Genomic DNA, 144,179 nt, shown 5'->3' with positions numbered 1-144,179 from the left:
CTTCCTTGTATGATAAGCAAATACAGAACTTGTTTCATAAGCATAAAAAAGAAAAAATTCAGAATTTTGTTTCATAGAGTTGAAATATGCTAGGAGCAATAGAAAATCATTTCATAGGTAGTTTAGATAAGTAGAGGGTTCGTGTCTCCACATATACCTTAAGCCCAATCCTCTAACAGACCCATATAACAGAAAGCAAAGGTTCACAAGGAAATGGCGAGCAATTGCGTAGTATTCCTATTGGCCATTTACACTATTGTACCCTAGGATTCACAGAGAAATATAGCCTTCCCTTCTCAAATCAGGTGCTCCACCAACCCGTTTTTTGGCTAGACAGATTGAAATTGCTTTCATTTAGATTCAAACTCAAAACCTCCCACTTGACAAAAAAGACACTACACAGAACCCAAGCTTTAGAGCTCATTAAATATACATTTGCCAGTTCTTTCTCTAATCAGTATGAACTACAAGTGGGGTGCCTTTAAAATATTTATTGCCCACTTTTCATAACGATTATAACTTAATGGTCAGTGAGCTGCGTGACCTAGCCTCTATCATAAATGGACCAAAAGTTGGCATCAAATGAGAGGTGTCACTACACCCAGCAGCATCCAACAGAAAATAAAGAGATCAAAGAAGCACCATATCTTCCTCAAGCTCATTAAAAACCATTGTAGCATTGTTGGCCTAAAACTCTGCCTCCTCAATTGCCAAACACAAGAGGCAAAAATTCTGATCAAGACGTGGTCGTGCTGAAGATTGTCTCCAAAGAAGATTTTATCAAGCAGAAATCAGCCACCCAAAGTGGCGCCCCATCGGGGCCTCTAACACATAAAACGCATTTAAGAGAACCATTCTATACTAGTCCACCTCCAGTGCCTCTTACCAACACCAACTTTTAGTTATAGACCCCTAAACAAAAGAAAAACCCACCTACCTCCAGTACTTCTTTGTCCCGCACATCAACCTAAAACAAGAATATTACACCATTCTGAAGCAATCCCTGGGACATGCTCCCAACATGAACCAAACTAAGAAGATACCATCTCTAAGCACTTCTTTCCAAACTCTATATCTCTTAAATGCTTCTCCAAGCTCCAAAGACCATGGAAATAAATGAGATTTTAAATCTGAAGAGAGAACTGTCCATTACATTACAGGGATCAAAAAATTCTGCTTAAGGGATGAACATTTTTGAAGCACACTGTAATGTAACACCATATGGCATCATAGCGGAAACACACTAAGGACACAACTTATAGCACAATGGGGAAGGTCAACTAAAGCTCCTGCTGCCTTCTCTGACTACGGACCGATACATAAAAGAAAGCTATGCAGTAACATCCACTTCATGAATTGTCCTTTGTTCAACTATGCACATGCAAATGAAGATAAACAACATAAGAAAGAGAACTGACTCCAAAGCATGAGCTGGGTACATAAGTGATCCACAAAGTGGCTGAAGCAATCAACAATTTCCATGACTGATTAAAATTCAGGCCAGCCCTAAGAGTGTAGATCCTAATTTTCTTGTTTTCTTAGTATTTTAGCTTTTCAATGCAACAACTTTGTGTATTTCCTAATTTGCCCTTAACAAAGTAACTATTTCCCAATTTGCAGGATATCATTATCTGATCCCTGTAAGGTCACAACTCCGAGGTAGTGAGAGAAGGATCAACACCTATACTAGGTGTTCCAATGCTAAAAATTGCATCTATATAATTTAGAGAGAAAATTTGTGGAGGCAATGGATAAGAAATGTCTTTATAATTTTATAATTTTGCTCAAATTCAAATTCAGGGGAAAAAAAGGAGTAATTAATACACATGGAATGCAATTACTAACTTAGGGATCATCATTAGCATCAGTTGCATACTAATCATCACAAACATTGGTAAGGTCAGAGATGACTACATGAGGATTTTGCAAATTGTAAACGATCAGATTACGATCAGCAGTTCCCACGACCATCAGAGGATGTCGCACACTCATGGAATAACAGCGCTCAGGCAGCTGTTGAGTGTGCACAGGGTTTGGCTGCCTAGTATCCCAATACCTGAAATAAATAAATAGAAGTTAATATTTCACCACAATCAGAGAAAACAAGGTACTGATGTCTACAACAAGGATATAGCGAACCCAGTAAAGAAAAGGCCCACCGAATTAACATATTAAACAGTTGCAGATAATGAGATCAAGAAAAAGATTGCCATTCTTCTACCAAATCATGTAAGAAAAGGAAGGAAAGAATTTATTTTGAAGGGTTTCATGAATACAACAAGTTACAAAATAGAAGTAACCAATTAACAAACTTTAAGTTAAGCCATTTAGCCTGGTATTAATAGAAATGCAATGACAACCACTATTCATCACAGGCATGTAGCCATTGGCTGCAAGCTCATGAGTTTAAAAAAGCTCCATGATGCTAATGTGTGCAACTATTGAAATGAGTCCAAGATTGTTCACTTTTCAGCATACAAAAGGCACATAAAATAATGATGCATAAGTTTTAGAAGTTTGCAATCTATGAGCATGAGAATTCCAAACTGTGCTGCTCGTACAGTATAGGATGAACTCAAACAAGGATTTTCGTTATAACGAAATCACATTTAAAGACTGTCCAAGATAAAGCAATTAAGGCGACTGCAGGATAAGTCTTCTCAAATGCAAAGATGACATACTCGTCTGAAATATTAGGCAGGTAACTCGTGAACTAGAGAAAGTCATGTGAACACAAGGGATTTCAGAATTCAAATGTTCAAAAACTTGGATGCGCCCACCTAGACAGGTTAGGCGCCCAAGGAGTTCTTAGGGCAGGGGTTTAGGGCCCCTAAGGAGTTCTTAGGGCAATATTAGGGCCCCAAAACCCCTAAAAAAAAAACTTAATTTATCACAGAGACACAAACATCATCAAATATTCCAACTACAAACAGGTAAAAATATAAAAAATGAAAAAAATAAAAGAATATCAAATCATAACACATTACACAATAAAATAATCAAACCCTAATTCAAATATTGGAATGCACCAAGCTTTTAAAAAAAAATTGATATGGGCCCAAACCAGAAATATTCACAAAATATTTCAAGTTTTCAACTGCAAATATATGAATATATCACAAAAGAGAAAAAAATAAAAGAATATCAAAGCATAAGATATTATACAAAAAAAACATGCCAAACCCTAATTCAACTATTATAATGCAGTAACCTTTTCAAAATGAAACCGAGATCGGCCCAAACCGATGATCTTTGTCGTGAAAAGTTCTCTAATACAACCAATCCAGTCTCCAAAAAATATAAGGAAGTATATCTTTTGATTTCGCAAGAAATCAAAGACGTTGAAATTTTTTCAATCTTGGGAAAAATCTCAAAATCTAAGTATTTAGAGAGTTTCTCTCTCGAAAATACACAAAACGGGTTTTGGGGGACTAGAATGCTCCCCAAAATCCTTTTTTCCCCTTTTGGGTTGAGAATCCCCAAAATACCAAGGCCGAGACGCTGCCTACATCGAGGTCTCGCCTCTCTCCATCGAGGCACTGCCTGCGTCCCCAAGCCCTTTTCTGCCTGCCTACATCGCGGTGCCGCTTCGGCACCCGCCTTAAGACAGCGCCTTGGCCGCCTAGATGTTTGGCCGCATTCCAGCTGCCTAGGTCGCCGAGCAAAACATGGAAGTTGGACTCACGCAGTCAATGAGTAGTAGTCTCAGATTTCAAGAGAATCAACTTTCTAAGTCATGAACTTGTTGACCGAATTTTCTTCATGTACTTCAATATAAATTCACAAAGCCAGCAAAAAATGAATTCTCTGCAAGACATCAGATTCTTGGGCACAATTCATTGAAAACAATAAACAAAGCATAACATAACCAAAGCCATACGATCAATGAGTACGATCGTTCAAAATGATTGTGATTTTATTTGACCTATATTTTGACTTAAAATATCCAAAATATCCCCACACTCTAGAGCAAATCACTTTTGGTATCAACAGTATTCATCATTTTCCAAGGACAAATTTCAAATTAACCCATTGAGCTGGAATGTTTTAATGTAAGTCCAATGAATATGCATCATTCCCAATCAAAGCAAACCCACTGAAAGAGGGAATCTGTTATTGCACTGACAAGTGACAAAAACCAGCCGCCTGATAGCAATTTTCTCAAGTAAATGGAAATTATAATTCCAAAAACTTCAGAATGCGTTAAAAAAATTCACCAACACCAATTGAAAAGTATGTTGGCAAACCCCCCTCATATAAAGAGACACAAACATGTAGAAACATTTTGACAGAGATAGCACAATGTACAAGTTCAAACACACGGCAGTAGTTGATAGACACGCTTGTTTGTGTGGGTATATGCATAAAAACAAGTCGATGCAGATTCGTATGCATGAAGATTTATGATAGAAAGAGAAGTTCTTTACATCATAATTCACGAGTCAAAAGTATCACAGAGTTGTCACTGATTTTTTTTGTATTTATTTCCTCGGTGACTTCATGAATCCACAAAATTATGGAGCCATGCAAATCAACTAGTTTGCCTTCAATAGTATCTAAATATATGGGCTAGGCGAAGGCCGATTGGTAGTGTTTTTTTACTTTCTTTTAATATTCAAGAAAAATTTCACTGGCCAGACTACTTTTATTTGGTCATTTAAAATACAATAATTCAGAAATATTATTTATAAGAATCTCAAAAAACATAAATCAAATGCCAGTCTATTTAAACTAACATAGCTCCCAATCTACATGATTATATTAAAGTCTTACTCAAAATAGAGAACAAGTTAAAATAAACAAAATTTACAGCATCAAACAACAGAGTGTTCCTGGTTTCTGAAATAAACAAAATACATCGAAAGGGTTGATGATTTAAGTCAATTACCACTAAAAAGACTGAAAACATCTTGTGCACGGCCATCTAAAGTGAACTGCCAAATATAGCAATCAGAGCCCGACCAACTAAAAAGATAACATAAACCAAGCAATTCCTCTTAAGTCCTAGTGAAAGTCAAAGGTGCACAATCATCCCATCCAGGCAGTCATAGAATAGATAATTTTTTGGCAATGAAAACACAAATTTGTAGACATACTTCACAGTCTTGTCCAAGCTCCCAGTTACAAGTAAACTCATCTCAGGAATCCATTCCACTTGCTTAATTGGCGCGTCGTGCATGGCCACTGTTGTTGGTTGCCCACCAGACTTCAAAGGCCACATTTTAACTTGCTTGTCACAACCAGCTGAAAATACTGTTGTTCCAACGTCTTTCCAGGTTGAGCACAAAATGTAACAAGAATAATCTTCATCCATCGTAAACACTAGCCACCAAAATCTCGAAACAAAATACAATTTTCTCCATAATATTGAAAATCACACCAAACAAACCAGCTGATAAATTCTATTCAAGTGAACATGAAGTTCCAAAACAAAAAATCCATGATCAGTATAATTTGGAAAATAATACCCAAACACACCGGCTGATCATGAGTTATTGAAGCCTTCGGTACACTGCCTCCGGTTTGGAGTATCTCCCAGCACCTAACCTATTGTTGACAAAGAGAGACTGCAAGATGAAATTGTGAGTAAAGGTTAAAGGGAAATCCCATTAAGAGAGGAGTCCAAAAATTAACAGGATAACCACAAACCTGATTATCCCAAGAAGTGGCCACAAGATAATTGCCTTTTGGACTGAAACTGAGGCTAGAAACCCCATCAGTGGGGGCCTGCACCACCTATTTGAGATGGGTAAATGAACGTATATGGTTATCAATCTTTTCTATTCAAAAATCAAAGAATAGACCTTCTGTTTATCCTCCTTGAGTGGGGAATGGGGTTGGGGTATTGGTGGCTAGGAAGGATGATGCCTCAACAAAACGTCCAACCCTCCATCCCCACCGTTTAACATGTAAAAAAAAAGCAACTTGAAATTTTAATCAATGTGTCAAAGAATGAGGACAAGTGAAACACAATCAATAAACAATCGAAAAGAGAATTGTTTATTAATTTACATCCATCAATCTTGCTGAAGAAGCTATCAAGAATCTATGTATAAATTGTAAACAAGAAAATTTAAAAAAATAAATCAAATTTCTCATAGCACAAGGGAAAATGAAAGAACAGTAATGTAACAGACAAGATCAGGAAATAAAAAATATAAAGGTGTTCTCTTACTTAATATAGCACAGTTAACAGCTTCAAAAATATATATATAAAGGTGAAAATGTCATACTTATTGTGAGAAACAAACGTTGCCTTGCTTGGAAAATGGTGGTGAAACTTCACTTCCCCAACCCCTTCCTGTGGAAATAAGTTATTCAGGCCAAGTATGGCCTTGGGGATGATGGTGGCTTCCAAAATCTCCATCGCACAGATCCTCGGGTGCATGGAAATGCATTACCTCTAGCGAACGTGCCTTCCTTAACAATATAAGATTTAGGCTAGGGAACGCCCAGAACATCAAGTTTTGGCTCAACATTAGGCTAGGAAATCAACCCCTCAAGACAGGTTTTCCCTTCTTTAGTCCTTTTGGCCACAAACCAGTCGTCTATGATAGCAAACTACGTAGAGTTTAGAGGGTCATATCTGGTTTGGACCCCCATTTTCAGGAGAAACCTCACCGACCAGGAATCCCTATCTCTGAATTCCCTTCTCTTGACGCTTGTCCCTATTTTCAGCTCCCTCCAACGACAAGATTCTATCATCTGGAGCCCCAACCCCTATGGCACCTTTTCGGTGTCCTCCTACTACTCCTTATTACTTTCAACTCTCACTGCAGCACCCCTCCTCAACAAATCTTGGTCTTCTCCTGTGACCCATAAAATTCAAGCCTTTGTTTGGGTCCTCCTTCAAGGTAGAACCCTAACTCTCGACCAACTTCAGTGTAGAGGCCTCTCCTTGCCGAACCGTTGCATCATGTGTCTTCAAGATGAGGAATCCATGTCTCACGTTTTTTTTCCCTGTAAGGTTGCCCTAGGTCGCTGGTTCTCTCTCCTCAGGCTTTTCGGCCTCCAGTGGGTTACTCCTTCACTTCAAAACCTCTTCAGCACATTCCTCTCCCCTCCTTTTGCAAACAAGGAAAAAAACTTTGGCAATTGTCTGTTGTTGCCTCCTCGGAGTATTTGGCTTGAGCGGAACTCTAAGACATTCTGAGGCATTTCTGGAAGTCATTGTTCTATCTTCTAATCAATTACAGCATTAATTTCCCTTTAGGCCAAGGTCCTCCCTGTCTTTGCCACCCAACCAATTTCCCAATACCTAACCAATTGGCATGCTCTTTTGAAACTATCGTCCCCACCTAACAAAACCTCAGCCCAGTGGACTCCCCCACTGGGATTCCTTAAACTGAATACGGACGGCTCTTCCTTTTGGAACACTACGCCTGCAGGCATTGGAGGCACCTTGGCATGCTCCAACAGAATCTTCCTCTCCTTCTCAGAGCACATACGTGTTGTTGATTCAACCACGGCCAAGGCCTTAGCTATCCTTGAAGTCTCAAAGGAGTATCGCATGCAGGCCTGAACTATCAAGCACTCATCATTGATAAAGAATCCATTAACTCCATTTTATGGGCGTCCCACCAAAGTCAACCACCTTGGCACCTATATTGCATTTTTGCGCACATTGATTTCCTATGCAGCTTCATCCATGGGACCACGTTCAAGCACATCCCAAGAGAAGCCAATGCTGAAGCAGATAAGATGGCCAAGCAAGGAGACCTTGTCACAGGTGCATCCCTTAAATCTTTAAATCCCATTCTTTTACTCCTCCTCACATCTCCCCCCCTCCCCCCCCACACACACACACACACCAAAAAAAAAGGAAGAAAAAAAAAAAGTGTTTGGGGGGATATCATAAGGAGAAAAAAAAAAGATATTGATGTATCACGAACTAAAGAAAATTTGTGCAGAGCTCATACACTGCTGTCATATACACATTCCCATCGAGCTTTGCTCATCTTCACCTCTCTAACTTTATCCCCCCCTATCCTTCTCCTCTCCGACCCCTACTTCTTCCCCATGGTCCCCTTCCCTCAACCCTCTTTCCTTCTCATATACATCCTCTCTCCCCGTATCTACTTTACTTGAGCTTGTCTCTTTTCTCCCTCTAGTACTCAGCCCTTTTCAAGCTCCCATATCCTCCTCTTCCCCCCTTCGTCTTATCCCACCCCCCACCTCCCAACATCCTTCGTCTAGCTCTCTCATCTTTTGCAGGTTTTCTTCGAACGGACTGCCACAATACATCACCCTCACATAGTTCACACCGATCACCAGTACGTCAAACCAAGCAACCACTATCTCAGGCAGCCTAACAACCGAAACCACCATGAATTTGCAGTGTTTTATTTTTATGCACTCACCCTGGATTTTTCCTTTCTCTGCTTCTCATCCCCTAAACTGTTTCTCTCTCTCCGTCTAGTTTCTCACCCCCATACTTGTGTACTCAGAGCACCCAGCCTGTGGGATGCCTTCTATTGAAATTATACTCTCAATATATATACAAAAGTCAACATTTCTTCACAAAAAAACAAACGTTAAAATGTTACCGATGAAAAAAAAAAGTCATTAATAGACTCTTTGAAATTTTGGCAACGGTTTGAAATAGTATAGGACAATAGACACAACAACAGATGAACTAAAACGACAAGAATACACAACAGATAACAATATTATCATATCACTGTCCATTCATTTCCTTTATTTTGATTTTAAATAGACAAAACCTAAATAAATACATCCATTGCTTCCTAGTTTTCTCAATTTACAGCCAATTTAATAATTGTAAAAAATGAATCGAGAGTTTATTTACCTGCATCTAATTTTCATATCGTATCGAGGAAAAGAGAACACCTTAATGGATAAGAACAAGTATAAAAATCTCGCTTTCGAACAATGAACCAAAAGAAATAACATGAAACTTAAAAAATACCTCCACTGATTTATTTGGGTTACTTGGATTTGAGCTCGAACCAGTGTTTATCCCCAGAGCACTCATGTCTGGCCTAAAGAACCATAAAAACCTTCAAAAACCTGCGAAAAAAATATAATAAAAGCACAAATTCATCCATAAGTCTCTGCCAAATTGTCAAAATAGCTTAAAAGCATAGAACAAAACCTTAATAGATATAATAAATACCTGAAATAAAAACGATTTTATCAGAGGGAACGCGTAGGTTTTTTCTTTCTTTACAACAGGCGTTTGAATCTCTCGAAACTCCTTTTTTGCCCGCGTCTCTGTGTATGGTGGTTTTGTTTGTAAAAATGACATTAATGCCTTGCTCTCAGTAATATTTGAGATTTGAACCCGTTTTTCTGCGGACTAGTTTGGAAATAGTGCCTTTAGTAAGGATAATTATCTGTTTTAGGCGGTGGAAATATGTCACGCTCCGGTTGTGTATAGCATGAAATTCGGTATTATATTATGCACACACTGCGTATGGTAGTAATTTTTGGACTTTACAAATAAGCATGCTTAGTGCTCACGCCTAATGGTTGGTGCTCTCTTTTAGAGCTCAAAGAAGAGACAGAGAGAAAGATGAAAAAAGTCCCGAGTAAGTAGCATACCTCGATATCAATAACAAAGAGAGAATAAGAGCTCTTTGCTTCAAAAACTCAAAAACAAACACAAAGATCAATAACATAAAGACGATAATAGCTATTTGCTTCAAAAGCTCAACAACAAACACAGAGAGAATAAGAATCAATAGCTGATCTCAAGATCAATAACAATGGTCATAACTTAAGAACAACTGAGTAAACCCTAGCGAGACCTCGTGTAAAGAGATGGGTCTGCTTGAGATAGAGGCATGGAACGAAGAGAGAGGTGGCTCAACGGCTGAACACGAATACTAAAAGAGAGAGGTGGTGCTACGATGAGATGGGAAGATGGGAATGAAGAAAAGAGAAAAAGAAGAACTAGGGTTCGGGGGCAAAGTTCTAAAACGAAGTTTCAATTTTAAGTTGAGACTTTTTGATCGAAACTTTTTTTACACCCAAGAAAGGAACATGAACGGTACCGTAAAGTTCCCTTTATACTTTTATTTTTTTATCATCAAACCCGCCGTAAATCTATTAACTTGGGCATCGATAGAGTTAAAATGTTACCCATGTAGGATGGACATATTATTTATTGGTCACTATCATTATTGCTGTAGACAAAAAAAAAAAAATTTCTATCAATCTAACCAAGTGTTTGTTACCACTCGAGTGTTCCCTTCTATTTCCAATGCCCAAGTTATCATCTTGAGTCTACCCTCTACCCATGGTCAAGTAAAGGGCACCAGGCACCAGGCACCAACCAAACTATAAATAGTTCCATACACCAATATACCAAACGTCCTTAGAAAACCCTTGTCCTAACTTTATCCTTGTAAATCAAACAATGAAAACTCATCCCTCTCCTTCCTAATCTTCCTATTCAACTTGTGTTCCCACCAACGTTCGAAAAATCGAGCCAACTGGTTCAACCGACCCCATCGAGCAGGTCAACTTGTATTCCCACCAACGTTCGAAAAATCGAGCCAACTGGTTCAACCGACCTAATCGAGCAGGTCCCATAGATCTAGAAAGTATTGAAAAAATAAAAAATACTATAAAAAATAAAAAATATATTTAAACTATAGTTAAATAAAACACCTCCAAATGAATTTGAAAAGTATTGAAAAAGATAGATTCCAAAAAATCCATTTGTGTCTAAAGGTATTTTTGAAATTTTTAACAAAAATGAAAAAAAATGTAAAAATAAATCTTTATCACGAAAACACTTTCAAACTTTGCCAAAATGATAAAAACATTAAAAAACACATTACAAATAAATCTCTATTTTTGGGGATTTTTTATTTGTTTTAATTTTGTTTCAAAGTACCTGGACCACCAAAACCGGCCAAAATCGGATCGGCCAGTTCCAATTTGACCAGCCGGTTCCGAGTTGAACCAGGTGAACTTGCAAACACTGCCATTGTAGGGGCCAGTTTTGATATCCAAAACCAAACCAGTGATTGTTCACAGTGTGGGCAGCTGCAAGCCCGTGGGTGGGTGGCCTTGGGTTCCCTGGGCTTCAGGCTCGCCAGTCACAGCAAATTAACGTGCTGACCGGAGCCCAGATGACGGCCGCACTAATTACAATTATGAAGCTAGCGGCCGTGGATCTTGCCAGACTGGTGACTGGAATAGCCTCCTCCAGTGAAAGTCCCCTGCGAACATCGCAGAACACACATTAAAGGAAATGGAGTCCTTTGACATCTCTTTCATGGAAGGTTTCAAGCCTCCGTATGGTCTTTACCCGGACCACGAGTAATGGAGACTTGTGCAGATCACTTACTTGTAATGAAATGCGCACAGATAAATGGTCAGTGATAGTGAGAGATCAGAGTTATCCAGCGCCATGGATCCTTCTCACTACAATGACGTAGTCTCAAAATTTAAAACTTTTCAACAAAAATCACAAAGCCAAGCCACACAAAAATGACCTAATTTTCTAGGGCAAACTCCCCTCGTGTTCATTTATGTTGAAGAGAAGACAAACTCTTCGTACTCAAATTCTTCTATACTCATTTTAATTTTCTTTATGAATTCCTATTAAACTTCCAAAAAACAAAAAGGAGCGATTTATGTACGAATCTTATAACCTTTTCCTAAAATATAAAATGTTTCATCTATAGGTGGAAATTAAAAAAGTCAATCAACCTACATTTTTTATGATTTTTCAAAATTGCTTCTCAGTTTGAAGACATCTTCAGACTGTTTTTTTTTTTTTCAGTTTTTTCATTACTAAAGCATTGTCCTAAAGCTTGGGGCATTGCTCTACTGACGAATAAACTAAAAAAATTAAAATTAGGACAGAGGATTCCATCCTTAAATCGAAAGGCAATTTTTTTAAAAAAAATGGGTTGACCAACCTTTTTTGTAAATTATGCCTATAAATATAGCATTTCATATTTTAAAAACAGTTTTGGACCCGTACATAAATCACTCAAAAAAAAAAAAAAAAAACTCTTATACCATATTTGAAATGCAGAGGATAAGAGTGATTGTGATATTTTTGTACGAAAAAATAAAAATAATGATCTTTGTGTATATTTTTCCTGCAAAAATAATACTTTACAAAATTAAAAATTGAGAACAAGCACTAGAATTATTAGTGTTTAGGGAAAATAGAGAAACTCCTATTTACTTGAGGTACATTGATAAAATTATGATGTTACCCTTGTAAGTTGGACATATTCTCATTGTTGGTCTTCACTTTTTGTTGCTGAAAATATAAGATTTTGAGAATGGGGTTGGGGTCGTACTGATAACACGATTTTGAGAATGGGGTTGGGGTTTGGGGTCGTACTGATAGCACAATTTGTACTCCAATTAAGGTCTAGACTTCAATTCTCACTTAACACCTTCAAAAAAACCATTAACGATTCAAAAACCGAGTAGGGGCTCGTCATCCCAATTGAATTACCCAAAAAAAAAAAAATTAATAGGAGAATCTATTAAAAATATATAAAAAAAAATGAGTAGGGTTGTCCGATAGTGTTTTAATTTTCATTTTTTTTTATAAATCAGAATGATCTGAAATGTACAACGTGTGTTTATAAAAAATAGAATAATCTAATAAAAATATAAAAAAATAATTTGTAAATATAAATTAACCAAAATACCCCTAAAAATTTAAGGGGGGATTTGGTCAATTTATATTTTTTTAAATATTTTTATTAGGTGCGCCTCACTAAGACGTACACACACTCCAAATTTCAAGTAATTTGGATTTATAGAAAACAAATAAAAATTGAAACACTAACGGACAATTATGACCGTGCGATGAAGTTTGAATGGTGATGAGGGCAAGCGTAATCACGGTTCATTTTCGCCTATAGGTGTTGGGAAGAGTTTTCCATATATATATATATATATATATATATATATATATATGATTATTATAACACCACTATTCGACTGTTAACTTTCACTGATGGCATGAGTTTCGCTGAAAGTAACCTCGTTAGGATACCCCAAAACGACAATTTTCCTTAGGGCGATATTTGTTTTTAAGGTATTCTTTCAAATTTTGAAAAAGTTCCGCATTTGTTTTACACTTTCCATGAAAAGTTCATAAATTAATCTTTCAACAAAAGTTCTCATTCCTTTGTTAAAAAGTGAAAGATTAAGTTCTTAGAAAATAGGAACTTAATCTTTGAGAACTGTTTTTGTTGATCACTATTAACTATGCATAATATAAATACATAATATTAGTATTATTAATATGATATGTTATAATATAATATCATAATTTATAATATATTATTATATAAATATAATGTAAATTTATTATATTAAATATATATTGTATGTAATATTTATATTATTATATTATATATAAATATCTTATATTGTATTATATATTATATATAATGTAATAAATAATAATATAAATATTATATACATAATATACAAATATCTGATATTATACTCTATATTATATATAATATATAAAGAGTAATGATCCTACAAGACCCTCCTACACCCATGTGTGTAGAACTCCAAAGGATCACCATTAAATTTGGCACAAATCTCTAAAAAAGTCAATTCTCATACCCATGTGATAACTTTTCTAGATATTTGTGCTAAATTTAATGGTGATCCTTTAGGGTCCTACACACATGGGTGTGGGAGGGTTTCATATGATCATTGCTCATATATAAATATCTTATATTACATTAAAATAAATATTATATTATATGTTATATATGATACAAATATACATTAATAAAAGATATATATATATACAGTGAATTTGAACCAACTATTCTATAACAAGTAAGCAAATATTTGATTAGTTCTTGTAATTGTTTAGATTAAGTATGTGAATATTAAACTGTTATATTTAACTATTTCTTGTAAAATTTTGTAAAAGTTTAAACAGAATAGAATTATGCAGATGAAAGGTAGGATTGATATATCGATGACTAACTATTGTGTGTGGTTGAAATCTCCTATTTTAAAACTAAACTTTATTTTGAATTGCATAACATTAATAATTCATTCTTATAGAAATTGTTCATATAGAAAAGAAAACAATCTGTAATATTACAAAAAACGAGCTGTATTCAAACTGATACAAATATATTACAAAGGGAACTATCTGTAACTGAAAAAATAACACACTTACTGTTTACATATGCAATAACTGGAAAATAGTTTCCAGTGTTGAGGGCAATAGGAAGGAAGAGAGTGAAGATTGCAATCACACATGCTAGGTATAAAAAAAAAGTAGGAAAGATAGAACCTGGTAATTAAAGTGACCTGGTATTCATGAGCTATGAGGTCAGGATAGCTGTTGTATAGCAGAGTATCTTCGGGGAGAGAGAGAAAAGAGAGGGAGAGCAAAGAAGTAGAGAAGAAGGAGAGCAGAGAAGAAGCTCGGAGAGACTTAGAGAATGAGAGACTTGCGACCTGGGAGAAATGGGAGAGAGCCTTCCCTTTTTATAGGCAAAGGAGGAGGAGGTTGCTTCGTTCCGAAGAAAAAGATGAGATGACCTGATGTGACGAAAAGGAAGGGAAAAGACAAAAAGCAGAAAAGCTAAAAGGGAAAACGACAAAAACGGAAAAAGAAGATGCTTAAAGAAGCATCTCGTAAAGTGACATTTTGTTTTCTTATGTCGGTGGCTACAGTGAAAAGGCATCTGTGAACAGTATCCTTTTGTCTTCTTATGCTGGTGGCTACAGTGACAGTTATCAAGTATTTGTCGTATATGTCGGCAGCATAGTGAAAGGCATCATTCAAGCATTTGTCGTATATGTCGGCAGCATAGTGAAAGGCATAATATCTTGAGGTGACAGGTGATCTGGTAGTGTTATGGTCTTTGGCTGAATTCATTTGGATCTTCTTCTTCTTCTGGGTCTGTTTTTTCTTCTGGATCTGCTTCTTCAAGTGGGAAGTATTTGTTGGCGTGCAATGGTGAAGATTGTACTATTTCATCTGATGAGACCGGTTTTCTTCCTGCTTCTGCAAAGATTTCTTTCATTTGTTGTTCTAACATTTCTTTGGAAGCATTGGGATTTGATTGGAGCATATTTCCTAAATATGTGGGAAAGTCAAATGAAGTATTGGCTGTATTATAGTCACTTGGACTTGGGTTATATATGGGTTTTTGAGGAGGTATTCTTTTGGGAACTATAGTTGTGGGATCCATATTAAAGATGTCTCATCATTTAACTGAGATGGTTTTTCCCAGTCTAGGAATATAGGTATGGTCGGCTGTATTATTAACAGAGATGGTATATTCCCATTTCATTATCCATGGGAGTTGGTATAGTGCCACAAAGTATAAGTGATTGTCAGTATTATTATCACTATTATTGAACTGCACAAATTGTTCCTGCACTTTTTGGAAAGCAGGAGGTAAAATTGAAGTAGTTGATCCCCAAACTAAAAACCAATTTTTAAATCAGTTGGGGAATCATTCGAAAATAGGTAATCTGAACTGGATATACCAGCTATGAGTATTGTTTGGATTTTGATAATAAAACATTTTATGTCAGGCTTCTATATATTCGGCATATTTATAATATTTGTATGAAAAATCAGGGTTATGCAATTTCTTTCCTTGAGCAGGATTGCAACCCCACTCATCATAAGAGAGTAATTTCTTAATCTGGACTTTGGAGTAAGCAATGACTCTAGTATTCTGTTGGTAGTAATGGACAACAGATATGGATCCTGTTTCCATGAGAATTGCTTCATAATATTCTCTGGTTTTGACTCCATTGGTTGGATTTAAATGGTTTGTCAAATAGAACGGAGAGAGTTTGATGGGGTCCATATTTGTATGATGGTCATCAATGGTGATGTCCATAAGGTAGGCTCTTTCAATGTATGAAGACCTAGGCAAATTAGGTCTCTGATTGGATTTAGACTGTGCTTGAGAATAAGCAGGAGTCGATGTATTAGCATCTGGGTAAGCAATTTGGTGAATAGGAGAATTGGAAGGTGAAAGGGTTGCCAAAGGCGGGAATTCACCTTCAAATGGTATTATATTCAGTGGGCGTTTTTCGTTGCGAGAATTGCTACGAGAACCCATGAGATTAGGTGGATGTGATAGAGTAGTATTATTTATATTAGCTGCAAAGAGCTGTAGTGCAAGTGAAAGTGGTGATTCTTCGTCGTTGGCGTCAGTGTTGCCCCCCTACAAAAATTCACGGGTAAGAAAATCAGGAAGAGAATTAGAAGACTCGGGAAGATGTTCAATAGTAAATCAAAGGCGGACAAGATAGCCTGCCAGCGGGCAAAAATTTGTTTAGCAACAAGATTTTGAACATCTTTTTGCAGAATATCTTTAGCAGCTTTGCAATCAGTTCGTATGAGAAATTGTTGGTTGAGAATATCACTCTGAAATTTTGTAACACAATGAACAATGGCCAGTAATTCTTTTTTGACCATGGAATAGTTTTTCTGGGTTGGGTTCCAGGCTTTAGAGGTATACCTTAGTAGTTGTTCCTGGTTATCAATGCGTTGCTTGAGAATACCACCCAAGCCTATTTCAGAGGCATCACACTCTATGATCTTGAAAGCAGTAGGATGAGGAAGGGAAAGGCAAACAAGAGTTTTTACCTTTTGTTTAATGAGTTGAACTGCTTTAGTATGAATATTTGTCCATAGTAAAGGATGCTCTTTTAATCTATCATGTAAAGGTTTAGCATCTATGGCAAAATTTAGATAGAAATCACTTACATAGTTTAAACATCCTAAGAACCTTTGAAGTTCTTTCTTATCGAGTATCTGATCAGGGAATTTCTCAGCAAATTGTATAAATAGATCTATGGGAATAATGGTGCCATGATGAATCATATGTCCTAAAAACCTAATATTAGTTTTGAATAAAGTTATCTTTTTTGCTGATACAACTAATCCAGCATTCTGGACTGCATGGATAAAAGTATTAATATGTTTGATATGTTGATCTATAGATTCAGAAAAGATCAAAACATCATCAATATAAATTATCATGAATTGATAATAAGCATTAAAGACATCATTCATTATTTTCTGAAATTCTGATGGAGCATTTTTTAAACTAAATGGCATTACATTCCATTCATATTGTCCAAATGGTACATTAAATGCTGTTTTATATTTATCTTGTTTTTGAATTTGTATTTGCCAATATCCAGATTTCATATCGAATTTGGAAAAGATACAAACATTGGCTACTCTATCTAATAAATCTTTCTTATTGGGGATAGGATATCTAATCCATCTTAAAACTTTATTAAGAGGTTTATAGTTAATAACTAATCGAGGGACTCCTCGTTTTTTTTCAGCATTTTTATTGACATAGAAAGTTGCACAACTCCAAGGTGATGAGCTTGGCCGTATTAGCTTTTTTGTTTGGAGGTCATTAATTTCTTTTCTACACATGTCTAATAAAGTAGTATTTATTTGTATTGGTCTAGCTTTTGGTAGGTATTTGTTTTTCATGAAATCCTTGTTCATATGGTAGACTAATACTATGTTTTCTCCTTTCCCAAAAAGCATTGGGATGCTCACTACATATAGAGGTTTCTATCTGTTGTTGAATTGATTGAATCTTTGTTGGATCAAAGGATCTTGTATTTGTTCTTCTATATACTTATATTTGATTTCTTGTTTTAAAGTACAAAGAAATTTTTCTTTATTCTGTAACTGACTTTTGACATTATTGATTTCCTTTAATTTTGGTTTATGAATAAAGTCAAAGTGTATTGGTACATTTTGATAATTCGAAGATATTCCTATTTGATCTATTGATAAAGGATATAGAAGTGTAAGAAATGGGACTCCAAGTATAACTGCTTGACTTAATCCTTTGACCATAATAAATGGTGTATTAATACATTGATGGTTATTACAGACAGAAGCATTAGATAATTTATAATTGATAAAGAGTCTACTACCATCTGCTGTATTTAAGATTTGAGTTGTTTTGTCAAAATATTTTGAAGGTACTAAACCTTCATTGATGCAATTAAGGTCAGCCCCTGAATCTATTAAGGCTGAGGTTTGAAAGCTATAATCTTTTGCTATAATTATCTTGACTTGAACAAACCATTTTTGAATCATAATTTTATCTATCAGATTAACAGAGGGTATTGCTACCAGATGAGGTTTGGCTTCTGAGGTTTATGGTATATCTTCTGGTGGATCAGGATCATAAGTCATAAGCTGATCGAATTCTATTTCATCTGTATTTGTTTCTGGTTGAGATAGATGTTGTAATTTTAAAGTTTTGATCCTATTTTTTAATTGAAATATTTCTTTTTTAACTTCTTTGATTTCTTGCTTTAAGTATGGAATAGAAGGTTCTTTTTGTTGAGAAGTATGTTGTTCACTTACTCTTTTCATAATAGAAGCAAAATTGTATTCATCAGGTGTTTTATTTATTGGAGGTGTATTTGCTTTTGTTTTAGCTATTGTAATAAATTTAGTGATTACAGATCTTTTTTCCTCTGGATCTGTAATTTTCTCAACAATATCTAATATTAAATTATCTTCTTGAGTAAGCATATGAAGATTATGTGTAGGTATAGGGCAACTACAATTAGTATCTTTTATTGGATTGGATGATTCTGTGTCTGTCGAAGAATCTGAAGAATCAGATGATTCTGTCCATAAAAGGTCATCATCCTGAATATATTCTATATGTGAGTCAGTAGAATCTGAAGATATTGAATCATAGTTGATTATATTATATAATTTTGATTTAATTGAATCATCTAAATGTAATGATTCTATTTTCTTTTTTAATTTGCATTGGTGTTTGTAATGACCAACTTTTCCACATTTATAACATACTAGAAGTTTCTTTTTATTCTTTTTATTTGGAGAAAATTTATTTATAAATTTTTGTTTAGACTTTTTATATTGTTTATGTACTTTATTTGATTTGGATTTATATTTGTCTTTTTTATATTTTTTCTTTTTCTTATATAACTTTTCAAGCATATTTTTCCTATCTATATGGTACTCAAATTGTTCACAGAAATCACCAAGTTCTTTACGCTTGGTAATTTGTTGTTTATCTAACTGTCTTTTGAGTTTAAGATCAGTACATAAAGCTAATCCTTCAGCACATATTTCTGCTGAGAGTTCTCTAAGTGTATAAGCTGAATATACTATAATTCCATTATGTTTTTTTCTAAGTCTATCTTTGACTTTTTCTGTAAATAAATAGGGTAGACCAGCAATAAATTTTTCTTTCCAATGGTCTAATTGACAATCTTCTCGTATTAATAATCTTGAGAAAAAGACATCCTTATACCATTTATAATGGGATAATGTAGGACAACGAAGATTAGATAGCAGATCTTCTGATCTTGCTGCTAATAATGCCGTACTTCTTACAAAATGAAGTGTAATTGTATATATTAAGGTGTTTACTGCATCGCTTTCAATATAAATTATTTCTTGATTTTGTTCATTCCTGGCGGTCCATTGTCTTGTATTAGTAAGGATTCTATTTTTAGTTTCATCATCAACATAGAAATCCCACCATCCGCTTTACCAGCCAGTGAATCCATTAACTATTGCTTTAGCAACCTCTTGGTCTGGGTTGCCTGCCATTTTGTTTGCAGACGCAAACATTGTCATGTGTCTCATGACATCTAATATCTTTAATTCAGATAAACTATCTATTGTCTAATTAACTATTGATCTTCCTGAATAGAAAACAACTTGTTGTATGGCATCTTCTTCAAGTTGGACATCAACATGTGTAGGTCTCTTACAGTATGGTAAAGCTGTTATTGGTTTCCAAGTTTTACCATAGGCTATTCTGTTTATATCAATAGGTGTAGTATCCATAAAAGCATTTTCTTAGTTTTGTATAGTATCTTCAATAATTGGTTCTACTTCTTGGAGCAACATTGTTTCATGCTCTGGTATTTTGGATTTTCCTTTATCTGAAGATTCTGGTAATGGAATAGGTATATTTGGTGTGAGAATATTGAGTTTGGGAGAAGGAATTCCTTTTATGTCTAATTGAGATAATTTGACTATTAACTGATCCATTAAGGTTTTATTATTTTCACCAATATGAAATTTATTCAGCTCTGGAGGTGGTTTGAACATGACTGCTTTAGGAAGGGTAGAAGTTACCTCCTTCGAGACTAATCTCTCTATACGTTCTACCTGTTTTCCTAAAGACTGCATATATAGATTAGTATAATTGTTTTGTTCCACAATATGGGGAATAAGTTCCTGTTTTTTACCTATTTCTTTGGGGAATACTTTATATGGTGTGGCAATTATATCATATGAAGATTGTGGTGGTTCTCCTTTACTTGATGGGGTTACTCCTTTGAGTATTATACTTTTTTCAGGAGGGTATGTACTAGCAGTAGTAGTACCATCCGTACTGATATATGTTTTTTCTTCTAAAGTTTGAAAATTATCGAATGAAAGAATATTTATTTTATATTGAATACATATTTCTTTTAACCATATAAAAAATCTTTTTGTTTCTCTTTCTTTTTTGAGAAATTTATTGTATTTTTTATGCATTAATTCTATTAATCTAGGTTGAAAGGTTTGAAGATACCATTTCTAATATTTTGATTTTCTACAGAAAGATAATCTTTTTTAAGATACTCAATATTGATTTTCTTCTTTTTTCGTTCTAATTTAGCGGCTAACTATGCTGCTATATATTCATCATCATATGTATTATTAGTATTTATCTCTTCTTCTATGTCATCTTCTATTTGTAATGTTAGTATTTGAAATTCTTCTATATTAGGTTCAGGAATATATGTAGGAAGAACTACATGATCAGCCGTTCTTCTTACTCCTTGTAGTTGGAATTTTATTTCAATATTTCCACCTGGATGTTCAATTATTTGGTTTGGAATATTATTTTGTTTAATGAGTTGAACTGTTTTAGTATGAATATTTGTCCATGGTAAAGGATGCTCTAAATCCAATCAGAGACCTAATTTGCCTAGGTCTTATACATTGAAAGAGCCTACCTTATGGACATTACCATTGATGACCATCATACAAATATGGACCCCATCAAACTCGCTCCGTTATATTTGACAAACCATGTAAATCTAACCAATGGAGTCAAAACCAGAGAATATTATGAAACAATTCTCATGGAAACAGGATCCATATCTGTTGTCCATTACTACCAACAGAATACTAGAGTCATTGCTTACTCCAAAGTCCAGATTAAGAAATTAATCTCTTATGATGAGTGGGGTTGCAATCCTGCTCAAGGAAAGAAATTGCATAACCCTGATTTTTCATACAAATATTATAAATATGCCGAATATATAGAAGCCTGACATAAAATGTTTTATTATCAAAATCCAAACAATACTCATAGCTGGTATATCCAGTTCAGATTACCTATTTTTCCAACTGGTTTAAAAATTGGTTTTTAGTTTGGGGATCAACTACTTCAATTTTACCTCCTGCTTTCCAAAAAGTACAGGAACAATTTGTGCAGTTCAATAATAGTGATAATAATACTGACAATCACTTATACTTTGTGGCACTATACCAACTCCCATGGATAATGAAATGAGAATATACCATCTCTATTAATAATATAGCCGACCATACCTATATTCCCAGACTGGGAAAAACCATCTCAGTTAAATGATGGGACATCTTTAATATGGATCCCACAACTATAGTTCCCAAAAGAATACCTCCTCAAAAACCCATATATAACCCAAGTCCAAGTGACCATAATACAGCCAATACTTCATTTGACTTTCCCACATATTTACGAAATATGCTCCAATCAGACCCCAATGCTTCCAAAGAAGTGTTAGAACAACAAATGAAAGAGATCTTTGCAGAAGCAGGAAGAAAACCGGTCTCATCAGATGAAACCGTACAATCTTCACCATTGCACGCCAACAAATACTTCCCACTTGAAGAAGCAGATCCAGAAGAAGAAACAGACCCAGAAGAAGAAGAAGATCCAAATGAACTTAGCCAAAGACCATAACACTACCAGATCACCTGTCACCTCAAGATATTATGCCTTTCACTATGCTGCCGACATATACGACAAATGCTTGAATGATGCCTTTCACTATGCTGCCGACATATACGACAAATACTTGATAACTGTCACTGTCACCAGCATAAGAAGACAAAAGGATACTGTTCACAGATGCCTTTTCACTGTAGCCACCGACATAAGAAAACAAAATGTCACTTTACAAGATGCTTCTTTAAGCATCTTCTTTTTCCGTTTTTGTCGTTTTCCCTTGTAGCTTTTCTGCTTTTTGTCTTTTCCCTTCCTTTTCGTCACATCAGGTCATCTCATCTTTTCCTTCGGAACGAAGCAACCTCCTCTTCCTTTGCCTATAAAAAGGGAATGCTCTCTCCCATTTCTCCCAGGTCGCAAGTCTCTCCTTCTCTAAAGACGCAAGTCTCTCCGAGCTTCTTCTCTGCTCTCCTTCTTCTCTACTTCTTTGCTCTCCCTCTCTTTTCTCTCTCTCTCCCCGAAGATACTCTGCTATACAACAGCTATCCTGACCTCATAGCTCCTGAATACTAGGTCACTTTAATACAATTACACTTCATTTTGTAGGAAGTACGGCATTATTAGCAGCAAGATCAAAAGATCTGCTATCTAATCTTCGTTGTCCTACATTATCCCATTATAAACGGTATAAGGATGTCTTTTTTTCAAGATTATTAATACGAGAAGATTGTCAATTAGACCATTGGAAAGAAAAATTTATTGCTAGTCTACCCTATTTATTTGCAGAAAAAGTCAAAGATAGACTTAAAAAGAAACATAATGGAATTATAGTATATTCAGCCTATACATTTGGAGAAATCAACAGAAATATGTGCTGAAGGATTAGCTTTATGTACTGATCTTAAACTCAAAAGACAGTTAGATAAACAACAAATTACCAAGCGTAAAGAACTTTGTGATTTCTGTGAACAATTTGCACACCATATAGATAGGAAAAATATGCCTGAAAAGTTATATAAGAAAAAGAAAAAATATAAAAAAGACAAATATAAATCCAAATCAAATAAAGTACATAAACAATATAAAAAGTCTAAACAAAAATTTATAAATAAATTTTCTCCAAATACAAAGAATAAAAAAAAACTTCTAGTATGTTATAAATGTGGAAAAGTTGGTCATTACAAACACCAATGCAAATTAAAAAAGAAAGTAGAAGCATTATATTTAGATGATTCAATTAAATCAAAATTATATAATATAATCAACTATGATTCAATATCTTCAGATTCTACTGACTCACATATAGAACATATTCAAGATGATGACCTTTTATGGACAGAATCATCTGATTCTTCAGATTCTTCGACAGACACAGAATCATCCAATCCAATAAAAGATACTAATTGTAGTTGCCCTATACCTACACATATGAAATCTGGATATTGGCAAATATAAATTCAAGAACAAGATAAATATAAAACATCATTTAATGTACCATTTGGACAATATGAATGGAATGTAATGCCATTTGGTTTAAAAAATGCTCCATCAGAATTTCAGAAAATAATGAATGATGTCTTTAATGCTTATTATCAATTCATGATAGTTTATATTGATGATATTTTGATCTTTTCTGAATCTATAGATCAACATATCAAACATATTAATACTTTTATCCATGCAGTCCAGAATGCTGGATTAGTGGTATCAGAGCCAAGTTTACACTGTGTAGAGTAAAAGTTACAATATTACTGTAAAAACTTACTTAAATTTACATCTACGAAAGTTGGTCCGAGAGTTAAGGCAAGAGACGAAAGGACAAGTCTAGGCAAAGTACCCGCCAAGGCCAGGAAGAGCCGCTTAGGGGAACACGCTGGACCCTTGATCATCCGGATTGTCATTATCCGCAACCTACAGATGACAAATTTAATTAGGAATATTAAAGGTAATACTGCAACTCAACCTCAAACATTAAGAGTTAAAAATAAGGAACAAATTATTATAAATGATATTGAAGATCATATCCAAAATTGGAATATTCCTAAGGTACCAATAAAAGATATTTATCAAAAAGGATCATTTAAATTTAAATTAGGTTATGCTATAAAAACAGTAGAAGAAAGTCTATCAGTAACTCAGAATCAAGAAGACTTTCAACTACTATCAAGAAAAATTATTGAAAAACACAAAGACAATAATTATAAATATTTACACATTGGGTTAATCCAAATAGCCATTAAACCTTTAACCCGACTAGGGTTAAACACTTCTGTGCTTGTATGCCTAAGAGATACAAGACACAATAACTTTGCAGATTCACTCCTAGGTATGGTGGAATACAGCCTATGTAGTGGACCAATATATTTTAATTGTTTTCCAAATTTTTGTGTTTCTTTAATAGATCCAAACATATTAGATATATTATCTATAAATTTGAAAACTCATGGATTTAATATGATGCATGGTTCTCAGAATTTAGCAATAGTATATAGAATTTATTACAAAGTAATGAATACCCTTTGTCCTAATATTATGCAAGTTGATAAAAAAGATTAAACTATATTATTTCAAACAAATATAGAAAAATCATATACAATTGTACCCAAAACAATTACTTGGTCCGATATTATTTTACCCTAGTCTTGGGCATTACAACATGCAAACCAACCCCAAGAAGCACCTAGAAATAATATTCCAAACCAAATAATTGAACATCTAGATGGAAATATTGAAATAAAATTCCAACAATCTAAAGTCAAGGATGATATAGATATTAATAGGAAAAGAAATAAAAAACCATTAATACCTGCTAGAAAATCCTGTCATACTACTCCTGATGTCATCATACTTCCTTCTACTTCACAACCTACACCATCTTCAGAATTCCAACTATAAGGAGTAAGAAGAACGGTTGATCATGTAGTTCTTCCTACATATATTCCTGAACCTAATATAGAGGAATTTCAAATACTAACATTACAAATAGAAGATGACATAGAAGAACAGATAAATACTAATAATACATACGATGATAAATATATAGCAGCATATTTAGCGGCTAAATTAGAACGAAAAAAGAAGAAAATCAATATTGAGTATCTTAAAAAAGATTATCTTTCTGTAGAAAATCAAAATATTAGAAAATGGTATCTTCAAACCTTTCAACCTAGATTAATAGAATTAATGCATAAAAAATACAATAAATTTTTCAAAAAAGAAAAAGAAACAAAAAGATTTTTTATATGGTTAAAAGAAATATGTATTCAATATAAAATAAATATTCCTTCATTCGATAATCTTCAAACTTTAGAAGAAAAAATATATATCAGCACGGATGGTACTACTACTGCTAGTACACACCCTCCTGAAAAAAGTATAATACTCAAAGGAGTAACCCCATCAAGTAGAGGAGAACCACCACAATCTTCATATTATATAATTGCCATACCATATAAAGTATTACCCAAAGAAATAGGTAAAAAACAGGAACTTATTCCCCATATTGTGGAACAAAATAATTATACTAATCTATATATGCAGTCTTTAGGAAAACAGACAGAACGCATAGAGAGATTAGTCTCGAAGGAGGTAACTCCTTCCCTTCCTAAAGCAGTCTTGTTCAAACCACCTCCAGAGCTGAATAAATTTCATATTGGTGAAAATAATAAAACCTTAATGGATCAATTAATAGTCAAATTATCTCAATTAGACATAAAAAGAATTCCTTCTCCCAAACTCAATATTCCCACACCAAATATACCTGTTCCATTACCAGAATCTCTAGATAAAGGAAAATCCAAAATACCAGAGCATGAAACAATGTTGCTCCAAGAAGTAGAACCAATTATTGAAGATACTATACAAAACCAAGAAAATGCTTTTATGGATACTACACCTATTGATATAAACAGAATAGCCTATGGTAAAACTTGGAAACCAATAACAGCTTTACCATACTATAAGAGACCTACACCTGTTGATGTCCAACTTGAAGAAGATGCCATACAACAAGTTGTTTCCTATTCAGTAAGATCAATAGTTAATTGGACAATAGATGGTTTATTTGAATTAAAGATATTAGATGTCATGAGACACATGACAATGTTTGCGTCTGCAAACAAAATGGCAAGCAACTCAGATCAAGAGGTTGCTAAAGCAATAGTTAATGGATTCACTGGCTGGTTAAGATGATGGTGAGATTTCTATATTGATGATGAAACTAAAAATAGAATCCTTACTAATACAAGACAATGGACCGTCAGGAATGAACAAAATCAAGAAATAATTTACAATAATTTACAATTTACAATATATATATATATATATATATATATATATATATTATATTATATTATATTATATATTATATTATGTTATATATTTATATTTATATGGCTAATATGTATATGTTATCAAATACAATACCCATAACTTTCTTAACATTCCAGTAGGTTATAAAACACAATACTCAGAACTTATTTAACCTTCAGGAACAAAACATTCAATTTTTCAAGAAATATCTATTAGAAAAACAAAAATACCCTAAGGGAGTAATGAATAAAAAAAACTTATGTTATGACTTTCTCAATAAAAATTATACCAATAGAAAGAGTTAGACACTTTCACCGCTTTACATGGTTATCAAACGCCCTTTTAATGAGGGGAACGTTCCCATGTAACATGAACATGGTGCAGTTTCCAACCTTGAAATTATGTTAGTAAAGTCAAGCTTTACATGAAAACTCAACCCTTATTAGGACAATCACCTAATGTGTTTGAATTTTCTTTAGGAGGGGCTTGGCACCCTAAATGAAGATAATAGCGTGCAACACTAAATGAAGAGAGGAGGGGCTTGGCACCCTCAAAATTGAGGGGTAAAATGGTAATTTTGTTTTGGTTGTTGGCTAAATTTGACTAAAAAAAAAAAAAAACGAGGAGTTTCTCCAGACGACCCCAAAATATTTCTTACTCCCCAAGAGCACACTAGTCATTTACTCTCTCGGGCAAAACACATGCTAAAGTTACTTTTTAGATCTCAAATTTTAATAATGCAATCTCAACTACCTATACGCTAATCTCAGTAAAAAAAGATATGAAATAAACTCTCAATATACTAGGACAAAAATAGTTCCTCAAGGCTGAAGAGAGACCGTCAAATTTTGTAAAGGCTTGACACAAACTCAAAATTAAAAATTTTGTTTTGAAAATAATCATCTAGTAATTTTATTTGGTTCCCAAAATTTTAGACTAAAAAAAGCTCCGCCTAAATTGGTGTTCTGAGCAAGAGACTAATTGTACAAAATACTCCTGCAGGAGCATAGTAGACACTCAAGCGGGAAAACGGAAGACAATCGATGGATTTTAAAAGAGGGAAAATAATGAGACAAAAAGGTATATATTAGTTCTTTTGTATTTTAAATTTTTTAAGGTTTTATTACCGTGTATTTTGTGTTGAAAATCTATAAAAACTTCCATTTCATGTGTAAACACATACTTGCATTGCAACGTAATATTTTATAAAAAAGGAAAACAAAAGAAGTGCAAAAAAAATCTTTACATAAATTAAAAATGAGAAAGTATACAAAAGAGATTATTTACGTTTGGTACAATGAGGTTAAAATCATTTGTGCCTGTCAAATTTCAAATCGGATGATTGTAAAAGCATCATTGGTTGATGTCAAAGTTTAAAAAAAAAATTATTGAACTTCATGACATGCCTCAAGCCATCAAATTTGATATCAATGACTAGAGGTACTTGTAATGTCCTTGCACAAGAGACAAATAGTCTCATAATATAGAATCCCATATAATTTTGAAAACAAGCGCTAGTATATTGGTACGCTTAGGGAAAATAGAGAAAATCCTATTTATTGGGGCTGCGTTGATAAAATTACGATATTACTCTTATAAATTGGATAGATTCTCATGTTTTAGTTTTCTTTTCTTTTTCTGTGTCCCATTATCCACGGTAGTTATCCATTGACCCAAAGTCAAGTAAGGGGTTTTTTTTTTCTGGGGTTGCGTCAATAAAATTACGATGTTACCCTTGTAAATTGGAGAGATTCTCATTTTTTTAATCTTCCTTTCTTTTTCTTTGTGTATGTCCCATTATCCACGGTAGTTAACCATTGACCCAAAGTCAAGTAGCGTGTGTTTTTTTTTTTTGGCATCAAGCAAACTATAATAAACCTCACTTGTAGTTGCACCAAATTACAAGCATCAAGTCACCCCAACAAATTCTAAAGCCCTGATTTAAGGACAAGTTGAAATCTAAAAGCCTAAAGCCTTTTTATAATCCCTTGCAAATCCAAAGATGGGATCGACGGTTGGAGAGGAGGTTTAGAAGGAAAGATCGGTGATGGTTTTTTACTGATGTTTTGAGAGCTTATGTAACCCAAAACTGTAATTTTTATTGTGATAGTGGATTTCTAATTGCCGAGGCCGTGGATGTAGCCTTATAGGGTGAGCCACGTAAAATGTGCGTTGTTGTGGTGTGATTTTTATGTTTGTTTTATTTTTCGCACTCGATTTATAATTGTATTCATCTACTTTGCATGTAATCAGTCATGTACACGATCTTGGGTAGGATCTCGGTATTTGGGATTTCTGGTTCTGCAAGTTAGGGGTGTCCAAAAACCACACACTTATAACCATCCAATGTGAAATACGATAGCTTTGGTTTGTCGCAAAGTTAGAGAAAAAATCTTTTGGAGTTTGATCTTTTTTTCTTTGTTTGTAAGGTAATTTAGTGGGAAAGAGAGGCCCCTGCCCGTTTTTTCAATAGAATAAGGAGTAACATTTTGAAGGTATTAATTAGAGGGTGTCAGCGGTAGGAATGGATACCACAATGTGGAAACTGGGTGTGGAGATGCTACTACCACACCCCAACCCCTTTACTTTTGGAGTTTGATATTGGTCAATGAAATATGCAGCTATTTAATTTCATATCCAATGAACAAAAGTGTTTAAACTTGATGACAACTCAATGCCAAATCCGAGTTGAGACACTGAGTTCAACTATTTTTAATTTCATAAAAATATTAAAAATAAAATTATTCTCCTTTAACAAAAAGTCTCTTCTTCAAAATATAATTAGTTTTCTCTAATATAAAAATTAGCTAGGGTTAGTACGTTATCTTTCTCCGTTTGTAAGATACGTTATTGTTCTATATATTCTTATTATACCTTATTATCCCTCTCTGTTTTTTAGAAATGAAAAGTTATTCTTTAGGGTTTCAAGTTAATTTAGCTTACACCCAAATTAGAGAGGGTATTATCCGAATTTGACTTCCCGGATTTGAGTATAATTACTTAGAGAACGAGTTAGGTTTTAGGGTTTTTTTATACAAATATGACACTATTAGACAAAAAAAGAGAAGGAAGAGAACATCTTTTTGGGTTCATCCTTAAGGATATATTCTGTCACAATTAGTTTTCATTTTTTTATTTTATAGTCAAATTTATTTTATTACCTCTCTTCCCTGCATCACATCAGTAAGCAAGCTCAGGGATTTGCATAAAGAGGGAGACTTAAGGTAGTGATAATAAGTTTCAACTCGTAAAAATGAGGACTCGAGGGACCCAAAACAAACCGTTATCAGTACACAAAAAGATGTGTAACCTCCATCCTATCGAGTGGAATTTGTGCACATTATTTTATTTATTTTTTGCATTTTTTTTTGCTGTATTTAGATATGAAAAATTGTTTCATGCGGGCTAGACCGCATTTCTATATTATTTTATATAAATATATCTTATATAATAAAATAAATAAAAAATACATTATTATGTTATATATATATATATATATATATATATATATATATATATATATATATATATATATATATATGTTATACTTATGTAATATAATATATATCATTATATAATATATAATATATATTATATAATATATATTATATATGATATAATAACATAAATATAAAATACGCTATATTATATATTATACTATGTTATATATATTATATAAAATGTATATTTATATATTATATATTTATGTAATATAACATACTTTCATCTATATATATATATATATATATATATATATTATAGTATGTTATAAATATTATAAAATATCATAGATATTTATAATATTATATAATAAAAATATATATTAATAGAATAAATATAAAATGCAATGTACAGTATACTATATTATTTTATGTAAATATATAATAATAAAATAAATAAAAAGTACATTATTATGTTATATATATTATAAATTTATGTAATATAATATATTTTATTATATAATATATATTAATAAATATAAAATACACTACATTTTATATTGAGAAATGATCCTATAGGATCCTCTACCACCCACGTGTGTAGGACTCCAAATGATCACCATTAAACTTGACACGGATCTCTAAACAAGTCAAGTCCTACCCCCATGTGATAACTTTTCTAAGGATCCGTGCCAAATTTAATGGTGATCCTTTAGGGTCTTACACACATGGGTAGGGAAGGGTCCTATAGGGTCATTACTCTTTAATATTATACTATGTTATATATATTATATCAAATATATATTTATATATTATATATTTATGTAATATAAGATATTTTCATATATATATATTAAAAATAAATATAAAATACAATATATCGTATATTACAAATATTATATATTTATATTTAAATTATTATCAATATAAATGTAAATATAAGATATTTACCATACATCCCAGGAGTTATCAAACACAGAAAATATGAACTTCTTAACTTCCCAAGGAAATTATCAAACATAGAAGCCATGAACTTCTTCAAGTAACTTCTAATTTACAGTTATTTAGGAACTTCCAACTTATAGTTCATAAACTTGCTTCTAGTTATCAAACAGGCCCTAAGGGTACATTCTGTCACAATTAATTTTTATTTTTTAATTTTCTAGTTAAATTTATTTTATTACCTCTCTTCCCTGCATCACATCACTAAACGATGATTTGCATAAAGAGGGAAACTTAAGATAGTGATAATAAGTTTCAACTCGTAAAAATGAGGACTTGAGGGACCAAAAAGAAAACATTATCAGGTACACAAAAAGATGTGTAACCTCCATCCTATCTAGTGGATTTGTGCACATTATTTTATTTATTTTTTGAAATTTTTTGCTGTATTTAGATATGAAAAATTGTTTCATGCAGGCTAGACTACATTTCTATATATGCGGTCCAAAAAGTGTAAAGCATCCATCTTAAAGATGGATGCAAGTAGGTGTTCCATGTAAAAACAATAGAAACTAACTATCCAAATGTTTTCTTATTAGAATTATTATTTTTAGTTTTTAACATTTATTTATTTTTTCATATACATGATCTCCATGTTAGAGATTACATATCCTTAAAAATTAAGTCTTCAAATCCATCTCAAAATAGATTTATTAAGAGACTCGCATTTCTACATATGTGGGTTTGGCCGCACAGAAACCAGGTACTTTAGATATATCATAGTATTGAGCATAAATAAATAAATATTATGTTCTATTGGTATTTGGGTGCGGTTATATATAAAACATCAACCTTAGACAATTAAAAAAAGGTGCACCTGCAAATCTAGTTTGAATATGTAGTTATGGTGCCAAAAACGTCTACGATGGTCTAAAAACTCTTTTTCCACACTTAACTTTTTAATTTAAGTCTCCATAATTTGTGCAGATTGAATAAATTTATAAATATTTGAAATTTTTTAAAATTGATATTCCACATAATATATTACAAAATGTATTATTTTTAAGACTTGAAATCAATTTTTAATATCTATATTCCTTAAAGTCGAGATGATTAGTTGGACGTTTTTCAAATCTGGACAACCATTTCAAACGTGTCTTTGAAATGTATCGTACTTTTACAGCATAGCTTGACGTCTTATAAAATTTTTTCCTTTATATTGGTATTTATATTTATGTTTTTATTTGAATTTATATACTAATGCAATAAGACGTGCAAAGTGCCTGTATTCCACAACTTCAACCAGTGGCCCATAATTACGATGTGGATCGAAATTATGCTATCTGACTTGGAAATTAGTGGGAACAAAACTAGTTTTGGTTGAGCATTGGAGCCACTCCATTCTCCCCTAAAACCAGGTGTGGCAATGGACCCGATCGGATCCCGTAGGAAACAACGGGTATACCCGACATAAGGTTTGGGTATGGGTCCAAATTTTGGACTCAACTATTATTCGGGTCAGCTTCTTGCTATATGATGGCAATCATGTGTCTTTAGGCACGCATTAAGCGTTCATAGTCACAATATTAGCAACATTTACAATATTATTGGCAAAAAAACCGATGCCCACAGTCATAGGGTAAATGATGGTAAATAAAGGGCAAAAAAAAAAAAAAAGGCCCAGTCATAGTGTTGCAATAGATTCAGCCAGACCTGAGGATTGATGGGTAGATCCAAGACCCGACGGGCTTGGGTATGGGTACAAATTTTGTAATTCCGATATGGGTCCGGGACCCCCCTATTTTCTATTTTTGTTCATTCTTAATTGGTTTTTCCATTTCAATTTTTTTACTTTGTTTTCTTTTTTATTGTTTTTTCTCAAGTTACCGCTTCGATCTGGATCAAAACAGACAATCCAACCCCACCGGTCCCTGTCGATTATAAAAGAGATCCATTTCAATGTCTTGACATGGTTTTCCCCTCATAACATCAATTGAGGTGCCGTTTCCAACCTTGAAAGTGTGATAGACCAACTGAAGTCAAGCCTTAGTCTTCATCAAAGGCGCAAACCAAGGCAAAACCATTCATAAGCCCATCTATCTCCCCCATGTGTTTGAATAAAATCCTTAAAAAGACTTCAAAACACATCACCAAAAATCCCTAGTTGGTTTATGAATCCATGCCAAGGGTCCACAATATAGTGTACTCCTCGTTTATTCTAAACCTCCCTTAGCATGACATGTGCTTGGAACCTCAAAATTAAGGGTAAAATGGTAATTTTGTACAAAGATTTTGAGAAGGGTGAGATTTATATAATGCGCCCTCTTTACACTGTAGAAGTAAAGCGCACCTTTAAATTTTTTCTCGAGATATAGTTCCAGTATCTTAAAGCGTATGATGAGTTGTATATATATAAAATTTTCTTTTACTCATATCTATACATCTCGAGTCGAGTTGATCGATTAGAGGGTTTTTCCGATGTTGGAGCACTTTGTTCTAGAGAATTTTTGAGGTGCACCTTACTTCAATAATATATAGTGGGCACCTACTATTAAAAACTGAAAAGGCAGAATGAAGCTCAAAGAGGAAAAATGATAAGATGACAAAAAGAGAAATATTTTTCCAAAATTTCTAAACAAAAGAAATTTATAAAAATATCCATTAATTTTTAAATTAAAAAATATTTCACATATTTTTTTATTTATGGACAAGCCCCACTTACCCTAGCTCGATAATCCAATGTAAAAAGCGAGGTGTTTTATTTTTGAGTAAGAGATAGGTTCGGATATTTCATGACCAATTTTATCAATAATGAGAATTGTAAAGTGTATGCCAAAATTTTAAGCAAAAATATGCATTCTGAAAAGGGAAGAGGATCTTTTAGTATTGTAGAAAATATGTTCTAGAGGGCAATTTTTTTAACAAAGGTACCCTAAATCTATTAACTTGGTTGCATCGATAAAGTTACAATGTTACCCTTGTAGGTTGGACCGGTGTTCGTAAAATCGAATTGGAACAGTTAACTGGATATGGGTCTGGAAGCGGTTTAACCGGCCTATCCGATAAACCGATTGATTCAACCGTTCTAACCGGGCAAGTCCCCAGCGGTCAAAAATGTGTTGAAAAAAAATAAAATAAAAATATACTAAAATATGAAAAGCATATAAAGAATGATTAAAACAAGATACATTCAAATGAAGTTGAAAATTAATGAAAAAAATAGATTTTAACCCATTTTATATTTTCCCAAGGATATTTTTAAAATTTTCTAAAAAAGATGGAAAAAATATGAAAGTGAGTATTAATGACCAAAACAATTTTTAGTCCTTACCATAATGTAAAGAATATTTAAAAATACAATAAAAATCAAATTCCTTATTTTTAAGAATTTATATACATTTTTTTTATTTTTATTTTTAAAAAATACCGGTTGATCACACTAACCACCCAAAACCGGAACCGGCTGCTTCTGATCTAACCGGGTGGTTAGTGGTTAGATCGGGCGATTTTACGAACAATGGGTTGGACATATTATTTTTAAATATTTTATTTGTCACTATCATTATTGCTGTAGATTTAAAATTTTTCCATCAAACTAACCACGAGTGTTCCCTTCTTTTTCCAATTTCAAGTTATCTTCTAGAGTTTTCCCTCTACCCATGGTCAAGTACAGGGCACCAGGCACTAGCCAAACTATAAATAGCCCCATACACCGATATACCAATCACTCTTAGAAAACCCTTGTCCTGTCTTTCTTTTCGTAATTCAATGGGAAAAACATGCTCCTGCCCGTTTTTTCAATAGATTGGGAAGTTATACTAACCACTCTTAGAAAACCCTTGTCCTGTCTTTCTTTTCGTAATTCAATGGGAAAAACATGCTCCTGCCCGTTTTTTCAATAGATTGGGAAGTTATACTAACCACTCTTAGAAAACCCTTGTCCTAACTTCATCTTTATCTTTCTTTTTTTATGGTCAAGTAAAGGGCCACTCTTAAAAAACCCTTGTCCTAACTTTATCTTTCTTTTCTTTTTCTGTGGTAATTCAGTTATGGTCAAGTAAAGGGCACCATGCACTAGCCAAACTATAAATGGCCCCATACACCGATATACCAATCACTCTTTGAAAACCCTTGTCCTAACTTTATCTTTTTTTTTTTTTTTTGGTAATTAAGTGGGAATGACAGGCCCTTACCCATTTTTGCAATATATTGGGGAGTTATACCCATCACTCTTAGAAAACCCTTATCCTAACTTTATCTCTATCTTTTTTTTTTTATGGTCACGTAAAGGCCCTACCCGTTTTTTCAATAGATTGGGGAGTTACATTTTGAAGGTGTTAATTGGGGGTATTAGCGGTTTGAATGGATACCACAATATGGTAAATGGGTGTGAGGATGCTCCCACCACAACTGCAACCCCTTTCTTGTTCTAACTTTATCCTTGCAAATGAAACAATGGAAAACCCATCCCTCCCCTTCCTGATCTTCCAACTCAACATGTGTTCCCACTAGCGTTCAAAAAATCGCGCCAGCCGGTTCAACCGACCCAACTAGGCAGGTCTCGACTTATCTAAAAAGTATTGAAAAAAAAAAAAAACTATAAAAATATGAAAAATATATTTAAATTATACTTAAATAAAGGGAAAATGTCATCGTACCTAGTATGTTTGATTTTCTTAGCTCAATGGATTCAAATATTCAAAATATATCTCCTAACCCCCTAACGAACTTTACTTTCTTTTAGCTATTTTTGAGTCCTAACAAGCATAAAAAAGACATAACATTATAAATCCTTCATCTCTTTATGTGTTATATTCTCCCCAAATTTCTCTCTAGAATATTCACCCTCTTTGTCTCTCTAATGGGGAAGAGAGAGAGAGACATGGGAGAGAGAGTAAGAAAAATATGTGGAGAGAGATATTTTAAAAAAAATCACGTGAAAAGAGAGAAATGATGGTGTTTATAAAGGATATGTCGTTCTGATATTTGTTTGGGATAAAAAAAATAGATCTAAAGGGGATAAAGTTAACTTAAGAGATTAAAAGATATAAAACTTAAAATTTTTATTACCCAATATATGTTTTGAAACTTTAGGTCTATTGAGTTATAAAACTTAAAAATGTGGGGTATGGAGATATTTTTCCTTAATAAAACACATCCAAATGAATTTGAAAAGTATTGAAAAAGATAGATTTTAAAAAATCGATTTATGTCTAAGGATATTTTGAAATTTTTTAACAAAGATGGAAAAATATAAAAATAAATCTTTATGGTGAAAACACTTTTCAAACTTTCCCAAAATGACAAAAAAAAACATTACAAATAAATCTCTTTTGTTGGGATTTTATATTTGTTTTAATTTTGTTTCAAAGTACCTGACCGGACCACCAAAACCGGCCAAAATCGGATTAGCCAGCTCCTGATTCCAATTTGACCAGCTGGTTCCGAGTTGAACAGGATGAGCTTAAGAATATTGGTTCCCACTTGCTGGCCATTGAAGGGGCCACTTTTGAGATCCGAAACCAGTGCTTGTTCACAGTGTGGGCTGCCGCAAGCCCAAGGGATGTGTGGTCTTGGGCCCCTTGGGTTTCAGGCTCGCCAATCACGGCAAATTGAAGTGCCGACCGGAACCGCTAGGATCCATGGCCGCACTAATTGCAATTATGATGCTAGCAGCCGTGGATCCTGCCAGACTGATGACTGTAATGGCCTCCTCCAGTGAAAGTCCCCTGCGACCATCGCATAACACACATTGATGGAAATGGAGTCCTTTGACATCTCTTTCATGGAAGGTTTCAAGCCTCCATATGGTCTTTACCCGGACCACGAGTAATGGAGACGGATGCAAAGCACTTACTTGTAATCAACTGTACACATGAATAAATTGTCAGTAACAGTGAGAGATCAGAGTTATCCAGCGTAATGAGCGTCATCGATCCTTCTCACAATGACGTAGTCTCAAAATTTAACATTTTCCAACAAAAATCGCAAAGCCAACGCACACAAAAATGACCTAATTTTCTAGGGCCCCCCTCATGTTCATTTTATGTTGAAGAGAAGACACACTCTTCATACTCAAATTCTTCTATACTCATTTTCATGTTTTTATGAAATCCTATTAAAAGTTCCAAAAAAAAGAGAGAGAGCAATTTTCGCACAAACCTTAAATTTTTTTCTAAAATACGAAATGCTCCATCTATAGGTGGAAATTTCAAGAAAAGTACGTCAACCTCTTGTTTTTATTATTTCCAAAATTGCTCCTCAATCGAGGACATCCTTGGACTGAATTTTAATTTTAATTTTATTTTTTTTAGTTTTTTCTCATTAGTAGAGCATTGTCCTAAAGCTTGCGGCATTGCCCTACTAACAAAAAAACAAAAAAAAAAATTCAAGTTAAAATTTAGACCGAGGATTCCATCCTTGGACCAAGGAGCAATTTTGGAAAAAATAAAAAAAACGTGGCTTGACCGACCTACTTTGTAATTTCTGTCTATAAATGGAGCATTTTATATTTTAGAAAATATTTTCGGGCCCATACGTAAATCACTAAAAACAAAAAAAAAACCCTTATACCCGAATTGAAACTCATAATGTGACATTTTTGTGTTAAAAATAATGGTATTTGTGTATACTTTTCCAGCAAAAATAATTCTTTGCACAAATTAAAATTTGAGAACAAGCACTAGAATTATTAGTGTGTTTAGGGAAAATAGAGAACCACCTATTTACTTGAGTTACATTGATAAAATTATGCTCTTACCCTTGTAAGTTGGAGACAAATTACGAAGTGACCTTCCAGTCCACCACCATGCAATTCAAAGTGTATTTTCAACCTCAAGGAGCCATATGGTATGCAAAAGAGATTTCCCATGAAAAAAAAACCGCCCCTGTAAAACATCATGCCTAATAGTTTTTTTTGGCAAATGTTAGGAACTTATATTAAAGCAATGCTTCAAGAGCAACATCATGCTTAATAGTTTCCGGGTCCCCTTGTGGTGTCTTTCAATAATTTCAAGAAAATAAGGGTTAGTAGCATATTGTTGCGGGACTATTTCAAAGTGAATTCTTGCAATCACAAAAATGAATCCTAGTAGGTATGAAACCCATTAGGTATAGCTTCTATTCAAAATTTTCAAAATGCTTAGGAACCTCAAGGGCTCATGATCAAATTACAAATTTTGCCAAAATTCTATAATGCCAAGACGGTTGCTTGTGAAATATTTTCTTTAATGAATATTTAATGAAAACTACTAAGCTGCTTAAATTTTTAATAAATTGCCGATAAAATGTAGCTAGCCCATGAAATGTACCACAAGAAATTTCCCTATGAATGGTTTGAGCACCTGATTCATAACCCATATAAAAGTTTTGGGTTCGTTAGACAACCAAAAGTCATCACTAATCATTCATATAACGCTTCTCGGTTCTTGAATGAATTTATCAATTCATCTTCAGGTCGAATTATGATATGATGATACCCACTTTGTAAGTCAATCTTAGAAAACACCTTCGATTTCGATAACACGTCCAATACAACATCTAACGGGGTATGGAGAATCCATACACACATTCCCTACGTGCCATTTTTCTTGAGAGTCAACAATGCTGAGATATCGCTTTTGTGACCTCGTCAACAGTTTTGGGATATTACTATGTGACCTCCATCTACAAAAGATAAATGGTCTCTTTGTTGACAATCTCTATATATTTTATATGCGATGAGACACTGTTAAGGTTAGAATATTTATTTCTTTCTACAAGACATGTCATCTATATCGATAAAATACATTTATATTTGAGGTGTATTATATTAGGGTGTGGTTTCTATAAGGTTGTATTATTAAACAATCAAATTAAGGTGCACCTCCAAATTTTACCATAACATGTAATTTTCGTGTCGAAAATTCTTAAGATTATCTGAAAATCTATTTTTATATCTAATTATAAAATTTTAAACTCCAAAACTGGTTAAAATAATCAAGTAGATCTATAAATATATGAAAATATTGAAAATTGACGGTTTAGATAATATATTGGAAGATGCACTATTTTTTAGACTCAAATTCTTTTTTTTATATATATTCATACATCTTGATGTCGCGATGACCGATTAGAGGGTTTTTCAACATTAAAACAACCTTTTCTAATGGATTTTTGAGGTGTATCAGTAATTCTACATTTTAAGATTGCAACCTTATATAAACTTTTTTCATTATATTATATTATCATATATTATTATAATGGAAGCATCTACAAAACGCCTACAGGTGAAGTTCATCACCGTCCAAAGTTCATCACACAGTCACAGTTTCTGGTATTATTTGAATTTTTATAATTATTGTACTAATCATATTTATCTAAAATTTGGGACGTATGTACATATGACCAAGTCGCACCAAAATAAATTTTTTAAAAAATAATAGTCATTAAATAAAATGTTGAAATTACCCATTAAACTTTATAGGGGTATTTTGTGTAATTTTTATCATTCAAATTATTTGTATTTTATTCATGTACATCTCACTAAGGTGCTCACACTTACAAAATTTTAAATAATTATGATTTGTAAAAATAATATTAAAATTCAGACACTATTAGACATCTGTGACCATGTGATAAACTTTGAACGGTGATAAAGCCGTAGGTGAAGTACTGTAGAACTTCACCTATAGGCGTTTTGTAGTGTTTTCCCATTATAATATATATTATATGTAAGGAAAAAGTGTATATAGAGCCCAGGATCTAAACAATCAAATTAGAGCCTACCTCAAAAATTTCACTGAAAGAGGTTGTTTTGATGCCCAAATATCTTTGAATTGATCATCTCGACATCAAGATGCATGGACATGAGAAAAAAATGGATTTAAAATTTGAAAATAGTGTATTTTGTAACTCAGTTTTGGACCGTCAATTTGCAAGGGTTTCATGCTTTTATAGATCTGCCGATCTACACTATTTTTGAAGCTTTAAATTTTATAAATAAAGATGAAAATATATTTTCATGTTATTACAAAAATTTCCAGTATTGAAACCACATTTCTTGATACTATTTGAAGGTAGGCTCTAATTTGATTGTTTAGAGCCTAGGCTTTATACAAACCACACCCTATATGTAATATTATATTATGTATAACACATTATAACAATATATTATATAATATAATAATATCATATATATTATATTACAATATGTAATATTATTATAATACAATTTAATAAAATATATAATATAATATAATATAATATTATTATAATCTATATTATATTATAATATTATTAAATTATATTATAATCTATATTATATATAATATATTATTTATATTAATGACACATAGTCCGAGAAATATTTTTTGAAAGTCTGAAAATTTGTTTTTGGAATTTTGTATATGTTCAATGACACTCTTACAGCCGCCCATTTTGAAATTTAAGGAACAAAAATGACTTTCATATATAAAAAAACAAATGGTTTTTTTATAGACGATACCTATAACATATTATAATATTTATATTAATATATTATAATATATATTATTATAACGCCACTGTCCCAATATTAACTTTCACTGATGGCATAAGTTTCGCTGAAAATAACAACATTAGAGTACCCAAAACGACAATTTTAATGAATTGGAAGAACTTATATTCCGACTTTCCCCCAATTTTACCATTGCTAAATAGGTGAAAAGACACTTTTCACCGCTTTACACGGTTATCAAACGCCTCTTTAATGAGGGGAACGTTCCCATGTAACATCAACATGGTGCCGTTTCCAAAATTGAAACTATGTTAGTAAAGTCATGCTTTACCTGGAAAATCAACCCTTATTAAGGCAATCACCTAATGTGTTTGAATTTTCTTTAGAAGACTTTAACAAACTTTGCCAAGTGTAGATAATAGCGTGTAACACTAAATGACGAAAGGAGGGGCTTGGCACCCTCAAAATTGAGGGGTAAAATAGTAATTTTGTTTTCATAGGATGGTATAATGGTAAACTTGGCTGTTGGTTAAATTTCGCAAAAAAAAAAAAAAATTAAAAATTCTCTAGACAACTCCAAAAGATTTCCTCCTCCCCAAGAGCATACTAGCCATTTACTCTCTCGGGCAAAATACATGCTAGAGATAATTTTTAGATCTCAAATTTTAAGAATGTAATCTCGACAATGTATCGACTAATCTTACTAAAAATTGATATAAAATAAACTCTTTATATACTAGGACAAAAATAATGCCTCAAGATTCAATAGAGACCGTGTTTATTTTTGAAAGGCTTGTCACAAACTCAAAATTAAAATTTTTCTTTTGAAAATAATCATGTTGTAATTTTGTATGGTTCCTAAAATTTTAGACTAAAAATAGTTCCTCCTAAATAGATTTTCTGAGCAAGAGAGTAGATTGCACAGAATACTCTTGCATGAGCACAGTAGACACGCTCAAGCAGAAAATGGGAAGACAATCGATGAGGTAAAAGTAAGGGAAAGTAATGAGATAAAAGGCACATATTAGTTCTTTTGTATTTATTTTTAAGGTTCTATTAACGTGTATTTTGTGTCGAAAATCTATAAAAACTTCTATTTCATGTGTAACATTGCAAAGTAATATTTTCTAAAAAAAGGAAAAGAAGTGTGAAAAAAATCTTTACATAAATTAAAAATAAGAAAGTATACAAAAGACCATTTACTTTTGACACAAGGAGGTTAAAATCACTAGTGCCGGTCAAATTTCAAATTGGATGGTTGTAAGAATGTAATTGATTGTTGTCAAAATTCAAAAAAAAATTATTGAACTTCGTGACATGCCCCAAGCCATCAAATTTGACATCAATGACTAGGAGTACTTGTAATGTCATTGTACCAAAGACAAATAGTCTCGTAACATAGAATCCTACAAAATTTTGAAAACAAGCGCTAGTATATCGGCGCGATTCGGGAAAATAGAAAAAATCCTATTTATTGGGTTGTGTCGATAAAATTACGATGTTACCCTTGTAAATTGGATATATTCTCATTTTTTTAGTCTTCTTCTCGTTTTCTCTGTGTATGTCCCATTATCCGTTGACCCAAAGTCTAAGTAAAGTGTTTTTTTGGGCACCAAGCAAACCATAAATAAACCTCACTTGCAGTTGCACCAAATCTAAAATATCAAGTCACCCCAATGATCTTTACCATCGAATTCTAAAGATGGCAAACCCATCCCTCCCCTTCACTCTCCTCCTAATCACCTTGTGTGCCCACTTCATAGCCATTGAAGGGGCCACCTTCGAGATCCGGAACCAATGCTCGTTCACAGTGTGGGCTGCCGCAAGCCCTGGGGGCGGTCGGCGGCTCGACCCTGGCCAGTCATGGCCAATTGACGTGCCCACAGGAACTACGATGGCTAGGATCTGGGGCCGCACTAATTGCAACTTTGATTCGGGCAGCAGTGGATCCTGCGAGACTGGTGATTGCAATGGCCTCCTCGAGTGCCAGGGTTGGGGAAAACCCCCCCGCAACGCTCGCGGAATACGCCCTAAAGGACTTGGACTTCTATGACATCTCTTTGATAGAAGGTTTCAACCTCCCTATGGTCTTTACCCCTACCGCGGGCAATGGAGACCTTTGCAGAGCACTCACTTGTAATGCAGACATAAATGGCCAGTGTCCGACACAGCTACAAGTCCCGGGGGGATGCCAAGGTCCTTGCACTGTGTTTCAGACCGACCAATATTGTTGCCCTGGGCCTGCCGCACAAACTTGTGGGCCTACTGATTACTCTCAATTCTTCAAGGATCGTTGCCCAGATGCTTACAGCTACCCTAAGGATGATGCTAGTGCTGGTAAATTTGCTTGTCCATCAGGGACTAATTATAGGGTCACCTTTTGCCCTTAAGAACCCATTGTGGCATGTTTTTGGGGCTTTGTATGGCCTAGTATAGGACAGTTAGGGTTTGATGAAACCTCTGCCACCTTGTATGCACGCTATGTGCCTTTGGTTTAGGGGCTTTGTATGGCTACGTACGAGTTTTGCTTCAAGTAAAAGTTGGAAGATGGTTGCATATTTATATAGTCCCCTTTATATTTTTGTTAGCTTTGCATCTTTATTTAGTCTCAATGTATCCTCATGTTTTCACGACTTGCCCATACTAAGGGTTTGTATATGAAGACTATTTATTTTTGATATAAGGTAACAATTAGGTGATAGCTAAATCACCGTACCCATATTTTTTTCTAGAAGATTAAAGGTACTATTGTAAAAAGAAAAGAGATTTTTTTGGGAAGCAAGAAAGTGAAATCTATATAAAGGAATCAAAGAAGACATAATATCCATCCTTTGAGGGTCACCTTTTTGGGGTTATAGAAATGGTTCTCCAATATGGAGATGGGTCTCCAAGAGAGAGAGAGATAGCGCTTCCGAAAGAGAGGCGGTATTCCCATGAGTTTTGGATTAGGGCTTCTACTTTTATAGAGAGAAAGTCTCTCGGTTGCTATCGAGGTTATCTTTCCGGTAGCGGTATTACGGTGGGAAAGAAAGTATTGATTGCTGGTATTGCTCGGTCGGGAGAGGTGGTTTAGAAGAGAAGATCGGTGATAGTTTTTTAACGATGCTTTGAGAGCTCTTGTAACTTAAAACTGTAATCTTCATTGTGATAGTGGATTTCTAATTGCCGAGGCCATGGATGTAACCTTATGGGGTGAACCCTGTAAATTGTATATTGTTGTGGTGTGATTTTTATGTTTGCTCTATTTCTCACACTCAATTTATAGTTGTATTCGTTTACTTTGTATTTAGTCAATCATGTACAAGATCTTGGGTGAGATCTCAGTATTTGGAATTCCCGGTTTCGCAAGCTAGGGGTTCCCGAGAACCCCACTCTTATAACCATTCAATGTGAAATCTGATACCCTTTGGTTTGTCATAAAGTTCAGGAAATTTCTTTTGGAATTTGATCTTCTTTTTTGTTTTGGGTAATTCAATAGGGAAGATATGCCCCGACCCACTTTTTCAATAGATTAGGGAGTTACATTTTGAAAGTATTAATTGGAGGTGTTAGCGGTAGAAATGGATACCACGATGTGGTATCTGGGTGTGGGGATGTTACCACCATAACCCCAGCCCCTTTTTGGAGTTTGATCTTGGTCAATGAAATATGCAATCACCTAATTCCATATCTAATGGTCAAGATTAATTGTGACCACCTTGTACCAAAGGTAAGTGGTCTCATTGTATTCTTTTCACATACTTTAAACACTTGGTCTCAAATTCTCATGGCCTTAATTCAAAGCACGCAAAGCTGACGTGGACAGTTCTAATGTCTAAAGATTGAACTTATGGGTGGAACCTAGTCGGACCCGAACCATGCTAGGGTTGGGTCAAGTGCAACCCAAAACTCTAGAGTTTTGGCTTTCGCCTTGATTGTACCATCCCAAAGTAGCCCTAGGCAAGGCCTGGCCCTACTATTGGGTTAAGTGCTATGACTCAGCTTGACAATGGGGTCGGGCCGGGCCAATGGATATGAACTTTGTCCCTGAACTCATTAGAAAAAGAAACAACATTAGGCTGGGCCAAGCCAAGACTCCTAGCTCAGGCCCGGCTTGTTCTAGACACCGAGCCTAAATTTCAGGCCAGTGGCCGGCCTGGCCCTTGGACCAAATATAATGGTTGGGACCTTGGCATTGCGGCCCGGGCAGCCCAGCAGCCTAATTGAAAACTTCAAAGAACAAAAGTGTTTAAACTTGCTGGCCACTCAAACACTTGCCAAATCCGAGTTGAGACACTGAGTTCTACTACTTTTAATTTCATAAAAATATTAAAAATAAAATTATTCTCCTTTAACAAGAAGTCTCTTCTTCAAAATATAATTAGTTTTCTTTAATATAAAAATTAGTTAGGGTTAGTAAATTATCTTTCTTCTTTTTTAAGATATGTTATTCTTTTTTTAAGATATGTTATTGCTTTATCTTAGGCTTTTTAGTTTATTTATATTCTTAATAGACAGTATTTATCCCTTTTTTTTAGAAATAGAAAGTTCTTCTTTAGGGTTTCAAGTTAATTTAGTTTGTACCCAAATTAGAGAGGGTAACATATGAATTTGACTTCCCAGATTTGAGTATAATTACTCAGTGAACGAGTTAGGTTTTAGGGTTTTCTTATACAAAAATGACAGTATTGGACAAAAATGAGAACGAAGAGAAAATCTTTTTGGGTTCTTTCATTAAGGGTATATTCTGTCACAATTAGTTTTCATTTTCAATTTTCTAGTTAAATTTATTTTATTACCTCTCTTCCCTGCATCACATCACTAACAAGCTCAGGGATTTGCATAAAGAGGGAGACTTAAGGTAGTGATAATAAGTTTCAACTCATAAAAAATGAGGACTTGAGGGACCAAAACAAAAACATTATCAGGTACACAAAAAGATGTGTAACCCCATCCTATCTAGTGGATTTGTGCACATTATTTTATTTATTTATTTTTTTTCATTTTTTTTTGCTGTATTTAGATGTGGAAAATTGTTTCATAAGGGCTGGACCGCATTTCTACATATGCGGTCCAGAAAATGTAAAGCATCCATCTTAAAGATGGATGCAAGTAGGTGTTCCATCTAAAAACAATAGAAACTAATAGTCTAAATGTTTTTTTATTAGAATTATTAATTTTATTTTCTAAAATTTATTCATTTTTTCCATATTCATGATCTCCATGTTAGAGATTACATGCCCTTAAAACTTAAGTCTTCGAATCCATCTCAAAAATAGATTTATTAAGAGGCTCACATTTCTACATATGCGGGCTTGACATTATAGAAACGGGGTATGTTAGATATATCATAGTATTGAGCATAAATAAATAAATATTGTGTTCCATTTGTATTTGGGTGCGGTTTATATAAAACATCAACCTTAGACAATTAAAAAAAAAAGGCGCACCTCCAAATCTTGTTTGAAGATGTAGTTATGGTGCCGAAAACCTGTACGATGGTCTAAAACCTCTTTTTCTACACCTAATTTTTAAATTTAAGTATTTAGAATTTGTGCAAATTGAGTAAATTTATAAATATTTGAATTTTTTTAAAATTGACAATCCAGATAATATATTACAAGATGTATTATTATTTTTAGAACTTAAAATTATTTTTTAATATCTATATTTCTTAAAGTCGAGATGATTACTTGAGGATGTTCTACCATCATGACAACCGTTTTCAAATGTTTTTTTGAAATGTATCTTACTTTTATCGTATAGCTTGATGCCTTATAAAAAAAATTTCCTTTATATTGGTATTTATATTTATTTTTTTATTTGAATTTATATACTAATGCACATAGGACGTGCAAAGTGCCTCTATTCCACAACAAATAGTGGCCCATAATTACGATGTGGATAGAGAATTATGCTATTTGAATTGGAAATTAGTGGGAACAAAACTAGGTTTGGTTGAGCATTGGACCCACTCCAATCCCCCCTAAAACTAGGGATGGCAATGGACCGGATCAGATCCAGGAATCAACGGGTATACCCGACCTCAGGTCTGGGTATGGATCCAAATTTTGGACCCGAATACTATTCGGGTACGGGACTGGGTCATGTTGGACCCGACCCATACCCGTACTCATAGGGTGTATGATGGCAATCATGTGTCTGCGCGTTAGGTGTTCATATTATCACAATATTAGCAATATTTACAATATTAATGTAAACAAAAACGAAGCTCATGATCATAGGGTAAATGATGGTAAAGAAAAGGGAAAAAAAAAAAAGACTCAGTCATAGTGTTGCAATGGATTCAGCAAAACCTGAGAACCGATGGGTAGATCCAGGACCCGATGGGTCTGAGTATGGGTCCAAATTTTGTACCCGAATACTATTTCGGTTTGAGTCCAGGTCTAGCTGGACCTGATCCATTGCCACCCCTACCTAAAACCCCCCCTATTTTCTATTTTTGTTCATTCTTAATTGGTTTTTCCATTTCAATTTTTTTTTTTTACATTGTTTTATTTTTTATTGTTATTTCTCAAGTTACCGCTCCGTTCTGGATCAAAACAGGCAATCCAACGCCACCGGTCCGTGTAGATTAGAAAAGAGTTCCATTTCAATGTCTTGACCCCCACATAACATCAATTGAGGTGCCGTTTCCAACCTTGATGTGATAGACCAACTGAAGTCAAGCCTTAGTCTTCATCAAAGGCGAAAACCAAGGGAAAACCCTTCGCAAGCCTATCTATCTCCCCCATGTGTTTGAATAAAATCCTTACAAAGACTTCAAAAAACATTACCAAAAATCCCTAGTTGGTTTATGAATTCATGCCAAGTGTCCACAATATCGTGTTCTTCTTCTGCATTCTAAACCGTCCTTATCCCACTGTAGCAAGAAACATGACATGTGCCTGGAACCTCAAAATTAAGGGAAAAATGGTAATTTTGTACAAAGATTGTGAGAAGGGTGAGATTTGTATAGTACACCCTCTTTATACCTCTTATACCGGAGAAGTAAGGCACCCCTTTAAATTTTCCCCAGAGATATAGTTCCAATAAAGATGATGACATGTAAATATATCTCTTCTTTAGTCATAAAATTAAAATTTTAAAAAGGTACAGATCAACCAGATCTATAAAGCGTTTGAAAACCGTAAAAAGAGACGGGCCAAATAACTTGTTACAAATTGCTCTATTTCTAATACTAAAATTTTCTTTTACTCATATCTATACTTCTCAAAGTCGAGTTGATCGATTAGAGGGTCTTTTCCAATGTTGGAGCACTTTCTAGAGGATTTTTGAGGTGTGCTGTACTTCAATAGTATAAAGTTGGTACCTACTATTAAAAAGCTGAAAAAGGCATAATAAAGCTCAAAAAAGAAAAAATGTTAAGATGACAAAAAGAGAAATATTTTTCGAAAATTTTGAAACAAGAGAAATTTATAAAAAGATCCATTGTTTTTTAAATTAAAAAATATTTCACCTATTTTTTTTTTAATGAACAAGCCCCACTTATCTTAGCTCCATAATCCAATGTCAAAAACACCCTCATTTTATTTTTGAGTAAGAGATAGGTTCGAACATTGCATGTTTTGACCAATTTTATCAAGAATAAAGATTGTAAAGTGGATGACAAAATTTTAAACAAAAATATATAGAGAATTCTCTTTAACAAAGGTACCCTAAATCTATTTACTTGGTTGTGCATCGATAAAGTTGCAATGTTACCATTGTAGGTTGGACATATTATTTTTTGTATTTTTTATTATCACTTTCATTATTGCTGTAGACATAAAATTTCTCCATCAATCTAACCAAGTGTTTGTTACTACTCTGTGAAGTGTTCCCTTCTTTTTCCAATGCCAAATTATCATCTAGAGTCTTCCCTCTACTCATGGTCAAGTAAAGGGCACCAGGTACTAGCCATTTTTCCAATGTCAAGTTATCATCTAGAGTCTTCCCTCTACCCATGGTCAAGTAAAGGAAGTTATCATCAAGAGTCTTCCCTCAACCCATGGTCACGTAAAGGGCACCAGGTACTGGCCAAACCATAATGGCCCCATACACCGATATATCAACCACTCTTACAAAACCCTTGTCCTAAACTTTATCCTCGTTTTTTGTTTTTTTTTGTTTTTGGTAATTCATTGAAGAAGACAACCCTTACTCATTTTTTCAATAGATTGGAGAATTATATTTTGAAGGTATTTTTTTTGTTTTTTTCCCCTACCTGTTTTTTTCAATAGATTGGAGAATTACATTTTGAAGGTATTTTTTTGTTTTTTTTCCCGACCCGTTTTTTCAATAGATTGGAGAATTACATTTTGAAGGTATTAATTAGGGTATCAGTGGTAGGAATGGATACCGCGATGTGGTAACAAGGTGTGAGGATGCTACCACCACAACCCCAGCCCCTTTCCTGTCCTAACTTTTATCCTTGCAAATTAAACAATGGAAAACCCATCCCTCCCCTTCCTAATCTTCCTACTCAACATGTGTTCCCACCAGCGTTCGAAAAATCGAGCCAGCCGGTTCAACCGACCCAACCAGGCAAGTCCCGGAAGATCTAAAACGTATTAAAAATAAAAATAATATAAAAACTATAAAAAGTATATTTAAATTATAGTTAAATAAAACACATCCAAATGAATTTGAAAACTCATCCAAATGAATTTGAAAAGTATTGAAAAAGATAGATTTTAAAAAATCGATTTTTGTCTAAGGGTATTTTTGACATTTTTTTAACCAAGATGGAAAATGTAAGACTAAATCTTTATGGTGAAAACACTTTTCAAACTTTGCCAAAATGATAAAAAACATTCAAAAACACATTACAGATAAATCTTATTTTTTTGGGATTTTAATTTGTTTTAATTTTGTTTCAAAGTACTTCGCCAGACAACCAAAACTGGCCAAAATCGAATCGGCCAGTACCTGCTTCCAATTTGACTAGCCGGTTCTGAGTTGAATCAGCCGAGCTTGTGAACACTAGTTTCCACTTCTTGGCCATTGAAGGGGCCACGCTCGAGATCTGAAACCAGTACTTGTTCACAGTGTGGGTGGCTGCAAGCCTAGGAGATGGGCGGTTTTATAGAGAAAGACAGATGCCACAAGACCAAAACAATAGCTTCTCAAATAGTTTAACAATGTCATACTAGCCCAAGACCACAACCAAATAGAAAGAAGAAGAAGAACCAATATGAGGTGGAAGAAAACCATTCATTAAAGAAAAATATGGTTGGTACACAAATTCATTACAATCTTGACACCCAAGATCAACATTAAAAGATGTGACCCATAGATACACAAAGGCATTGCAATCTTGACACCCAATATTAACTTTAACACATGTGACCCAATTTTCTCACCACACACCTCTCTTTAAATAGAGGTTTTTTACAAAAACATATTTTCTACAAAAACTACCCACTTGCAATAACAACTACTAATTTGCAACAATAACTACTAACCTCCTAATAGTTTCATAACTTCCTACTATACAAACTTGCAAGTATAACCTCACTACATCACTCATAATAAAATAACATGGGAAAAGTTTATTTAAGGTTGCAACAGAATCACAAATGCACCTCAAAAATCCATCGTAAATGTTGTTTTAATGTTGAAAAAACCCTCTAATCAATCATCTTGACATTGAGATCTATGAATATGAAAAAAACAAAAGTTTTTTCAGTCTTGGAAATAGTCCATCTTGCAACACATTATCTAGACCGTCCATTTTCAAAAGTTTCATATATTTATAGATCTACTTGATTTTAACCATTTTTGGAATTTAAAAAGTTTTAATTATGAATGAAAATAGATTTTAAGATAATACTAAGAATTTTTTACAACAAAATTACATGTTATGATAAAATTTTTAAGGTGCGCCTTAATTGGATTGTTTAAAGTTGCAACCTTACAAAAATCGCACCCAAAATTAATATACTTTTTAAAATATGTACTTGAACAAATTTAAGTCAGTCTTGTGTCCGGAGGCTCGAGGCTTTCCAGTCACAGCAAACTGACGTGCCGACCGGAATCCAGATGGCTATGATCTATGGCGGCACTAATTGCAATTACGATGCTAGTGGCCAGACTGGTGCTCCAGTGAAGTGAAGGTTCCTGCGACCATCGCAGAACAGACATTAAAGGAAATGGAGTCCTTCGATCTCTTTAATGCAAGGTTTCAAGCCTATAGTCTTTACCCGGACCACGAGTAATGGAGACTTGTGCAGAGCACTTACTTGTAATCAAATGCATACGTAAATAAATGGTCAGTCAGAGATCAGAGTTATCCAGTGTAGTGACGTATCTAAACATTTATCATTTTCCAACACAAAAATGACCTCATTTTATGTGGAAAAAGCCCCTCCTGAAGACAAGACAAACTCTTCTTACTCAAATTCTTCTAATCTCATTTTCATTTTCTTTACGAAATCCCGATAAAGTTTCCAAAAAAAAAAAAGAGCAATTTATGTGCGAAAATTAAATATTTTTTTAAAATACGAAATACTTAAGGTGGAAATTACAAAAAAGTCGATCAACCTACTTTTTTTTTATTATTTCCAAAATTGCTCCTCAGGTGATCTAATACTAATAACTTCATACCCAGTCATTAAAAGCTCAATTTCAATTAAAAAAAAAATCACCGGGTCAACTCGACTAGCTGGTTATCTTGTTTTATGGTTGGGAAAAAAGAATACCTGAGTTTTTTAGTAAATAAATTTTTTGATTTATTCAATCCCGCAAATGACATTTAAGGAACGTTTGGATCCCTAGAAAAATATTTCTAGGAAATGGATCGGCTGCAAACAATATTGTTGCACTGGACCCACCAACTACTCTAGGTTCTTCAAGGATAGGTGCCCTGATGCTTATAGCTACCCTAAGGATGATCCATCTAGCACCTTTACTTGCCCTTCAGGGACTAACTATAGGGTTATCTTTTTCCCTTGAGCACTGTAGGGCTTTTTATGGCCCTCAGTGCATGAAAGTAAAGGTTTTGACTCCCCGCCAACCACAAGCCAACTATGTTGGGACCATGTGGATCAGTAAAATGTTTTAAGAATAAATGTTTGAAGGAGGTACTACTTGGCCCCTTTTTAAAATAATATTTATATGAAATACCCTATTTATATAATGTGCACGTGTGAGTTTTGGAGTTCCATGCATGTTTAGTGATGTATATAATCAGAAATATTTGCCAAATTAAGGTCAATTATACTGTTAGAATCAAGTGGGCCACAATCGCCCCTAGCCGTTGCATTTAAATTCAAGCTTTTCGGGGTACGTCATTGTCCACAAACAAACTTGGGAATTTTTTTCCCATACTATGTCAAAAAACGTAACACTTCTAATTTTTTAATTTGATATCTGATGAGTAAAAGTGATTGTGACTTTTTTTCAATAGGGCAAAAAGCTTCTCGTGCTGCAATTCAAAAAATAAAAAAAACAAACCTTTTTCAACCAAAGCTAGGTCCTCTTATATATATATATATATATATATCAGATCTTTGCATCACCGTTGATTTTGTAGGTTTTCTCAGTCTGATTTGTTAACACGCCCACATATTTACACTTGATTTTGAACATTAGTATTCATGTTTGGAAGATAGGAGGCCGGTAATAACTCTTTGCATATTTGAGAGGGAGAGAGAATGTAAGCTTGATACAAGATGAGAGATTCCGGTCGGCACGTCAGTTTTCTGTGACGAGCGAGCCACGAGCCTCCGGGACTTAAGACTGACTTAAATTTGTTTAAGTACATTTTCTAGAAAGTATATTAATTTTGGGTGCGGTTTCCATAAGATTGCAATCTTAAACCATTCAATTAAGGCGCATCTTAAAATTTTATTATAACATGTAATTTTGCTGTAAAATTTTTTTAGTATTATCTTAAAATCTATTTTTATACCTAATTAGAAATTTTTAAATTCCAAAAATGTTATTTATTTAGAATTGGAAAATGTTATTTAGTCTTTCTCATTATGTAATCCCTTGTGATATAAAACAGGGCAGGGTTTAGATGCATTCGGGCGCAAGCTTTTGGATTGAAAATTTACAAATCTGTCTTAAAACCTTGATCATGAATCTGAAAAAAAAAAAAAAAAAAGTTTGGAAAATTATTTATTTTTAACTCTTTTGTACTATTTATTTTGGGAAAATTTATCAAAAATTCTTGTAAGAGCTAAACTATTTTACATTCTACACCTTCAACCATTTCCAAGGTGTTGAATGTTATAGCATCAAGATAAAAATTTCCTATATTGAGAGTTTTCTAGTTTCCTATATTAAGAGTTTCATATTTTGTGGGATTATATTTTTAAGGAGATTTGTTCTTAAAAGACAAGAATTGTAATTCTATAAATATCTGATAAACTAGAGTAATCCCTATGAAAAAGATATTGGTTTATCCTCTGTGGATGTAGGCACTATTGCTGAACCATGTATACGTTGTATTGATTTATTTCTCTATTTTTTTTTATTGCAACTTCAACATGGTATCAGAGCACAAGTCTTTAGATCTGGGTAAAAAATCACCATAGTCAATATATTCCGTTTTTGTGTGAGTTTCTCTTAGACGGCAAAAAAGACATATTTTTTGTACCCTGCAAACTGCAAAAGACGGTGCACCTTGCAACTGCAAAAGACAAAACTTTACATCTTGATGGTACAACCTTCAACACAAGGCATTTTGAAATTAAATAAAAAAAGTGGGTAAAGTGATAATTATTCTTCTCTTATGAATAATTTGATGAATTCCCCTTCATTTAACTATTTCAAGAGTCATCAACTTTCTCCTATTTTTAGAGTCCCAAATTCTTAGTTCTAAAATGAAAATGGATTTGCAATGATTTTGGATTTGATTCCAATACTGAATTCCCTATAAACCAAAGAAACCAGAGCAGAAACATGACTTGGCCAACTCACCAAATCGTTTTTCAATAAAAGAGAACACAGTATTCCAAATAATTAAATCAAGGACCAGTACATCATTTAATCAAGGATCGCATATTTCACTTGAAAGGCTTGTTTGGAAGACCATTAATCTTATCATGAGTAGACAATCTTATTTGAAATTAATGCACGTTGAATAATATTATTTTGTCAAATGTTTGATACAAACATTCAATTATATAAATATTACTTGACCTTTAAGTGATTTTCAGCTAGTTCTTGTTATTTCTGGTTAAAAAATGAATTTTTCAACAAATTATTTTGAATAAAGTAAGAATAAATTTTCATAAAATAAACTTATTTATAAAACTGTATGCAAGTTTTTCTCTAATAATTTTATGAGGGAGACTTCCAAACAACTGATAGATCTTTATCAAGATTAATTTCATTGAAACAGTGAGTTATTAATCACAACAAATACATCCAAACAAGCCCTAGCATATGCAACAGTGTCTCAATGTTGGTCCCTCCTTTTTTCGAAAAAGAAGATGATGTGTATAAGCTACTCCTCCTTTTGGCGCAGTCCATTGACATTGACATTCAATGGACATTTAAACAATTGTTGAAAAATAGCTTACTATTATTTTAGTGATACCACATCACATGTGGATGATGTCGCATCCAATATGATGGATGCCGCTCTTCCTATCAAATAGTAAATTTAAGGGATTTTTTATAGGGGGTGTAGTTTGTATAAGGTTGCATCTTTAAACAATCAAAGTAAGTCGTACGTCCAAATTTTATCGTTGATGTAATTTTGGTATCAAAACTTCTTAAGATGGCTTGAGAATCTATTTTCATCACTAATTATAAAATTTTAACTCCAAAAATGCTTCAAATTAGGTAGACCTATAAACATATGAAAATCTTGGAAATAGAGAGTCCAAATACTGTGTTCCAAGATGCACTATTCTTTACACTCAAAATTCTTTTTTTTTCATATTCATACATCTCGATGTCGAGATGATCAACTTGAGGTTTTTCTAACATCAAAACAGTCTTTTCTAACATCAAAACAGTATTTTCTCATGGATTTTTTACATGTACCTTAATTCTACATTTTAAGGTGGCAACCTTATATAAACTTTTTTGCTCTCATAAAGAATACTACGGGTACCACGATACAAGGTTTTGGAAGTCATTATTTACTCCATAAGAATAATACTGAGAAAGTTTCATTCCCATGGATCCTTTTCGTCTATATAAATTATTTTTATGTATTTCTTTAAACTTTTATTTCAGATGAGTATTAAGTAGAATTTTATTTATAAAAACTATTATATATTTTTGCACACGTCTGATTATGAAACTTAAATATCCAAAGTGGTACAGATCAAATAGATCTATTCTTCTTTACGATTTTATTCTTCTTTTTTTTTTTATCAAAATGCTCTGCTATGGGTGACAATAACTTTCAGGGCCAAGTGCTCCACTCTGGGGGTGCAATAACGTTCACACTGTGGGGGTGACAATAACTTCAAGGATGAAGTACTCCACTCCAGGGGTGACAGTAACTTTGAGGACGAAGTGCTCAACAATTTTTGCGGTCCGAAGTCGAGGTTTTTTTTTTTTTTTTCTCTTTTTTTTTCTAACGATAAGGTTCGAAGTATTTTTTATTTTTTTATGGGCTTCGGACAATGAATATCCAAAGTCGAGATTTTTTATATTGTGACTTCTAACCTTAAGCCAAGTTTTGTCGAAATGACGTGGGATCATCAAGGTCGGATGTCATTTTGATATGTCGTGGATTAGGACGTTGAAAATCTGAATTCATCAATTTTCCAATTTTCTTTTTAAGTGAAGTGGCTTTAGAATTGTCCTCTCACTCCTGTTTTAAGAAAAATAAATGACTTTAAGAAAAATAAATGACGGTAAAATGCGCATGAATCTAAAAAATAGAACTCTTAAGGGGGTTTTTATAACTCCGGTACTTTAGGGATGATGAGCGGAAATTTCTCTAAATTTTAATGAGGCACAAGTTTTCTAAGGATGCAAATGTTACAGTCAGTCGACATTCACAAAATCCAATATTTGGAATTTAAAATTATTATCCTATATTTCATATGTAAAAATTGAGTTCCACTATTTGAGTGTATAATGTATTTTAAATTTAAAAGTTTTTTGGTACATCAGATTCCGTTCAAATTTTGGGCATCCATATTTCTCATGATTGTCATGTACCTGTATAAAATATTAATAAGTAAATAATAGAAGTTAAATAAAATACCTTTATAGGATATTTTGATAATTTTATTTCTTTCAAATTATTTTTGTATTTTTTTATAGATACGTGATGGTGAAAAATTATGTACACCCCAAATTTGAGCCTCATTTTATATATGATAAGAGCAATATAAAAATACTCCATACCCTAAAAAATAGTAGGATGCAAATGTAAAATATGAAGGGTGAGGTTTGTATACGGCCGAGGCTCTAAACAATCCTAGTAAAGCACACCTTCAAATAGTTTCGAGTAATATAATTTCAATACTGAAAATCTTTGTGATAGCCTTAAAATATATTTTCATATCTAATTATAAAATTTAAAGCTTAAAAAATAGTGCAGATCGAGTAGAACTAGAAAAACTTGAAAATCTTCAAAATCGATGGCCTAAAAAAGTATTATAAGATATACTATTTCCAAAACTTAAAAGTCATTTTTTTTCTCATGTCCATACATCTTGAGCTCAAGATCATCAATTTGAAGATATTTGGGCATCAAAACAACATCTTCTAGTGGATATTTTTATGTGCGCCATAATTTGATTGTTTAAAGCCTTGCACCTATATAATTTTTTTCTAAATATGAAATATAAACCATTTATCAATTTTGAAAATAAAATAAAATTATCTATAAATTTCCTAAAATTAAAAAACAATGTTGTGACCTTAAAAATGAAAAAATTGTTTCATGCTAACTGGACCGCATTTCTACAATATGCGGCGTGAAGGCATAAAGCATCCATCTTAAAGATGGATGTAAATAGGTGGTAAAAAATAATGCAAATAAGCAGTCCATTATTTGTCCAAAAAAAAGAAAAAAAAGATAGTCCATCTAAAAACAATTGAAAATAACACTCTAAATATTTTCTTTATAAAATCATTATTTGTATTTTTTAAAATTTATTTATTTATTCCTACTCATGATCTTGTTAGAGATTACATGTTTTTAAAAATTAGGTCCGAAAGTCCTTCTCAAAAATAAATTTTTAAGAGGCAATGACTCATAGAAAGCGTGTCCTAATAAATGATCAGACTCATAGAAAGCGTGTACTAATAAATGATCACAAATATCCAGCGTAGTGACTCATAGAACGCGTGTCCTAATAAATGATCAGACTCATAGAAAGCGTGTCCTAATAAATGATCACAAATATCCAGCGTAGTGAACGTCATGGTTCCCTCTCGATATGACGTCAATAATGTACCATTTCAAATATCAAAATTTATCATTTGCATCAAGCTTTATCTTGACTGGAATCTCCCCTTAAGACCAGCCACACATAATTTTCTAAGGCAAACTCCCATGTTCATTTTATTTTATTTGACGGAAATTCTACAGATGTATTAAGTTAGAACAAAATTACGAAACAATAGTTTCAAGAAAGGAAGAACTTCTTTTAACAAGAGAATCTATCAACACATTGGGCTCCCTATAAACATGAACAAAAGAAAAAACAAAGAAAGATGAGAGGTCCAAAATCTGAAGCTAAAGATTTGAGCTCTCAAGACAGCTTTTGTTCCCCTTTACACATTAAGATAATCTCCTTCAAGGACCCACATTCTTTTCCACAAAGATACGTAGAGCAAACAGTTTTGCAAAATTAGCTGTACGCATCACTTTTATTCGAAACGGAGGGACCCTTATTCTAGAATTCTTATTCTTTCTAGAACTAAAAAATTACACACAATATAGAATAGATCTATAGGTGCCATACCTTGTAACTGAAAGATATAACCAAATTGAGTGCAAAACTCTCTCCAAGATTTTTCCAAAAGGCAGACATTTCCCCTAAAAAACTCTCCTATTTCTCACTTTTCATATTTCCCATAGAGTGACTCCTTTAGTAATTTGCCAAATAACAATCCCCGTTCGTGGTAAATCAACCGTACAATTTTGAAATATCCCAACCATTGAAGATAGCAATACAAGTGCAATCATAAGCTGGACAAAGAACTAACTCCAGAGGCGAAGCGTAAAAAGACAATGATGGAAAAGATGATCGCCAAATTCCCCATCCACCTTACATAAGAGATGGTCGTCAAATTCCCCATCATGTTCATTTTATTTTGTAGAGAATACAAACTCTTCTACTCAAATTCTTCTGAACTCATTTTCATTTTCTCAATAAAATATCATTAAAGTCACCCAAAAAAAAAAAGAAATTTTCTAACCAAGACGTTCTTAGACCGAGCATTCTACAAACTCATATATGCATTATTTTATTTTATTTGTTGAATTTTTTGGAGTTTTAAAATCTGAAAATTACATTTTCGGATTTAAAAAATCTGAAATTTACTTTAATATTAAATTTTTGTATTTTCATAAAAGATCTTCTATTTTTGTTAAATTCAATTATTAAAATCTGAAAAATTTTGCAGGGAATTTCGGAATTCAATTATTTTTATTGATTTTGGATCGTCGAGACCTGAAATATGGGCAATTTTGGAATCACAAAATAAATCGAGTGTATATGTAATAACAATAAATTGTGAGTGAATTTTAAATAATATTAAGTAAAATGGATAGCAGCATAATTTTCAGTTGATAATTTTATTTCTTTCAAATTTGTAATTTTTACGGGTGTCTGACGGTGAAAAATATGCACACCCGAAACCCAAATTTGTGTTTTACTCAATGTATAAAAGAATAAGATGAAAATACATTATATCCTCATAAAGATTGATATTTAAATGTAAAATATGGAATGTAAGTTGTTTTCAAATTTTGTAAAAAAAAAAGAAATTATCTGTAATTTTTTACAAATTGAAAAACAATGTTTTGACCAGTGTTGAAAAAACCAAAATTGCCCATCTGGAAAACCAGTAGGGGTCGGCTGATCAACAGTCCAAATTAACGATCCAATCGAGTGAATCATCCAATAAGAAAACAAAGATCCAAATAAAAAATTGGAAAATAATAAAAATAAAAGATGGGGTCGGATCAGCGGTTCCCAAATATTACTGGCCAATTCCTAATATGTGGTGGGAAGCAAACCAATTTCACCTATTCTCAATTCGGATTAAGTGATTCCAATCTAAATCGGTGTTTTTTAAACTCCACTTTAAAAATGCCTACTCTATTATTTTTTTAATGGGATAGCATATAAAGAGACCATTTACCTTTTCTACAAGGTGGTCATAATTAATCTTGACCGTTGAATGTGAAATTCAGTGGCTGCACTTATTTCATTGACCAAACTCAAAAGTTCAAAAAAAAAAAAAATCTCAAACTTTGTGAAAGATCCAAGCTTTCAAATTGCACACGGGATAGTTGTAAGTAATTGTGTAAATGGTCTCATTGTATTCAATCTCTTTCTTTATTACTTCTATATTAATTATTTTAAAATATCATATTCGCAGCTCCAATTTCATAAGTCAAAACAATGAAAAACAGATTTACTATAATTAGAGTCCCACAGCTTTGAAAGACCCGGCAACGACTCATTAAGTACTTGTCCGCAAATGAGAGATGAGAGTTATCTAACGTGGTGAGCTTCATGGAGGATTTTTTTAATTTTAAATTTTGTGAACCACTAAGAATTACTAGATTATACTAAAAAAGAAGATAATTTGAATTTGAGTTTTCTAACATATAGATATCATGAGAGTGGCTTGATCTTGACGGTAGTATTGCGGAACCCTATGGTGAGGTCTCATGAGAGTGACCTGATCTTGCCTAAATATTTAATTACCCAATATATATATATATATATATATATATATATATATATATATATAGATTTCACCGTTTAAAAATTAGATGGTTCCTATTCAATTTTGAGACATTATATTTTTTCAAGTACATAAAAGGAACAACTACAATTTTTTTTTTAATTGACTTTAATATATGGGTTGAGAGATTACATCCCCAAAATTTTAGGTTCTAAAAGTAATTACAAGTGGGGTTTTTCCCAAGAGAGTAAATAAACATTCTACTTTTATGGAAGTAAAACATCATTTGGCGTCATTTTTTTGGGTAAGTTAGTTGGGGGAGAAAGCCTCCTACCTATTTTTCATTAAATAAAAATAGAGAATATACAAGTTATAGTCCTATCATTAGACAATCGAGTCAAATCTTAAGTTAAAAACAATAAAATGAAATCTAATGGTTCAACACACCAAACTCCAAACTGTAGTAGCACATAGAGTTATCCGCTTCTTGACAAACGTATCTGCTGTCATGGGGCATCACGAAAAATTGGCGACCAAAAAGTCAGGCCTTATCTTGACTTACAAACTCTCCTTAAAGCCAAGTCACACAAAAATGACCTAATTTTCTAAGAGAAACCTCCCTCCTGTTCATTTTAAGTGGCTGCTAAAAAGTCAAGCATTATCTTGACTTACAATCTCTCCTTAAGCCAAGTCACACAAAAATGACCTAATTTTCTAGGAGAAACCTCCCTCCTGTTCATTTTATGTTGAAGAGAAGACACACTATTCGAAAACGTGCTTGGACCAAAAATACGGTAAAGGCAAATACAAATAATCTTCTTTTATTTCTTTTTTTCTGTTTCGTAGGGCCTTAAACCCTAGAATAGAAAATATGAATCGTTTTATTTGGTCAAGCATTCTATTAATATTTGGGTGAGGTTTGTTTAAGGTGTTAACCTTATACGATTGAAGTAAGGTGTACCCTCAAAACTGTGCCGAAAATATAGTTTTGGTACTGTAAAGCTTTACGATGATATAAAAGTCTAATGTTGTTCCCAATTATGAAATTTAAAATTCTAAAAATAGTGACAATCAAGCAGATCAATAAATGTTTAAAAATATTGAAAATGGATGGTCAATATAATATGTTAGAAGATAAACTATTCTTAGGATTAGAAATCTCATTTTTTTCATGTGTATGAATATTGAGGTCTAGATGATTGATTTAAGGGTTTTATAATATAAGAATAACCTTCACTAGTGGGTTTTTTAGGTCAGCCTAATAAGGTTGATAGCTTATATAATCTTTTTTCCTTAATTTTTTTACCATAAAGGCCTCGCTATATACAAGTGGTTAAGGAACCATTTGGACGCCCTAGCAGCTATATTAGAATCGTATTTTTTTTTTTTTTTTCCTTATTTTTAAGAGTCACGAAAATAAGAACGTTTAAAAAAGTCATTTTTGCTAATGGAGGAAAAGATGTTCTCTTACATTGTCAACAAAATTTCACGATCGTTATTATATTATAGAGACAAGACTGAACGGTGATCTGCACAATCAGATTGCTGACCAATGTTCTGGCCGGTCTAGTCCGAAATAAAAATTAGGTGTATTTAAAAATAAACTACAACTAATTTTTGACAAGTTTTAGCCCGTCAAATCAATCGATTTAACTTGTTTGACCAGATTGATGAATTTGGAGAAAATTATGTGTACATTTTATATTTTTATATCTATTTTTTTTATTTTTTTTAAAATTATGATCTAACCGCTTTAACCAATAGTTAGACCGATTTTGACTAGACCAAACCCTGAGTGATAGTATTTTGCCAATATATGAAGTACATTCCTAAAATTGTGCCCTTGAATGGCGTAATACTAAGCTAGAACACCACCATTCAGGCACCACTACGGGAGAAGCTTATTCCCACATCAAAAAAAGGTGGGAATCCAAATTACCCGCAAGGTGCGTTAGGAGACGCACTTCAACAATTGAATCCCCGGACGCACTCGACATCCATCGTGTAAATGGATGTCAACAAACGGAGGCTCCATTCAAAACTAAGGGTGTTAAAACTATACGCTAAAAAAAATCTCGTTTTTTATTTTTTCGAATTCATAGTTATCATGATTTAGATTTTCAATCTTTAAAATTTTAGATCCAAAATTCATTTTTAAAATAAATTATAGAGAGAAGTCTTATTTGAATGGGTGAGTCCTTCAATTAAAAGGAATGATTGACAATAGAAAAGACCAGTTTTCTAAGAACTACACGGATTACGTCGGTAAGAATAGAATAAACAATCATGATTTTTTCATATAAATCTATGTGCCTTCTGAGTCACCTCAGAGTCCATCAATATTCTATAGAAAGGTGGGGAGTCTATTTCAACAAACTGTAGTTTTTTTTTTTTTTTTGGCCATTAACCTCATATACGCCCCTTTTTTTTTTTTTTGGTGAGTTCTTTTAGGCGGTTTAGTCTAGAGGATTCGAGAACCAAAAGACAAAAGTGCACAAGAAATTAAGTGCGACTAAAAGAGTGAAGTTACTATTTACTAATTTACCTTTCTATTGTCCCTAGTGTACATTCTTATTTGGTTATTCTATACGTACACGATTTTCAACGTTCAAAAAAAAAAAAAAATTCAAAAGTAACCGAATTTTCAATTCAACTAAAGTGTTCCCCCAAATTTTATCTCCCAAGTAATTTCGCAACCACTTCTTGTTTGACCCAAGGTCAAGAGACACCCCATGGGACACCAACTCCTAAAAACTATAAATACCCCCCACTATACTATCGCCAAAGCAACATTCTAAGCATTTGCATTCAACCTTTGTGCTAAGTTTTGGCCAATGGCAAGCTCTATGCATTCTTTTCTCCTCCTCTTAGCCGCCCTAAATGGCCTCTTGGTGGCCACTATGGGGGCCACCTTTGAGGTCAGAAACCAATGCTCCTTCATTGTTTGGGCGGCTGCTAGGCCTGGAGGTGGCCGCCGTCTTGACAGGGGAGGATCCTGGACCTTCAATGTGGCCCCTGGAACCACCCAAGCTAGGATCTGGGGCCGCACTGGATGCAATTTCGATGCCAGTGGCCGTGGATCTTGCCAGACTGGAGACTGCGGTGGTGTCCTCGAGTGCAAGGGCTACGGAGCTGTTCCTGCAACTCTTGCAGAATATGCTCTAAACCAATTTAGCAACTTGGACTTCTTTGATATATCTCTGGTCGATGGTTTCAATATCCCTATGGTATTTGAACCTACAGTCACGAGTAGCACCGGAAAATGCAGGCGTATTCCATGCACTGTCGACATCAATAGCCAGTGTCCTAACGAGCTACGATCCCCAGGTGGGTGCCGGAGTGCATGCACAGTGTTTAAGAGTGACCAATATTGTTGCACTGGATCGGCTGCAAACAATTGCGGCCCCACCAACTACTCTAGGTTCTTCAAGGATAGGTGCCCTGATGCTTATAGCTACCCTAAGGATGATCCATCTAGCACCTTTACTTGCCCTTCAGGGACTAACTATAGGGTTATCTTTTGCCCTTGAGCACTTTAGGGCTTTTTATAGCCCTCAGTGTATGACAATAAAGGTTTCGACTCCCCGCCACCCACAAGCCAACTATGTTGGAACCATGTGGATTAGTAAAATGTTTTAAGAATAAATGTTTGGAGGAGGTAGTACTTGGCCCCTTTTTAAAATAATATTTATATGAAATACCCTATTTATATAATGTGCACGTGTGAGTTTTGGAGTTCCATGCATGTTTAGTGATGTATATAATCAGAAATATTTGCCAAATTAAGGTCAATTATACTGTTAGAATCAAATAGGCCACAATCGCCCCTAGCCGTTGCATTTAAATTCAAGCTTTCCGGAGTATGCCATTGACCACAAACAAACTAGGGATTTTTTTTTTCCCGAGTATGTCAAAAAACATAACACTTCTAACCTTTTAATTTAATATCTGATGAGTAAAAATGATTGTAACTTTTTTTTTCAACAAAGCAAAAGGCTTCTTGTGCTGCAATTCAAAAAATAAAAAAAACAAACCTTTTTCAACCAAAGCTAGGTCCTCTTATTCTACAAAATCCACTAGAACGATTGGGGCCCTTGACTCAAACAATATGATGTTGAATAGACCAGTCAAAAGAGTTTCCTGGTTTTTAAGAATGGATAAGAATGAATGTGAAGTTTTGGTCTTGCACGCGGCTCTTCGATGCCTCTCCCTCGTTTTCAAGTTTTGACAATATTGCTCCCTGAAAGCAAATGCAATTTTGGACGGACGTTAAAGTCCATATATATATATATATATAAGATCTTTGCATCACCGTTGATTTTGTAGGTTTTCTCAGTCTGATTTGTTAACACGCCCACATATTTACCCTTGATTTTGAACATTAGTATTCATGTTTGGAAGATAGGAGGCCGGTAATAACTCTTTGCGTATTTGAGAGGGAGAGAGAATGTAAGCTTGATACAAGATGAGAGAGAGGGGTGGGTGGAATAAAGGAAAATTATTGGAATCAACTTTGCACATATTTTTTCTCTCAATACTTTTCATATCACACTTTTAATCTAGGCATGGCTTTTTTTTTTTTTTTGCTTTTTTCAAAAAAGGTTTTTTTTCAAGACAAAATTGCCCTTTCAAGTACACACCATCACTTTTCCGTCACATATGGCATATATCCCGGAGCAAAATGTGGTCCTGCATAAACTTGTGTTGGATCTATCATTAGAAGCAAAAATGGAGTTTGACACACTTTTGTGTTGAACCGATCACCAGCCACTTGTATTTTTAGAAGCTCTACAAGCCGGTTCGACACAAAGTTTGTCGGACCGAATAATGTGGTTCGGCACAAAAGTGTGTCGGACCGGCTTTTGGTTTCCAGAGCCTAGTGATCGGTCTGGCACACTTTCGTGCCGGACCGAAACAAGCAATGCGGTCCAGCACAAAAGAGTGTCGAACCCTTGTCTGGCTTTTGAAGTTCCAGAAGCCTTGTTGCCTGTCTGGCACTCGTTCGTGCCGGACCGAAATCCATTGTTTCGATCCTACACACTCGGTCTGGCACAAAAGTGTGCCGAACCAATCACCAACTTTTGGAGCCCATAAGCCAAAAGCCTGTCTGGCACAAAAGGGTGTTGGACCATAATTTGGCTTCTAGAATTCCAAAAGCCTTGTTACCGGACTAGCACGTGTTTATGCCGAATCAAAATGCTTCGATCCGGCACACTTACCAGGCTTTTGGAATTTATAAGCATTCCAGAAGCCGGTCTGGTACAAAAGTATGTCGGAATGTATTTATTTTCTTCAATTCGGCACAAAAGTGTGCCGGACTGTATTTATTTTCTTCAATTCAGCACAAAAGTGTGTCGGACTAGCTTCTGGATTCCAGAAGCTTGGTTACCGGTTCGGCACTAAAGTGTGCCCGAACGAAACAAAGAATTCCTTATACCTTTAGGATTCCAAAAGGCTGAGCAAACTTTTGCGCGGAATCGAAGCAAAAAGATTTGGTTGGCTTATGAAATTTCAGAAGCCTCATGAACCTCGGCTAATTTCCCTTTCGTGTGCCGGAGATGAGTTTCCCTAGAAACAACTCCAATATGGCCTTTTCCCATATTGGTTTTCATTGGCGATACATTGTAGATTATCAGTTGTAAAGTTTTTGGTTGCATACTTTCTGCCTAAACTCGAGCAGACTCATATTCGATGAAAGTATTAAGTACAATTCACACAGATTAGCAAAAAGCATAGACACAATTTGCTACCACCAAAAGTTATCAACCTACAGGCTGACAGCTACAATGTCAGTCAACAATCTAGGCCGTTTTAACGGTTATAATCTAATTTTGTATTTGAATTTTTATTTTTTTATATAAATAAAAATCATTTGAAATTTTAGGCGTTCATTGTTCTCATCAAGACGTACCTAATAAAAATATGTAAAAAATAATTCATAAAATATAAGTTGATCAAATACCCCCACAAAGTTTCAAGGGTATTATGGTTTAATTTATATTTTTTGAATAAATTTTTTTATATTTTATTAGATTCTCCTATTTTTTAAAAATAGACACTCAAAATTTCAAATAATTTGGATTTGTAGAAAAAAAAAATGAAAATTCAAATACAAAATGAAGTCGTGGCCTTTAGATTGAACCCAACTTGAATCTGGGTTGTTGTATTCAACAAAATTTGGACCTTTATATGCCCTTGTTTTGTAATATAATATTTGTTTAGTAATGGTATTTTTGGTAATTATGATGAGTGTGACATCATCTACATGACGTATGATATCACCCACATTGAGCATTAGATGTCATTAATGTGCTCTATGTCAGTGATCTCACACCTCCATATGGATGATATCACCCCTCTTAATAACAAAAAAATACATTTAGAAAAGGAAAATTTTTATATAAGGATGCAACCTTATAATGTAAAACTATGGATGCACCTCAAAAATATATCGAAAAAGGTAGTTTTAATGTTGAAAAACCCTTTAATTGATCATCTCGACATCGAGATGTATGACCATGAAAAATAAAAAAGATTTTAAGTCTCAGAAATAATGCATTTTACAACATATTATCTACAAAGTCCATTTTCAAGATTTTCATATGTTTATAGATCTACTTGATTTTAACCATTTTTTAAATTTAAAATTTTATAATTAAATATAAAAATAGATTTTGAGATAATCCTAAGAACATTTTACATCAAAATTATATATCATGATAAAATTTGAAGGTGCACCTTACCTCTACAGCTACAGATGCATTCGTATGCCCATTGCACCCTTTAGAAAAAGTTTATATAAGGTTACAACCTTAAAATATAGAATTACAGATGCACCTCAAAAGTGTATTGGAAAAGGTTGTTTTAATGTTAAAAAACCTTGTAATTGATCATCTCGTAGAAATATGAGAAAAAAAAAATATTTTGAGCCTAAAAAATAGTGCATATCGTAACACATTCTTTAGATCGTCAATTTTGAAGGTTTTCATATGTTTATAGATCTAGATCTACTTGATTTTAACCATTTTTGGAGTTTAAAATTTTATAACTAGATATAAAAATAGATTTTCAAATAATCCTAAAAAAAATTATTCCAAAATTACATGTTATAATAAAATTAGGTGGTACGCCTTGATTGGATTGTTTATAGTTACAACTTTATAGTAACCACACCCTTAAACAAATACTCAATGTACAAAACAATGATATAAAAGTGTTCAAAATTTGTTGAGTACAATTATAAAATATTTTATAATGTGAGCAATCTAACATAATGAGATCATTTATCTTTCATACAAGGAGGTCATAATTATTTATTACCATCATATGTGAAATTTGATAGCTTGGATGTATCATAAAGTTCGAGAAATTTTTTTTTTATCGTTGACCTTGGTCAATGCAATATAAGCCACGTGTGAAAGAGAGAGAGAGAATATGCTAGAATGTACATATTCAGGAATCAGGACTATACTATGCAACAAAGTAGGCCACATGAGAGAGAGAGAGAGAGGATATGTTGGAATATGTTATGCAATAAAGGAGAGAGAGAGAGAGAGGGGGGGAGGATATGCTAGAATTGTTGGTACGTATGGGTGGCCATGGGGCCTCAAATATTTATTTTCTTATCTTAAAGTCTATGTTTATCACTAAAATAGAGACGTTTCTTAAAGAGAGAAAGTGTCGTTATTTAACGGGTAAAAAATAACCACTCATATCCCAAGATTACAGAGCCATGTTTTTCAAAGTTTTAAAGACAAAGCCGAACGTTAGATAACTGCGTCCTCCATCCTTTATAACTAGGTCTATTATGGCCATAGAGAGACACACATAGAGAAGCTTGAGTTATCATTGTTCTGGAAAACCCTCCATTATGCAATCCTCAGTCTCACGACACTGCCCCTAATACTGGGAATTTAGGGATCCATCTCTTCCCTCGTAATCCAACATTGGTATCAGAGCAACATTGTAAAAGCATGGTGGGCTCATAACCTACAGTCTCAGGATCTATCGTTCGTTTTTATTGGTGTTTTATATGTTATTTTTTCTGAGTTTAATTTACAATAACTTTGATATTGTGTTTTGCCGTTCATGTATATCTTGCTATAAATTTTTAATAATCTGAATTTTTTTTTAACTTCGTTCTCCTTTTCTCTTTCATGAGTCTTTCTTCTGTTGAGCTTTTTTTTAAAAAACCCAATAGGTGAACTTGTTTCTCAAAGAAACATTATTCTCTCTTTAAGATATTCTCCGCTCTGTTTTGCTTATCATTTTTTTAAGATATTCTTTGCTTATCCATTTTTAAGATATTATCTCCTTATCCTATTTTGTCTCTCAAATATTATCTACTTATCGCTTTTAAAAAAGCATCAGTATTGAAAGGAGAAAGAAAAACTTTGAACCAATCCAAAACTCTACTATCTTTGCTCTAAATAAAGATAAAAGAAAAAAAATCTTTTTTCCTCATTATTTGGGTTCAATTGTTGAAACCGCTTTTTTTGTTTTGCCTCACAATTTACTCTTTGTCTCCAATTCAGTGAATATCGGTGAAATTCACTGAAATTTCAGTGAACTTCGTTGTTTGATTTTGAATATCTCCATCTCGCAACCTCAAGAATTCTCTAATTTTTGTAAAACTGACTGCAAGATGTAAAAAGCATAATGCAACTAAAAGTTCGTCAGTAGTGCAGAATTTATCCAATCAGCAGTGCATAATTTTGTTGTTGTTTTTTACATCATACTTTTGCTCAATGTCAAGAGATCTTTTGTCTTTTATTTTAGAGAGAAAGATAGAGCTATTGCTGAAATTTTAGAGAGTCAAAACTCTTGATATTTTTAGAGAGAGACACATAACTGTTGTTGTAATTAGAGAGAGAGAGAGACAAAGAGACACATAACTGTTGAAAGTCAGTTGGCTTGCATCCTTCTTTCTTCCATAGATACAAAACCACTAGTTTTAGAGCCTAACGCCAATGGTCAACCCAAAATGTGACTTGACAAATGGTTAGAAGATGATAAAGTAGCTAGGACTAAAATGTTAAGCTTCATGGAAGATGATTTAATTAGAGTCATTACAGTTCACACTAGCTCAAAGTATGATGGGTGCCCTATTTGAAAAGTATATGACCACTTCTGAGACCCATGTGCAATTGTTGTTAGAAAAATATGATTCTTGCATAATAAAAGAAATTGACACAGTGACCGAGCATGTTAATAAAATGACAGTGCTCACAAAATTACCCTGTTGTAGCTGGGAATCCAATCGCCAATCGCATGTAAGTGTTCATTGTCCTTAACAGTATCTCACCATCTTGGGAGTCTGTTGTAATTATATTGAACCATTCTACACAAGGGATAACCATGTTAAATCTTCTCATGCATCTCAATATTGAAGCTGAGAGAAGAATAAGAAAGAAGTCAAATGAGCTCTACTTTGCCAAAGTTCATCTTCTTAGATTCCCAAGAAACCGTTCAATAATCAAAATAATAATAAGTATAAGGGAAATGGGAGAAATTTTAATAATCAAAATAATAAAGTTGAGAAGACTTGTTTTTATGTAAGGAAATTGGGCACATCAAGTTTAATTATCCTAAACTGAAAAATAAAAATAGGAACTAGAATAACAACAATGTTCTAAATAATCAAAATAAAAGAAATGACTTGATCTGCGTAATCTTAAAATCAATAGTTGTCGACCATGACCTGAGAAATTAGTGGGTCGATTCAGCCTCCACTCGACATGTCTCAAGGACCAAAGATGGATTCACAGAATTGAAGGAGATTGAAACCGGTAACCAGTGGATTTACATGGGAAATGACACTTATGCGATGTACTAGGTATTGGTACTTTCAAGTTGTGTTTACCAAGATTAACAAATCTCTTATTGACTAATACATTGTACGAGTCCAATATAAGGCGCAATTTGATTTCTATCCCTGGGCTAGACGACAAGGGATATAAAATAAGGTTCAGGTCTAGTCGGGTCACCATTGGGAAGCATTCTAGAGCATTGGTGTATGGTACTAAAGTTGACAATTTGTACCGATTGAATATTAATGAAAGTTCATATTTTTCTAGTTATTCTGATGCATCTTTTGATGCTTTTACTTGTATAGATGATTCATATTTATGACACTTAAGATTAAGACATATCAATAAAGATAAAATGAATCAAATGGTTAAAAGAGGCTTACTCCCCAATTTAGGAGAAATTGTGTTCAAAACATGTGAACCATGTATTTCTGGTAAATTAACTAAGAAGTATTTCTCTAAAGGGAAAAGGTCTAGTGAACTACTTAGTATAGTTCACTCTGATATATGTGACCCATTAAATGTAAAAACACATAGAGGTATGGAATATTTTATAATATTTATAGATGATTATTCATGTTATGGATATGTAAACCTAATTAATAAAATATCAGATGCTTTAGAAACATTTAAATGATATAAAACTGAGATAGAAAATCAGTTAGGTAAGCATATTAAAATTCTTTGAATAGATAGATGAGGTAAATATTGCTCCACCTTGTTTACTGAATTTTGTAAGGAGCATGGTATAATTCACCAAACAATCGTGCCCTATACACCACAACAAAATGATGTAGCTAAAAAGAGAAATAGAACTCTAATGGACATGGTTAGGTCCATGATAAGCCATAAAAATTTATCAGCTCTTTTTTGGGCTCTCAATACTGCAATGTATATTATTAATCGTGTCCCAACTAAATCTATAGACTTGACCCCATATGAATTATTGACAAATCTAAAAGAACTAGAGCTTCACTTACAACTTTAGAAGAATTTTATGTATTTATGAATGAAGTAATTATTTTTCAATGAGTGAGAATACGATAGATGAACCTCGAAGCTACAATAATGCTATTAGTTCACATGATTGAACTGAATAAACACAAGTCATGAATGATGAACTTGGTTCTATTAAAAAAAATTAAGTTTGAGAGTTAGTTGACCTCCCTAAAGATAGAAAAGTCATCATTTGCAAATGAGTTATAAAGAAAAAGCTTAATGTAAATGGATCCATTGATAAATATAAAGCTAAATTGGTAGCTAAAAGATTTACCCAAATGGAGGGTATAGATTATGTAGAGACTTATTCTCCTGTAGCAAAATTTTCATCTAATAGAATCATCATAGCATTAGTTGTATATTATGATTTAGAATTATTTCAGATTGATGTCAAAACAGCTTTCTTAAATGGAGAATTAAAGGGAGATATATACATTAAACAACCAGAATGATATATAATAAAAAGCCAAGTAGACAAAGTATATAAACTTAAGAAATATTTATATAGTCTAAAACAATCTTCTAGGCAATGGTATTTTACTTTTTACAATGCAATCACTGAAATTGGTTATATAGCCATAGGTTAAACCATTGTGTATATGTCTGGAATAGTGGGAGCAATTTTGTTATATTATCACTATATGTGGATGATATTTTGATAGCCGGTAATGATATTGGCATGATTAACCATATCAAATCATGGCTAAGTTTCCACTTTGAGATGAAAGATATGGGAGTAGCCTCATATGTACTGGGCATTAAGATAACAAGAGATAGAAATTGAAGACTTATATATTTATCTCAAGAAAATTATTTAGAAAGTATTTTAAATAGATTTAAGATGAAAAATTGCAAGCCCATAGATATATCAGTTTGTAAAGGCTTAAAATTGTAAAAAAAAAGTTGTTCATTAAATGATAGTGACAAGAAAGAATTCCATATGCTCAAGTTGTAGTTTACATAAATTATGACATGTCGTGCACTAGACTTGATTTGAGTCATGCATATAGTCTTGTATGTAGAATTCAAAGTAAACCTGGGATAGCTCATTGGCAAGCCGTAAAAAGGATACTCAGATATATTCAGAAAACTAAAAATTACAAGTTGTGCTTCCAAGCTGACAACTTAGAGGATACTGGGTACTTTGATGCAAATTTTACATGAAACGCAGATGATAGAAAATCAACCTAGGATTTGTATTCCTCTTTGGAAGTGGATGTGTTTCTTGGTCTAGCAGGAAACAAGGTTGTGTAGCTTGGTATACTGTGAAAGCCGAGTATATTACTTGTAGCATTGCTACAACTTATGCTGTATGGATTAAACGCTTCATAAATTATTTGAAGCTGGATATAGCCGACGAACATGTTAAAAAATTTTGTGATAATCAAGCTGTTATTTCATCAATTAGAAATGGAGCTTATAGTTCCAAGGGTAAACACATTGAAATTGATTATCATTACATGTATAATATTATTGAAAAAAATGAAATAATTGTAAGTTATTTGTCATATTCAGATATGATTGCAGACCCTTTAACAAAGGGATTGAATACAAAAATTTTATAAAAGCATGTAGCTTTGATGGGACTTCAAAATATTTAAGACAAGAACTCCCAAATGATGTATTTTTCTTTGATGTCTTGGTCATGAGAGGAAAAATCGTATTACCGTAAAAAACTCATGACATGACTTTAGATATTTGTTGTTATAAGATGTATAACCGCACTAGCGTGAAAAGCCACATGACAAGGATATACTCATAAATGTTAGATAACTAAGTGATATTATTTCAATATATCTGGTCATCATGGCCAAGTGGGAGAATGTTGGCATGTATGGGTGGCCATAAGCCCTCAAACATTTCTCTCCTTATCTTAAAGATTATGTTTATCACTAAAATAGTGTCGTTATCTAACAACTAGTAAATAACCACCTACATCCCAAGATTATAGGTCACGTTTCTCATAGTTTTAAGGAGAAAGTCGAACGTTGGAGAACAGTCTCCTCCATTTTCTATAACTAGGCCTTTCATAGCCACGGAGAGACGCACACACAAAGAAGCGTAAATTCTCATTATTTTGGAAAACCCTGTACTCTACGATCTTCAGTCTCACGACATTGCCCCTAATCCTGGGAATTTAGAAATCCATCTCTTCTCTCGTAATCCAACAATAATATGTTGTTCCACAAAAGAGAGAAAGAGAATGATATCGTGTACAACAAAGGAAGGGTGTATGGTGTCATTCAATTTGAGAGCAAGGAAGGCGATATCAATTGAGAGCACAAACTACGTGGTCATTCAAGATACATACATCGATCACTTTATGGAGGATAAATTTTAGAGGAATTTCTGCTCATTCTCCCAAAATATTTGTTATTATAATTTTTTAATCATATTTGTTATTATAATTTTTGAATTTCTGCAAGTTACATTCCTAGCTTTTTTTTTCCTTTTTTTTAAGTTTTTTTCAAAATGCCCACTCTTAGAGTTACTATGACTTTTAGGCTGAGTACATCTGACCTTCATGAAAGTACGACGAGTCAATTCGAAACTTCATGATTGAAAGAATAAAAAAAATGGACTTCGGACCATGAAGAAATGAGATCAAGTTTTTCTTTACTATTGTTTTTGACTCTCATAATTCGAAACCAAGTATTGTCAAAAGGACACAGGATCTTCAAGATCCCGCGTTGGCGTTATTTTGAGGAGGCTTTAATTAGGACCTTGAAGGTCCAAATTCACTAATTTCCCAATTTCCTTTTTAAGTGGCTTTAAAATTGTCTTCTCACTTCTTACCAAAGTCCGAAGTGGTGAGCTTAGATGGATGCAATTATTCTATTGACCAAGCTCAAACTTCAAGAAACAAAATTTTGAACTTTGTGACACATCCAAGCTATCAAATTTCACATCAAATGGTTGTAAGAAATTATGACTACCTTCTGTCAAAAGTAAATGGTTTCATTGTATACAATCTCATGTAATATTTGGTGCTCCATATTCATGTGTCAAACTATTGAAAAACATATTCACTATAATTACAGTCCCATATCTTTGAACAACCTAGGCACACGTTTGACTCACTAAGTACTAACACAGATAGCGTCATGGATCCTTCTCTTCATGACGTCTTTCAAGGGAAAGGTTTCTATGCTTCCCCTACAGCGTAGAAGTTCTATCCCCCCCTTACTATCCAGCAGTCCAATTTTTATCAAGAGAGTCACTCACCGTTTGATCTTAGATCCAATCTCTTAAAGTATTTTATTTTTAGTTTTTTTATACAAATTGTATGAATATGAAATTTGGTACGTGTCATCTTCTCATTAGGGTGCACCTATAAAAAAATATTAAAAATATGTTTTCGATAAAATATAATGCCCAAAATACCCCTTGAAGTTTTTAGGGGTATTTTGGTCATTTTATTTTATTGAAAATATTTTTTAAAAATTTTTTGCTAGTGCGAGTTTTAATAGAGGAATGGACGTCCAAAATTTGGTGTCAAAATAGTTCATAGAAAAAATTAAAAATAAAATAGTGTAGAGATGTGATATTGTGATTAGGGCAATCTTAGTCATCCATTCAAAATGGATGGTTGGATAAGGGGGAGGATAAAACTTCTATGTTTTAGGGGAAGCAAAAAAAGCTTGCCCCATTGTTAATATCAATTTTTGGTTACTTTCACTCCCTTGGTCATAAGACTTATTTGGGAGAGTTTTTTTTCAATTCTAAATTTTGAGAACCACAAAAATTACTAGATTATTCTCAAGAAAAAGAAAATTTGAATTTGAGTTTTCTATCACAGAGATCTTGGCATTTAAAACTTAGATGGTCTCTATTAATCTTGAGCCATTATCTTTTTCAAATGCATATTTGGTACAATTGGGATTTTTTTTTTTAATTGGAGTTAATCATCGGTTGATAAATTATATCTTCAAAATTTTAGGTCCTAAAATTAATTATAAGGGGGTTTTACTCGAAGGAGTTAATAGACATTCTACGCACATCAAAATAAAATATCTTTTCTGTTCCAACAAAAGTCAAGCGTTATCTTGACTTATAATCTCTCCTTTAGCCATGTCACACAAAAAATGACCTCATTTCCACTTTATGTTGAAGAAACGACACTCCAAAAGGTGCCCGGACAAAACCCACTAAAAGGCAAATATGAAATATCTTCTTTTATTTTTGTTGTAAACTTTTTTTTTAGAAAATTTTTTATATAGAGCTTTAATTTTTCATATTATTTCATGGTAGATCTTCTTTTTATTTTTCTTTTAAGTGGCATAAAAAAACCTTTAAGATTTTATGGCACCTCCTCATCTCTTATCTCTCTCTTTTATTGACTTTTGACAATAAAAATTAGTCCCAACAAATCTATTTATACCATTTCAACTCAAAAACGTTTTTAACCCTCTTTTTTCGTTTTCATCCATTAAAAAAGTTTTTGAGTTGAAATGGTATAAAAATATTTCGTGAAGTTAATTTTATGATCAAAAGTCAATAAAATAGGAAGATAATAAATAAGGAGGTATGGTGAAATTTTTAAAGGTTTCCTTATGCTCTTTGAAAGAAAAACTGGAAGAGCGTCTACCATGAAATAATATAAGGAATTAGGGTTCTATACGAAATTTTCTTTTCTTTTTTTTTATTTAGGGCCTTATATCCTAGAATAGAAAGTACAAATCGTTTTATTTGATCTAGAATTCTATTAATTGGTAACTATTAATTTTTTACTATAAGGGTCTTGGAAATATATGCGAGTGGTTATAAGGACTCATTTGGACATCCCGGTAGCCATATTAGATTTGTTTTTCATATTTTTACAAGTCGGTCATGAAAATAAGAACATTTAAAATAAAATAAAAAACATTTTTGCTAATGGAGGCAGAGATGTTCTCTTCCACCGTCGACAAAATTTCACTATCGATAGCATATTATTAATACCAAACCACTGACCAATGTCATAGTCGGTCTAGTCCAAAGTAAAAATTAAGTTTGATAGAAAACTAATTAAAACCAATGTTTGACCTATTTGGCCAGTCAAATCAGCCGATTTAAATGGTTTGAATAGATAAACAAAGTTAAACAATTCTTGTGATATATTTAATATTTTTAAACTATTATATCTATATTTTTTTTCAATTTTTTAAAATATAATCTATCTGCTTCACCGGTTTTTACTAAACCAAATCCCTCATCTATTCGATAGCTATTATGTAGATGATAGCTATTATGATCCTGATAAACTGATTGGTAGCATTTTGCCACACATTATTGAAATTATGCCTAAGCTGATACGCCACCCATTGAAGCACCCCTATGTGAGAACCATATTTCGACATCAACAAAGGCGGGAATCCAAGCTGCCCTCAAACCTCCTTCAATATTGAAGGAAAGTAATCGGTGCATTAGGGGATGCACTTCTACAATTGCGTTCCCTGACACCGTCATCATCCATCTTGCAAACGGTCATAAACAAATAGTGGCTCCACCCAGATTCAAAACTAAAGGTGTTAAAATTATATTATAAAAAATCTCATTTTATATTTTTAAAAATTTATTTATTTTTTGGATCCATAGTTATCATGGTTTAGATTTTCAATCTTTAAAATTTCATATCCAAAATCTATCTATAAAATAAATTTTGGAGAGGGGACACATTTAAATAGGTGAGACAGGGTCTCATAATTAAAAAGAAAGATTGACCATAGAAAAATACTAGTTTTCTAAGAATAAAAGTAGTACAGGTAGGAGTGCAATGGAATTGATAGCTGGACCGACCTCAGGTTCAAGTATCGATCCAAATTTTGGACCCGACAGGTCGGGTCCGAGTCCAAAACCTAGGTTCGGGTTGACCGGAACCCAACTCGAATAATATGAGTATATGTGAGTATTCATAAATATTGCCAATACGTTTGTTTTTTAAGAATTTCCAATTATTACGTAAAACAATAAAGAATGTCAATATATGTGGGTATTCGTAAATATTGGGCAATAATATAAATGTTGCTAATAATAGGGGTATATGATGGTAAAGAAATGCAAAAAATAAAATATTACAGTCATAGGGTGGCAATAGAACCGACCAAACCCAAGACCCAACAAGTAGACCGACCTTTAATCTGGATATGATTCCATCTTTTGGACCCAAAAAGTCGGGTCCAGATCCAAACCTGGACTCTAATACTATTTGGGTCTGGGTCTGGGTCCAGCAGGACCCGACCCGTTGCCACCCCTAGTACATGAGTGATCCAATACGCCCTTTAGTCTAGAGGATTCCAGAACCAAAAGACAGAAGTGCAAGACATTTTTCTGAGGGTGTGGTTTGTGTAGAGGCTAGGCCCTAAACAATCAAATTAGAGCCTACTTTTAATAGTGTCAAGAAATGTAGTTTTGGAAATCTTTGCGATAGCCTTAAAATATATTTTTATTTTTATTTATAAAGTTTAAAGCTTCAAAAACAGTGTAGATCGACATATTTATGAAAACTTGAAAATCTTGAAAGTTGGTCAAAAAATGTATTATAAAATACTCTATTTTCAAAACTTGAAATCTATTTTTTCCTCTTTTCCAGACATCTTGATGTCAAGATGATCAATTTGAAGATATTTGAGCATCAAAACATCTTCTAGTGAAAGTTTTGATGTATGCTCTAATTGATTGTTTAGAGCTTCGGCTCTATATAAACTTTTCCCTTTTCCTAATGAGGTACGACTAAGAGAAATTATTATTTACTAATTTACCTTTCATTCTCCCTGATCTAACTTTTTATGGTCATTCTATACCTACATGACACTCCCATTAATCTCAAAGCCACTTGTCCTCCCTTGACCCAAATCCTAAAAACTATAAATCCCCCCCTTATTAAAAACTATAAATCCCCCCCTTATTCTATACCCAAAGCAACATCCTCCTTTTAACAAACTTTTATGCTAAGTTTTGGCCAATGGCAAGCTCTATACAATATTTTCTCCTCCTAGCCACCCTCAATGGCCTCTTGGTTGCCACTATGGGGGCCAGCTTCGAGGTCCGAAACCAATGCCCCTTCACTATCTGGGCGGCTGCCATCCCTGGAGGTGGCCGCCGTCTTGATGGGGGACAATCATGGCCCTTTGATGTGTCCCCTGGAACCACCACCCAAGCCAAGATCTGGGGCCGTATTGGGTGCAATTTCGATGCCAGTGGCCGTGGATCCTGTCAGACTGGAGACTGCGGTGGTGTCCTTGAGTGCACGGGGCTACCGCGCTGTTCCTGCAACTCTTGCAGAATATGCTCTTAACCAATTTAGCATCCTGGACTTCTTTGATATGTCTCTGGTTGATGGTTTCAACCTCCCTATGGTCATTCAACCTACAGTCACGAGTAGCACCGGAAAATGCAGACGTATTTCATGCACCGCCGACATCAATGACCAGTGTCCTAATGAGCTACGATCCCCCGGAGGGTGCCAGAGTGCATGCACAGCGTTTAAGAGCGACCAATACTGTTGCACTGGATCGGCTGCGAACAATTGTGACCCCACCAATTACTCTAGGTTCTTAAAGGATAGGTGCCCTGATGCTTATAGTTACCCTAAGGATGATTCATCTAGCACCTTTACTTGCCCTTCACGGACTAACCATAGGGTTGTCTTTTGCCCTTGAGCACTTTAGAGCTTTGTATAGGCCTCAGTGTATGACAATGAAAGGTTGATTCCCAGCCACCCACAAGCCAACTATGTTGGGACCATGTGGGTTACTCAAATGTATTGAGATTTAAGTGTTTGAAGGTGGTACTACTTGGCCCCTTTTTAAAATACTTATTTATATGAAATATCCTATTTAATAAAATGTGTACGTGGGAGTTTTGGAGTTCCAAGCATGCTTAGTGATGCATACAATCAGTGATATTCGCCAAATTAAGGCAAATATACATCAGAAATCAAATAGGTCACAATCGTCTTTAGCCGTTACACTTGACCGCAATCAAATTTGGGAATTCTTTTTTGAGACTATGTTTTTAAATAATATCTTATTTAATAAAATGTGCTCGTATGATTTTGGAGCTCCAAACAGTGATATTCGCCAAATTAAGGCAAATATACATGAGAAATCAAATAGGTCACAATCGTCTTTAACCGTTACACTTGACCGCAATCAAATTTGGGAATTCTTTTTTGAGACTATGTTAAGAAATTTTTTTTGAGACTATGCCAAGAAACATCACATCCCCAACTTCAGAAATCACGTCTGATGACCAAGCGTGATTCTGACATTTATTACAAAGCAAAAGGCTTTTACTGCCATAGTTCAAGGGTAAAAAAAAAAGGAAAATTTACAAAAAAATAAAAAAAAATAGAATAATCCAAAATACTTTCTAAACAACCTATCCCTAACAAAGTTTGTTGTAGCAACTTTTACCCCAAATGGAACTTTTCTTGTAAATACCCCTCAAATAAAAAAATTCATATTTTTTTGATGAAAATGCCCATAATACCGGACAACCTTCGTTTCGTATCGGACCGCATGCACAAAGTATGAATTTTTGTGCTAGACCGCCCCCATTTTGTGCTGGACTACATGCTTTTCAAAGGGTATTTTGGTCTTTATTTTATCTTTTTTATGACTTGAGGGGGTATTTGCTAAAAAAATATTAAATTTGGGGTAAAAAGTGAGAAAAAATATTTTAGTTGGGGAGTAAATTGCATAAATAGTCGTTTCTTCGGGGTCATTTGTAATTTTTCCCAAAAAAAAAAAAAATTTTCAAACCAAAGGTAAGTCCTCTTGTTCTATACAATCCACGATAATATAGATTGATTCGGGCTCTTGAATCTAACAATATGGTGTTGAATAGACTATTCAAACAATATGGTATTGAATAGACTATTCAAAACAGTTTTCTGGTTTTTATGAATGGATCTCTCGCTCCCTCTCTCTCTCATATTAGATCTTTGCATCACCGCTGATTTTGTAAGACCGCTGATTTCGTAAGTTCTCTGGTTTTTATGAATGGATCTCTCGCTCCCTCTCTCTCTCATATTAGATCTTTGCATCACCGCTGATTTTGTAAGACCGCTGATTTCGTAAGTTCTCTGGTTTTTATGAATGGATCTCTCGCTCCCTCTCTCTCTCATATTAGATCTTTGCATCACCGCTGATTTTGTAAGACCGCTGATTTTGTAAGTTCTCTTATGTAGGGAGAAAATAACAAGGGATTAATAAGAATAGAAAAAATAAAAAGTCTGACAAAATATACTTTCTTTCAAAGTTTGTAAAGGAATCCACTCTAAAAACAATCTTTTCACGACATCAAATTTTACTTCTTCTTTTTTTTTATTCTATTTTAAAGGGAGATCTCCCTTCATTGTAAATCAGTGAAAGAGTTCAATAAAATTTAATCTCATTAAAAGATTATTTTTGGGTAGATTTTTTTGCAGACTTAGAGAAGGTATATTCTTTCAACTTTTTTCTTTTCCTATTGTTATTATTCCTATGTTATTCTCCCTGCATCATTCTCTCAGTCTGATTTGTTGACAGTCCACACATTTCCACTTGATTTTGAACATTAGTGTTCGCGTTTAGAAGAAAGGAGGCATGTAAAGGCTCTTTGCATATGAGTGAGAGAGAGACTGTAAACTTGATACAAGATAAGAGAGAGAGGTTAATAGAATAAAGGAAGAATTTCAATAAAATTGTCAAATTACATAGAAATTACTGAAATGGGGTGGTTAAATGAACTGGTTTATTTACATAGTGATTGTCTTTCACAAATCACGTTGTCAATTGCCTCTTAAATTATTTTGTTAGGAAATACCCGAACCGCTACTGTTTAGGTTTTCGAAACATGAAAATGATCAAATCAGCTAAAAATAATTGCAGTGAGGTTCATAATGTGAAATTATAACTTCCTGTATATACTGCTACTTTATATTTGGGAGGTCTGCATCTCATATTAGGGAGGCTAGTAATTCCATATGTCTCTCGTTGTGACAATACATTACTTTATAATCCTATAAATTAGAGATGATGGCCATAATTTCGTATAAAAAAAATTACATATTTCTCACATGGTAAAAGAGCCAACAGTCCTGCAATACCACTCTTATGAAATTAGCATCAAAATTCCGTCCTACGATACCACTCCACAAAATCACCTTCTAGATATTACGAAAACCACCCCACAATACTGTAACAACCCAAAAACCACCTATTAAAATCACTAGATCTGAAACTGCCACCTGAAATCACCTATTTTCACATCGGAAACAACTTTTTTTTTTATCTGTGAAATACGAACCGCTATCTGAAAACTAAAAAAGTTTCTTGAGCACTTCCTCCATTCAAATCTGAAAGGTTTTCACGAAATCTAATCTGGGTCTCTCTCGCCTGTTTTTCTTAAGGAAGAAGTTTATATAAAGATGCTACCTTATAATGTAGAACTACATATGCCCCTCAAAAATCCATTGGAATAGGTAGTTTTAATGTTGAAAAACCCTTTGATTGATCATCTCGACATCGATATGTATAACTATGAAAAATAAAAAGATTTTAAGTATCAAAAATAGTGCATTTTACAATATATTATCTACACCGTCCATTCTCAAGATTTTCATATGTTTATAGATCTACTTGATTTTAACCATTTTTTAAGTTTAAAATTTTATAATTAGATATAAAAATAGATTTTGAGATAATCCTAAGAACATTTTACATCAAAATTATACTCCATGATAAAATTTGAATGTGCACCTTACCTCCACACCTACAAATACATCCGTATGCCAACTACACCATTTTCTTAAAGGTTTTCTCTCTCTTGATTTGTCTTCCAAATCTGAATGCGACCGTGATTCTATCTCCTCTTAAACCAGTTTTTCCTCGTCTTTTACCCCTTCAAAAAGTTCTTTTTCTCCTCTTGTAATATTACAAGTTTGAAAAAGTTTATATAGAGCGGAAGCTTTAAACGATCAAATTTGAGCCTACCTCAAAACTTTCGTTAGAAGATGTTGTTTTGATGCCCTAATATCTTTAAATTAATCATCTTGGCATCAAGATGCATAGACATGAGAAAAAATTAGATTTCAAATTTTTGAAAATAGTACATTTTGTAATGTATTTTTGGACCATCAATTTTCAAGATTTTCAAGTTTTCATAGATCTGTCGATCTACATTATTTTTAAGCTTTAAACTTTATAAATAAATATGAAAATATATTTTAAGGCTATCACAAAAAATTTCAGTAGTAAAACCACATTTCTCGAAACTATTTGAAGGTAGGCTCTAATTTGATTGTTTAGAGCCTAGGCTCTATACAAATCGCACCCTTACAAGGCTTTTCTTTCTTTGCACTTGTTTTGTTTTGTTGCCGGCCTTTGAACAAGACAAATTGTATGTCAAAGTAGTTAAATATTGCTTTCCAGGATATCTTGACCACTAAAAGGGATTTAGATTTTATGATCATGTGACTAAGAAACTTTTGGTGTTTCGGCATGTAGTATTTTTTGAGCATATTCCTTTTCATTCCCCTCCTCCTGCTGCTGCTGACTCTTCTTCCACTTCTTTTCTTATCCCGTTTTTTTATGATGTTTCTCATGTATCTACAACCTCATCCTTGCCTCCTATAGATGGTCCAATTGTAGAACTCTTAAGTAGTGTTGTTGAACCACGTCAAGCACTTGCACCTACTGCTCTTAAACAGACGTCTTTTGTCCACCGTAATATACGTGTCCCTGTTTTACCTGCTCGTTTTGTTTATTATGAAACATTTTACCTAAGCATCAAGCATTTCTTACCTCTGTTCATTCTTATTCAACCTCAAACTTATGAGGAAGCTACCAATCAGCCTGAGTGGCAACATGCTATGGTAGAAGAATTGACCGCTCTTGACATAATGAATGCTTGGGATCTTGTTCCTCCTCTCAAAGATAAAAGAGCCATTGATTGCCGGTGGGTGTACAAAATCAAAACTAAGCAAATGGCAGTCTCGAGAGTCATAAGGCACGACTTGTGGCTAAAGGTTATAATCAACAATTTGGAATTGATTTTACTGAAACCCTTGCTCATGTTGCCCACATGGCTACAGTTCGCACGTTGATTTTTTAAGCTACTATTTGCCAGTGACCTCTATATCAACTTGATGTCAAAAATCCATTTCTTTATAGTGATCTTGCATAAGAAGTTACCTCCTGGGGTCTCCAATCCTGATAATAGTGTCTGTCAGTTACGATGCGCACTTTATGAGCTTAAACAAGCTCCTCGAGCTTGGTTTAAAATTTTTAATTCTACTGTTGTCTCTACAGGTTTTTGATAGAATCATCATGACTCGGCTATGTTTGTCTTAATTACCCCGTGTAATTCTTCTTCTCAATGTTGATGATATGATCATTATGATAATGATGAGGTCATCATACATCTAATCAAGCAGCAACTTAATCAGCTTTTCAAGATGAAAGATTTGAAATTCTTAAAATATCTTTTGGACCTTGAAGATGCTTACTCTCTTCACCGCTGTTTGTTATCACAACAAAAATATGCCACAGAAATATACTCTCACTATATTGAACATCAAACCTCATGCAACAAATGGTGAACTACTCCCAGATCCAACATTTTACTATCAATTAGTTGGGAAATTGATATACCTGATAATTTCTCGCCCATATATTGCTTATATTGTGCATCTAGTCAGCCAATTCCTAAGTGCTCATCAGTCTGTCCACCTAGCTATAGTCTTACATATCATCCGTCATATCAGGAATACTCGACACCAGGCTTTGTTTTTCTTTTCCTCTTCCGCACTTGAACTTCAGGCATACAAAGACTCAGATTTTGCAGTGGACCCAAGTGATTGCAAATCCACTATAGGATTATGCATTTTTCTTGGTGACTCTCTTTTATCCTAGAAAAGAATGAAGCAAAAACGTAATTCCCAATCTACAACAGAAGCTGAATATAGGGCAATGACTACAACTGAAATTGTTTGGCTTCGATGGTTGTTGGCTGATATGGCGTTACTACTACCATTTCCACACCACTTTATTATGACAATAAGAAAGCCATCTATATTTCTAAAAACCAGAGATTCATGAACGCACCAAGCGTATTGAAGTTGAATGTCACTTTATTCAGCAAGAATTTTTTGCAGACAATTTCTGTTCCATATATTGTGTCCTCTGAGCAATTGGCTACCGTCTTCACCAAAACACATATTGCACCTCAGTTGTCTCCGTTTCTCTCCAAACTCTCGATAATTTCTACCAAACCATCTCATGTTTGAGGGGATGAAATTATCGCATCTTGTATGTACTGCACTTCATATTAGGAAGGCTACTAATTCCACACGTTTCTCTTTGTAACAATACATTGCTTTGGAACTTTATAAATTGGAGATTCTATACACAACTTCATATACAGAAAGACATATTTCTCACAATTAAATTAACTAATTCATTAACAAAGTTGTTATATTTCAAAAACCATTTTACTTAGATACTTCTTTGATTATTTTGTTAGGAAATATCAACTGCATCTCTTGGGTCGCTCGTAGATATTAAAAGAACTTAAAAAAAAATAATAGAAACTCCAAAAAAATAAGGAATATATTTGTGATATATTTTTTTATATCTTCCATCATTTTGGTAAAGAATGGAAAGTGTTTTGGCTATAAATACTTATTTTTATATTTTTCTATATTTTTTAGATTATTTTAAAAATATCCCCACTCAAATGTCAAATTTTTAAAATCTATTTTTTACTACTTTTTTAACCTAGTTTTAAAAGTGCTTTGCTCAATCTTTTACTTTAAACATACATTTTTCTCAATCTTATTTTATTTTTTTATAGTTTTTTAACAGTTTTTTTTGCTACTGCAGTACTTGACACTACTTGGGCCGAATTACTCGGACTCGAGCCAGGTACTAGGATCAGGCATGGGCTGAGCACTCGCCCCGAGTAGTGGTTGCCAACACTGATTTTAGCATTTGACCGCTAGGCTACTCAAGTCTAATGATTGAAACTTGTTTTAAATTCCATAATTGGAAACACTTTTATTAAAGATCTTAATTTGGCCTAGAATCTCAAGCAAACCATTACAAGCAAAAATATGTAAATCTATTTGATCAGGTACTCAATCAAGGCTGTGATTTGCACAAGGTTGCAGTCTTAAACAATGCATACCTCCAAATGTTATCATAATATGTATTTTTGTTATAAAAAATTCTTAGGTTGGCCTAAGAATCAATTTTCATAACTTAGTATAAAATTTTAAAATTAAAAAATTGGTTAAAATCAAGTGGACCTATAAACATAGGAAAATCCTAAAAATGGTGTTGCAAGATGCACTATTTTGAGACTTCAAAAAAAATCATATTCATACATTGCAATATTGAGATGATCAATTAAATGGTTTTCCAACACCATAATAACTTTTTTTGATGGATTTTTTAGATGCACCTTAATTCTACATTTTAAAGTTGCAACCAGTGTTTGAAAATTCGTCGATCCGATTAAAATCATCCAATCCGGATCGAGACTCATCTTGACCATTTCGGAATATAGGGAACCAGCCAAGTCCCCCTTAAAATTGGACGGTTCATAGCGAGTATCGGTTTTGTCATAGAGAATTGGATGCTTCAACCGATACCTATGATGTTCAAATTTTTAAATTTATAGTTTTTAACTATTTCAATTAAAAATTCACATGTTGAGTTGTCTTCATTGTCAAACACATGGCCCTTGAATTTCCCACATGTTCAATTATCTTAATTAATTCGGATCAAGACTTGTCCTGACCGTTCCAAGTCCCATAATATCTAAGGAACCAGCTCAGTCCCTCTTAAAACCGTTCCAAGTCCCATAATACATAGGGAACCAGCTCAGTCCCTCTTAAAATTGGCCGGTTCAGAGCGATCATTACCAGTTTTGTCATCGACGCTTCAACCGATATACTTATGATTTTCAATTTTTAAATTTATAGTCTTTAACTATTTTAATTAAAAATTTACATGTTGAGTTACCTTTATTGGCAAACACGTGGCCCTTCAATTCTCCATATGTTCAGTAACCTTAATTGTCAAACACGTAGCCCTTAATTTCCACACATGTTGACTTGCGTTCATTACCGTACATGTATCAAATAAAACACGCAAGCTTGGCTTGTTCATCGTGCTGCCAAGCACCAATATTAAAGCCTTTTTATAATATATTTTACTCTCATATTTCTTCAATGTGGAACAATACTTCATCTCGTCTATTGAAAAGACATTGTTTTTTGATACGTCCGTTCACTCTCATATTGGATCTTTCTTTGAGTCCCACCCTACCACTGTATTCCTTCTAATGTATCTACAATTGGCTCTTACATATCCCATTATATAAGCTATTTGCATATAAGTGAGTTTCTATAAGCTACTAGTCACTAAGGAATAAATTCTGTCTAATAGTTTACTAGCCCATGGGATTAAGTTTAGGATATTGGCACATGGGAAATTAAAAAAAATAAAGTTTTAGCTCATGGGATATTAAAATAATAAAAATAATACTAATACTATTTTATTGAACATTTTAAAAAAATAGTACTAGCATATCAAATATTTTAAAAGAAAAAAATAACACTAGCTCATACCATTTCAAAATCTATTTTTAAGTAGTTTTTATCAATTATTTCACGTTGCAAGTATGAATTTATTTATTTATTTATCTAATTTTATTGATTGCAATTTTATGTTTCTAAATTCTATATTTTGTCCATATTAATTATGGAAAAAGTTTATATAAGGTTGCAACATTAAAATGTAGAAATGCACATAAAAAATCCATTGAAAAAGATTGTTTTAGTGTTGAAAAACCCTCAAATTTATCATCTTGACATCGAGATGTATGCGTATGAAAAAAAAAAAAAAGATTTTGAGTCCTAGAAATAGTGTGTCTTGCAACACATTATCTAGACCTCTCCATTTTCAAGATTTTCATATGTTTATAGATCTACATGATTTTAACCATTTTTGGAGTTTAAAATTTTATAATTAGATATGAAAATAGATTTTTAGATAATACTAAGAATATTTTTCACCAAAATTACATGTTATGATAAAATTTGGAGGTGCGCCTTAATTAGGTTTTTTATGGTTGCCACCTTATAGAAACCACACCTATTAATTATTATACATTAGATTCATTTATTTGTGATGGTCATGCCCTTGTTTTCTTTCAATTAAGTCATAAGGTTCAAAACTATTATAGATCTTTTTTTCACTATAAATTTGTGTCAAAGATATTCATTCTATTGCAATGAGTTGTAGTTTAAATTTCATTTTGACTATAAAATGAATATAATGGATAGCAAATATTCAAACATGAGACATGTTCTCAGTTCTTACGTATTTTCAACAAAATAATAAAAAACTGAAATATAATAAAACTATTTTTAAAAAAACTTAAAAAAATAGATTTTTAAGAAATTTTAGTATTTTTACAAAATTTTGGCCAAAACTTGCCCATCTGGATCTCTTACCCGATTTTCAAGATGGGTGATCCGGGGTTGCAAACTTATATAAACTTTTCCCCTTAATTAAACCAAATGATCAACATCCTCGGCCTTCTTCCAGATTCGGATTGATGAATAATTAATGTTTTGTAATGAAATAAACATATGTTTTCAATATCTGATCTGAAACTAGTAGTTTATTGGAATTTGTAATCTATAATTTATTTAAATCATTTGAATCAAGCAACTTAAATAGGTTATATTTTTAAAATGGTCTCACTGGTTCGAGTTTGCAAAGCCCACAAAGTAGATCGTTTGGGCATTTTCTAAATAAAACAAACATCTCTTATTTCTAAATTAGGGAAATTCATTTAAATCTCCCATTTTTAAAAAAAAATTAAAAAATAATCATCATATTTCATATTTTACACTCAAATCTCACTTTTGTGGATAAAAAAAATTCATAGTTTCTTTTTTTTTTTCTTTTTTTCTTTTTTTCCTCTCAGCCAGACTCACACGTCTAGTAATAGGAGTCTAGTCTTCGTTTGTCTTTAGAACATCAAGTGATAATCCGGTCAACCAGCTTGGCCCAAAAAAATATCGGGCTTGAGCTAAAACTACAACTCGAGGGCCAGGCTAGGTCCAGTGGCGGCCTGGTTAGGCCTTGCCTGGCCCTCTTTTTTTTTATTATTTTTTCTCCTGTTATTAAAAAGGAAATAGAAAAACTTAAAGTTTTCACTGTGAAAGGAAAGTAAATATATTGTATATTGTAATCAGTAAATATGGGAAGGGCAGGTACAAAATATATTGGACCTTCTCTTCCCATATTTACTTATGGGAAAGCTTTTTATGTTTCCCTACAACATAGAAGTTCTATCCTCCTCCTTATCCAGCCGTCCATTTTTTAATGGAGAGCTAAGATTGCCCCAATCACAATGTCACGTCTCCATACTATTTTTTTTTTACTTTTTTTTATATAAACTATTTTGACACCAAATTTTGGATGCCCATTACTCTATTAAACTCGTACTAACGAAAAATATAAAAAAATATTTTCGATAAAATAAAATGATCAAAATACCCCTGAAATTTTCAAAGGGTATTTTGGTCATTATTTTTTATCAAAATTTATTGTTAATATTTTTTATAGGTGCGCCCCAAAGAGAAGATGACACTTACCAAATTTTATCTCAGAAAAATTGTATTAAAAAAACTAAAAATAAAATACTTTGAGATGTCAAAATCAAACAGTGAACGGCTCTTTTGATCAAAAATAGACGGTTGGATAGTAGGGGGAGGATAGAACTTCTATGTTTTAGAGAGAGCATAGAAAGCTTTCTTTTTAATTATAATATACACAGTGGACCTACCCTTCCCATATTTACTTATTACAATGTACACCTTCCATATTAACCGAATATACAACATATACTTTCCTTTCACATTCGATAGTCGAAAATGGTAAGAGTCACCAAGCCAAAAATAATGGGTCAATTTCAAGCAAGGAACCAATTATTAAAAAAGGGAATAGAAAACTTACATGGAGTTTTCACGAAGTGAAAAAATGGTCGAGTCACACAAGTGGAAAATGATCGAATCAATTTCTTTCAAACAAAAAGGTCGAGTCACACAAGTGAAAATGATCGAATCAATTTCTTATAAAAAAATAAATAGTAAAACATATGGTACATGGAGTTTTCACGAAGTGGAAAAATGGTCCAGTCACACAAGTGAAAAATGATCGAATCAATTTCTTAAAAAAAAAAAAAAATGGTCGAGTGACACAAGTGAAAAATTATCGAATCAATTTCTTATAAAAAAATAGTAAAACAATTTCCGATCGCGGTGGGACTCGAACCCACAATCTCCCGCTCCGGAGGCGAGCGCCTTATCCATTAGGCCACGCGACCCACAAGTCATTCCTTCGTTCGCAAAGTATTTATTTATATGATTTTAAACAATATTTGAGTTACCATCTAACCAAACGGTGTACAAGGTGATAAACAGAGATATTAGGTCCGACGATACGTATCATTGTTTCATTCGCAGACACAACTTTACCTCTATCACCATCGAACCCATTGATAAGTTTACGTATGCTATCGCCACTATTTTTTTTTTTTTTTTTTTTTTTTTGGTAGATGTCATCACCATTACATTCAATAATGGACAGTGGAAATGAGTGTTTCTCTATGAAGCATATCTAGTGTGACCATTGCAGCTGAAAAGACCCTGGGACTCTCTTGGATCTTACCTAGGGAACGGACCAGTTCTTTTCGATCCGGTTCACTGGTAGAGATCGAATCGACTGGTGACCGGTTCGACAATAAAAACACTTGCGAATGCCATAGTTTGCTAGCGCCTCCCCTCCCCACCCCACCCCACCCCACCCCATTCGTTAGATGGGTAGTATGCAGCTTGCATTGCATACGAATGCAATTGATGTTTACTTATTGGGGCGAATTCTATTTGAACCCACCCCACCCACATAGGTGATTGTTATTTTTGTAGCCATCAAATCTAAATGAACGGTTGGGATAATATTTGTCCCAATGTCACAAAATTAGGTTTGAACTTAGGAACCCGCTCTCAGCCGCTACGGTAACCTTTTCTTCTTTTTTTTAGGGTACAAGAGTCTCGCACCATACTCTCTCTCCCTATACATGCCATTGTCTCTCTAACCCTACTCGCAGTAACACCCTAACCCTTTGTCAAATGGAAAGAAGCTACAGGAACCTACCCCTCTGTCAATCCCTTCAATAAAGGAGGGTTAGGTTTGCAAATGGAGGGCATTGCTAATTATCACTTGTTTTGAGAGAGAAAGGGTGGACTACTGCCACTTCAATAATGAAGGTTTATGTTTACAAATATTATAAACAAAAAAATTAATTAAAAAAGTAAAAAGCATCTCTACTTTTGAGAGAGAGGGGTGATCTACTGCCATTTCAACAATGGAGAGTTAGGTTTGTAAATAGAGGGCATCGCTAGTTTTAAGAGAGATGGGGTGGACTACCGCTCCATGTTGTAAGTGGAAATAGTACCAGCGAAGCTTCAGAGATTTGCTTCAATTTGGGTTGTGGTTCCTCTTTGTTCTGTGAATATTTGCAGGTCAATATTTGTTTGAATTTGGACTATGGTTTGGGCTGTGGTTTGTTCATCAAAAGACAAAATTTCAATTTGCATTCTGTCAATATTTGCTTCAATTTGTGCTATGGTTTGGGTTGTGGTTTGTTCATAATTGATTTGGTTAATTAAGAAAGTTTTTTTTTTTTTGGGTAATTGGTGTTTGTGGTTTGGGTTGTGGTTTGTTCATCAAAAACACAATAATATCAATCGATTTGGTTAATTAAGAAAGTTTCTTTTTTGGGTAATTGGTGCTTGTGGTTTGGGATGTGGTTTGTTCATCACAAACAAAATAATAAAAATCGATTTGATTAATTAAGAAAGTTTTCTTTTTGGGGGTAATCTGAATATTTTGATTTTAGTTAAAGTTTTGTGTTTATAATGTTTTATGCCTTTTGCTTTTTTGAAGGACCAAAAATGAAATGAACAAATGTTCTACTGGTCTAGCTTTCACTTCTTTTGTTTTTTTATATATTGAGTGGTTGAGGAGGTGATTTTTTGTGGATTTTAAAAGTAGTCCAGGTGTGAACGTCTACTATTAGATTCTCTAAATTTGTTTTGTTTGCTTTTTGAAGAAAAAGAAAGCTCTCTCTCTCACTGCCTTTGCCTTTGATTGTAAAGTTCGTCTCTCTCTCTCTAATTTTCTCTGTCTCTCTGCCTTCGATTGTAAAATTAGCAATTTTCAGCTAAGCATTGAGTTCACAACTTTGGGTAAGGCAACTAATTTTTGGGTAAAATATTACAATTCTAACATTGCTTGGGGTTAATGCTAGTTCATCATCCTCCTTAAATTTGAACATCATAGATTGATGAAATTTTAGCAGCTAATGGCTGAGGAGACGTTTTTTGAAATATGTAAAAGCGACATTTCCAAAAAATTGACATGAATCTCACATCTTTAAAGTAATAACCACTAGTAAGAGATTTCTAAGTTGGAATTCAAGGATCGCTAGAACATTGTTTATTTGTCCATATTGAAATGAGAAGTTTTACCAATTGGTGTGAACCACATGCATCATAGTATTCTTTTCCATTTGTAAGTGGAGTTGTTGTATATAAAAGATCCAAATGGATTAAGAAGGAGAATAAAAATTGCACCTTCGACATATTGAGTCAATCGTTAATCAATATTGACACACATCGAAATTTCACAAGATTGTTGCTGAATTTGATTCCAATTTAAGTAGTTACCACGATTTAAATAGCAACAAAACTCAAAAAAAACAAAAAAACACGAAAAAAATAGAGCAGGGAGAGAGATGATTCTTGACACTCAAGCTCCATGGAATTAATCTGCAACAAAAAAAACAGCATCTCTTTAGAATTTCATATACTAATATTAAAACTTTACAAGGAGAGAAGAATTATAAAGATAAAAATTCGTAGGAGAGACCATATACTATGCACAAATAGCAAGTGGACTTGGAAACATTGAGAGTGTATATTATGCACAAACAAGTGGAGAATAGGGATGATCAACCGTATCTAATTGTGGAATCCATTGGTCTTTTAAGTTTTTTAGTTAGCTAAACAAAAATTAGTTTTTTAATTAGCTAAATCCATTGATATTTTACCTTTTGACAGAAAACATGCAATTAGAACATACATATGAGTAATGAGAGAGAGCGAGATAGTTGTTGTGGCTACTGCTCTCTGGTCTTCCTCTTCCTCTCGTTTTTGCTAGAGAGAGAAAGTAAGATAGTTGTTGTTGGTACTGCTCTCCTCTCTTCCTCTTCCTCTTCCTCTTCCTCTTCCTCTCAATTTTGCTCTGTTCCTCTTCCTCTCATTTTTACTAGAGAGTGAGAGCAAGTTAGTTATTGTTGTTGTTGCTCTCCTCGCTTCCTCTTCCTCTTCCTCTCGTTTTTGCTAGATAGAGCAAGATAGTGGTTGTGTGGCTGCTGCTCTCTTCTCTTCCTCTTCTTATTTTCTCTCATTTTTGCTAGTGAGAGAAAGCAATTGAGAGGGTTAGGGTTTGCTACGGATGAGGAATGCAAAGTTAGAGAGAGATAATGAGATTAGAAAGAGATTGAGTATGAGAGAGAGAGAGAGAGAGAATGGGTGCGTGATAGGTGGGATGGGTAAGGGAAGGGCAACGGTTGAGAGCCGGTTGCCAAGTTTGTTTCGAATTAGTGTATTTTAATTGGTGTTATCCCAGCCGTTCCTTTGTCTGACAGCTGGAAAGTAACAGTCGCATATTTTTTCTGTGGGTGAGTCCTATAGAAACATTCCCCTTATTTATTAGTGTGTATATTAGTCTACCTATTTATATAGTCATTTCTATATAATTTATTTATAAATATTAACTGTGAAAATAAAATTCAAGATAACATAATGTGGCACCCACTACCCTCAGAACCTATGTGACCAAGATGTGTGCCCTCATGTGTCTGAATTGTCTGAGGTGATTTCCAAGCCGAGGGAAATTCTAGAGGTGATACATGGCTTCAATGCAAAATGCTTCAACTAGCCCACATAAAATCTCCATCATCCAACCAAGTTGGACGGTGGAAACTTTATGTAGGTTAGCGGGCTAACCCACATAAAAACCATGCCCAGAATATCCATCGAAAACTAGTTAGGTGCGCAAGCGCACACACATAGAATCTGTGTGTATATGTGTGAGGTTACAATATTCAATGCTATTACTGTAACTAATTTATGGAGGGATTTAAAAATTGCTGAGCAGACTTAGAACGGGTCAAGAGCTACGCACTTGGTTGTTCTAATTTAGAAAACCCTAAAATTGCCTGGTTCTTGCAAGTTTTAGCTTCTTCTTTTTGTTAGACATAAACCAAACCCAAAGACCATGTAAATCTGAATCGGTCTGATTCAAGGCCTCTGGGTTTGGACTCACAAATGGAAACACAAACCTCTCCAGCCAATATTCACTCTATCGTATAATACTTTATTGAATGATACATAAAATCAAATAAGAAATAATACCAATTCATAGAAAAAGAATAAAGAGATACCACAGCTGCAAAATACTCTGATAAGTTTTTTGCCCTGTCAAAGAATGAACTCCTAACAATAAAGAATACTTCCCCCATCCCAAAAGACAACCAAAACTCCCTCTTTCTAAATCAGACCACATCCAGTAGAGGATCTCTCTCTTTCTTTCTCTCTCTCATGGGCTCCTCGAAGAACTGCTCTCTCACTCATGGGCTCCTCTCTGAACTGGAGACTTTAAACCTGTAAAGGACCCTCTTCCTCCTGAAAGAAGCGTTCTCGAACTCAAATGTGATCTTTCCGGGCTCGTTGATCCTGAAAGAGTTACGAACAGGCACTTCCTGAGAACCCATCTTCTTCTCTTTCTGAATAACAATGGTGTATGATCCTTCATCAGCTGGAACAAATTCTTCCTTGTAGTTCACTTCCCATCCCACAACTGTAACATCCCAAATGAGCGTCACACCCACCTGTTAACAAAGATGAAAGGATGCAAATCTGGTTAAAAAGATCACCTTTTGAAAAGATCAAGTCAAAACAATGTATACTTGAAGTACTGAACATGGGTCTCATAATTCTCTCCAATGATTTTTGTTTGGATTAGTCCTCCCATCACTCCTCTCTCTCTCTCTCTCTCTCTCTCTCTCTCTGCATTTTTCTATTTATACACACCTATCATCAACATGAACGCTGATTATTCTGCACACCATGTACATGAGACTAACTAGCACACCATGTACATGAGAAGTTGATCCCAAAAACGAGATTCCAAATGCTAGTAGTACCAAGATTCACAATAAACTCCTATTTACCATTACGGAGAACTGAAAGAGCAAGTACCTCTGTTGCAGGGATTTCAATTGTTTCTGTAGAGCTGGCCTTAACAAAAGCCTCCAAAACAACATCTGCCTCAGAAAAGTCTTCGTCGTTCTCCCTCTTCAGACCACCATATTGAACGGGGATACTCTCAGCTGGAATGTATCTAAGGAAGCAGAACATGGACTTTTTCTTTAATATCTTTTCTATGAATTAACCACTTACTTAGAGGGTTGCTACCTCTAATACTATACTGTCTTTCTCTCTCAGATTTACATGTTCTTTGGTTAATTAACATAGATTTCAGTTCTCCTATTGATATATGCTTGTAAAAATTATATCAAATTTAAATGTATTGGAGAGAAGAGCTCACTTGAGAAGAGTCTCGGTGACCTTGGCTGGACGAGCCAAGACAAATTTGCTCCTGGTTCGTTGTGTTAGGAATGGAGATAACAGTGCACTGAATGCATAGTACCAGAAAGGAACATTGATGAATATCTACAGCAATAAAAACATACATTAGAAACTCAATATGTTTGGGAATTCATGGATAATCGATATAATATCAGGCCGTGCCTTGAAACCTTTTGCCGACTTCTAGTTCTTTATGAAATTCAGTCCAAGGCTCAAGGCCATCTTAAGTCACACTGGATCATGCATCTAAATGGAAGATATCAAGACATTGGGAATGCAAAAATCATAGAATTTGTATTCAATTTGGTAAATCAAATATTAGAGAAACTAAGTTTCATCTAAAACAAGTAATGGCAATAAAATATGCTCAAAGTTTGTGCATACCAACGCTGAATGGTTTATGAATCTCAGGGAAATGCCAATGATGCCAATATCATAATATTTTACATTGCGTGTTCAGTTTGATGAGTAAACCTTGAAAGAAACAAGTCTTCATCTATAAAACATATATAATGGCAATAAAACTTGCTCAAAGTTTTGTGGCATACCAAGGCCTTGATAGTTCTATGAATCTTAGGGAAATGCCAATGGTGCGCACATAAATTTTGATAAATCAACCTTGAGACAAACTCAGTTTCATAAATAAAACACGTAATGGCAATGAAATTTGTTCAAAGTTTTGTTGCATGCCAAGGATTCATGGTTTTATCAGGGTAATGCCAATGGCACAAAAAACAGAGAATTTGCATTGAGTTTGCTAAATCAATCTCCATAGAAACTAGGCTGCATCTAAAACACGTATTAGCAATGAAATTTGGTCAAATTAAGACAAACTGAGCTTCATAAATAAAACACGTAATGGCAAGGAAATTTGTTCGAAGTTTTGTTGCATGCCAAGGATTCATAGTTTCATGGCTTTATCAGGGCAAGGCCAATGGCACAAAAAACAGAGAATTTGCATTGAGTTTGCTAAATCAATCTCCATAGAAACTAGGCTATCTAAAACACGTACTAGCAATGAAATTTGGTCAAGTTCTGAGGCATGCCAAGGATGGAAAGTTTTACGACTCTCTCAGGGCAATACAAACAACCAGTGTGTGAAAGAGAGAAAGAGAGAAAGAGCACATGTCCTTACATTTCTTGCAACGAATTCCGGGTAGTTATCCTGGAGAAGGTTCACGGCCTTCTTGGTAGCATTTCGAAGCTCCTTCTTCGATGGTCCAGGCGAATTATTGAGATCATTGATCTGAAGAAGTGAAGAGATACCCCCTGGTTTAAAGCTCAACTTTTGAATCCCCTTCTCCATGAGCTGAACCCTCCACCTCAAAAATTCCTCACACTTCTCCTCTGATCCAAAGGTCTTCTGATACAGTTCATTGTCCTCGAAAACCCCATAAATATTATAGCAAACAGGGTGCCCCTCTCTATCAGTTCCATTCATATAAGCCACTGAATCAAGCTCACCGCCCCCCAATATCTCATCCAAAATTGTATCAGTCTTAAACTCCTCCCTCCACCTGAGTGTGTTTTTAAGCATCTCAAAAGCCTCATTGACCCTGAATTCTCTAGCCCTGAGAAACTTGAGCAAGACCACATCTGTGTTATCCAAGCCTTTGCTTGGCAATAATGGCACTCCCCATAGAGAGATGTCTTTAATTTCTTCTTGGGGCTTTAATGGGGTTTCTTCCTCGGGTTTCTCAGCTTTCTCCCTCTCATCGGGAGTTGTTTTTGGGACTTCTATCTCTGGTTTCTCATCTTTCTCTCCGTCAGTGAGAGATTTTTCTGGGGCTTCAATCTTTGGTTTCTTGGGTTTCTCTTCCTCGTCATGGGAGTTTTCAGGGTCTTCTTTCTCTGGTTCCTCTGCTTTCTCTTTCTCCTCTGCAGATTTTTCGGGGACTTCAGCCTCTGGTTTATCTGTTTTTTCACTATCATCTGAGGAACCCAATTCCTCAATCTGTGAATCCCTGGCCTTAAGAAGCTCATTCTTGAGAATGGCTTCTTCGACCTTGGATTTCATATCAGCCAAAGCTTTTTTCTCTGATTCTTTCAGGTCAGAGAGGAAACTGCACTCTTCCTTGAATGAAGCAGAGCTCAAGCTTACCTCGATATTCTCTCCTGGTTTTGCTTCATGTTCGACATCTAAATCATGGTTCGTGCTAGATTTGGGTTCTTCCTTCTCATCAGGGGTTTCGTTGGCTTGCCCTGAAACTTGGACAGCTTCGTCTGAAACTTTGGTGGTTTCGTTGGGCAATTGGGTGGTTTTCTCTGAAACTTCACCTGTTTCTCCTGAGACGTCCATCACTTTGTCTGAAACCAATTTAGCAGTATTATCTGAAACATTGATGGTTCCAACTAATCCTTTGGTGATTTCTGAAACTTCATTGCTTTCATCTGAAGCTTTAATGGGTTCGGCCGAAACTTTGGCAGCTTCCACCAAAGCCTTCACAGTTTCTTTTACAGCACCCGTCCCATTGGCTTCATCTGATTTTTTAGTATCATCCTCTACAGGATTCATTGACACCTGATTACTTTTCTCTGAAACTTGAGATGCTTTCTCCAATGGCTCAGCCTTCTGGACTGAACCTTTGGTGGTTTTCTCCAAAACTTGATTGGTTTTCTCCAAAGGCTTTGTGGGTTCAGCTGAACCTTTAACGGCTGCTTCCTCAATAATTTTTACTGCCTCTTTCACCCCTCCTGCCTCCTTTTTTTGCTCTGGTATTCCCCCAAACACCATTATTGCAGCTTCTTATATGACTCTCCCTTTTGATTTCTTTTAATCCTTTGATCAGAGCCTTTCTGGTGATATTCCCAAGGAGGAAGAAAAGCAGGGAGAGAAATGAACCAGAAAAGCCCTGACTTTTAGAGAGAGAAAAAAGGGTATTTCAAATGAAATGGGCAAGAGGCCTACGCTCTGTGACTTCTCTTCTCTTTTAAAAGTCTAGCCGTTGGAGCCAACGGTTATGTTCTTGTGGTGACGTAAGCGTTGCCAAAACTCCAACGTTCCTTGTATAATTGGTAAACCCGAAGGATAGGAGAAATTTTCGGGGCAAAATAGTAATTTTGAATGGACCAATTCGTTTAATGGCTTTGCCCATTATTGTACCTTACTAAATAGACTGAAGAGTCTATTATTATACAATGCTAAAAATACATAACAGAAATGAAACAAAATAAATGAGAAATGGGAGCCAAGTATTTGAAATTTTCAATATAGGGAAAAGGAAGAGGTTAAAAGTAAGGCCAGGGAAAAAGTAAAGCAGCATCTCAAATTTCATTGGAAATTTTTTTTTTAGTAATTTAAACCCTTCAAATAGATCATCTCGATCTTGATCATTACGGATGTGTTAAAAAAATATCGATTTTAAGATCCGTTTCCAAATGTTCATAGACTTACGAGATGTGCATCATTTTGAATAGCAAATTTTATATTGATGATGGAAATAGATTTTAGAGCCATCATAATAGTTTCTCATGTCTAAAATGTTTTCTGGATGAGGTTTTGAGGAGAGGCTTTTTCTTTTTTTCATAAAGCCTAGGCCTTATGGAAATCACATCCTTGGTAAAATTATATATGCCCCATATATTACTTTGTTTAATAAATTGTTATTTAGTTTAAGAAAATTGTTTCGTGCGAGTTGGACCACATTTCTACATTTGCGGTATAGAGGTATAAAGCATCCATCTTAAAGAAGGATACATATAGGTGGTCTATTTAAAAACAATTGAAACTAACGGTCCCAATGTTTTTTAATAGAATTATTATTTCTAATTTTCAAAATTTATTTATTTCTCATATTCATGATTTCCATGTTAGAGATTACATGTCCTTAAAAAGTAAGTACAAAAATCTATCGCAAAAATAGATTTTTAAGAGGTGCCTCATCTCTATATGGATACATAGAAACCGGGTCTTTTAGTTTAAAGTTATGTTAGGTTATTCCGACATATGAGTATATCCTTAAAATATTCAATATTTTTGGACACCTGATACCCTTACTCCATCATGTAGTAGCGCTTTTTGTCTAAGATTATTATAGATAATTAATCAATAATAAAATAGAAATTCTTTATAGAAAGAGAAACATTTATTAATTATACTGGAAGATTACATCCATCACATGAAGTATGACATCATCATATGGAGCAACGATTGCTTCTTAAGCACTAGTAAAATACCACTAGTTTCTCATGGAAATATTTATCTTAACCCTTCTAATGACAAAAAATACTTATTTAAAAAAATTTGAAATATAAAATTAAGGTCAATGCATGTCCAAAAATGGTAATTACATTAAAAAAATACTCATATATATATAGTAATGATCATATGAGACCCTCCCATACCAATGTGTGTAGAACCCCAAAGGATCACCATTAAATTTAGCACAGATCTCTAAAAAATTTATCACATGGGTGTGAGACTTGACTTTTCTAGAGATCAGTGTCAATTTAATGATGATCCTTTAGGGTCCTACATACATGAGTATAGGAGGGTCTCATAGCATCATTACTATATATATATATATATATAAAATTATATAGATCTGAGGCTCTAAATAATCAAATTTGAGCCTACCTCAAAAGTTTCACTAGAAGAGGTTGTTTTGATGCCCAAATATGTTCAAATTGATCATCTCGATATCAAGATGCATGGACATTAGAAAAAAATGGATTTCAAATTTTGGAAATAGTTTATTTTGTAACCCATTTTTTTTAACTGTCAATTTTTAAGATCTTCAAGTTTTCATAGATCAGTCGATCTACACTATTTTTGAAGCTTTAAACTTTATAAATAAATATAAAAATGTATTTTAAGGCTATCACAAAGATTTCTAATATTAAAACCACATTTCTCGATACTATTTGAAGGTAGGCTCTAATTTGATTGTTTAGAGCCTAGGCTCTATACAAACCGCATATATATATATATATGGATGATGCTACGATACGTCGACGGACTTACCGTAGAGAATACGCTCAACGGCCCAGATTCAATCTGGACCGATCCGACGCTCATAGATATTCAATAGTATTTTAATTTTAATTTTTTTTTACAAATTTTATTGGCCTAAAAAAAATTTTGTGTTCATCAAAAATATGAGAATATAAGAAAAATATCAAAAAAATATTTTACATGAAACAAATTGACCAAAATACCCCCCAAAACATTTCGAGGGTATTTTGGTCAATTTATTTCATGTAAAATATTTTTTTGATATTTTTTCGTAGATTCTCCTACTTTTGATGAGTACACGAATATAAATTTCAGGCCAATTGATTTAAAGAAAAAAAATTAAAATTCAAATACTATTGAATATATATGTGAGCGTCAGATCGGCCCATATTCAATCTGGGCCGTTGGGCGCATTCTCTATGGTAAGCCCATGGACGTGTGTGTTTGTGTATATATATATATATATATATATATATATATATATATATATATATATATATATATATATATATATAGTCTTTTAGTTAAAATTTCAATTTTACCCCTTATGGAGATGATAAAAATACCTTTTGTTTTGTAATAATATTTACAAATTTACCCCACAAAAGTAACTTTTTAAAAAAAGTAGACAACAAAATTAATAAATCCACCCTTCAAAACTTTTTTTATCTTGAACCTTTATAATTTGAAAGGTTGTGAAGTTTAAAAAATCCCATATATATATATATATATATATATATATATATATATAAAACATAACCCCCTATTTTATAGCCACTCCGCCAAGGAAGAAAATGACTTTGTTTTACACTAAAATACATCAATGTATAAACTCACGATCCTCTCTAAAAATTTCGAGAGAGTTTCTTTCCCTAAAAGCTTCAATTTTGAAATAGTTTCTTTCTCTAAAACCTTTAAATTTAAGATAATTTCCCTCCTTAAAAATTTTGGATAGTTTCTCTATCTAAACTTTCAAATTTTAAGTTTCTAAAGAGAATTGTAGGTTGATACATGGGAGGTAATTCATAAAAATAAATAAAATAAAATAAAATAAAAGCAACTAAAATAAAATAAAAGCAACTTTCTTTCTTGCTGATAGCTGCAAAAATAAATACTAATTGGTTTAATTGTGTGGCCCAAAAAGTATTTAGGGGACTATTCCTAGAAAGTATGATCCCAGCGAATATACATAATTTTCCCTTAGATTACAAATAAGGCATATCTTCAAAGTTCAAACTCCATCGATAGATGCAGTTCGGGTGCCAAGAACCTCACCATAATTTTAAAATATATTTCTACATCTAATTATAAACTTTAACGCTCAAAAAAGGATGATCATGCATATCGATAAACACTATAAAATTTTAAAAATAGATGGTCTAGATAACGTGTCTCATGATGTACTACTTTTAGAACTTGCAATCTCTTTTTCTTTCGTTTTTTCACACACATATATCCGGAGGTTGAGATAATCAAATGAAGAGTTCTCTAGTGTTCGAACAACTTTTCTGGATGGGTTTTTTAGGTGTGCCTTACTTCTACATAAGATGATCGACACCTCATACAAACGTTTTTCAAAAATACAATTTATACAATATGGATTATAATATAGAAAAAGTTTCTATAAGGTGTCAAACTTAGACTGCAGAAGTAAGGCATAACTAAAAAATAACCACTTGAGAAGGTTGTTCTGACATTGAAAAACTGTATAATTGATTACATCGACTTCGGGATATACAAGTATGGTGAAAAAGAATTTTATGTCTTAATAATGGCGTCTTGTAACACATTATTAAAGCCTTCCATTTTGAAAATTTATGAGTTTTTATAGATCTACTCAATCTACACCATTTTAGAACTTCAAAATTCGTAATTAATGATGAAATTAGAAGAAATACATCTTTTAGGAAGTTGTAGAGGTAAGTGGTAGTATTTCATGTATTTGTCGCGGGTGGAAATTGCTTTGCTTGGCTTTGCTTTGCTGCCCCCTTGGGTTGCTTGTGTTTTAAGGTAATTAAGGCTTCGTTTGGATGCTAGGGTAAATAAAACCATGTTTTGGATCATAACATGGTAAACCCCAGTTATGCCATAACCTAGTTATTGAGAAATGGTTGTTTGGATAGCTTGTAGATAGTACCCAGGTTATGCAAATCCCCATTTGGGTCATCTATTTACGTAACTTGGGTTTATATTATTTAAGACGCATTTGGTAGGTATGAAACATTTTCGTACAAAATATTTTCATGTGAAAATTACGTTCTACATATTTGGTATGCAACAATACATATAAAAAAAATTTCCATTATAAAAAATTTTATCAAAATTTTAGGAGGGAAACTACTTAAAAACTTTTAGAAAAAAACTATCTCAACATTTTTAGAGAGAAAATTGTCTTCTCTCCAATAGGAACCGTTTGGATACCAATTGGATTTTATTCCCCATCAAAATAAATTATCACGTTACGCCAAATTTTCCCAAAAATGTGAGCGAAAAATATTTGATTTCATTCACAATTTTTTTTGCTTCCGTCGTTGCGCCTTTCCCCCAACCTTCCTGCTCTCAGTTCGTACTTTCCCAAAACCTTCCCGCTCTCAGTCGCACCTACAAAAGCCTCTCTCCCACTCTCAAGCAAGTTCAAAAAAATTTCAAACGCCGATGTTTTACAACCTCAAAATATTATTTGTAAAAGACGTCTCAGACGAAAGTTTGTAAAGGAGGTCTCTCTTTGGCCCATCCAAGGTACTCTCTACTCTCTCTCTCATAATAATATTGAACTTCTCAATCTTTCATCTTGTTTCATAGCTACTAACTCAGAGAGAAATAATTCCCTTTGAAAATCCAAATTAGGGTTTTTAAATCCAAAAGGGAATAAACTGAGTAGAACCTATTTCCTCTATTCCAAAATAATTCCCTTTGAAAACCAAAATTAGGGTCTTTTCTCTTTCTCTCTCATCAAATCTTGATCTTAAATGGAAGCTATCTCTGTGTGTCCCATCAGTCATGCCTCTCTTCATTCCCAATATATCTCTTTCAGTAGAAATGAGAAACTGCAGGTTTGCAACTCTAGCTTACATTGTTATAGACTCCAACTATGAAGTTGTTATGTATCTTATGAAGTTGTTATGTATCTTATAAAGTATGAAATTACATGGTTCGAATCCTTGTTATGGATGGCATTTTTTTTATGAAATATTACTTCGCATTCATCATTGTCTTTGTTAAATGTATACTGATACACAGTGTTTCGAAATTGAGCTTGGACTTGATTGGTTTAATTGTTGACAGTTCCAACACTATGTTCCATGTTATTCTATCACTATGTGCAACCTGGACGTTGCATTTTGAAAATACTTTGTAGCAATGTTCCTCTAGGTGGGAGGGGTCATCATCAGATTCTTCTGTGTTAAAAGAAGCATTAAAATCTGGTTTCAAGGTTTCCAAATGTCACAGTTATTTTCTTTCTTTAAAAATTTTATATTTGATGGAATATTTAAACTTCATTTCTAGGTTGCTAATAAATGTCGTAATCCTTATCTACTTCCTACAAAAGTTATGTTATTTCTCTCTCTCAAATTTGATTAGTTGCTCTCTATAAAGTTTTAAGATACTTTCTCTTTCTAAAAATTCACATTTGATATAGTTCCGCATTCTAAAAATCTTGAAATAGTCTCTCTAAAAAATTACGGTAGTTTCTCTATCTAGAGTTTGATATAGCTTGTCTCTAAAATTTTAAGATACTTTATTCATCTAAATTTTATAATTTTATATAATTTCTCTCTCAAATTTTTGAGACGGGTTCTCTCTCTAACTTTTTTAGGTAATTTCTCTATCTAAAATTGATATAGTTTCTATCTCTAAAATTTTTTGAACTTCTCTTTCTGAAATTTAATATAGTTTTTCTTTTAAAAAATTTAAGATACTTCATTTCTCTAAAACTTTAAATTTTGATATGATTTCTCTCTAATTTGTATGGATGTTTGACATAATTAACTGTATTTAATAAAATAGGTAACTCTGGTGTGCGAAAGTAGTATTGTCACACGTTGTATTCCCTCTTTCCTGCTTACACAAAAGCATGCTTTGGATAACTCTTGTTTTTGTATACCTATGTTCTGGCCATCTTTCTTGGCTAGAGAAAATATGGTTATGTATCTAAAAACTTGCCAAACATATAACTTGGTTATACGTTTTGGATACATAGGATTCAAAGGACCCCTAGAGGGTTGCATGTGCCTAGGCTTAGGATAAGTCATTTTTGGAAGTAGGGAGTTTTGTACTTTTCTATTAGGAAAGGTTTATATACTTCCACTACAACATAGAAATTCTATCCTCCCCTTACCATCCAGAGGTCCAATTTTGATCAAGACAGCCACTCACTATTTAATCTTAGATCCGACGTTTCAGTCTTTTATTTTTAGTTTTTTTTTATACAAATTGCATGAATATGAAATTTGATATGTTCCATTTTCTCATTGGACCACACCTATAAAAAACATTAAAAATAATTTTTCGATAAAATATAATAACCAAAATACCCCTTGAATCTTTCAAGTGTATATTGGTTATTTTTTATTGAAAATATTTATTTTATATTTTTCGCTAGTGTGAATTTAATAGAAGAATAAACATCCAAAATTTGGTGTCACAATAGTTTATAAAAAAAAAATCACAAATAAAATAATATAGAAACGTGACATTGTGATTGGGACAATCTTAACCCTCTATTCAGAATAGAGGGTTGGATAAGAAGGAAGATAAAACTTCTCTGCTATAGAGGAAGCATAGAAAGCTTGCCCTTTTCTATTTCATCCTCTGTTACATATTGTATTTATAGAGCTTTGCTCCTTGAACATAACCTTTCAACATTCAGAAAAAAAAGAAAAAGTACTTCATGTCTCTTCAAGTTCAAGAACTCCCTCTCACTCGTGGAGTGTTTTTAACTTTTTAGCTTCTATTCATATTAGCCAGTAAGAATACAAGACTCTCTTTCTCATATAATTGAAATGCTCCTAAGCTCTCTCATGTAAAGTGAAATGCTCCTAATCAGATATAGCGATTCATGTAAGCACCACCATCAACTAAACTCTCTATCTCTCATACATGCACATGAAAACACATTGCTGTAAATACACATGCAGAGAGAAAAAGAGCACATGTACATTATATCCCAGCAGAAGCAATTCCATCAGGGAAAATATCCAATAATCACTAGTAAGGTACTCACAGCCATCAACCACTCGTACTTGTCAACAAACGGCGGATATGAGCATTTGTCTAAGATTTCACGTACATGTTGTTTGTCAACAGTATAACCATTCATGTTCACTGTCTGTTGACAACCACGTGACCAACCTGAGTACCTTACTCCACAGTAGGAGTATAGCAACAAAACAGCTCCAAATGATGAGGGATACACATCTCAAGGGTGTAGTGAGTCGCATAACCCCGTGTGTTCAAAATACACTGCTATTGGACATAAATTAGCCATATATTACAAAATCATACCCTAACAAAAGAAATATATGACATTACAAAGAATACCACCCCAGGAAATTACTAATACGATTGCTTATAAAACATAAATACTAACTGATTATATGCTGTTAAATTTTGGCCATTTATCTCGAAGGATGTGTTATCATTGGTCAAAAAGCTTGGCCTGAAGCATGGGGTGATCTATTTTGGGCACATCCCAAGCTTTTGAGCAGTGAAAAGCTCATGATATAAGAATAGCACCATGTTGTCTTTTTAATGGCCTTCAACGACGTCTTTAAACTCACCAGTGGTCCTATCACAAATGAAACCAAGATAGCAAAAGTTAAGAGGAGTACCAGTCTTTGATACAACATAAGAAAGCCATGTTGTTCATTTCCTGGGTTATTATGAACAAGTTCATGGCGATATTACGATAATAAAGTATTTGATCAAGTTGTCCATCAATCCACACACACGTCCACACCCACACACACACACAACATATAGAGAACTTTGGCAATGTCCTCTAGTATAGAACTGAAAGACAAAAGTTAGGCTACTAAAAGAAGATGAGGAAAAAGTGGAAATTTCATATCCCGGTTGCTCAAAAGAATAGGTTAACAGCGTACCAGTCCCAAAACAATGCAATGCACGTACCATCTACTCATGCATGCGTGCGAAAGAGATTTATTTTCCATATATCCAAGACATGCTGCCTTCAAGATATTTTCCTTTGGGATTGTTTACGAAGAGACCATTTTATCCATTGTACATGGAGGTCATAATCATTTTTGTCCCTTAAATTTCAAGGTGGATGGCTGTAAAGATGTCATTAAATAGAAACAAAGCTCCAAAAAAAATTCTCGGGCTTCGTGACTCACCCCAAGCCATCCAATTTGACATCTAAGGAGTGGGAATGATTGTGAACTTATGTACAAAAGATAAATGGTCTCTTTGTAGACAGTCCCCTTTCTGGTAAAATACATAGATACTAATAGACAAAAAGGCATCGCTTTGAGGAGTACCAGTCTTTGATACAACTGTCCCTTTCTTTTACTGTAGAAAAGAAGAATGAGCATACCTTCTATATGACAAAAAGGCATCCCCAATATTCCCACTGACCTTGTTCCGCACCTTTCGCACACATATCTGCCAATCAAAACTGAGAGAGTTAACAACAAACTGGAATTTCCATGAAAAGGTACCTCACAAAAATAAGAAAAATTTAAAAGGAAAAGGAGAAATATCAAAACTGTGCCTGGCACCCTCACATAAATCGTGCAGGTACTCCATTTGATTTTGGAATTTCAAAATGGTGCTTCAATTTTATTTCTCCGATTACCTCATTTGTCTTAGTCTAATAAAAGTAAACACCTTAAACTTTCCCTTAATCCGTTCAAGCCCGAGTAAAGGAAGTGGGTTGCATTAGATAGGCAGCCAACTTAGAACTTTGCCACATCTTATCATGATGATTACCCTCATTTGTCTAGACAGGTCGGAATGGTCGTATAGAGGGAGAACGCAATCCAAGTTTTTGAGGCATATGCATGTTTATTGCGGGTGGGTTGGAGGCACAACTTTGATTTTTCCCCAAATAGAGAAGAAACTGTTAGATTCTCAATTAACAATTAACCTGCACTCGATCTAGAGGTCCTGCATCTGGGTCCCTATTACGATGAACAACAATGCCATTGTCACACTTGTTTATAAAATGAGCACTCCCACTGATGTCATAGAGATTAGGCGCACCACCATTCCAGTTTTGTAGCTGCAAATAAATTCATCTAGAAGGTCATTGAAACATGATAACAAGTAAAAGTACCAACACGGCTATTCATGTCTTTGTGTGCATATACGAGAGAGAGAGAGAGAGTCTTGCCTGCCGTGGATGAGCAACAAACCATACATGGCATTGATGGTGCTGAGCAAAACGTTTAACCAAGGTAAGCATTTGGCTCACATACTCTGTCTCTGTTCTGTTGAGTACACAAGCAAAGTTAAATTTGCAGCAGTGGTCTATGTTCATTTGGATTATGGAGATTAATTTATTAAAGGTAGCATTTAGGTGCATCCAGCGATGCACCTGCTATAGTGAGTCCACCCTTCCAAAATCCAAAAATTTACAGATCTATTCTCTAGACCGAGTGAGACCAACTTTGCTCTATGGGGTGGAATGTTGGGCGGTCAAAAATAAATATACCCATAGAATGAAGGTAGCAGAGATGGGGAAGTTGAGATGGATGAATAGCAAGATAAGAAAAGATAATACAAAATGAATACATTCGAGAAAATTTACGTGTGGCACCAATAGGAAATAAGATGAGAGAGAGTAGATTTAAGTACACTGGCTATGTGTGGTGCAGCCCCAGTACAGCACTTATTAAGAGGTGTGAGTTAGTGAGTTAGTTTAAGTGGCATGCTTAAAAAAAACAAAGGGCAAGCCCAAAAGGATATAGTTGGAAGTAGTGAGAAAAGATATACGGTTTTATGGCCTCACTGAGGGTATGGCCCTTAATAGAGCAGAATGGCTGACCAGGATTTGTATAACCGACCCCAATTAGTTGGGAAAAGGCTTTCACGATGATGATTCTCTATACCAACCTGACCAAGAATCTGAGGAAAAGAAAATGAATTGGAACTTAAAAATGGCTTATTCTATACATTTTTTAGCCCGTTCAAATTATTTCTCCAAAGATAATCAGAATTACATTGTTTTTGGAGCTCCAAATCATGTATCTAAAGCGGAAATGGATCCACAGTGATTTAGGATATGTTTGAGGTCAATAGGTCCAAAATCGAATACCAGGGCGGTCACATGAGTCAGTCAACTCACTATATACATCTCCACTAATTAAATGTAGATCACATGGCATTGATGAATATATGCATCAAAAGGAAATTGGGGTGAAATTCTCTCTCTCTCTCTCTCTCTCTCTCTCTCTCTCTCAATAAAGCACAGCATAGAAAATATATGAAGTAAAAGGTAATTGGAATGCATAATTTAAATATTTTTTGTTCTGAAAAAATAACATGCGTGCTAAATTTGGGGCCCAAAACCCCCTGTGGATCCAACAGGCCTATGCTACAATACAAACCTGTGGACTTATAGGACATTTTTTCCTTCAAGTAAGTCGTCATCATCATCCGAGCCTTTTCCCAACTACTTGGGATCGGTCATGGCAGAGTTATTTTTAAATTTATTTCCTACTAGAAAATATGGAACTTAAATTAGGAAGATTCGCCAACATAATTGTAGTGTTCAGTTGAGAAGGGCGCACTGATTGGGAGGTCTTTGATGATCAAGTTCGTTGTATGGATCAATCACAAGTCCCCGTACCCCATATCTCAGGACTGCAGCTTTGGCAAGATCAATAACCCATTTGATGGATGGAAGACTATCATCTTCATACCTATTTCACATTACAAAGATGGCTGAATCAAACAGACAAAATGTAAAATGCATGGGAAGGATTAAAATGGTAAGATATTGTAAATTTGAAAACAACTTGAAACAATAAAGATGGCTGCTTAAACAAAATCAGGAGCATGTCATTTATGGAGGGAGTCTGGCACTATTGGGGTGCTTAAACATAATTAGGGGCATTTTATTTCATCTGGCCTGTTGTGGGGTCAGTGCACAGAATTTCACGGGGAATGAATCCCCCCTCTTAGCACTCTTTCATAAACCATGGTAATTTTTTCTAAAAAAAAAAGCCTTTAGAAATTCCCTCTCTCTCTCTCTCTCTCTCTCTCTCTCACACACACACACACACACACACACACACACAAAGATCAAACTATTTTATAGAGGCACACCTTATGAGATGGAAGGTATCACTCAGCCATTGCTTCCCTTCTCTTAATTCGTCACGGCTCATTCTTGGAATAGAGTCGCCATATCTATGCATCAATAGAGAGACAAATAGGTCAAGCCATCATTATAGGTTCAAAAGAAACACAAACTATGAAAGAAATGCATTTTTTTTTCTTGTTTGTATATCATGCTTTATATCGTAAACATAGATGGTCTGGCCATGTGTGGCATCGACCTAGAACAACACCGGTTAAGAGGGGAAACTTGGTTCAATTGGAAGACTCTACAAGGACAAAGGGAAGACCCAAAAGGACATGGATGGAAGTAGTCAGCAGAGATATAGTGACGTTATTGGGGTTTGTGGCTTTTAACGGTCTAACAAAATTTTTATAATAATTTGTGCACTTCAATGGGAGTGTATTGTGCCTGACTAACCTAGGGTTGGGCAGTTTATGGTCCGGATCATGTCCAAAACCCTTACCCCTAGGACGTGGTACTATTGTTGAGGGTTTATGTGGGTCATCCCTTGTTGACGTTGGAGAAATACCCAGAGACAATGTTTTGCCAAGCCAAGAAAGCTATGTGGTCTCATGTGTGCGGAGGAAAGGTCCTGTAAGAGCGAGGGTCAAATCCTCAACAAAACTTCTGCACAGTATGTATAAATAACAACTGCATTTTTTGGGAAGCCACCCTATATAGAGGGACACTTGTATATGTATATAGAAAGAGAGCCCCTTGCATTGTGTGCATTTGACTTGCTCTTAGGGAGAACCTGTAGTCCATGTACTAGGATTATGGTTCCACTATTTATAGGCTAACTTTGATGGGCCAATCGTGAGTGGATCATAAGTTCCACTGGGCTAATTTAAAAAGACAGTAGTGGATCGTGGATCGTGGATCGTGGATCCTAACACAAGTGGAGTGCCCTGATATTGGCTTGGTTTTTACCTATTAGATACCTATCCACTTCTAGGTTGTATTTCTGTGTGTTTTAGATTTTTATGAAACTCCAGAAATATTGATTTCAACTAAAACTATGTTTCTATGATTTTTGGGAATTTTTCAGATTTTTAAAACGAATTTTAAATGTGTAAAACCCCCCAAGATTATTGTTGTAATTTTTATGATGGGTATTTACGGAATTTTGGATTTTTTGTATCTGAAATTTGTGTGGGACCCACATAGGGGGCTAATGGCCCAGTCCCACATGTGTGGGACCCACATGGGGCTTCATGTGGGGCCCACTATGGACCACACGTCCCACTTAATGGGCCGCCCACACTATTCTCTCTTTCCATCTGTCTCTCTCCCTCCCGAGCTATCTCTCTCTGAGTTCTCTCCCTTGCCCCTCACTTTCCTCTCTCTAATAAGTGGCACGCCACCCCCCAGAAGTGTTGGGGTGGCACGCACCACTATAGAAGGCCTAAGGAGAGGGCCATGCCCAAACCTAGGGTTAGTATTTGAGCATATGGCCTGCCCTAGTTTTAGAGGGTCTTCTTCAGTGTTCCAAAAAATGTCGGGTGGCGCCTAGGCAGACAGGTTGGGGGGTCCTGGCTGCTCAACTCCTAGGAGGGTGCCTAGGAGGCCACCACCAAAGTTTTTGGGCGGCATAGGTGGAATAAGAAGGGTAGGAGGTGTCTTATCCAATTGTTTTAGGTCCAAATTCGCTGTAAAAATTAAAAGAGGCATAACACATTAAGAATGCATAACATATACTCCATCCATAGTCCATAGTCCACAGCCAATACACTTCATACCATTAGTCTATAGTCTATACTCCATAATCCATACACAGTAAAAAAATACACATTGAGGTGAGGTCCAAAGCAGTGGTTTAAAAAACGGATCGGTGCCCCGGATCGGGCACCCCAAAAACCCATCCAAACCGGTGAATCGGCATTTCGGATAGGAAATCGGGCGGAATCAGTAATTTTTGTCTCAAAAATCTTTAAAAAATCACTATAAATCTCTAAAAATAATGTTATTTTAATTTGTAAATGAATTTAAGAGTGGTGCGTAATGCATTTTCATTACTTTGTAAAAATAGGTGATTATTGAAACACAGTTTTTCTATCTGGATGTTTGTATAATTAAAATAAATAAATTAATAAATAAAATATAAGACTTAGTTATCATTGTAATAAGTATAATTATTAATTACAACATTATAATAAACGTGATTCAAAAAACAAGGGTATGACCCTCACAAATAAATAAATCTAATATACAACAATTAGTTTGGATAGAAATATAGAATTTAGAAATATAAATTCACTAGAAGATTAAAAAAATTAATTTCCCACATAAATTAGTATCACATCAAAGTATCAAACATTTATTAATTTGTTTTACTTATCCAAAATTATTACAACTTAACTAACTATAATAATATATATGGAAATTGAGGTTGTTAGTTTATAACTTTCATATTTTATAATTATTTTACTATACAAATAAAAATATGAAATGTCTTATATATCATCTAATTTAAAAAATCTTATTTACAATTATAAGGAAAAACAATATATTATAAAATTTATAATATAAATAAATTAATAAATAATATAAAAGATTTGGTTATTAATTAATTAAAAATATATATATATTTGCAATGTGGGATAATTGATAAAGCAACTTGAAATAAATTCTAAAGTGGTATGAGTTTGTGTTATTTTTCTATCTTAAAATATCCTCTAAACTTCTTTTTTTTTTAATATCAAATAGACTAGAAATGGTATTATTATTATTTTTATTTTTATTATCCTAAGCTAGTACTAATTTTTAATCCTAATTAACTAATTAATTATTTATTACTCATATAATGAAATAATGGCATGATATAATAGCTTAATAGAGTTTTTATGTTTTTTTGGTATGTAAATTTAAATTTTTTTGGTAAGTAAATTTAAATTTTTTTGGTGAAAGATAGGGGTGATGGGCACCCAATTATTATTTTTAATACGCTTTTTCTTTTTTTGCATCAAATTTCATTGCCACAATCGGACATACAACTTTCTTATTCATGACAGATATACACCATCACGCGTACACCATCTCACTGCAATTTATCCCAAGCTAATAATATTTGCCAGCCTTTTTTCAACTCACAGATATATCCCACATCGAAGCAATGTGAGAAGAATGAATGCTATAAAAGAACCCAACGATCTAACTACATTGAATGTTGTTTTGGCCATGTGAAGCGTGCGTATTGCACGCTGAAGCTTTTTAAGCTCGCAACGCCAGCTGGCATGAAGGAAGGATTGTCAATCATGTGTAGGGAGGAAGGTGAAGTGCCAGCTGGCATGAAGGAAGGAAGGATTGTCAATCACATGTAGGGGGGAAAGGGGAAGCACTTCACGTGTGAAGAAAATTGTCAATCACATTTCAAAAAAACCAAGGTGCAAAAAAAGAAAGCCGGATTGAAAAATAAAAAAGTAGGAACCGCACGGTTTTACCGATACTGGATTTGGAGCGGTATCACCGATACCCGATCCGGATCGCCCGATTCCGGATCGGATCGGCGATTTTTGAAACACTGGTCCAATGTATTTGAGATTTGGAGAATTATTTAATAACACATTAAGCAAAATAGGAAAACATAACCAACATTAACAACTTTCATATTCAGTAATCAACTCACCATCAGGAAAAGGAAAGAAAGTCCACAATCTACACACACACCATGACTCATACTCCACAGTCCATACATACACATAAGAGGGAAAAATAAAAGAAAAGAAATATAGAGTCTTCAGTCGTGATCAAAAAAAAGTAGGGTCAACTACATCGTATGCATCAGAGTCCAGTCCATCATCATTAGAATCATCTCCCTCCTCAACATAATAGTCGTCCACTTTTGTTTCTCTAAAATGTCACACCACCACCACCACCTCCCTTTGCCTTTTTACCCCCTTAATTTTGGGGGAAAAAAAAACGAGATGAAAATGCCCTAGGCCGGCACAAGCCGTAGGCACCCTGCCTAGGGACCTCCCACCTAGGCAGGCAGGCGCCTAGGCATAGGCTAGCCCCAAATAAAATTCAGTAAGGGCAGCCCAAGGCTGCTTCCAAGTTTCTAATCGGTGAGTTCAACTAGAAATGGAATTATAAGTGCGCTATCAGTTAGGTAATCGGCTGTGGAGTGTGCTAAGCCCTAGTGGGGTAACCCTAGGCAAAGGCCAATCAGCCTTTCCTCATTTCTTTAATTTTATTTGTTGTCATATTTGTTTTATTTTGCTTCCTAAAGTCTTAGTATAGTATTTAGTTTGAATAAAAGATTGTGTTTGGCAGTAAGTTTTAAAGATCCTAGACTATTGTAGGGTTGATTTTATTGCATATGTGGCACCTATAAGTAGAATTTCCAGCAATTAATAAAAGAAAGGAAAAAAAAATTGAATATATAGCTTGGAATTCTACATAGCCACCTTTCAGACTTATAGTCTGACTGAGGGTACAACCCTTAATAGAGCAGAGGCGGAAAAGGATTCTTGTACCTGACTAGAAATAGTTGGGATAAGGTCCTCGGATAATGATAATGATGATGATGCTTATATTGTATATTATTAAATAAAGACTACAATATCAGATAAAGCACGATTAAAATTTTCGAAATCATGAACATAACAAATAGATTTTAATTGCATATCAGGAAAGAAGTGGTACGCTATGCTACTTTATCAGAAAAGTTGGAATAACATGGAATATTTTCCTCAGCCATGTTTATAGGAAGTTGATGTGAGCTCCCCAGATACCAAACCCAATAATAGCATCGGTTATATTAATAAAACAATAACGTTTTTGCTAGTTAAGGAACATTTTGATAATTGCCCCTTTATGCAATGGCCCTACAAGTTTATCCAAGACAATGAGGTAGACCTGTTCTCCCAAATATTTAGTGTTAAACCACTATAATTATCCTAGCATGTCTATAAAATATCAAAGAGACCTTCATCACTCCTTTGTATTCCATAATGATAATTCCATAATTGTTAGAAAAGGCAGTGAGAAAGCCACAAGACTCAGCGTTCCATTTCTGGCAAAAACAAAAAGCACGTGTTCCAACCAGCATCAGTAGCGGGGGCCTCTATACATATTGTACACCAATGAATGGGTAGTGTTTTAGCATCTTTAACTCCAGAAAAAAAATTTATAATCCATGAGCAAACTCTCAAAAGAAATTTTCAAATAACACAAGAAAATAATATCAGTTAAAGGAAGGGTTTAAGGCATATTTACCAAGAAGAAAGAATTAACACGTCCTAGAATACTGTTTTGCAATCATTTGATGAAGTATAGTGATAAAAATGAATGACTACAGACTAAAATTATGGCATGAATAAATGAATGAGAAAAACATAAAGAACATCTTTGGTTTACCTAGAATTTTCGAAGAATGGTTTCTTAATGTGTTTCTCCAAGAGTTTCCTTGCATGCTCCCGAACCTGATAAGAGAAACCATATGACAAACAATAAATAAGATGAAACTAATCAATTAGTTTATAAAATGTCATTCTCAGATTTCTTAGCACTTAGTTACTCACCTTGTTCTCCATTGAACAAAGTGCAAATGTCCAACCTTCGCGTGCATTGATATTGCATATGAGAGCATCAATCCATTCACTCTTCCCCGAATTAGGAACCCCAGTCACTATGGTTAATTCTCCAGGGACAACCTGCCCAAAATAGATATAATGTAAATAAGCCAAGAAGAGAAATATGAGTTAGTCTGCTGTCAAAAGTATTCCATATGCTAATAAGCAAAAGTTGGGATGTCATATGCCAACCTCAATACAGAGTGCATGAAACAATAAAATGATAAACGTTATGACAATTAGTGAATAAGACACCATAATAAATAATAGCATGTCTGTTCAATCAATGATCAATGTCATAGTGATACATAACTAACAATGAGATAGAGTTGGTCCAAAGTGATTCAAAATTTTCCTCATGGTTTTCATTCAAGAAAACAAAATCAGAACAGCTCAATATCTCACATTTTTAGCTATCATGAATCTCTCACCATTACTGCTCATTTACCATTTGTTTCTAAATCACCCTTGGTTTCACAAAATGACCCAATGCCAAAAAACACCTGAAAACTGATAAAACTATTTGGTATTCCTCAAGTTTGACAACAACATTGACACAAAGTCACCGGACCTTTCCACTTTTAGCATTGTGTATTGCATTCCAAGGTTTGACTTTGTTCTACAGAATCTCACAAATAAGCATTTGCATAATTGTTTCATATTAGAAACTTCACGAATTTAGTTTGTCTCTGATGTAAACAAAGACGACACTTCGAAGAGATGCTCAGATATTTTGACAGTTACTTAAGACAGTAGTTCACTTGGTACATTGGTTCAGTAAGGCTTCAACTTCTATCAGAAAGATGCATCCATAAGGCCGCATTTCCCATATAAGTAAGGCTTAAACCATCTAAGGCACATTCTTCTCTCCTACTCAACCCCTGCTGATCATGGAGATGCAACACAAGCAGAAGATCGAGCTCTTTTAGGGAAACTCCAAAACTTCAACAGAAGGTGAGCAATCAGCTTATCAGGGGAGATACAGTGAATGTTATCACATGGTCGACCAAATAGGATCCAAGGCCTTGGAGACCTAAACCAAGCGCTTGACAAAATCCCAACCTTTGCTCCAGCATCAACACTGCTTCCATCACACATGGAGAACAGCGAATATCCTTTGCTGAGAGACCTAGCTAAAGATGGGACTTCTTGCCCATTTACCTGCATTATCCTCTACATTTCGTCATTTCCCAAACAGTGTAGGCAGAATGTTTCCCACCACAGATTTTGTACATACTGCTATTACTTTCAGCGTCCCCCAAACCTTAATCCAATACACAATCATGTATAGGGAACATGATATCCCTCATTGTTTTTCATTCTTAAGGCCTTTGCCCCGCAAATGTACAAATTAAGTTTAGTTATCAAGAACAGAAAAGGTAACACTATCCTAGCTTCAGATCTAGGGACTCATTTCTTGTAGTTGATTAAGCTCCAAAGTCTCATACAAAATGATAAAAAAATATAACTCCTACTACATATATATAGCTGAAACACCTTTCTAGAATGGAAGAGAAGAAATAAAAGCATTAAGATCCAGCAAAAGGCTTACATTGTACAAGTCATCTAGAGATCTCCATCCAGTTGAAACACCAAGCTCATTTCCCAGAATTCGATGATAGTATGCGTCAATTTCATCGAAGTAGTCATCAAACCGAAAGAGGCCTCTAATGGGATACAACTCAGCGTTCTCAATAACATCTCTGAGTGCTTGAGGGCCTAAGTGCATTAGCACCTGTAACACAGGTTAACAATGCATCAGGCTCTTAAGATCTTCAACGATCACTACAGGTGAATTTTATTTTTCGACATAGGTTCCAAATGTCCAATGTGATATCAAGGTCAACTAACAAACCATGCAATAGGAGTAAAGAGGCTTGTGAAAAAATTGGGTATTCATGTAAATAATCTTTGACATAAGCTTTGGAACTGGAACCCTGTTGTGCTAAGAGAGAAACAAGAGAGATAGATAGAGAGAGAGAGACAGGGGAAAAGCATGATTTAGCTTATGTGTAGAAGAAAAGGTAAAGGCTCCATAGGGAAGAAGGGAAGGTGGAGGTGTAGGTGAGGCAAGTGGAATTTGTTGACAGGGGTAATGTGGAAAATACCATGTTCATGGGAGCACACTTTCTATGTCCACACATAGATAATTATTTATGTCCCCCCTCTCGCAGCCACCCAATTGGAATGGATGACTGGGATAGCTTGTCAAGTGTAATTTTTTTTATTATTAATTTTTTATAGATTATCTTGACATAAAATTTGGGGCATGTCCTATTCTAGTAGGGGAGTACCTAAAAAGTATAAAAAATATTTCTGATAAAAAAACATAACCAAAATTACCCCTACAACTTGCAAAGATATCTAGGTCATTTTATTTTATCACAAACATTTCTTTTATATTTTTAAGGATGCCTCTAGGAGAATAGGGGACACCACAAATTTCATGTCAATATGATCTAAAAAATTAATTAAAAATAAAATACCATGAGCCATCCGATCAAGATCAAATGGTCAAAGGCTAACTTGCGACATTAAGACTAAAGCTCTCCCAACTATCCATTTAGATTGGACGGCTGGGAGAGGAGGGACATATATAATTTATATAAGAGAGACCACATATGATAGGGTTTCTCTATTCATGGATAAAGTGTTCTGGGATGTTGATGACAACTTACAGGTGAGGGCAACACGGAAATAATCGATGGTGTGAGGAGTGATAATGGAAATGGAGAAAATGAGGCAAAAAGGATGTTAGATCATAGATGATAGATGGTATCTATGGAATAAAGAATGTCAAAGAAAGTTCTAGTGCAATTGAATATAGTTAATGGCATTAGATAACAATAAAACGAGATGAGAAAGCAGAAAACTAAATATTGGAAAGTCATTGCTAAGGAGGTGGAGGATGTATCCTTGGTCGGGAAAGTATGGTGCTTCTCAGGGGAGAAACAAAAGAGATATTCTGGGAAAGTACAAGGACATTGTAGCAAAGGATTAGGGTAAGATATCACAAGAAAATTAGGGTTATGAGACTGCATAGTAGGAGACACAACCAACATAGTGCACAGATTGGAAAACATTCAAAATCCAATGATTATACTTAAAAAGGGTGTGGTTTTTTTAAGGAATCAATCTTAGACAATCAAATAAGGCAGACCTCAAAACCCTGCTAGAAGATGTATTACAGTGCCGGAAAGCCCTACAATGGACTGAAAATCTATTTCCACACCTAATTATGAATCTTTTTTTTTAATCTAACCTAAGTATGAATTTTAAAGCTCTAAAAATGGCGCATCGAGTGGATATATGAAAGCTAACCTTGAAAATGGACGGTTCCAATAATGTGTTACAAGTGCATTATTTTTAGATTTGAAATTCTTTTTTTTCATATCCATACATCTTGACTTCAAGATGATCAAATGGAGGGTTTTCCAGCGCCGAAACAACCTTTTCCAATGGGTTTTCGAGGAGCACCTTACTTTAATAGTATGAGGTTGACGCCTTACATAAACTTTTTCCAAGATTCTCAATATAACATATAATAGTAAAGTCGAACCTCATTTGCATCCTTGCAAACCTCGATTTCATTTTTCTTTGGCCAGCTGACCCGCCAACACCTATCAAAGCCATTAAGTATAGTAAATATTGATTTTGTTTGGGTTAATATAATAAACATCAATTCAAATAACAAGGACTCCACCTTTAAAGAGGCAAACCAATGGTAAATCGAGGGAAATAAAAACAAATATATATCATCAAATCTAAAAAGAATATGAATCAGGACCTTTCTCTACCGACACGCCGTGCAAGCTCTTCAGCTAAAGACTGGCCTGGCACATCAGCATCAGTGGCTAGGATTATACGAGATGCCTGACAAATATCACATATTAGTGAATAGAGTTCAGAAAATTATATGGCTTGTCATGACTACAAGTTGTTTCATAGTATGGACACGAATAATAACAAGTACCTTTTGGAAATACTCCTTGTATTTCCACAAAAATTGGTATTTTGTATCCTAGCTTCACAGAAACACTATAGAAAAGTTAGTATCAACAAAACCCATATGCTAAAAGCTACATACGGTATTAAGTTATTGTCCCGATATGTGAAAGGGACAAGCTAAAAGTAAGTCTCTAATAAAACTGATTTATACAACTTGTTTAACCTTTAGCGAAAGCATCATTCATCATAAAAGTCATCACATAACATCATCACTGAACACCTAATAGATACTTCGTGATATGAATGCATGCAGTACTTGAAAATATGCACATGTCAAAACAAATTTGAACAGCATCAAAGAATGTCTAAGCACTCCTAGAACTCTAACTTGATCTTACATTAAGAAAGAGGCACATTCATTTATCTAAATGAATGACACATGCTGAAGATTCATTCATGACTGTGTTTTTATATTTTAAGATCTCAAATCATCCATATGCTGGCACCTTGAAAATGATAAGTTTTTTTTTTTTTAAACATTGAAAATGTTAAATAATTTTTTATAAAATTTTAAAAATCCATAAAACTACTACGTGCATGTTATGAAATTGGGGATACATATCAAGCAATGTTCAAGAATTTTCTTCCTCACTTGCAAAACGAAGTCAATTTGCCGAGTCAACTGTTAACATACCTAATTTATGTTGAATGACTTTAAAAAACAAACAGTCTGCAATAGGACTTGAACCCAGTTCGCCAGCTATTTCATAATACGTTCACATTGCTACCACATTGGGAAAAAGCACATTGTTTGTCAAATCAACATGAAAAATATATAATACATCCTGACCTTTCATTTATAGAAGTTGCTCACTTGGAATGTCCATTACACTCATATGATATGAGTTCGAATTCACTGCGATCAACGTCATCTAGTCTTTTGCTATGCACACATTATTCACAACTAGGAACGTTTGTAGAGTACATGCATCCATTGAAGTCTTGGGGGTTTGCTTACAGCCAAACTCTTAATGTTTCCACATACTTGTTTCCATAAAAGTTTATAGTTAATGCGATCATAACCATTTTTACTGCAGAAAAGTAAAACTGAGAATCAAAGTAGCAAAAGGCTTCATTGACAAATTGTGATGAGCATGTGTCATATTGCACATACCACAACTCATCAATAAATGCTCCAAGTCCTAGAGATCGATAATATTCAAACTAACTCATTTCCAAATCAATTAGAAGTTATCTATATGGAAATCCCCATGCTTAAAGATCAATTTCCTCTTTCCAAATAGAAGATTTTAATAACTCAAATTTACTCCCTCCCCCTAAAACCTACAATCCACAAAAAAATAGCAAAATGAATATTTGCATAACAAAATTGCCAACTTGATAAATATTAATTAGAGCAGATTGAAACCTTTTCTATAGGTGGCAACTCTTTCTCTGAGACCTTAGCAGGGGCACCATCAGGGACACTCACACAGTTCAGGTAACCAACTTCTTCCATGGATAGTTTATCCATTTCGCCCTCAACCTGTGTAAAATTTGCAGACAATCAGAAATCTAGAAGTAAATGCACAAATTCCATTCATAAGCAATGGCAGGAGATATTACAATGATAATATCACTTGCATTCTTTATATCATCTAGTCCATACAACACTCTCTCCGTATCCCTTTCCTGAAAAGAAATATAGCAGTTTCAGCATGAATACCATAGAAAGGACCAAACAAAAATATGTAATCCAAGACATTAAAATACAACCATAACATAACAAGACAATTAAAGTTCTGGTCAGTACACTAAACAAGGTATATGCAAAACGATTTGGCATTTGGGATAGGATTTGGCATTTGGGACAGGATTTGGCATTTGGGACAATTATGTGAGGGAGAAACTATCCAAATTTGTGGAGATTGGAAGGAATTTTCCCAAATATTTTTTGGCCTGCTTCCAAGTTTCTATGTTATCAATTTTCCCACATAACAATGAAAACTATTGGGATCGGTTCACAGACAGTTTAGCCAACATGGGTCAAACTAGGGATTGCACGGGACCTCGAACTCCATGACATCATAGACATTTTAAGAGACACTTGGCATTTGAGTACTCAGCTTGGCTATGGGACAGGCCAGCCCCAGTTACTAGGATGAGTCCAAGTCGACTCGCCCGAGTCCGCAGAGCAGCCTAATAACATCCAAAAAATAAAGAAAAAAACCTAAAAAAGAAAAAGGAAAAATGATAGAACAACAGAAAAAAATTATGACAGAGAAGAAAATTTTCAAAAGTACAAAATATAAAACTGGTTAAAAATCACACTTTAAAAGAAGGGAAATTACAAAAAATAAAAAATACAAAAATATAAAATATAAAAAACTATAAAAGAAAGACAACCATAAAAAAATATAAACAAAACTAAATATAAGTCAGTTATAAATCAAAAGATCGAATCACTTTTAAATAAATAAATTTATTATATAATCATAAATTTATTATATATTGATCATAGACCCCTTGAGTTTTGGGGGACTTTGCCAAGCCTGATAAATGCGAGAGAGTCCTAGTAGACTTGCTTGAGTAGTCAAACACAGGTCATACTCTTTCACTCATCTTTATTACCCACTATTTCGCTTATAGAAAAGAGGTCCTTCTGTAACTTCACCCACCATCTAATTTCAAACATTAACAATTTCAACACAACCTGAAAAAAATTTTTCTCAATGTCACGGTATTTGCAGTTGACAATCCTACCATCCCTTCTATAGGGAAACGCAATCACATTCTGCAAAGAAATAGAAGGAAATGATCAGTAAATTAGAGATATAAATAAGAAATTCCCGTGATCACAACCATTCAAAGGCCAAACCTGATCGCTCATTTTACGCTGCATGACCCCATTTCTTCTCAAGGTTTCTGGTGATATCATCCGCTCAGAGAAGTACGCAAGTATCTATCAACAAGGTAAATACAGGCAAAAAATTATTTCACTAACAAAAAAATAGGCAGACAAATGCACACCAGTTGTCTTTCTTTCTTCCTTTATTCCAATATTAGAACACTTACACATGAAAACAAAACATATTCTAATTTTCAAGTGATACCCAAACTTAGTATTTGTATCATTGATCTTCAACTCAAGCTCAAGCAAAACAACAAAAATATAAATGGTTTTTGTGTAATGAATATCTAAAGAAAAGCAACTTAGGTGATTTTTAATTTTTACAGTTGTGAATGATACCATCATCTTAGGGATAGCCTCCATCATGAAGGATTCAATGTTGAAAATCTTAAATGTTTCTGAGAGCCATGTAGAACCACTCATGAAAAACTAAAGGTGGCGCACATGAGAACAACAATACCCCCCCCCCCCCCCCCAACACACACACACGGCCCTTTACAGGCTGATATTCAAAGATAAAATGGTATATCACCACCATTGGAGGTGCTTTATCCCAAGCATTCATGATTCATGAACATAATGATGGGATTCTACCTCTTCCCTAATACCACTCAATACATGGCAGATTAGAATGTAAAATTTACTTGCTCCATGTTAGTTTGGCTACTATAGATTCATCAGTAAGCTTGGATTAGAATGGTAATAAGTGAGATGAAATCAAAGTGTTCAATTATGATGTGTGTGGATGATAGCAAACATTGCAATCATACACTTACACACATAAAAGCATACATAGCAATAGAATACTACATTTATCCACATAAAATATTAATGGACCTCGAAAGAAACTCATTTTAAGATAAACAAAATCAAGGTTATCCTCAAAACTTAATTGTCATAGATTGGCAACTATACCTCAGGACACAAAGGTTCCAGCCCAAGGCTCTTTTCCGTTAGCACCCTGGAGGGTTTCTTTTTGGAGTTCAAATCTCCGTTGATTTGTTTCTTTTCATTTCTTTCAGCTGGAGCATATGATGCATTAGAAGAGGCCTACAAATTATTCAACGAAGTGAGTATTATCAAAAAAAAACTATTTTACAGCCAAGAAATCTGGCTATATTACAAGAAAATAATTGAGAGCCACAATTCAAGTACAGAAAAAAAACAAAAACATTACTTACTTGTATGTGACCCCTCCATCCACATTTACCTCTAAAACAAGTCCATAAAGCCATAGATCTGTAGTATACAAATAATAATTAGACATGAACATAATTCTCTTAATGACTGAGGAAATTGATATTGAAATTTAGCATTTGTAACTGAGAAAAAAAAAATGGACAAAGAAATAGAAACATATCAACACACCCATCTTCACGAATGAAAAGAGAAAAGCTTCTTTCCCTCGTGGACCCACCTTCACACTGTGAAAAAAAAAAGTCTCAAACGTTTAAAGGACAGCTTTTTAAAAAGTTTTTATCAAAAGATAAAATTCACAATGATAATAGAAAAACAAGGAACTATTCTGTTAGCATTATAAACAAGTTACAAAACAACAGAGAGATAAAGCACTAAATACCTGCCCAGACAAAGACTTAAAGTACTAAGCAACAAATATGCACATACATGTGTTCTTCATGACTAGAAACTGAAATGGACGGTGAAAGGAAATTAAGGGAGAAAGAATTTCAGTTACCTTTGGGCATAACATATTAGAGTATTGACCAGGAGTACATGAGTCACAAATTATCCCTTCATTTTTAAGCTTCTCTCTCAGTAAGGATAGTCGCTCAGGTACAACATTATCCACTTCCTGTCGTTCCACATGAACTGATACACAAAATTCCAGTAAAAACAGCTATCAAATTACAGAAGAAAAAAACGAACAAGGAAAAAATGATCAATTTGGGTCCCAAAAATTTGCGATTTCGCATAATTTGCAATGAAAGTAGCGCTACATCTCAAGATCAATTCCTAAGCGACCTTGTCAAAAAAAAGAAAAAAGACCAAAAACGATCGGTTTGGGTCCCAAATCATTCATCAATGCAAACAATTGAAACGGAGTTAGTGAAACCCAAACAACACAGGCAAACAAATAACAATAAGAAAACCAAACCCAATCAATTTGGGTCCCCAAAAAATGCACCTTTTTGTCATTTATCAATGCAACAAAGGGGAAAGAATTAGGGGAAATTAAAAAACAAAACAATAAGCAAAACGAACAGCAATTATTAACCAAAAAAAGTCATTTTCGGGTATTAAAAAAATGGAATTTTAGTTGATTATCAATTTCAACAAGACGGGAAAAGACTAACCATACCTGCTCTTTTGATCATTACAGGCCTTAATGAAGCAAGTCTGGGCCTTTTCAGGGAAACAAGACGCAAAGTGGATATGGGTTTTGTTGGGTTTCCAAAGAGAAGCCCAGCAGATGAACCTGTGTGCAATGGGCGGATTAGACAGAAAAAGAGAAGACGGGAAGACCCTGGAGAAACCTGTGGGTTACTGAGGAAATGCTTGCTGCCCATTGCTGCAACAACGGAAACTCTACGAGAGAGAAGCATTTAGAGAGAGAAAGAGAGAGAGAGAGAGAGAGAGATTAGGTTTGCGTTTTGGATGTTGTCTAAAACAGAGCTTGGGTTAGCCCCACATTTTGGGCTGCAGATTAAATTTGAGGTTTAAGAAATAGGGTTTTGGCGGGGATACTACAAAGCAAGCAAAATTATGAAAGCCGAAATATTTTCCTTCGAGCTTTCAACTTCCCAAAATAAATCTCACCTTTCCTAAAATTTATGCTTGCAAGTCCAACCCCAAAAATTTTGAAATATCAGTAGAGAAATAATCCTATGGGAACTTCTCCCACCCATGTGTATACAAGCCGAAGATCTCCCACTTATCTCCCACTCATGTGCAGTATGGAAAGGATCACCATTAAATTTGATACAGATTTATAAAAAAATCAAGTATTTATAAAAAAATCAAATTCTATATCTTTGTAATAACTTTTTTAGAGATTTGTATCAACTTAATGATGATCCTTTTAGGTTCTATATACATAAGTGGAGAAATGTCATATAGGATCATTACTCTCCTGAAAAATAAAAATATGAGTAATTATCCTATGATATTCTCCCACATTTATGTATGTAGGACCCAAATGATCACCATTAAATTTGGTATAGATCTCTAGAAAAGCCAAATCCTACACTCCTGTGATAACTTTTCTAAAAATCTGTATCAAATTTAATAGTAATCTTTTGGGGTCCTACATACATAGGTGTGGGAGGGCCTCATAGGATCATTACTCATTAATTATATAAATAATCATAATTGTAATTGATATTACAACTGTGTTATATACATATATAATTATATTTTAATAAGTATAATATTACAATTATTTGTTTCATGTATATATCCTTATTTTCTAAGGGATTGTTTAGTATTACAAGCCATGGTGGTGTTTTCTTTATTATAATTATGATAGGATTTTAAAATTATAAAAAATTAAGTGAAATATTGATAATCTACAATATTATGTTCATAATTATGTAAATTTGTATATAATTATCCATTTTTTATAATATAACTAATCAATAATAATTAATCTATGCAAATTAATATATTTGTTATATTAAGTGTTATTATTCATTGATAATAACTAACTTAAGAAGTAAATGTACTTATCATTTAATTAATTGTAATTATAATAATATCCTCCATACGTATTTGTCCTCATTTAGTATAGCATTCCTCATGCTCAACTATAGCATTCACCATTAAATGTCTATTGCCGATTTTTTATGTCCTACCAAATCTCTAAGTTAGTGAAACTTATGAATCTCCCCTCATGAGTGAGAAATCATTGTTTCTTATTTTATATAAAATTTAGTTTAATATTTTTAGTATATTCTATATTTCCATGACTTAAATTTTATAAATTTATTTTCCTAAAAAATATCATTAACATAAATATTACATTATGCACGATGTTTAAATAACACCTACAATGCAGATGCATGCTACTAGTGTAAATTATGGAGTAATTTACACACAACACCCCTCCAAATTTCCAGTATTTAAAACATGAGGAAATTATGGAAGGGAAAGTAGCTTATATGGCCGAGGACGCACCTCAACATTACCTCTCCTGAAGTATAAACCATCTATATGTAGATGGATGTAAGTGATTTGTCTCTTAAGAAAAAAAAAAAAAAGTTGAAACCAATAACTCTAAAATTATTATTTTTAGTTTTAAAATTCCTCTTTTACACATTAATGATCTTAGGGATCATATATTCCTAAAAAACCAGAGTCAAATTTTATTTTAAACATTAATTATTTAGGGGAGTTGCATTTCTACATAATAGTGTAGAGACTCTGTGTCTGAATGCAATTTTTATAACACTGCTTTACCCATTGAAGTTGGGTTGTAGCCATCAGCACCATCCATTTACTTGGACAGTACAGATTTTGCACAATTCCTAATTTTAGAAACCCAAGTTTATGGTGACCAATTCCGTCTTTTTTTCTTTCAAATATCTATATTATGGAAATCCCTCACTTTTTCTTCTTTTTTTTTGATAAGCGTAGGAGAGTTTTGTTGCTTAAACCTGCTTACAAATGGATTACAAATGATAGAAAATAAAAGCAGTTTATTGAAGATATAATGTTGGGTTTATGTGGCCTTTAAAGGCCTTATGAGTGTGTAATGAAAAACATTTATTAAAATGGAACATAAACTCAGTGGGAGTATGGTCCCTTATGGACCATACTAAACAAATGATGTTTGTTGATACCAGAATGTACTTGACGATCTAGACCAGTCGGGTGGAAAACCCAAGGTACCTGGGCATAGAGAATAAACCGATGAGGGTTTTGGGTTATCCCTTTATGAGGTCGGAGCTTATGTCTGAATGAGTGAGTCGAGGAACTGTGTGACCCTTGTGTGTGATTATAGGCCTATAGAGACCGAGGCCAAAACATCATCTATGATCCATCACACGACATGTGTATCGGTAGATCATTCGGGAAAGCTAGATATCCACCTTTGGGTGAAGCGTATGCAAGTGCGAGATATACCCCTATGCATCATAGAGTTGTGGTCGCATCAGGTCTTGGTGACCTTGACTCGTCTCTAGGGGAGGACCTGTAATCTACAGACTAGGATTGCGTCCCTTTGGCTCATCCGCCAGACTTTGGTGACCCGTTAATGAGCCTCTGCTTGGATTGTGGATCATAAGAAATACTGAGTCGGTTCGATAAAGCAAGTGTGGTATGTAGTTCACAATTGAAAGTGGAGTACCCCATTATTACAGCTTGAATTCCGAAACCATATGGATCCATTTCCCATCAAATTAATTTAATTGTATTCATTTTATTATAAAAACTATTTTAGATTGATTATTTGATTTTTTTATGAATCTTTTAATATTTTATATATGATTTTTTGACTTATAAAAATGAAATAATTGATTTTACAAAGTTATAAAATTCAAATAATGCTTTAAAATTATTTTGTAAAATCTCATGGGGGCCCATAGTGCACATGGGCCCACCATGTGACAAGTGGGTAGGGCCCACATGTGCCACATATGGGTGGCATGCCCCAACCCCTTGCATGTTTCCTTCTCATTGATTTGAAATCAAGAAATCTCTTTTTGGTACATATATCTTGATGCACGTGGTCAAATTGAAATATGGTATATTTTGACCATATCTTATCTAATTGAGATAGTAAATATTAACTTCATATCGTTTGAAATATTATTATGGAATATATGAGATGGATTATGCAATTTTATGGAATGCATGATATTTTAATAGATTTAATTTATTTAAATATATTAATGGGAAAATGATGGATACTAGTCCATGCACCTTCCATAATGTTGATGGCTCGTTTATGGAATGGATGGCTCAGATCTCTCACTCTACAAGTCACCCTGATCAACGGTCCACACTTAATCTCAAGAAAGAGGCAAACTGTAAGAAACCCTAAACCTAACTTTGTACTATAAATAGAGGTATACCCTTCCCTATTCTCTATACCTTATCTCTCCCACAACTCTCTCTCACCTCTCTCCTCAAGCTCTTTCTATCTCCTAAGACCCATAGGGGGCACGCCCAACTCTAAGCCTCCTACTCTTTCTCTCTCTTCACCTAAAGATACTAAGGGTTGAGAAATTATAGTTAAGCCTAAATTATTTTTGGGATTAGGGTTTGTAGATATTTAATGGTGCTTACTCAGTTTGACCGAAATTGGCTTTCCCAGTTCGAGATTGAAGTTAAATAGCTGATCCCCCGCCATCGGACGTTGGCGACTCGGTGTGGGGTATAATAAGCCCGATTAAGGTAATCTCTGGCATCTTCTTTTATTTCATGCAAATTTATTTATTTTTTCAAGCGTAGTGTTTAGTTGTATAAATGATATCAAGTAGTTGAGTTTTTTTTTGTTGTTAAGTTGCATTTATTTTGAAATATTTATTGATTGTAATAAGACCATCTGTAAGTGATATTTTTGCCAAAGCAAAAAGGGTGATTAAAAAAAAAAAAATTATATTTACCGGCAAAATGTCACATAGGTCATACTTTCATATACTCCCCCTTTTGCCAAGTTATTTGCTCTCTCATTAGCTTATTGATAAACATGTTAAAACACAACTTCTCTATTAAGACAAATATCAAAAAATTCATTCTATGAATCTCTCAAATTCCATGGTTTTACTTCAGTTAACCCAATTAATACCCTTCTCCTTCCACCATTCAATTAAAATCAACATATTTATCTTTCAAAATTTTCAAGCCTTGTAAAAGAGCCAATGTCTCAGCCTTATTAGCAGTGGCTTCCCCATACGAGCATGAGAAAGTATAGCAAATTTGTGCATTTAAGTTTGTGATCAACCCTCCAACTCCTATTGGACTAGGATTTCCAAGTGAACTTCCATCAAAATTCAACTTTACACTTCCTTGGATTGGTGGAACCAAATGACTATACGGCCTAGAATTTGGGACGCTTTGGATAATTAGAGTCTGTAAATTTTGAATCACATCCATCTTCGATATGCCATATCCCTCCTTAGCATTTGAATACCATAACCATAAGTTATGGATTATTCTCTCGTTAACTCTAGACATATCATAACCAATCCCATCAAATGTACAACGATTTCTTTCGACTTAGATTTCCCAAACTACTTGTAACAATCCTAAAATTAAAAAAAAAAAAAAAAAAAGGAGAAAAGATGCTTTTAAATAGGTGATGGTCTGTTTGAATATGATGGTCCTTGGGGACCATCACTATTTTCAAAAACTTTTACTTCGTTTAACTTTTGCTTGCCTGTTTTGCTTGCTTGCTTTTGCTTCCTGCTTGCAGCTGGCAACGTCCTTTAGCGGACGTGGTTTTCGTACGTTAAAAGCAGACTTTTAACACGACACCTCAGGTATGAGGTAGAGCGTAATAAAATAATATAATAATACGTTATAAGAATTTAAATAGGGGATGTGAGCACTCCCACCCTAAAACAAAATTTTGAGATCTCTCTCTCTGGTCGAAACACAGTGAACTTCTCTCTCGAACCGAATTTTTTATCGGAAGCTCCCTCTCAAATAATTGTGGGTAAGTGACATCGTCTTTCTGAAAAATAGTCTATTTTTAATAAATAGTGATTATTTCCGTCTAGGATCTTTATTTTATCAGTTTTATGTGTAAGTGACCTCATTGTCTCGAAAAATAATCCATTCTTTTTAAAAATAAAATGAAATAATTATTTCTGCTTATTATCATGAATTTTAGGCGCGATAAATTTTATGCGTACGTGACCTCATTATCTTGAAAAATAATCTTTTTGATAAAAATTGTGATATTTTATCTATGTTAGAAATTTTGAATGCTGTAAATTAGAAAAATAAATTTATTTATTTTTCTTGTCTATTGTTAGAAATAAATGTGATATTTCTGCTTTTAGTAAAATTGTGATATTTCTTTCTACTGTTTTGAATATTTAGACATTGTAAAATTCATGTGCAAATGTCTGCCTTATTATTTAAAAATTGACACTTTTACAATTGATTATAGTATTGTTATTAAATGTTTATTTGTGAATTGATATTCCATAAATTGTGATAATTCCGTATTCTTGAATTTTTATAAGAGTTTTTCTATACATATTAAATTGGCAATTATGCTAGAATGCCTTTACAAACTGCTACCTTTCTAAATTTGAGCCCAAAATATTTGATTGGTTATTTTTGAAATGTTATAGAGAGTGACTGTTATTAATGGTTTAAGTGAAATTTATATTAATGGTTTCAGTGATATGCTGAGTACATGATATTGCTGCTTTCGAATATTTAAAGAGATTTAGAAATAATTTAAGTATGCAAGTGGACTCATCCGGTTCGCCGGTGAGGTATAAGTGGACCTATCTGGGACGTCGGTAGGGTTTAAGTAGACTCATCCGGTACACCGGTGAGGTATAAGTGGACCTGCAGGGATTAAGTGGACCTATCTGGGACGTCGATAGGGATTAAGTGGACCCATCAGGACGCTGATGGGGTATATAGGTGACCTACTTGGGACGCCAGTAGGGTATTTTGTGAAATCCTTTGAATTATGTACTGCCGTTAAAAGTGTTATAAGCATTTCAATTACTCGGATTAGACTTAATTATGCATTTATTGAAAGTGAAATTGTTGATGCATTTCTGTTAATAGATCTCATTTTGGAAAATATTGATATCTTTCAATCATGATTATTTTTAGGATTATGATGATCACTTACTGAGTAGCCAAACTCATCAAACTATGGTAAACATTTTTTCAGGATAACTGCGGATTCATTTTGAGTGATAGTCAAGATCAACCTTGGAAGATACTGTTGTTGTACTAGCTTTCTTTATTTACTTTGTAAGACATCGTCACTGTAAATTTGTCCTATCAATAGATGTATATATGTTTTGTCCGTCACATCTCAGGAATAATAGTATTGTAAATTCTTGGGGTGTGACAATTATAGTATCAGAGCAATAGGTTTAAGATCCTTAGGAAATTTAAAAAGAATGTACTTAAAATCGCATTTATTGTGTGTACAGACCGGGATAAAGTCATGATCCAGAATAGCTGAAGCCAATATGGAAGGAATTCACAAAGCTTTGGAAAATATGGTTGCTCTAATGCAACATCAGATGGAAAACAACAATCCACCCAGGCAGTCAGTTACAGGAAATAGTGGGAGCAATATCGAACAATTTAAGAAATTATACCCACCTTCTTTTAAGGGTGCTGTAAACCCACTAAAAGCCGAGGGATGGATTATGCAACTAGAAAAAATATTCGAGGTTATGGAATGTCTTGATGATAGGAAGGTGGCCTTGGCAGTTTTTATGTTAGAAGGTGAGGCACAACACTGGTGGCGAATGGCAAAAGGAGTATTGGTAAAAGAAAATAAAACCTTGACTTGGGAAGTATTTCTAGAGGCATTTAATGAAAAATATTTCCCAGATTTTATTCGAGACCAAAAAGAAATGGAATTTCTAGAATTAATCCAAGGAAATAAGACAGTAGCACAGTACGAGGCCAAGTTTACTGAATTGGCCAGGTTTGCACCGCATATGATTAATAATGAGGCAAGAAAGGTGAAGAAATTTGAAAGGGGTCTCAGGCTAGCTATTAGAAGCAGAATATCAGTCTTGAAATTAAGAACTTATGCTGAAATAGAGGATCGTGCCCAAATTGTCGAAAAAGATTTTGAAGATTACCAAAAGACGAAAAATCAGAACAGTCATGTTAGACCTACATCATCTAATCGACAACAGTTTGAAAGGCCAAACAAGAAGCCAAGGCCCTCGCCATTTCAAAGCCCAATAGAAACATGTAGAAAATATGGGAAAAATCATGGATCAAGCCCTTGTTATTGGAATACCGGAGCCTGTTTTAAATGTGAAAAATTGGGACACTAGATTAAACAATGTCCTAGCTTACATACACAACAGCTTCCAAAGCAGGGAGAGATAGCTCCAAAGCCTCAGATGAAGGGAAGAGTATTTGCGATTACCGAGCAAGACGCTCAGGCCTCAAAATCAGTGATCCAAGGTACTCTTACTATCTTTCAAAAAGTAGCTCATGTTTTGATTGATCCTGGATCTACTCATTCATTTGTGTCACAACACTTTGCATGCCACTTAAAGGTAGAACCAGAACAATTAGAATACATTTTAGAGGTAGCCACACCGATGGGAGATTCAATTAACACCAATATAGTGTACAAATCATGTGTAATAAAGATAGAAGAAAAGGAACTGTTGGTTGATTTAATACTCCTGGAAATTCAAGATTTTGATGTAATCTTAGGCATGGATTGGCTTTCTGCATACCATGCAAGTATTGATTGTTATAAGAAAATTGTTACCTTTAGTATTCCGAATCAACCAGTATTTTACTTCAATGGTGTCAAAGAAGACTCTCCATCATATTTAATCTCTTGTATTCGAGCTAATTGCCTCTTTCGAAAAGGGTGTCAAGGCTTTCTTGCCTATATCAAAGAAGATAGGAAGGAATAAATAAATTTGGATACCACTCCGGTTATCCAAGAATTTCCCGACGTTTTTCCTGAAGAATTGCCAGGATTACCGCCTGACAGGGAAATTGAATTCTCCATTGAATTATTGCCAGGGGTAGCACCAATTTCGAAGGCACCTTACAGAATGGCTCCCGCAGAACTTAAAGAACTGAAACAACAATTGGAAGAATTATTAGATAAAGGTTTTATCAGACCCAGTGTGTCACCTTGGGGTGCTCCAGTACTGTTTGTCAAAAAGAGAGATGGGACTATGAGATTGTGTATTGATTATAGACAGTTGAACCAAGTGACAGTGAAAAATAAGTATCCATTACCTAGAATTGATGATTTATTTGATCAATTACAAGGATCACAAGTGTTTTAAAAAATTGATCTTAGATCTGGATACCATCAGCTTAAGATTAAAGGTGAAGATATACTCAAGACAGCTTTCAGAACAAGGTATGGCCATTATGAATTTTTATTTATGCCTTTTGGATTCACTAATGCACCGGCTGCATTTATGGATTTGATGAATCGAATCTTTAGGCCCTTTTTGGATAAATTTATTGTGGTATTCATCAATGATATTTTAATTTATTCCAAGAATCAGAAGGAACATGAGCAGCATGTAAGAATGGTATTGCAAATATTAAGAGAAAATAAATTGTATGCCAAACTTAGTCAATGTGAATTTTGGCTTGAACAAGTGACATTTTTAGGACATGTCATATCAAAAGAAGGTCTATCAGTTGATCCTTCAAAGGTTGAAGCCGTTGTTAATTGGAAACAACCAAGTAATGTGACTGAAGTTCGAAGCTTTTTGGGATTGGCAGGACATTACAGAAAATTTGTAGAAGGATTTTCTCGAATCGCAATCCCATTGACTCGATTGACACAGAAAAATATCAAATTTGAGTGGACAAGTGAATGTGAGGAGAGTTTTCAAGAACTAAAAGTTCGATTAACTTCAGCATCTATTTTAACTATTCCTGAGGGGAGTGGGGGATTTGTGATTTATAGTGATGCTTCACATAAAGGTTTGGGCTGTGTATTAATGCAATATGGGAAAGTAGTGGCATATGCATCCAGACAGTTGAAAGAATATGAGAAAAAATATCCAATTCATGATTTGGAGCTAGCTGCAATAGTATTCGCTTTGAAAATATGGAGGCATTATCTATATGGTGAGCAATTCGTAATATACACGGATCATAAGAGTTTGAAATACCTTTTCTCTCAGAAGGATTTAAATTTGCGGCAGATAAGATGGATGGATTTCTTAAAAGATTATGATTGTACAATCCATTATCATTCAGGAAAAGCTAACGTTGTGGCCGACGCTCTAAGTAGAAAATCTACGGGAGTCTTAGCTTATCTAATGATCCAAAAAATGTGATTGTTAGAAGAAATAGTGGATTGGCATACAACTCCGTCCATTAATGGTGTGGTAAGTATGATTGCCAACATTAAGGGGGAACCCCAATTAATCCAACAGATTCGATTGGCACAAAAGAAAGACCCTCAGCTTATAACAATTATAGAAAAGGTGAAGCAAGGAAAGAGAGATGAATTCTCTATACGTAGTGAGGATTTGCTAAGATTCAAAGGTCGGGTTTGTGTCCCGAATGATGAGAGTGTAAAGAAAGCTATCTTAGAAGAAGCACATCATTCTCGTTATACGATACATCCCGGAAGTATTAAAATGTATCAGGACCTGAAGAAAACCTTTTGGTGGAATAATATGAAAAAAGAGGTAGCACTATTTGTGTCTACATGCCTAACATGCCAGCAAGTAAAAGCTGAACATCAAAGGCCCGCTGGGTTGTTGCAGCCTTTACCGGTGCCAAAATGGAAATGGGAGCACATCTCTATGGATTTTGTCTCTGGCTTGCCTAGAACAAATTCAGGACATGATAGCATTTGGGTCATTGTGGACCGGTTAACCAAAGCTGCCCACTTTCTACCGATTCGCACGACGTACACTTTGGATCGACTGGCTTAGCTGTACATTAAAGAAATAGTGCGGTTGCATGGAGTTCCTGTCAGTATTGTATCGGACAGGGATACACGGTTTACTTCTAAATTTTGGGCTAGACTACAGTCAGCCATGGGGACGAGACTCGCCTTTAGTACTGCCTTTCACCCCCAAACTGATGGACAATCGGAGAGGACCATCCAAACCTTGGAAGATATGCTGAGGGCCTGTGTTATTGACCTTACAGGAAGCTAGGATGACCATTTACCCCTGATTGAGTTTGCTTATAATAATAGCTTCCAAGCCAGTATTCAAATGGCACCATATGAAGCCCTGTATGGAAGAAAATGCAGGTCACCCATATGTTGGGATGAGGTTGGTGAAAGAAAGCTTTTGGGGCCCGAAATTGTCCAGGTAACCACAGATAAAATAACATTAATTCGTGAAAGGCTCAAGACAGCTCAGTGTCGGTAAAAGAGTTATGCCGATAACCGAAGGAGAGATCTTGAATTTGAAGAAGGTGATCGAGTTTTCCTAAAAATCTCACAAATAAAGGGTATTATGAAATTCGGCAAGAAAGGAAAGTTGAGCCCACGTTACATCGGACCATTTGAAATCCTGGAAAGAATTGGAGGTGTCGCTTATAGACTTGCCTTACCACCCGAATTGGCAAATGTCTATAATGTCTTTCATGTATCTTCACTACGAAAATATCAGCCCGACCCATCCCATATCTTAAAATATGAACCTTTACCGATCAGGAAGGACCTATCCTTCATTGAGCAGCCAATTTTGATACTGGATAGAAGGGAGCAAGTGTTGCGTAACAAGGAGATTCCTTTAGTCCGTGTATTATGGCAGTACCATTCAAGGGAAGAGTCGACTTGGGAACGAGAAGACGAAATCAGAGAAAAATACCCCTATCTTTTTCAGTAATCAGGTACAAAAATTTAGAGGACTAAATTTCTTTAAGGGGGGAAGAATGTAACAATCCTAAAATTAAAAAAAAAAGAAGAGAAAAGATGCTTTTAAATAGGTGATGGTCTGTTTGAATATGATGGTCCTTGGGGACCATCACTATTTTTAAAATCTTTTACTTCGTTTAACTTTTGCTTGCCTGTTTTGCTTGCTTGCTTTTGCTTCCTACTTGCAGCTGGCAACGTCCTTTAGCGGACGTGGTTTTCGTACGTTAAAAGCAGACTTTTAACACGACACCTCAGGTATGAGGTAGAGCGTAATAAAATAATATAATAATACGTTATAAGAATTTAAATAGGGGATGTGAGCACTCCCACCCTAAAACAAAATTTTGAGATCTCTCTCTCTGATCGAAACACAGTGAACTTCTCTCTCGAACCGAATTTTTTATCGAAAGCTCTCTCTCAAATAATTGTGGGTAAGTGACATCGTTTTTCTGAAAAATAGTCTATTTTTAATAAATAGTGATTATTTCCGTCTAGGATCTTTATTTTATCAGTTTTATGTGTAAGTGACCTCATTGTCTCGAAAAATAATCCATTTTTTTAAAAAATAAAATGAAATAATTATTTCTGCTTATTATCATGAATTTTAGGCGCGATAAATTTTATGCGCACGTGACCTCATTATCTTGAAAAATAATCTTTTTAATAAAAATTATGCTATTTTATCTATGTTAGAAATTTTGAATGCTGTAAATTAGAAAAATAAATTTATTTATTTTTCTTGTCTATTGTTAGAAATAAATGTGATATTTCTGCTTTTAGTAAAATTGTGATATTTCTTTCTACTGTTTTGAATATTTAGACATTGTAAAATTCATGTGCAAATGACTGCCTTATTATTTAAAAATTGACACTTTTACAATTGATTATAGTATTGTTGTGAAATGTTTATTTGTGAATTGATATTCCATAAATTGTGATAATTCCGTATTCTTGAATTTTTATAAGAGTTTTTCTATACATATTAAATTGGCAAGTATGCTAGAATGCCTTTACAAACTGCTACCTTTCTAAATTTGAGCCCAAAATATTTGATTGGTTATTTTTGAAATGTTATAGAGAGTGACTGTTATTAATGGTTTAAGTGAAATTTATATTAATGGTTTCAGTGATATGTTGAGTACATGATATTGCTGCTTTCGAATGTTTAAAGAGATTTAGAAATAATTTAAGTATGCAAGTGGACTCATCCGGTTCGTCGGTGAGGTATAAGTGGACTTATCTAGGACGTCGGTAGGGTTTAAGTAGACTCATCCGGTACGCCGGTGAGGTATAAGTGGACCTGCAGGGATTAAGTGGACCTATCTGGGACGCCGATAGGGATTAAGTGGACCCATCAGGACGCTGATGGGGTATATAGGTGACCTACTTGGGACGCCAGTAGGGTATTTTGTGAAATCCTTTGAATTATGTACTGCCGTTAAAAGTGTTATAAGCATTTCAATTACTCGGATTAGACTTAATTATGCATTTATTGAAAGTGAAACTGTTGATGCATTTCTGTTAATAGATCTCATTTTGGAAAATATTGATATCTTTCAATCATGATTATTTTTAGGATTATGATGATCACTTACTGAGTAGCCAAACTCATCAAACTATGGTAAACATTTTTTCAGGATAACTGCGGATTCATTTTGAGTGATAGTCAATATCAACCTTGGAAGATGCTGTTGTTGTACTAGCTTTCTTTATTTACTTTGTAAGACCTCGCCACTGTAAATTTGTCCTATCAATAGATGTATATATGTTTTGTCCGTCACATCTCAGGAATAATAGTATTGTAAAATCTTGGGGTGTGACACTACTAAACCCCTAAAAATATTCCATATGATATTTCCTTTTTTCAGTATATTTGGTAGGCTCATCTGTGAAGTTATCTCCTTATGCGATGCTGGCAATGGCATCGCAACCCCAAATAGACTAAAAGCCCAATGCCATAAATGAGTAGCAAAAAATCAATGCAAAAACATATGATCACATGTTTCTTCATTCCCTTTGCGTAAAATACAAATGTTTACAATCACCTTACCTCTAATTCTCAAGTTATTAATTGTTAACACTTTATTCTAAGATAAGATCCAGAGAAATACCTGCACTTTATGTGGAACCTTCATTTCCAAATTTTATTGAGCTCCGGATGGGACCACTGCACTCTATCATTAAAGATAAGCTTGCATGCTGATTTAACTGAAAATACTCTATTTGATAGTTCCCCGATAACCTCATCAGATATATAAATATCCTGTAATTATTCATCAACTCCATAAATTGTAAAATAAGCACATCTAGGATTATGTTATAAGCAAATTGTAAGTTCCAACTTCCTCCACTTCCACTATGCCTGCAAACTTTATTGACCTTAATATGCTAAGATTCACATCTATCGCAAAGATTTTTATAGTTAGTCTTCAGGAATCCATCTCCTCCCCATCTTGATAACCAAAAATCTCAAAGCTCCATTACCTACCACCCATTTAATATTCCTCAACGCTATTTCCCTATTAGCATAAATTCATTTTCAAGTTTGAGATTGGAATTTACCACCTCTTCTTTTGCCAATAAAGTCATTGTTGTCCATCTTATATTTAACCACAAGCATCTCCTTCCATAACCGGTCTTCATCACTCAAGGTTCTCCACCACCATTTAGCAAGTAAGGCTTGATTAATACGTTTTTATTTTCCCAAATCCCCTTTAGATTTTGGGGTACATACTTTTTCCAAGTCACTAAACGGTATTTTTTTCTTTCATCCAAGGTACCCCATAAAAATTTCCTCATTAGCTTTCTATATCTTTGATCATTAGTGAAGGCATATGCAACAAATACATTAAAAAAATAGACATATTTGCTAATGGGGATTTAATCAAAGTAACACTAACTCCCAGTGATAAGATCTTAGACTTCCAAATATCAAGTTTGACATGGATCCTCTTAAGCATTGGATCCCAAATAGACTTGGGTAATTTGGTATCCGATATAGCAATACCAAGGTACTTCAATGGAAAATATTCAGCAGAACAACCCATCTCTCTTGCAAAGTCATGTACCAAAGCGTCCCCACATCCAACACCAACCATAGAAGTTTTTGAGAAATTAACTTTTAATCCCAATATAAACTCATAACACCTTACAAAATTCAAACTTTAGTGTATCTGGTTCATCTCTACCCCACAAAAAATTAGAGTATCATCTGCATATTAGAGATACGAAATGGCTGGTCTATTCTCAGCAATTTGAAAACCAGATAATCATCCCTTATTCACTACATTTTTTTATCATTAAGCTGAAACCTTCTGCCGTCAGAGTAAATAAGACTGGAGACAAAGGGTCCCCCTATCTCATACCCCTTGATGCCTTACAACAACTTTTTGGGCATCCATTAACTAGGACTGAAAAATGTGCGGAAGATAAACAGCCCGTAATCCAACCTCTCCAACTACTGTCAAACCCCATAGACCTCATAATCTTATCAAGTATCTACCACTACACCCTATCATATGTCTTTTCCAAATCCAACTTCATAAGAATACCCGAAATTCCATCTATAGCTCTTGAATGTAAGCATTATTGAGCAATAAGCACACCATCAGTGATAATTCTATCTTTGATAAATACTGATTGGACCCTAGATATCACATCAGAAAGCACATTCTTTAACCTATTTGTGAGGAATTTTGCAATTAATTTATATAAACTTGTAAGAATGTCAATAGGTCATAAATCACTGAGGTCAACAATTGAATCCTTATTAGAAATCAAAGCAATAAAAGTTGAGTTTATACTTTTATGTATCATCCCACTCCCTCCAAAATTCTCGTACCATAGTAAAAACATCCAATTTCAGCAATTCTCAAAAACTTTCAAACATTACTTTCTTAACCTCCTCCATAGTGACCGGGATTTCAAGCTCCTTTGCCTTACTGCCATCCAATCTTTTAAAAGGCACTCTAAGAACCTTCACTTCAAACCTTTGTTCAATGGTAAAAACCCTTTCAAAATGACTAACAAAATTGCCTTCCCATCTCACTATATCATCCTTTTCGATATTTGGAAAAGTAATTACCGAAATATCATTTTATCTCATTCTGGCATTATCAATGGCATGAAAGTAACTAATATTCATATCCCCCTCTTTTAACTATTTTACCCTTGATCTCTTCCTCCATTACACTTCCTCTCGTATTAGAAGATCATGTAAACTATTTTGACACTGTAAGCGAAGTGCCAAAATAGTGTATGTAACAACTCCATTCATTTGAACATTCTCATCCAAATGTTCAATCTCTTAGACGACCAAATCAATCTTATTCCAAATATTACTTGAGGATTTCTTCCATTCATTTAGATGGTATTTTAAATTTATCAATTTTTTATGCACTTTGAAGCCACGTCACCTGTAAACAATTGTATTGCACCAAGTGTTTTTAGTGATGTCCCTCACCTCACTTTCCATCAGCCAAGCATTTTCCATTCTAAAGGTATGGGGCCTAAAACCTCTGCAAATATAATTATTTCAGACCTATTAAAGGGAAATTCCTTTCTCATTCGCTTGAGACAAAAATTGTATCATGTTTATTCATTATAAGACTATTTGTGTTGTTATTTGACCAAGTATAAAGGCATCCATTAGAAGGCAATTCAATCAAGCTGCTGGATATAACAAAGTCATTGACCATATGCATTTCAGAATTGAAAGGAATATTAGAAGAAGTTTCATATGGCCATCGAATAAAATTAAAATCCCCACCCAAACAAGTAGGTAGAGAAACATCATTCATCACATTCACCATATAAGCCAAAAAGTCTTGTTTAAAAGCCACAATATTTGGTCCATAAACATTAAGTAGCAACCAACGAAATGAAGAAAAATGTCCTTAAAAAACAACCCCCATACATCGAGACATCTGGATTACATTCACACATTTCAAAACTAAAGGATCCCAAAAAGTCCATAGACCCCAAAAGCTCCTATAAAATCTACCCCACATAATTGAACTTGGCCTAAACCCCACACTTCCCTAATAGACCTAACCGTCGGACCGGGTAAATTCATTTCCTATAGCATCACATTATCCGGCTTATGCTTTGCTATCAAAAAATGAAGTTCCTACTTTCTCCTACCGTATCCTAGTCCACAGACATTTCAGCTCACTATCTTCATTACCCACGGATGTTAAAGCAGCCATAACTGACGGCTCCCTCCGAGCTGACAGTTGACTGTCCACCATCATCATTGTCATCATCGTTGATCACAAACAGCTTGTCTGAATCATCCCGACAATGGCCTCATGCAAAAACCCTTGGACTTGACTTTGCTGCCACCCTAGCCAAGGAGCGAGTGGGCTTTAGATGCACTTTTAGCCTTTCCTTTCACAACCTTGCTCACCTCTGAGCCTTCCGCAGCCATCTCCTACTGCTTAGAGGGACATGCCTTCTCTTTCTTGATATTCGCTTTAATGGCTTTAAGAATCACTCTAACGAGGATATTGAAACCAACCCCCATATCTTCCAAAATCTGCTCACATTCAACCGTTCGATCAAGGCCCCATTCTTCCAATTCTTCAGGAAGTACTGCTAATGGTTGTGGCATGATCATCACACCTTCGCCATTACCATACTACAAAGCATCCCAGTTTTCACCAGCAAATGGTGACTGCATTAGTACCACATCCTCCAACACATCTCCTACAATACCCTCCTCTACTCCATCGAACAATACTTCTCCATCATCAAGCTCTGGTATAAGCATTAGTGCCTCAGGAAACTGAAGGCCATAGTTACCAATACCAAGATTCATGCCATCTACTTCCTCCAAAAGTTCCTCATCGTCATCATTCATATTTAACATTCAATGGCCATATGTTGATCAAGAATCTGATCATCCACTAGAACATGTTCCCCATCGTCATTAAGAAGCACCAACTCTAGAATCAGAGCATCATCCTGAGTAATCCTGACCATGTTCTTCTTCTTAGCAGCGAGCCTAAATAGCAAAAACCTTGCAGGGAACATACTGAACACAACAAAGATGAACAGATACATCAAGGTGATCTTGCCCACAAATAGCAAATAAACCATCTCAACAAGGAAGTCTTCAATAGTAATCCTCCTACCTTTAACTACATAAGGCAATGGGGATAACTTCTCTAACACGCAAACATCCCAAATTACTAGGCTTTTTGTACTTTTCAAATATAACATGTCCGATATTTAGTGATTCAAAATATTTTGGTTAAATCTAGAATCAATGAGGATATTGGCACAATTTATGGAAACTCCACAACTATCTGAAATACCCTTAGTTTCTTTCGTTTTGACCTCCTTAACAACCTCATTAACAGTAATAGAATTTTCAAAAAAAATCTTATCACCCAATCCTGACGAAATCAAGCTATCTCCATCCCCGTACCCGACAGATTTGGTTATATTTGCCTTATTTTTCTCTACCCAAATTTGTTTATTTTTCTTTGAATTTTGAATAAGGAGGCAAATTTGAAGGTACTAACCTTTTGAAGTTTGAATTTGCCTTGCCACGTGGAAGCCTCTGATTGAGCCAATTTTGCTTGTGCGAATTCACCATTGATGCTTCTGGGGTTCTCTAGTACAAGGCTCTCCTAGTGCATTAGCATCTTCTTCTTTGAAATTTTGTGTTGCACCAAGATCTATCCCTCGTCCAACAGCTCCCTAACAGACTCTGTAGGGATTGAAGTGACTCTGTAGGGATTGAAGTAACTTCATATGAATTGGCCCACCCTCACATGTAACTTCTTATGAATTGGATAGAATCTGTTAAGAAAAACTTTAACTTTGACGTACCTCATTTATGCACTTTTTAACATGTCCCAATTGACTTTAGAAAAAATCCCACAATAATTAACTAGCATTTGGATCATACCAGGCTCCAAGCATGGAAAGGTATTCCCCACAAATGAATCAAAGGTTCGAACAATGGGAGACACTTGGACGCCAGAATTCCAGAGTTATTGTCCTCTCGGGTACTTTGAACGTTATCTGATGCACAACCCATTTAGTTTCCTTTTCAAAGTTAAGGCAAAAAGCTACATGAGAAGCTCCCAAAGCTTTCACCTAAGGGATATAAGATATAAGACAATCCCCAATCCCACAATAGTTAGCTAGCATTTGGATCATACCAAGGCTCCAAGCATGGAAAGGTAGGCCCCACAAACGAATCCAAGATTCAAACAATGGGACATGTGAGACATGCACACTTGGACGCCAGAATTCCGGAGTCGGTGTCCTCTCACATACTCTGAATGTTCTCTGACGCCCAACCCATTTAATTTATTTTTCAAAGTTAAGGCAAAAAGCTACACGAGAAGCTCCCAAAACTTTAATGTAAGGGATATAAGACAATCCCCAATCCCTACTAGCCCAATCTCCCAACCCAAAGACATCATCTAAGGGAGGAGAAAAGGAACCCACCACAACCTTTGTAGCATTTTTAGAAGAATTAGAAAGAGACTGTGTATCAAAAGCTACAACCGGAACATCATCTTTACCATCACCATCATGCCCAGGACAATGTTCCCCAGACACAGCCATCATCCATCCATATGTTATAAAATTATTTAGAAAGCATAACTAAAATGATCATGTAGGTTTCATTGATGCCAAGGAGAAGCAAAAACTTCTCTTTTTTTCCTCTCCTGATTGTCTCTCCTCCATAGTCCATCTATGGAGGAGCAAAATGAACAAGGTGAGGGTGGACGCATCACTCGGCCCTCTCCACTCTTCCACCTCTTTGATAGCCACCTAAACTGACCCTGTCTTTCTCTCTCTAAATTCTTTTAGACCAATGATCCTATGTTCATACCCCCTTTAAGCTACTACCTTCTCACAACCTATCTATCTAAAACCACACACGCTTTTTTGTTGTTGATGCTCCAAGGGTGGCAATGAGTTGGGAGAGAAATCTTGATTGTGAGCTTGCCATGAGAGATAACATATATAAAATTTTACATAAATTTTTTTTTTTTTTGGTGAATGTTTGGTTTGATTTGAGAGCAATAAATGATTTTTTTAATTCATTTAAACGGATTTCAGATAATTTTCATCAATTTAAATCCACACATATGGCAAGTTTATTTAAATGATAAAACAATCAAATAATTCGATATGATTTGAGTAAAAAAATAGATTGAAATCTGAAGGATTGTTTAAAATGAAACAAAGACTTCAAAACAAAATGAGGGATATAAAAAAGTGGCTGATGGAGAAAAAAAAAAATCCCGACTTTCGAGTCTCAGGCCTTCCCCTGTTACCCGGTCGACAACCCTATGAAAATATTTATCTTATGAACTACCCCATAGATAAAAGTACCCTTTAATTTAATGTTAATATCAAAAGGGAAAAGTTTATATAGAGCCTAGGCTCTAAACAATCAAATTAGAGCCTACCTCCAAATTTTAACTAAAAGAGGTTGTTTTGATGCCCAGATATCATCAAATTAATCATCTTGACATCAAGATGCATGGATATAAGAAAAAAATGGATTTCAAGTTGTGGAAATAATGCATCTTGTAACTAATTTTTGGACCGTCAATTTTTAAGATTTTCAAGTTTTCATAGATCTGCTCGATCTACACTATTTTTTAAACTTTAAATTTACAACTAAAGATAAAAATATAATTTAAGGCTATCACAAAACTTTTTCAGTATTGAAACTATATTTCTCAACACTATATGACGGTGGGCTCTAATTTGATTGTTTAGAGCCTCGGCTCTATAGAAACCGCACCCTTATCAAAATCTCCCATAAGATAGAGATGTTGTGTTCATACTCAATTTCTACGATTTTATTTTATTTTTCCAAAATACCCTAACTTTGGATTTTGAGAATATAGTTTTCAACCTAATTTCCCTTTATAATAATTTTTCTTTTTCAAATATTAAATCCTCTGGATTCTTAAAATTCGAAGTTTTTACTTGACAGAAAAAACAACAAATTTATTTATTTTTTAACCAACAAATAACTTGATTTCTGCATTTTCCTTCAACATACAAACTTCGGATTTACAAAATCCAAAGTATTAATATGATAAAAGAAGCCAAAAAATGGGTACTTTTGATTGAATAAACTTCGGATATTAAATATCGAAAGTTCGTTTGCACTTGTTAATGGTTCAGTAGTGTTTTTTGACCTCAAACATACCTCATTAAAACATCCTCCAAATTTCGTTTTTGCATTGATTACATATTTTTCATTTTTTTTTTTTAAACCAATTACCCCTATTTCTGACATTGACAGTTCAAAGTTCAACTTTATTGAAAAAAAAATAAGGACCCGATATCTATGCGGTTAAGCTTGCATACGTATAAATGTGGGTCTCTTAATAAATCTATTTTTTAGATGGATTTAATACTTAATTTTTAGGGACATGTAATCTCTAACATGGAGATCATGAATATGAAAAAATAAAAAAAATTTAAAAATTAGAAATAATAATTTTAGTAAACAAAACATTTAGACCGTTAGTTTTAATTGTTTTTAGATGGAACATGTAGCCTTTAGACTTTCTGGACCGCATATATAGAAATACGGTCCAATCCTTATGAAACAATTTTCCAAAAAATAACCTAAGAGACAAACTCCGGACCTAGAAAGTCCAATATTTACTGTAAAGAACAAACCAGAATTTCAATAGTCTTGCTATGACAGTTTAGCATTAAAAAACAACATCAAAAGTAAACCTTGAAACTTCAAGTTTCAAAGTGCCCTTTTAGGTTGATTTTTTTTAGCAACAAAGTTATTGGTCAAAAAAAGGTAAACTTCGTAAGTAAAGGTAATTTGGTTAAAACAATAAATAAAATAAAAACTAAAGGTATGAAAGTAAAGTTAAGGATTTTTTAGATGATGTTTTAAACAATAATAATTTAAAAATATACAAGTGTAAATCACTTTAACTTGTGCAAAAATGAAATACCCCCAAACATGTAAATATACAAGTGTATATATGTCACTCTAAATTATGCAAAAATGAAAATACCCCCAAATTATACAGTTGAGGTTATGCTGAATATTGCATTCATCTTTAGCTCATCATTATCATCATCATAGTATTTTTCTAATTGTCTGCAGTCGGTTACACAAATTTTAATCCGTCATTTTATTCTATCAATGGCCATACTTTCAGTCAGGTCATATGTCCCTTAATATCTTCATACTACTTTAAAGTTTAAACCATGTCCTTTTGAGCCTACCCTTGCTCATTTTTTAGTAGTCCTCTTGAACTAACTTGACTTTTTAACAGGTATTATTATGGGTCTCTGCTGCACAATCATATTCATCTTCAGCTGCCAAACAAAAAATTTGACACCTTACATTGCGTTATGAAAATATAAAATTTGATTTTGGCCCCCTTTCCAAATAACCATTTCAAGCCTACGCTATTTATCAATTAATTG

The 144,179-nt window shown here is 34.1% G+C and overlaps 3 protein-coding genes, 1 long non-coding RNA gene, 3 other non-coding genes and 1 pseudogene across 11 annotated transcripts in view; 3 read left to right on the top strand and 5 right to left on the bottom strand.

The window, feature by feature from the left end:
- Positions 1-11,521, bottom strand: part of LOC18443041 (protein RAE1) — a 25,474-nt gene extending 13,953 nt beyond the window's left edge. The window contains exons 1-7 of the transcript XR_016048900.1: positions 11,321-11,521; positions 9,137-11,192; positions 8,930-9,030; positions 5,650-5,736; positions 5,469-5,547; positions 5,097-5,322; positions 1,915-2,056 (exon numbers count right to left, since the gene is read on the bottom strand). This is a non-coding gene — a transcript (protein RAE1). The remainder of the gene's footprint in view (positions 1-1,914; positions 2,057-5,096; positions 5,323-5,468; positions 5,548-5,649; positions 5,737-8,929; positions 9,031-9,136; positions 11,193-11,320) is intronic.
- Positions 11,522-41,735: 30,214 nt separating this feature from the next.
- Positions 41,736-42,964, top strand: LOC18443039 (thaumatin-like protein 1). The gene has a single exon (XR_016048899.1). It is a non-coding gene; the product is annotated as a thaumatin-like protein 1 (transcript).
- An 18,798-nt stretch (positions 42,965-61,762) lies between these two features.
- On the top strand, positions 61,763-62,684 carry LOC18443038 (thaumatin-like protein 1). Its single transcript, XM_006853242.3, has one exon. It carries the CDS (start codon positions 61,805-61,807, stop codon positions 62,498-62,500), a length of 696 nt encoding a protein of 231 aa, XP_006853304.1. The 5' UTR covers positions 61,763-61,804; the 3' UTR covers positions 62,501-62,684.
- A 14,057-nt stretch (positions 62,685-76,741) lies between these two features.
- LOC18443037 (thaumatin-like protein) lies at positions 76,742-77,418 on the top strand (annotated as a pseudogene).
- Positions 77,419-88,074: 10,656 nt separating this feature from the next.
- TRNAR-CCG (transfer RNA arginine (anticodon CCG)) lies at positions 88,075-88,147 on the bottom strand. The gene has a single exon. It is a non-coding gene; the product is annotated as a tRNA-Arg (tRNA).
- Positions 88,148-90,409: 2,262 nt separating this feature from the next.
- Positions 90,410-91,335, bottom strand: LOC148783051 (uncharacterized). 2 transcript variants are annotated; one of them, XR_016048898.1, is made up of 2 exons: positions 90,935-91,335; positions 90,410-90,653 (listed from the first exon to the last, which is right to left on the bottom strand). It is a non-coding gene; the product is annotated as an uncharacterized LOC148783051 (long non-coding RNA). The 2 variants fall into 2 exon arrangements; XR_016048897.1 differs by having other exon boundaries at positions 90,456-90,653; positions 90,967-91,335.
- An 898-nt stretch (positions 91,336-92,233) lies between these two features.
- Positions 92,234-96,460, bottom strand: LOC18443032 (Sec14p-like phosphatidylinositol transfer family protein). Its single transcript, XM_006853240.4, has 4 exons — positions 94,675-96,460; positions 93,499-93,623; positions 93,150-93,291; positions 92,234-92,779 (listed from the first exon to the last, which is right to left on the bottom strand). The coding sequence occupies exons 1-4, from the start codon at positions 96,271-96,273 to the stop codon at positions 92,519-92,521; spliced, it is 2,127 nt and encodes a 708-aa protein (XP_006853302.1). The 5' UTR covers positions 96,274-96,460; the 3' UTR covers positions 92,234-92,518.
- A 7,170-nt stretch (positions 96,461-103,630) lies between these two features.
- On the bottom strand, positions 103,631-123,079 carry LOC18443031 (toprim domain-containing protein). 4 transcript variants are annotated; one of them, XR_016048896.1, is made up of 21 exons: positions 122,553-123,079; positions 121,929-122,062; positions 121,601-121,656; positions 121,414-121,471; positions 121,148-121,282; positions 120,200-120,283; positions 120,035-120,115; positions 118,948-119,013; positions 118,751-118,867; positions 117,347-117,394; positions 117,161-117,246; positions 116,933-116,993; positions 114,926-115,108; positions 113,323-113,454; positions 113,159-113,223; positions 107,785-107,868; positions 107,064-107,378; positions 105,848-105,944; positions 105,602-105,736; positions 105,050-105,117; positions 103,631-104,281 (listed from the first exon to the last, which is right to left on the bottom strand). XR_016048896.1 is itself a non-coding variant. In XM_006853239.4 (21 exons), exons 1-21 carry the CDS (start codon positions 122,794-122,796, stop codon positions 104,242-104,244), a joined length of 2,106 nt encoding a protein of 701 aa, XP_006853301.2. In that variant the 5' UTR covers positions 122,797-123,079; the 3' UTR covers positions 103,631-104,241. The 4 variants fall into 4 exon arrangements, 3 of the variants coding, with proteins under 3 accessions (XP_006853301.2, XP_088713628.1, XP_088713629.1); XM_006853239.4 differs by having other exon boundaries at positions 107,247-107,378; XM_088857502.1 differs by lacking the exon at positions 114,926-115,108 and having other exon boundaries at positions 107,247-107,378.
- Between the last annotated feature and the right edge of the window lie 21,100 nt (positions 123,080-144,179).

Source organism: Amborella trichopoda, chromosome 2 (assembly GCF_054954075.1).
Source record: "Amborella trichopoda isolate Santa Cruz 75 chromosome 2, AtrichopodaSantaCruz75HAP2 v2.0, whole genome shotgun sequence".
Lineage (NCBI taxonomy): Eukaryota > Viridiplantae > Streptophyta > Magnoliopsida > Amborellales > Amborellaceae > Amborella > Amborella trichopoda.
Note: the sequence above shows the minus strand (reverse complement) of the source record. Positions and strands in the feature narration are given on the sequence as shown.

Coding starts and splice junctions, on each gene's coding strand:
- LOC18443031 (XM_006853239.4), bottom strand. CDS start 122,796: ATGCTTCTCTCTCGTAGAGTTTCCGTTGTTGCAGCAATGGGCAGCAAG. Junction 120,116..120,199: donor AGCGTAAAATGAGCGATCAG/GTTTGGCCTTTG, acceptor ATTTCTTTGCAG/AATGTGATTGCGTTTCCCTA. Junction 105,737..105,847: donor TTGTTGCTCATCCACGGCAG/GCAAGACTCTCT, acceptor ATTTATTTGCAG/CTACAAAACTGGAATGGTGG.
- LOC18443038 (XM_006853242.3), top strand. CDS start 61,805: ATGGCAAGCTCTATGCATTCTTTTCTCCTCCTCTTAGCCGCCCTAAAT.
- LOC18443032 (XM_006853240.4), bottom strand. CDS start 96,273: ATGGTGTTTGGGGGAATACCAGAGCAAAAAAAGGAGGCAGGAGGGGTG. Junction 93,624..94,674: donor CGGAATTCGTTGCAAGAAAT/GTAAGGACATGT, acceptor TTATTGCTGTAG/ATATTCATCAATGTTCCTTT. Junction 92,780..93,149: donor TTGAAATCCCTGCAACAGAG/GTACTTGCTCTT, acceptor CTTTGTTAACAG/GTGGGTGTGACGCTCATTTG.